The sequence below is a fragment of the Zea mays genome, chromosome 2 (genome assembly GCF_902167145.1).
Source record: "Zea mays cultivar B73 chromosome 2, Zm-B73-REFERENCE-NAM-5.0, whole genome shotgun sequence".
NCBI classification, from domain to species: domain Eukaryota; kingdom Viridiplantae; phylum Streptophyta; class Magnoliopsida; order Poales; family Poaceae; genus Zea; species Zea mays.
In genome coordinates, this window is record NC_050097.1 from 105,700,993 (window position 1) to 105,845,171 (window position 144,179).

Consider the following 144,179-nt stretch of genomic DNA (forward strand, 5'->3'; position numbering starts at 1 on the left):
TTCCTGAAATGCACTTGTTAATCGACGAAGCCAGATGTTAGACAAGTTATCTTCAACATTCAAGTGATCTTTGGCAAAGCTTCCTTGTACCCTTAAGACAACCATGTGACATAATTAATCTAAGGACCTTTAGCAATATAGGTATATATATTGTATATTATGAGCCCTGGGCTTCCAATAACTAGAGGAAGCCTAAGTCAGATGATGCCATACGGTTGAGCCGGACCAGGTTCGGGCGTCTATAAAAGAAGACCTAGAGTGATAGGGTTCAGTTTTTGACGCCCCACCCGGATTCACGAGCGAAAGCACCCACCCAGGTGTGTGCGATGGTGGCGGTTGCCTGAGAGCGCGAGCAGCAGCGGACCCCCGGCCGGCGGTTGCGGTGGCGGCGACTCCCCGACTCGGACACGTGGTGGTGGCGGTTATTCAATCTGAGGTAGCGGCGGTGGTTCTCAGATCGGTGGCGCGGTGGCGGCCGTCTCCCCAATCTAGAGGGCGAGCAACGACAGGGCCACGGTGCAGGCTAGCGGCGGCGAACCCAAGACCCTGAGGCGCGCGAGAGGCGGTGACACTCCCAAGGCGGGTGGGCAAGCGGCTACGCCCGCCCAGACCTGAGCTACGGTGGCACACCCTAACCCATGAACGACGGTGGTGCCCCCCGACGGCGAGTAGCGACAGCGCTGCATGAGGCGAGAGGTTTGAGCGGTGTCACAGAAGGCACGAGGTGCACGCGGCAACGGTCCCGCGTTATATCCTCCGATCCAGCGCAGTTCGGGCAGCCCGAGTGACGACTTCCCTTCGTTCTTGTGTCCTCGACGCCGTCCTCCGGCGACTACCTCCTCTGATCGGTGTTATTCCTTTCGATTATTGTGTTTTATGCATACCACATGCATTGTAGGATTTTTTGTTTGAACATAGAGTTCATACATTAGTCTACTGCATGTATATGTTTTGCATGCACATTGAAAAGACAATTCCTATATGTTTTGCATGCACATTGAAAATGAAATTTCTTGATTTATGCTGTTCGTAATTACTATAAAAAATCAAATCAAATCACTTATGTTTGTAACTACCAGATTTTTATGTCTGTCATAAAATTGTCCCTAATTCCTGCCAGCGTTCTTAGTTGGACCGATATTATGAGTTTTTCATCAATTATGCTACACGATGTAAGTATTGATGAGACTTTGTATAAGAATTTCTGCTCTACGTGACTCATACCATCCAATTTTTTGCACGCGTGCAGTGGAAACGAAAATATCATCAAAAAATTGCGCGCACAATGGAAACTCCCATGATCGGCCATAATTTTTTGATCTGCATAAAAATTGAAACTGCATGCATGTGACTCCCATATTTTCGGATCTGCCATAAAAATACATTGGCTCGGTATTTACGCTTCTAACGGAGGAGTTTTATGCTTAAAACTTATGTTGTGTTTGGATTGCAGCATCCTCCAGACCAGAGTGGAATCATCCGTCGTGGATTGGAGACGAGAAGGACGATGTCATCCCATATTTTTTCGAGGAACCAGCTCGTCCGTCAACTTACGCTTGCGGGGAAGGCTACGAAGGATGGCTTGACGACGGATCGGTTCACCTCGTGACACAAACTGTAATACCCACTTTGTAAGAAAATCTAAAAGGACAAATTATACTCCTTTATATACATTTGTGCCATCTCTACTTATCAATTCATGTGGACCCCTCACTTAAACACATAAAAGGCTAACAAAGGACACCACTAAAACATGCATCATGCTGGTTTTCACTCTTGTGTGCACTTTGTGACAACATAAAAATAATGTGAAAAGAGATATACTAATGGCCAAAGTTGAATTTAAGATGTAAAAGAAATTCTAGAAATTAGAAAGGAGGAGAAATAAAATATTTTGTGGGTGAGAATAAATATATAAAAACAAATACTATTCTTACACTAGAGAAATGAAGTTGAACATTTGGCCAACGGTTAAATTCATAACAAGATCCACATTCAAATTTGAAATTTGAAAATGAAAAGAAGAAAAAAAACAGAAAAGAATAAAAATAAAAGGAGCCAGAACCCGAATTGGGCCCAAACTGGCTCGGCCCAGTAGCCATTTACCGCGCGCGACCGCAGCTGCCCCCGGCTGGCATGCAGGCCCGGCTCGGCAGTCACCTCCGCACGTGGGGCCTGGCGCATGGGTCCCCTCGGTCAGCCGCGTGCCCACCTTCCCCTTTCTTCGCCCGCGGACGCGCAACAACCGCCGCGAGAACGCCGGAGCTGCTGACCACCTTGGACCTCGCCCGCTCCGTATAACAGCACGCACATGACTCGTTCCTTCCCCTTCTACCTCCTCGCGTGAGCCTAGTTTCTCCAGAGCCAACCGACGCCGCCATTGCCGTGCCACGAAAAGCATCCCAAGAGAAAGGAGGACCGCCGGGGATAGCCGTCGTCGGGGGATCTCTGCTCTCGGAGTTGGATCGAGGGGGATCGTAATCGTCTGTGGAAGCTTTCTGCGCCAGCAATTATGTGGGTCGGACCGCTGGGCGACGACAATTGTTCGTCGTACCTCGCTGTTGTGCCAATTCCGCACCGCGCCGTGGGCCGAGCACTTCGACGACCTAAATTCAGGTATGATGGCCATATACCTGTGCGCTTTAGTCCCAGCTTCGTGTACGTGTTGTCGGAGTAGGAAATAGCATGGCGGGGCTGTGGATGGCCTGACTCCGGTGGGTGCACCACCGTGCGCACCTGGCGCCGCCGCCGTCCTCGGGTGCGCGAGGGAAGAATGAAGCAGGGACGCTAGATTCATAATCGACGGCGTAGATTAGAAGCCGAGCGTATCGTTTCGGCCGAGCGCGCGTGGTCCGTTGATGACAGATCGTAAGGCTGGTATTGCGTACCGCTTCGTGGCGGGATTGATCTAATCTGGTTCGTTGGGGCGGATCGGACGATTCAGATCAAATGGTTTCGCAGGGTCGCACCACTTTGCAAAAGAACCCTCGTATAATTACCCAATCAACCCGCAGTCCTCTGTGCAGGGCGGTATGTGTCTTAGGATCATTTGCGCCAGCGCCCCTGCGCTTTACAGAAAACGAGGCCGAGTCCCGAGATCAGAAAAACCAGAGAAATTAATTGGGAAATATATTTTTAGTACATATTTAATTGCAGAAACTTGTTTAATTTGTAGAAAATTCATATGAACTCCAAATTGGTCCATTCCAGTTCCTAAATTTTTTTAATAGTATTGTCTATCCCTTAGTGCCTCTGTTTTGGCATGAAAGACTCATTAAAATTTATCTATCACTTAATCTTGTTTTAAATACATAAAACCTTGGAAAATTCATAACTTAAAATCTATAACTCCAAATTTAATAATTCCAGTTCCTATGATCTTATTTTAATATCTAGATTATTACTGTGTATTTTATTTACATGTTTGGTGTGATGTTAACTTTTGCTATATTATGTATGTATTGTGTTGATGCGAGTAGACGAGCAAGCTATAGAGGATCATGAGGTTCTGCTGGTAGAGACTGCTGAGCAGGAGCTCATTGAAGGCAAGTTGTGCCCTTGATCACTTACTTTTTCCCAACCATGTTCTTATTAATTATAATGATCTGCATAGGTTAATTTTGATGGGATCCAATAGGTTACCCCAGTTTTGGTTATCTTTATACCTTGTTTTACCACTGAAATATTTTTGCGTAGTACTTGCTTTTGCTTTATGTGGATTTGGGTATGGAGATACACTATTCATGATTACACTTCTATTATCTTTTATTATTACTGTTCATGTTAAGATCATTATGTTAATGGGAACATGGAGTGACCTCCCGGGAAAACAGTGCTACCACAAGGGTTTAATGGGACGCCCTTGGCTGATTAACTAGGAAAGCTAGTGGATGTCTTCCTTACCCGAAAGTGGCAAGGGCAGTAGGGGAGTGGTCAGTGTAGGGAGGTCCTTGGGTTGATTTTGCTGCGATGGCGGTCAGGCGAGGGATTCCTACAAACTGTAGCAGGATTTCTGAAGCTAGTGGAACTTTGTAAAGGCCTCGTAGTGTTACCCTGCCTCGCCTCCTCGGTAGAGGTGTATGGGATTGGCCATCTCTTGGCAGATGGGTAACATGACTTGTGGGTAAAGATGTGCAACCTCTGCAGAGTGTAAAACTGGTATACTAGCCGTGCTCGCGGTCATGAGCAGCTCGGACCCTCACATGATTAATTTATGGAACTTAAATTTAATTTGACATTTGCATCGCATTTGGGATTATTATTACTATTACTTTATTTATTATTATTAAGGTTTGGTATTTACTTACACTTAGTAATTGCTAATAAAATTTTGACCAACTTATAAAAGCAATGCTCAGCCTCAGCCTCTATTTTGTTGATCAACCTTACACTTCACATGAACTCCCACCTCTGGTGAGTTCATGCACATTATTCCCCATGACTTGTTGAGCTATGAACATATGTGAGCTCACTCTTGTTGTCTCACACCCCCCACAGGAGAAGAACAGGTGATCAAAGAGAAGCCGCCTAACTCTGAGGCATTCGACTTGATCTAGGTGGCGTCTCCCAGTCAGCTTTCTAGCGCCAAGGATAGATTTTAGTTCCTTCTATATTCATCTTTTATTTTGTAAGACTTCCTCTATGTAATAAGTACTCTGATTTTATTGTGACATTTATCTCTATACACTTTGTTATTATATGTGTTTTCTTATTTGGCGCATGTATGAGATGCACCCGGCTTTGTTCCTTAAAACCGGTTGTGACAGAAGTGGTATCAGAGGAAATGTTGACTGTAGGACGAAACCTAGATATAAATGGATAAAACCCTTATCTACTTACCTTACTTAGATTCCCTCTATACTTATCTTGATCCTGTCTCACCTTCTACTGTTCTACTCTGATGATTCTTACCTTTTCTACTCCGAGACAAGATGGATTTCACACCTTGGAATCCTACATTTATGACCTTTTTAAGAGATAGGAGACCTAAGACAAAAATTAAAATTATTTTCTCTATTAAAAATGTTGGTTGATTGTTCTAATGATCAATGTCTGATTTGCTTCTTTGATTGATTGAAATAGTATAGACGGGCATCTTAGCATGTACCACCATAAGGTAATGAATTAGCTTTAGTAGGTGACACACTTAGCTAATAAATTCCTCAAAGTAACATGCTTCGTAATCACTGCCTTGTCTACAATCCTTTCTTTCGTCCCCTGTGTTTCTAACCCAGATGGCTACCCCTATAGTGTTAGAAGAGAACACTATAGATGTGATCCTTGGTATGTCGTGGTTAATAAAGGTAAAGGCAGTTTATACACTGTGCTAAAGGAACCATAGAACTCACCAGTTCCAAAGGAGAAATATTTGAAGTTGGAATTGCAGTAACTACCGCCACCAAACTAGCGGCATTCTTAGTCGATGGGAAGTTTGTTGGTGACAACATCCGTGTGGTTAAGGATTTTCCGGATGTCTTTCTAGAGGAGTTACCAGGGATGCCACCAGATACGGAAGTTGAGTTTGTCATAGATCTCTTACTTGGAACTGCTCCTATTTCTAAATGGACATATAAGATGTCTGTAGAAGAGTTAAAAGAACTCAAGAGGCACTTAACGGAGTTGCAAGAGGCTGTGTACATTTGTCTGAGTCTTCACCTTGGAGAGCACCGATTTTGTTTGTACAGAAGAAAGATGGATTGCAAGGGATATGCGTGGATTAAAGGTCTCTTAATGGTGTCACTATGAAGAACAAGTATCCATTACCCCGCATTGAAGATTTATTTGATCAGATGAGAGGTGCAAGGGTATTCTCGAAGATTGATCTTCGATCGGGTTATAACCAAATGAAGATTAGGCCATCGGATATTCCCAAGACAACTTTCTCAACCCAATATGGATTATATGAGTTCACTGTTATGTCATTTGGATTAACTAATGCACCAGCTTATTTTATGAATTTGATGAATAAGGTGTTCATGGAGTATTTGGACAGATTCGTCGTAGTATTTATCGACGATATTCTTATCTATTCTAAGAGTGAAAGTGATCATGAGGAACACCTGAGATTGGTGCTACAAAAGCTAAGGGATAATCAACTCTACGCCAAGTATAGCAAATGCGAGTTTTGGATTGGCGAGGTGCCATTCCTTGGACAAATCATTTCTAATGAAGGGATATCAGTGGATCCTGCTAAAGTCAAGGAGATAGTGGCGTGGAGCATACCCACTACAGTTACGGAGGTTCAGAGTCTCTTGGGACTTGTAGGATATTATTGGTGATTTATTGAAGGAATCTCTAAGATTGCCAAGCCTATGACCTCGCTTCTAGAGAAAGGAAGAGAATTTAAGTGGGATGAGAAGTGCCAAGAAAGCTTTGATCAATTAAAGAAGAGCTTGATATCACAAGTGTTGATTATGCCAGATCTACAGAAAGGATTTGACATTTATTGTGATGCATGTGGCCAAGGATTAGGATGTGTGCTCATGCAAGAAGGACATGTGATTGCCTACGCGTCTCGTCAGTTGTGGAAACACGAGTTGAACTATCCCACTCATGACTTAGAACTGGCAGCTGTTGTGCATGCGTTTAAGATTTGGAGACATTATATTATGGGAACCAAGTGTCAAGTATACACGGATCATAAGAGTTTGAAGTATATATTCACTCAGAAGGATCTCAACCTTAGGCAACGCCGTTGGTTGGAACTCATTAAGGATTATGATTTGGAGATTCACTATCACCCGGGCAAGGTGAATTTGGTTGCAGATGCCTTGAGTCGGAGGGAGCACATTCACTCTGCTATTGTTGTCCAGCTACTCGATGAATTAGCAAAAGATTTTGAGAGGCTCAACCTGGGAATTGTTACACATGCGGAAGGAGTTACCATCGAATTGGAACCTACCTTGGAGCAAGAAATTCGCAAAGGACAGACTGGCGATGCTAGGATACAAGAGATCAAGGATCTTATTACTAAAGGTAGAGGTCCGAAATTCACGGAGGATGAGCAAGGCACCGTATGGTTCAAGGACAAGATAGGTGTTCTGGAGATTGATAGCCTTCGTGAGACTATATTGAAAGAAGCCCATGATTCTGATTATTCTATTCATCCTGGGAGTACCAAGATGTATCAGGATTTGAAGCTGAAATACTGGTGGTATGGATTGAAGAGAGATGTGGCTGCACATGTGGCTATGTGCGATGTGTGTCAAAGAGTTAAGGCTGAACACCAGAGACCAGCTGGACTACTACATCCACTAAAGATACCCGAGTGGAAGTGGGAAGAGATTGGTATGGACTTCATTACTGGATTGCCTCGCACCTCGAAAGGATATGACTCTATATGGGTTATTGTGGATAGACTGACCAAAGTGGCTCATTTCATTCCGGTCAAGACTACTTATAAGGAATCTCAATTGGCAGAGTATATATGGCTCGAATTGTGTCTCTACACGGTGTACCGAAGAAGATCGTTTCAGATAGATGATCATAATTTACCTCCAGATTTTGGAAAAGTTTTCATAAGAATATGGATACGAAGTTGAATTTTAGTTTGGCCTACCATCCTCAGACTGATGGACAGACTGAAAGGACTAATCAAGTATTGGAGGACGTGTTGAGAGCTTGCGCCCCTCAGCATGGTAGTAGTTGGGACAAGAGTCTACCTTATGCTGAGTTCTCATATAATAATAGTTACCAGTCCAGTCTGAAGATGTCACCGTTCGAGACTCTGTATGGCAGGAAATGCAGGACTCCTCTATATTGGATCAGACTAGGGGAAGATAGTTCTTTGGACCTGAACTTATTCAAGAGGCAGAAGAACAAGTCCGTATAATTCAGGAGGATTTGAGGGTAGCTCAGACTAGACAAAAGAGCTATGCGGATAATAGAAGAAGACCACTGGAATGTGAGGAAGGAGATCATGTGTACCTCAAGGTGTCACCACTTCATGGAACGAGGAGATTCAAGGTTAAGGGCAAATTGTCCCCTCGCTATATTGGACCATTCATAGTTTTTAGGCAAGTTGGAGAGATGGCCTATCAACTGGAGCTACCTGATAATCTATCTGAGGTGCGTAATGTATTCCACGTGTCACAACTGAAGAAATGTCTCAGGGTACCTGAAGATCAGCTACCAATGGAGAACCTTAGTGTTCAAGATGATCTGACTTATGTTGAGTATCCTACCAAGATCCTGGACAATTTGACTCGAGTTACAAGAAATAAAGTTATTAAGATGTGCAAAGTTCAATGGAGTCATCATGGAGAAGATGAAGCTACTTGGGAAAGAGGAGAAGAGCTTCGCATAGATTTTCCCCATCTTTCCCCTAGTCCTTCCTAAATCTCGAGGACGAGATTCTTGTTAAGGGGGGTAAGATTTGTAATACCCACTTTGTAAGAAAATATAAAAGGACAAATTATACTCCTTTATATACATTTGTGCCATCTCTACTTATCAATTCATGTGGACCCCTCACTTAAACACATAAAAGGCTAACAAAGAACATCACTAAAACATGCATCATGTTGGTTTTTCACTCTTGTGTGCACTTTGTGACAACATAAAAATAATGTGAAAAGAGATATACTAATGGCCAAAGTTGAATTTAAGATGTAAAAGAAATTCTAGAAATTAGAAAGGAGGAGAAATAAAATATTTTGTGGGTGAGAATAAATATATAAAAACAAATACTATTCTTACACTAGAGAAATGAAGTTGAACATTTGGCCAAGGGTTAAATTCATAACAAGATCCACATTCAAATTTAAAATTTGAAAATGAAAAGAAAAAAATAGAAAATAATAAAAATAAAAAGGAGCCAGAACCCAAATTGGGCCCAAACTGGCTCGGCCCAGTAGCCATTTACCGCGTGCGACCGCAGCTGCCCCCGTTTGGCATGCGGGCCCGGCTCGACAGTCACCTCCGCACGCGGGGCCTAGCGCGTGGGTGCCCTCGGTCAGCCGCGTGCCCACCTTCCCCTTTCTTCGCCCGCGGACGCGCAACAACCGTCGCGAGAATGCCGGAGCTGCTGACCACCTTGGACCTCGCCCGCGCCGTTTAACAGCACGCCCATGACCCGTTCCTTCCCCTGCTACCTCCTCGCGCGAGCCTAGTTTCTCCAGAGCCAACCGACGCCGCCATTGCCGCGCCACGAAAAGCATCCCGAGAGAAAGGAGGGCCGCCGCCGGGGATAGCCGTCGTCGGGGTATCTCCGCTCTCGGATTTGGATCGAGGGTGATTGTAATCGTCTGCGGAAGCTTTCTGCGCCAGCAATTATGTGGGTCAGACCGCTGGGCAACGACAATTGTTCGCCATACCTCGCTGCCGTGCCAATTCCGCACCGCGCCGTGGGCCGAGCACTTCGACGCCCTAAATTCAGGTATGATGGCCATATACATGTGCGCTTTAGTCCCAGCTTCGTGTACGCGTTGTCAGAGTAGGAAATAGCATGGCGGGGCTTTGGATGGCCTGACTCCGGCGGGTGCACCACCGTGCGCACCTGGCGCCGCCGCCGTCCTCGGGTGCGTGAGGGAAGAATGAAGCAGGGACGCTAGATTCATAATCGACGGCATAGATTAGAAGCCGAGCATATCGTTTCGGCCGAGCGCGCGTGGTCCGTTGATGACAGATCGTAAGGCTGGTATTGCGTACCGCTTCGTGGCGGGATTGATCTAATCTGGTTCGTTGGGGCGACGGTTCAGATCAAATGGTTTCGCTGGGTCGCGCCACTTTGCAAAAGAACCCTCGTATAATTACCCAATCAACCCACAGTCCTCTGCGTAGGGCGGTATGTGTCTTAGGATCTTTTGCGCTAGCGCCCCTGCGCTTTACAGAAAACGAGGCTCAGCCCCGAGATCAGAAAAACCAGAGAAATTAATTGGGAAATAGATTTTTAGTACATATTTAATTGCAGAAACTTGTTTAATTTGTAGAAAATTCATATGAACTCCAAATTGGTCCATTCGAGTTCCTAAATTGGCATGAAAGACTCATTAAAATTTATCTATCACTTAATCTTGTTTTAAATACATAAAACCTTGGAAAATTCATAACTTAAAATCTATAACTCCAAATTTAATAATTCCAGTTCCTATGATCTTATTTTAATATCTAGATTATTATTGTGTATTTTATTTACATGTTTGGTGTGATGTTAATTTTTGCTATATTATGTATGTATTGTGTTGATGCGAGTAGACGAGCAAGCTACAGAGGATCATGAGGTTCTGCTGGTAGAGACTGCTGAGTAGGAGCTCATTGAAGGCAAGTTGTGCCCTTGATCACTTACTTTTTCCTAGCCATGTTCTTATTAATTATAATGATTTGCATAGGTTAATTTTGATGGGATCCAATAGGTTACCCCAGTTTTGGTTATCTTTATACCTTGTTTTACCACTAAAATATTTTTGGGTAGTACTTGTTATTTCTTTATGTGGATTTGGGTATGGAGATACACTATTCATGATTACACTTCTATTATCTTTTATTATTACTGTTCATGTTAAGATCATTATGTTAATGGGAACATGGAGCGACCACCCGGAAAAACAGTGCTACCACAAGGGTTTAATGGGACGCCCTTGGCTGATTAACTAGGAAAGCTAGTGGATGTCTTCCTTATCCGAAAGGGGCAAGGGCAGTAGGGGAGAGGTCAGTGTAGGGAGGTCCTTGGATTGATTTTGCTGCGATGGTGGTCAGGCGAGGGATTCCTACACTGGAGCTTCCTATAAACTGTAGCGGGATTTCTGAAGCTAGTGGAACTTTGTAAAGGCCTCGTAGTGTTACCCTGCCTCGCCTCCTCGGTAGAGGTGTATGAGATTGGCCATCTCTTGGCAGATGGGTAACATGACTTGTGGGTAAAGATGTGCAACCTCTGCAGAGTGTAAAACTAGTATACTAGCCGTGCTCACGGTCATGAGCAGCTTGGACCCTCAGATGATTAATTTATGAAACTTAAATTTAATTTGACATTTGCATCGCATTTGGGATTATTATTACTATTACTTTATTTATTATTATTAAGGTTTGGTATTTACTTACACTTAGTAATTGCTAATAAAATTTTGACCAACTTATAAAAGCAATGCTCAGCCTCATCCACTATTTTGTTGATCAGCCTTACACTTCACATGAACTCCCACCTCTGGTGAGTTCATGCACATTATTCCCCACGACTTGTTGAGCTATGAACGTATGTGAGTTCACTCTTGCTGTTTCACACCCCCTCACAGGAGAAGAACAGGTGATCGAAGAGGAGCCGCCTAACTCTGAGGCATTCGACTTGATCTAGGTGGCGTCTCCCAGTCAGCTTTCTAGCGCCAAGGATAGATTTTAGTTCCTGCTCTATTCATCTTTTATTTTGTAAGACTTCCGCTATGTAATAAGTACTCTGATTTTATTGTGACATTAATCTCTATACACTCTGTTATTATATACGTTGTCTTCTTTGGCGCATGTATGAGATGCACCCGGCTTTGTTCCTTAAAACCGGGTGTGACACAAACCAAACAGTTCGGACTTAGGTTCGGATGATTCTGGATGAGTCCATTCGTCAATCCAAACGTGTCGTTAATGTTTTTATGCTCGAACCTGAAGATGCGTCCACCAATAAACCACATGTCAAATTTTTGTATGTAATGTACCGTATTTCATAAATACATACACTGTGTAACATAATTTGTATAAATATATATCATAAACTGGTTCAACGAGCCTAGCTGCATGACTGTTGGAGCGATCAATTATTTATGGAGGAAATAAAGCATTTAAATAAGATTTTTTTATTTCATTGCATGCCAATCCATTTTCTTTCATCGCATATTTCTGTCATCCTAAATTTGTGCGCATGTAGCAGAAAATAGATTTTACGTAGTGTACCGAATTGCATAAATACCTACACAATGTAGCATAATTAGTAGCAGTATATATCATAAACCAGTTATAACCAGTTATATATCATAAACCAGTTATATTTCACCTCACATCTCTTTACTAAATTTACGCGCATACAGTGAAATGTGTTTCACTTATGTATGGCTTCCTATTTTTTAGACGCACAGACGTGGACTTAGAGGACGCACCCGACATCCTGACTTGGAGGGTGTGAGTGGACGCGGCGTCCTGAACCAGATCGTAGCGATGGTCGGACAATGCTTTCTCTAATTATTTAAAGGTCAGGACTAATAAATGTATCGTGTGCTTCGATGAAAGAAGGGATATGTTGGTAGTATCGGCTGGGTTTGGTACCGTGGTACCAGCACCACCATGTCCATGTGATGGTTTTTTTGTCATCTCGATATAAACCAGGACGCTAAAGTTGTATATGACGAAGGGCTAGCGATAGCTATCTAATACCGGAACGTGACAGCTAGCCAGCAAGTATTTCCAAACGTGCATGCTTCAATAATACTCTAGATAGGTCGTTTTCGCATCCTAAGACAATCGATATATTCCAAATGGCTCCATCGCTTCCTGCATGTTATCTCTTTGTTTTACTGAAGTGCGTGATATATTTAATTAGTTGGCTCTCTCTAGTATAAACATGATAACTAGCATAGATCTGATGTATGTTTTTTTATTTCTACTAGAAAGTCTTGATACTTAAGTTAAAAGATTGCGGTGTAGGAGGATATTTAATATAAAATTTAGGTTCTAAACGTTTAGAACCAAAGTATTTTTTATAGTTTTTAGGCAATACCATATGATTTATGGGAATACTAGAGTATTCGATGTCATGAGGTGTTTGATTGCAATCCTAATTAAAAACTATGTTTGCAAAACCATGTATTATAGATACTATGGTATTTTTAGAGTATTGGAAACTCAACTTCATGCAAAGTTTTTCTTTGCATGGATAGCTTTTGTCTAAATACCATGGTTTACAATGATGCATCTAAATAAGGTTCCTCCAATAACCAAAACTATGGTACTGTGATGACATGCAATTACAAAGTATAATATTATAAAACTATGATTTTAAGAAACAATGTTGTCAAATAGGTCTTTAAAGTTTCTGTGTTATGGACGACATAAATTAGTACTTTGATACTTATCTTCAAAATATCAAGATGTATAAACTTTTTAATATATTATTTAGATGGTTTTTAACCCTATACACAGTTTTTTGTATATAACTTGAAAGATACAGATAGTGCGCTGGTCGTAGACCCAACCAGATTACGCGACCAGGTCACGTCCAATAGGAATAATTAGACGAAAGCCCCATTATATTCTCTATAGTAGTGAAATGTGTCTGTCTTAGCGCTACAGCCGATTTATGCATGATTCTCTAGTTCTGAGAGCTAATTGTTCAACAGAGTAGTGATTCTAATTAATTATCTATCAGAAGTGAGTCTATTTGACGACGGTTGGTAAATAGTGTGTAAAGTGATTTTTGATGGATTGAAGAGTAGGAAGAAGGCTGGGAGTGCAGGAAGGTGGTGTTTTTGCCTCTCACTCTCAAGTATATAAAACTAAGCAGACTATATTCATTACACTTTCCATATCATGGAGCAGTTAAGTTTTTTTATTGTTTCGCTATGTGGGAGTAATTGTGGTTGGGAGCGGAGCTGTAGAAGCCCTGTCAAACGCCTTCTTAATGTATACAAAAGCTTGCATGTATCATACTATAATATGTTTGATGCATGCATATTTATTGAAGATAACCGTACATACTACTAATTATGCTGCAAGAATGAATTCACAAAGGAATTACTACTGGTCATCCACACAGCAAGAGGAAAATATGACACCTCAATCCCAGACTTGCTTAATCAGTGGCAGTCTTAACTATATAGCTCCTCCGATTTATCTTTTCAACTTACTCAATTAGAAATTCCCTGCACATAGCCGCCTCTTGTACATATGCTGCGTTGTAATTTTACATTATTAATACAAAATCTACAGTAGAGGTTCCCCGGCCCTCCTGATCTTTAAAAGATAACCGTACATACTACTAATTGTGCTGCAAAATAATAGCTTCAGCTGACAATCTTTTACTTAACCCTCTCATGAGCCATCTTACACCTAGCTGTTGATATAAATTAATTGACGGAAAGTGATAGAATTCTATACGATTTGTCCGTGGCTGCAATAATCCCTAGTTCGTTTGTCTACTACCCGATTCTAGCAATAATGTTTATCAGATATGTATTGTGAGGTCCAACTAAATAATCATATCAAACAATGCCCTATCTCGTTCATTTGCAGCCAACAAGTCAAAAAAAATTATATTCGCGCGCCGATTCATGAGAGGAAGCTAGAGACAGCTAGTATCGATTGCTGGATCTATGTGCATGCATGCGGCAACTCACGTGTGAGAACGTCACAGCTAGCCAGCATGTAATCATAGGTCGTTTTCCAGTATATTTCCAAACGTGCTTCAATAATACAAAGCCAATCGATCAGCTAGTATTTGTGAAACCATCCAAACAAAATCAAGCATGACAGAGACACCATAGCATGTTGTAGCTGATCCCAAACCATGCCCCCCCACCCAAATTGCTAGCGCTCCATCCCTACCGGTTAAATTATGTCAGCCTAAAACCATTATAAATAAGACCTAACCATGATATAAATAGTTATTTACATTAGTTTTTGGTTTACCTAAATCGATTTTAGGCCATCACTAATAAAGCATCGTAAATATGCTTATTTAGTTGGCTAGTCATCGAAATAAATAATCGACATGGATCTATTCGATATTTTATGTTGGCCAGATTAATAGCACTGTAAATAAGGTTTGCTTGTTTATATCTGCTTCTAAAAACATCGTAAAGAAGTCACGTTTTTTAATGACTGTTTTAGTATGGCAATTGTAATTAGTTAGGCTTATATACAATGGTTTTAGTCACGTTGTCGTAAATAAGCCTATCACCTACACACAGAATTGTTATTTTTTTCTATGAATGTTTCACAATGTAATATATGTCACAAAAATAACAAATCTCGCATAATAGAATATATATCTCAAAATTCTCACAATGTACAATAAAACTTCCACAATATGTCACAAATCCATGTCCATATTCGTAGAACATAAATTGTACCAATTACGCAGTCATACAATATAAAGTTATCAGTATGTTACCACATCCATACAATACTAACCCTGTTGGGGACTTATTATCAAATACTATGAATTAAGAACAAGGAAACACAAGATATTAAATGTTAATACCCTTCGTCCTTCGAAGCATTATTCCCCTCAGGATGTAATGATCTTCAGACAAAGGTTATGAAGGACGTACCTTCATAATTGAAGTATAAGTTAATAAAAGAAGAAGCATATAAAATATAAAAGACAACATAAACAATCATATAACATTATTAATTCATTCTTATTATATTATCATGGAAAGATAAACAATATTGAATTACAAAAGTACCTTCGGCTTAACAGAAGGCAAGAAGCACAAGCGTGATGCAAAGGCAAGTACAAGTCAGCGTGAACAGTACGGGGGTACTGTTCATCTATTTATAGGCACAGGACATAGCCTATGAGAAATTATAATTATGACCTTTACATTTACTATTGGCTCATAGCAAAATCTATGAGGACTGAACAGCCTTTTCCCTTTTAAGTCGGTTCCCTTTTCAGCGATTTAGCCGAAGCTCCCTTTCCCATAGCTTCGAGCGACGACAACCTTCGTCACGATCAAGCTCCTCATCGCGTATGCTTTCATCATGAATCCGAAGATACCTTTCCATAAACCATACTTGGAAGACATTGTTAAATTATGTTTTTGAGGACCTTCGGAGGATGAAGGCCCCCAACAGTAGCCCCCCGCAGTATTAATTTGTTTAAGATGACGAATTCAGACTGCGACATGGACGAAGGACTTAAGCCGAAGGTCCGAAAAAACACCTTCCCTTTGCTAGAATAGCAATAGTTAATGACAAACGGGACCCTCTAATTTGGAGCGCGTCAACCGTATAAATAAGAACTCACCCTGAGCATATTTGGTACGCTACTTGCCGCTTGCTTTGTTTGCTCAATTTTTTAGCTCTTGCTTACCAACGCTTGCTTAGTTTCTCAGACCTCCTAAGCTTCGGTTTTAAGGACGCATTTTCACCATTTCCGAAGAAAAGATGTCTCAAGACAAAAAAGTTGCTGCTGAGACGAAGCTGAACGAAGAGGAGAAGCTCCTTGAGGAGAAGACTGCTGGATTTGTTGAGTCTATAGAAGGCTTGTCTGAAGATACTGATGATAGCGACAACTATGATGTGGAAAGTGGAGGCGAAGACTCTGAAGATCGGCCCTGGCGACCAAGTCATGCATTCTTCGGGAAATCAACTATCAAACAGAGTCATCTTGATAATATGAGAGGAAGATATTTTCGACATATGTCTATTGTGAGGGCTGACGTAGACAGAGCCGATCCTGCTCCCGAAGAAAACGAAGTTGTGATCTTCCGAAGCTTCTTCAAAGCTGGATTTCGGTTCCCGTTGAGCAGATTTGTGGTTGAAGTTTTAAAAACATACCAGATTTTCCTTCACTAGATCACTCCCGAAGCAGTTATTAGAATGGGGATCTTCGTCTGGGCTGTGAGGAGTCAAGGTCTAGAGCCAAGTGCAAGATGTTTTTGCAGTATGCATGAACTTTCGTATGAGACGAAGGCCTGGGGTAAAGAACAATATCATAACAATTTCGATTGCTATAGCTTCGTTGCTTGCTCTGGCGCAAGCTACCCAGTGCCAACGTTTTGGAAGAGGTGGCCCAGGGCCTGGATGGAAGAGTGGTTTTACGTTAAAAATGATTTGAACGCGAGAGAAGACATTAAATAAATCATCATGCGCCCCATCTGGTCCCGCTTCGGCCTCCGAAAGCCGAAGGTAGAAATTGATGAGGTAGCTGAAGCATGCCGAAGGGCCTTCAGCATAGTTTGCTCTTTTATTGGGACAAGAGACTTAATTCAAGAACATGTTGCCTACAGGATATGGCCACTGATAGACAGCTGGGAAATGCCAAAAGAAACTATGACTAACCCTAGCGAAGGTGGCCTGGTTCGATTGAAATACACCTTCAAGTTTGGAGACCAGTTTGTCGAACCAGATGATGACTGGCTGAAGTGTGTTGAAAATACTAGCGATGAGTTACTTGGAGCATATTCCAAGTCCAAAGATAATGCACTATCTGCGGCCTTCAGGAGCCGAAAAAGAAAAGATTAAATAGGGTTTTTGATGGTATTGGATTTGTGTACCCTGACTATCGCTACCCGCCACGGGGGCAGAAAAGAAAGGGTGCAACCTCTGGAAAGGTTGTCGCTTCGGCTGCTCCAAGCGAGCATGTGCCGAAGAGTAAAAAATTGAAAGTCCTCATCCACCGGCCCCGTTATATTGAGCCAGCCGTGGTGCCCGAGTTTGGCGGAAAAACTTCTTCAGGTGTTGCTCCAAAGGAGCTAATTCCTTCTACGCAGAAGGCTGAAGAACCGGCCACCATGCTGAAGGCACCCTCAGCCGAGCAAGCTGATGCAAAGACTGGTAAAGATAAGGCCAAAGAGCCAAAGACTGAAGGAACAAAAATGTTAGAAGTTTTAAGCGCTTCGGCGGAAGTAACAGTGCCGAAGATACAAAAAGGTCTTGCGGCCACTCCTAAAAGAAAAAGGATGGCAAGTGTACTAGATGTGCTAGAGTCAGTAAAGGCTTCAAGCTCTATTCCTTCAGGAAAAATTGCCAAGACTTCGAAAATGCGAGTCGAAGCTGAAACAAGACCGGCCAAAGTTGAAGCTGCAGTGAGCCAGGCTAGTGCCAAAACTGGGCCTTCAGAGCCTGCTGATAAACGACCCTCGGAAAATTGAAGATAAGGCAGCAGAGGAAGAGGCTATGGAGCAGAGTTTGCCTGAGAAAACTACCGCTCCTGCTCCCGAAGCTTTAAAAGAAAGTATTGAATATATCATTCGTCATGCTTCGGGAAAAAGACTCTCTAAAGAAGAAGAACGAGAAGCTCAACACTATGCCCAGAAGCTGAAATATCCAAAGGGGGCATTAGTGTTCAACGGCAGCGGAGAAGAGGATTTTTTGTACTGTCTCCCAGATAGCAAAGAGATATATGTCTGCCGGGAGATGAGCAGAAGCTTCGGATTCCCAACATTGAAAGATGGGCTTTCAGTACTGTCGAAGGATGAATTGGCCGAAAGTTTAGCATATAATAGTATAAAGGTGTGAAAATAAATTTTTATACTTAAAAACGAATTTTTTTCATTTGTTTATACTTAATACTATGCTCCTTTTGCAGGGCTTGATCCTTAGCAATGCCCTCAGGGCACAGAAAAATATCGAAGACGAAGGATGCACAATAGCTCTGAACAACCTTCGTTCGGAAGTAATTGAACTAAGGAACGAAGGCCTTGAAAAAGATAAAATATTAATTTCATTGGTGAGCAAGACAAAAGAAGACGAGGCTAGTTCCAAAGCTCAAGTTGAGGCCCAGAAAAGTGAAATTGAAGACCTTCGGAAACAGTTAGCCGAGGCCAAATTAAAATGCGCTGTTGCAGAAGCTGATCGAGATGCCAGTGAGTACTAGAAAAATTATTTTGAAAAAAAAGTTGCCGAACTTCGCGCATCAAAAGAAAGATGCTTTAAAAAATCTATGGAATGCGTAAAAAAGATAAAGACTAGCTTCGCCAACGTGGGCGCGTACTCAAGCGAAGACAACTTCATACGGGGCGACCCTGAGGGCGTAATCAAGTGGATCAGCGGTGAAGCCGAAGCTTTTGAAGAGATTTTGAGTGACCACAGGGACGTCTGTGCATTCTCTGGTGCGAGGGGAGTTGCAGCCATTTTGGAGAAGGCAGGTTGCGAACATGTTAAAACCTTGGCCTAGGCCGAAGCTGCCTTCTCCATCAACGATACGAAGGACCCCTCAGTCGAAGCAAGCTCAATAGGCGGAAAATTTTTCACTGATATCTGGGAAAATGGCGGCCAAGGGATGGCCCATGAAATAATGAAGAAGAGCGAAAAAGATATTCATGATGCTCGAGAAACAACGAAAGCAGCTGAAAAAGTTGTGGAACTTGAAAGACGGATAGGTATTACTTAATGGCTTTTAACTTTGTTGTTTATTTTTGCGACTTCGAACTAATTTATGTCTTCTACCGCAGCTGAACTATCTCCTCCCCCGAGCCATTCAACCCACTGGTCGACCCAGAAACAAAGAAAGCAATAGAAATTATTAATATGGCCGAAGCTATTATAGACGAAGTTGTTACCAAACTGCTGACCGAAGCTGCAGAAAAAGTTCTAAAGGAAGAAGATTAGCTATTGTAAAAACATTTTTAGAATATTAATGTAACATTTGCTGAACTATGGTTGTAATATTTGATGCTTATAGATTTGAATGTAATATATGAATGGTTTGTAATTCAGTTCTTTGTGATGCATGAAACTTTATGTACATACCATTTTTGAGCCTTCGACGAAAAAACACCTTCGCTTCTTTTCATGCTTCGTAAAGAAGAGCTTTTATGCTTCGTTAAAATCACCCATACTTTGTAAAACATCAATGCTTCATAAACAATAGATCCCTTTTTCGCGTCAGAACTAATGAAACTGTAATTCTCAGCTTACTTTGTGCCTTGGCATCTTTTCATTTTTTTTGTAAAGCATTGCCCGAAGATCAGCCTCATTTTAAATTGATGTCATTGATGTGATATGATGTATGATGTGATGCTATGTGATATGATGTGATGATATGATGCAAAGAATGATGCTAATGCCGAAGACACATACCCATGCTGAAACACAATATCTGTGTCTCCTTAGGAACCATAAAAAATCTCTTTGCCGTTTATTTTTCGGCTTCACCGCTTATTTTTCGGTGTAAGTTCTGCATCCCCTAAGAAACGTCTTTTGAACTTCTTCGCCTTCCATTTCGGCGGTATTCACGTTGACTTTTCGCGCTTCGCCTTATATTTCGGCGGTATTTGGCTCTGCATTCCCTTTGGAACGACTTTTGAGCAGAAAACTTACACTGCGCTCCCTTGGGAACGGCTTTTTGAAGCTTCGGCAAACTTACGCTGCGCTCTTTTAAGAATGACTTTTTGTAGCTTCGGTGAAACTTTTCTTGCGATTTTTAGCTCTGCATTCCTGAAGGAATATCTCTTTGTAGCTTCGGCATTCTCGTAAGTCTGTGACGAAGGTATATTTCATTTTGACATAAACGAAGCTAGTACTGGAAATTAAAAAATAACAAGAAAACTAGGCTTACATTGATTGTTCCTTATTAAAAAGAAAACGACAGTGAATGTAAAACTGTGCCAAAGGTATGATATCTCTCAATATATGTGTTTTGATTCTGGCACAGTACTATTAACTGTGCGAGCTTCGGACCCCTCCCTGAAATCTCGTTGCTGATGGGCCTGTTGACTCCCTTCTGGCTGCTGACCTCGTGAGTAGGCAGGCTGTAGTGGCGGCGGAGGTGGAAGTTGTGGCCAAGAAACTTGCGGCTGACTAGCCGAAGCAACAGAAGCTGCGGGATGCTTACCCACATATTCTGGTATGTAGGGTGAATGACACGAAGCAGTGTGCAAGACCTGCTTTGGTTGACTTTGCCGGGCTTTGGCTTCTGCAATCTCTTTTTTGCTTTTGGATGGTGATTTGACACATTCTTCTATTGTGGCCCTTGTCTTCACCACACAATAGGCAGTAGATCTTCCTGGGCCGGTCCCCATATATTCCTCCAAAGCCCCTAACGCCTCTGCCTCTTGGAGCTGGCGGCCGAAAAGAGCTTTGTTGCTGCCTCGAAGCTTGCGAAGAATACTGCGGCCTCTGCTGTTGACTTCCTCTGTCATCACTCTGGGTGGAGTTGTGAATTGACCTAACGTTCCTCGGGTGGATTCTTCCTCCGAAGCCCCTGGTCATTTCAGAGAACCTGTATGCTTCCTCCCTTCTTTGGCAGAAGTCATTGTCAGCCCGGATGTAGTCATCCATCTTCTGAAGCAGCTTCTCCAGAGTCTGTGGGGGGCTTTCTAGCGAAATATTGAGCAGTAGGTCCTGGACGAAGCCTCTTAATCATGGCTTCAATGACAATTTCATTGGGCACTGTAGGCGCTTGTGCTATAAGGCCTGAGCTTGCGTGCATTGAAACAAGGCCTGTAGGTACTCCTCATGATCTTGCGTGCATTGAAACAAGGCCTGAGCTGTGACTGGCTTCTTCTGGAAGCTTTGGAAACTTGTCACCATCATATCCTTGAGCTTCTGCCATGAAGTAATGGTCCCTGTCCGAAGAGAAGAATACCATGTTTGGGCCACATTTCGAACTACCATGATGAAGGACTTGGCCATGACAGCTGCATTGCCTCCATATGAAGATATAGTTGCATCATAACTCATCAAAAACTGCTTCGGGTCTGAATGCCCATCATACATAGGAAGCTGAGGTGGCTTGTATGATGGGGGCCATGGAATAGCCTGCAGTTCTGCTGCCAAGGGAGAAGCATCATCAAAAGTAAAGGTATCATGATTAAAATCATCATACCATCCATCGTCGTTGAACAAGCCTTCTTGATGAAGCTCCCTGTGTTGGGGCCTTCGATCTTGTTCGTCTTGAACAAGATGGCATACTTCTTCAGTGGCTTCGTCGATCTGCCTTTGAAGATTAGCCAGTCGGGCTATCTTCTCCTTCTTCCTTTGTACTTGCTGATGGATTATCTCCATGCTTCTGATTTTTGGTCCAACTCCTCCTCTTGGAGTGTTGGACTAGTGGCCTTCCTCTTCTGGCTTCGGGCCTCTCGAAGAGAAAGGGTCTCCTGGTTCGGGTCCAGTGGCTGCAGTGCAGCAGCCCCTGGCGCAGAAGCTTTCTTCGGTGGCATGACGAAGTTCAGTGCTTGCCCAAGGTGGTCGAAAAAGGGTTCACCGGAGGTGGGTGCCAATGTTGGGGACTTGTTCTCAAATACTATGAATTAAGAACAAGGGAACACAAGATATTAAATGTTAATACCCTTCATCCTTCGAAGCATTATTCCCATCAGGATATAATGATCTTCAGACGAAGGTCATGAAGGACGTACCTTCATAATTGCAGTATAAGTTAATAAAAGAAGAAGCATATAAAATATAAGAGACAACATAAACAATCATATAACATTATTAATTCATTCTTATTATATTATCATGGAAAGACAGAAACAATATTGAATTACAAAAGTACCTTCGGCTTAACAGAAGGCAAGAAGCACAAGCGTGATACAAAGGCAAGTACAAGTCAGCGTGAACAGTACGGGGATACTGTTCATCTATTTATAGGCACAGGACACAGCCTATGAGAAATTACAATTATGACCTTTACATTTACTATTGGCTCATAGAAAAATCTATGAGGAATGAACAACCTTTTCCCTTTTAAGTCGGTTCCCTTTTCTGCGATTTAGCCGAAGCTCCATTTCGCACAGCTTCGAGCGACGGCAACCTTCGTCATGATCAAGCTCCTTATCGTGTATACTTTCATCATGAATCCGAAGATACCTGTCCATAAACCATATTTGGAAGACATTGTTAAATTATGTTTTTGACGACCTTCGGAGGACGAAGGCCCCCAACAAACTCGTACTACCAAGTTTCATGAACAAATAAAACTACAAAGACCATGCAAATGAAACTATATTGGAGGATAATCATTTAAGTTATGTGCACCATCTTCGAACATAAATAGGTTGTTGGCAAACTGTTGAGATGTCGAGTCAACAACCTACACGATGAGTTTAAATGAGAATTTATTCAACCTGATTACATATCACTGGAATTTAAGGCTAATATTTGCAGCTGAAACAATGATATTTTAATGTTCATTTGTCCACTACCCGATTCTTTAGCAATGTTTATTAGATATGTTGTGTGGTCCAACTAAATGAATATATCATTTGCTACAATAAAATTAGAAAACTTTTTGGAAGGGATGGAGCTGGTTAGGTCAAGTATCCGTGGTACCAACTCCACCATGTGATGAGCTTGGTGTCAGTGTCATGTCTAATTTTGTCGTCTTGAAATAAAGTTGGATATGACGAAGGGCTAGCTAGCTGGATATATATATGTGCATGAGTGTGAGAACGCGACAGCTAGCCAGCGCCCAACAAGTATTTCCAAACGAAATCGAACATGACGCCATGACCTTCCTGCATGTTATCTCATTATTGTATTATAACTACGCGCAGATGCAACCCAAGTGTTTTTTGCATGTCCTCTTAAGTGTGCGTGTCACATCTGGATTTAAGGACAAATACAGAAGCGAGTCAAATATATGATATAATCAAGTCTTACACATAAGATGACTAATAATACAGAAAATAATGTCACATCTTTATTATATAATAGAGGTTCTATACAAAATAACTAAATAATTACATCATATGACGACAACGATCTTCCGCAACCATAGTTGACTGCGAGACGACGGTCTAGACCTCTCCAAACTCATCGCGACATCATTTATACTCCTCATCTGACGGTACATGTCCTTGACCTGGTGTAAGTTTAATAAGAGTGAGCTCACATACGTTCATCACTTAACAAGTTATGGAGAATAATGTGCATTAGCTCACTTACGGTAAGACTCGTATGAAGTATAAGACTTATCAAGAAGAATGATTAAGACTGAGTATTGTGCTTTTTAGTAAGTTAGTCAAAATTTTATTAGAAAAATTACTAATTATAAGTATATACCAAACCAATAAAATAAGAGATCATAATGTTTTACTTAACCATCTAATGTTTATTAGATATGTATTGTGAGGTCCAACTAAATGATCATATCGCGTCCTACAACAAAACAATCTCTATCTCGTTCATTTGCTGCCAATAAGTCCAAATAAATTTTATTCGGCGCGCAAGTGCTGCTCGGAGCTACCAGCACGCGGATGCATGAGAGGAAGGTAGCGACAGCTAGTATCGATCGCTGGATCGATCTATGTGCATGCCGCAACTCACGTGTGAGAACGTGATAGGTAGCCAGCATGTAACCATAGGTCGTTTTTTAGTATATTTCCAAACGTGCTTCAATAATACACAGTCAATCGATCAGCTAGTACTTAGGACCATCCAAACAAAATCAAGTATGACTCGGACACCATTGCATGTTGTAGCTGATCCCCCACCATGCCCTCACCCAAATGGCTAGCGCTCCATCCCTTCCTGCCAAACTAGTAAAACTACGTCCGCCTAAAACTATTATAAATAAGACTTAACCACAGTATAAATAGTTATTTACATAGTATTTGGTTTACCTACGTCGATTTTAGGCTGGCCTTCACTAATAAAGCATCGTAAATATGCTTATTTAGTTGGCTAGTCATCAAAAATAAATACTCTACATGGGTCTATTCGGTATTTTATGTTGGCCGGATTAATACCATTGTAAATAAGGTTTTCTTATTTCTGTTTGCTTCTAAAAACTTCGTCAAAAAGTCATGTTTTCTATGACAGTTTTAGTATGGCCATAGTAAATAGTTAGGCTTGTTTACAATAGTTTTAGTCTGCCTGACGTAAATAAGCATGTCACTGGCCTACACACAAAATTGTTAATTTTTTCTATGTTTCACCATCACTACTACAATTTGGCTCTTTGCCGAGTGCCAAATGATGTACCGAGTATTTTCTTTCGGGCACTCGACAAAGAGGTTATTTGTCGAGTGCCAAGCAAAAATCATCGGTAAAAAAAACACTCGGCAAAGAAACTCTTTGCCGAGTGTTTAATTTTTGACACTCGACGAAGAGTTTTTTTTGAAGATTTCGAACTGCCCAGCATGCCCGGCCCACCTGGACATCTATAGCTACAGCACGCGGATGCATGAGAGGAAGCTAGCGACAGCTAGTATCGATCATTGGATCTATGTGCATGAGGCAACTCACGTGTGAGAACGCGACAGCTAGCCGGCATGTAATCATAGGTCGTTTTTCAGTATATTATCAGACGTGCTTCAATAATACACAACCAATTGATCAGCTAGTACTTGCAAAACCATCCAAACAAAATCAAGCAAGACACGAACACCACAACATGTTGTAGCTGATCTTAAACCATGTCCCCACCTTAATGGCTAGCGCTCCATCCTTTCCAGCCGAAACTGGTGAATCTATGTCGGCCTAAAATCATTATAAATAAGACCTAAGCATGACATAAATAGTTGTTTATGTTAGTTTTTGGTTTTATCTATGTTGGTTTTAGACCGTCACTAATAGTATTGGAAATGTGATTTTTTAGTCGGCTAGCCATCGAAAATAAATACTCTATATGGGCCTATTCGATATTTTTCGTATATTTCCAAATGTGTTTTAATAATACACAACCAATCAGCTAGTACTTGCCAAACCATGGAAACAAAATCAAGCATGATACCAACAGCATCACATGTTGTACCTAATCCCCCACCATGCCCCCACCCAAATGGCTAGCGCTCCATCCCTTGGTGCTAAAACTGGTGAATCTATGTGTGCCTAAATCCATTGTTAATAAGACCTGACCGCAACACGTTAGGTTGTCACTAATAAAGCATCGTAAATACGCGTATTTAGTCAGCTAGCCATCTGTTGAGCACCATATGTTAGCACTTAAGAAGACTAGATGGTCCGGTTATTTGGTTCAGATGGTCCGCGATTAGATTAGATTAGGCGAGATATCCTAGATCTTTAAAAAACTGTTAGTAAAAGTGCACGGTTTCTATTGGTGGTTTTCTTTAAAACCCGCTCGTAGAAATAATTTGAAATCAATTCTTTTAAGTTTTTCAAATATCCTCGTTTGGAAAAATCATCAAAATAAAAGTTGTAGATCTCTAAAAGTTATGAAACTTTATAGTTTTTTACTTTTTCACTTGAAATCATTTGGGCAATCAAAACTGCATCCAAATGTGATAAATTGTAAAATACAAATTTTGTAAATAGCCTCGGATGGAAAAGGTACCAAAATAAAACATGTAGAACTCTAAAAGTTATGAAACCTTGTAGTGGACAAGCTTTTCGTTTGAATTCGTTTACAACCTCAAATAACCAATTTATACTCTGTTTCTTCTAATAGGTGGGCAAAAAAACTGCTATCTAGATATAAGCTAAGCTAGTTATGGGTGGAGTGGTACAACATGCTACGTGTGAGGATGAGGTCGTGGGTTTGAGTGTCCGCAGCTGTAGTCGCATAGGTAGGGAGTTTTGTGCGAAAAATGCCTCGACATGCTGGTGGGGCCTCCCCTAATTAAAGTTTTTTTACTATTTAAAAACTCATTTTATGGTTTATAAAAATTAATTGTAATAGTGGTTTTATTACATTTGTCGCCAGTGAAAATCGATTACCGGTAGTTTCTGTAACTGAACCACTAGTAGAAGTCGATTTACATGGTTCTCAGTTACTGGTATGTGAAAATTTTATTTCAACTGTCCCTAACACTGACATTTCAAAAAAAACGCCTGTGAAATCGTCACTTCACCAAACTCTTCGTGGCCCAAAATGCAGCGCCGTTTTGAACAAACTGCTTTGAAGGTAACTTCATGTCCTCTTCAACCTAATTACACATGGCGGGAACTAAACTGCCCGCAATTTAAGACTAATGTTTGCAGCGGAAACATGAGATTTGATTGGATTCAAAAGTTCAGTTATTCAATATTTGCCTTTCCATTCTGTCCAAACAAGATATCATTAGCTATTGTATTATTTATCATTGCATCCTTACAACGATGGTCTTGTGATCCTATATCTATCTCGTTCATTTGACCACTACCCGATTCTTTTAGCAAGGCTTATTGGAAGGGATGGAGCTACAATTAAAATTAAAACGCTCTTTGGAAGGGATGGAGCTGGTTGGATCTCGGGTACCCGTGGTACCAGCTCCACCACGTGATGGCCTTTGTGTCAGTGTCACGTTTAATTTTGTCATCTAGCTTAGACGCAGAACTTGACGAATGGCTAGCTAGCTAGCTGGATATATGTGCATCAGTGTGAGAACGCGGCATCCCGCTAGCCCGCAAGTATTTCCAAACGTGCTTCAATAATACTCCGTCCTAGACCATAGGGTATGTCGATTTCACATCATAAGACAACTGATATGTTCCAAATGTGCTTCAATAATACACACCCAGTCACTAAGAATTTCCACCGGAAAAGTATTTCCGCTAGCTGTTCTCTCAGGGTTAGCTTGGGACCCACAAAACAGGAGAGAATTAGAGGAGCTAAAATTTCCTACATATTCAATTTTGAATAAGAAGTAGATTTTAGCCCTTCGAATCTCCTCCGGTATTTGGACTCACAAACTAGCCCTTAAAGAAACCGTCAGTCAAAAAAATATTTCCACTGGATATAAAGTTTCACAAACGGTTATGTTAAGAAAACCGCCAGTGAAAACACTTTTTTCACTAATGGTTTCTAAAATTAGTCAATAGTGGTAGTTTTCCGTCTTTTTTTTTAATTTTCTGTTGGGGCCTTACTCTTCCGAAGGTCCTAAAAAATGTGACTAACCATATATTTTCAGCATGATTATGAATAGTTACAGGAAGCTTCGGACTTTGGGATGAAGAATTTCTATTATGACCGAATGAAGGGAGATAAAGAGTGGGCGACGAGGCTAGAAGCCAAGGACCTTCGACTTAACATATTGACGAAGCTCAAGCATGATGATGACTGAAAGGGGTTAAAGACCTTAGAGTCCTCAATAATTCATGTTAGGATAATAGACAATTACCAGGGATATAAATGTACTTTTATCTGGGCTGCGTCCCGTGCCTATAAATAGATGAACAGTACCCCCGTACTGTTCACGCTGGATTGTAATCACTCTCGCGCCATTCTCGCTCTCTCACCTTTTTGACAAGCCGAATGTACCATTGTAATATGAATATTGTTAATGCTTATTCATGTTTGATGAAGATAATAGTAAATGAATCATTGATATATAACAATTATTATCTTCATTCCTTTGCATTCCTCAACTTTCTTATTTATATTCACGTCTATATGATAAAATGATGAATGTGTGTCCTTCATGACCTTTGTCTGAAGATCATTATATCCGAAAGGAAGTAATGCTTCGAAGGACGAAGGTCTTTAACCATTAACAATCGTGTTGCCTTGTTCTTGATTTATAGCACTTAAGAACAAATGACCAACATTTGGCGCCCACCTCCGATGAACTCACTTCCACAACCTTCGGAAGAGCAACCATCTTCGACATGCCACCGAAGAAAGCAACGGTGCCAGGGGCTGCCCTGCAACCACTGGACACAAATCAAGATGCTCTCTCTCTGCGAGAGGCCAGGAACTAAAAGAGAAAGGCTACCAGCCCAACTCTTCAGGAGGAGAAAATTGATCAGGAAATCAGGGACCTAGAGGCCATCCATCAGCAAGTGCAAAGGAAAAAGAAGAATATGGTCCGACTGGCCGACCTTCAGAAGAAGATTGACGAAGCCGCTGAAGAAATATGTCATCTTACTTAAGATGACCAGGACCGAAGGCCTCAGTACAGGGAGCTTCGTCAGGAGAGCTCATTCAACGAAGACGAATGGTACGATGACTTTCATCATGGTAATTTTACTTTTGATGATGCTTCTCCTATGGCAGCAGAATTGCAGGCTATCCCATGGACACAATCCTATAAGCCACCCCAGTTGCCCATGTATGATGGGCACTCAGATCCAAAGCAATTCTTGATGAGCTACGAGGCAACAATATCCTCGTATGGGGCCAACGCCGCTGTCATGGCAAAGTCCTTCGTAATGGCAGTCTGAAGCGTGGCTTAGACATGGTACTCCTCTCTTCGGCCAGGAACAATTACATCATGGCAGAAGCTCAAGGATATGCTAGTAACTAGTTTCCAAGGTTTTCAGACGAAGCCAGTTACTACTCAGGCCTTGTTTTAATGCACACAAGATCATGAGGAGTATCTTCAGGCGTATGTCCAAAGGTTTTAGCGTCTGAGAGCACAAGCGCCCACAGTGCCCAATGAAATTGTCATTGAGGCCATGATCAAGGGACTTCGGCCAGGACCTTTAGCCCAATATTTTGCCAAGAAGCCTCCACAAACCCTAGAGAAGCTCCTTCAGAAGATGGATGAGTACATCCGTGTCGATAATGATTTTCGCCAAAGAAGGGAGGAAGCCTACAGGTTTTCTGAAATGACTAGTGGCTTCGGAGGGAGACTTCATCCCCGGCATGTCCGATCAATTCATAACTCCAATACTAATGACGAAAGGGCCAGCAATGTTCAGCATAGCCATCACAGTTCTCAGTCTTCGAGCATGCAACAGACCTCTTTCAGACCACCAGCTCCGAGAGGCAGAGGAGGAAGGAGTTTCAGTGGAGGAATGTTCGGCAATCAACCCAGAAAGTTGTACTGCCTTTTTTGTGGCGAGGACAAGGGCCACACAATAAGGACATGTCAGGTTACAATTTAGAAGCAAAAGGAAATTGCTGAAGCCGAGGCGCGACAGAGTCAGCCGAAGCAAGTCATCCACACTACGTCGTGTTATTCTCCATACATTCCAGAATACGTAGGAAATCAACAGCCTACGACTTCTGTTACTTCGGCAAGCCATTCCCGAGCTTCCTGGCCTCAGTTGCCACCACCACCGCTGGCTCACAATCAGCAGCCAGAAGGGCGTAATCACACTCAGCAACAGCGCGATCTTTGGGAGGAGTCCGAAGCTCGCACAGTTAACAACACTGTGCCTGAATCGAAGCATATTTACTAAAAGGACTACAGTGGTGTGGCCAAGGAATATGTTGATCTGATGTATCTTAACTCTTTCTGGCTTTATATTTTCTTGAAAGACAAAACAATATAGGAGGGATTAATTTTCAACTTGATGTAATAATATTGTCGCTACACCATCGAGTGTGACAAAATCAAGTTCCGAAGCTGCAAAGCCGTTCCTAAGGGAGTGCAGAGTAAGTTCTAAAGCTAAAAAGTCGTTCCTAAGGGAGCGCAGAATAAGTTCTGAAGCTCAAAAGTCATTCCTAAGGGAAATGCAGAGCCAAAATGCCACCTAAGTAAAAGGTGAAGAAGCTCCAAAGTCGTTCCTAAGGGGATGCAGAGCTTAAATACCACCTAAATCAAAGGTGAAGAAGCTCCAAAGTCGTTCCTAAGGGGATGCAGAGCTTAGCTCCAAAGTCGTTCCTAAGGGGATGCAGAGCTAAAATCCCACCTAAGTAAAAGGTGAAGAGACTCCAAAGTCATTTATAGAAGCTTTATGAGAGTAGGGCTTCGGTTTCCTCTGGATAAGATGCTGGTCGAAGTGCGGAAAACCTTCGAGATATACCTTGATCAGCTTACCCCTAAAGCCATCATCAAGATGGGAATCTATATTTGGGCCATGAGGAGCCAAGGACTAGAACCAAATGCAAAATGCTTCTGCAATATGCATGAATTGACTTATGACTTCGTAACAACTTTGGTTGTTATGGCTTCGTAACCCGTTCTGAAGTATGCAATCCAGTTCCAACATTTTGCAAGAGATGGCCAGGGGCCTGGATGCTTTTATGTGAAGAATGATCTGGTTGAAAGAGAAGACATCAAGGGGATTATCCAACGTCCCATATGGTCTCACTTCGACATTAGGAGACTATCGCTTGCCCTTGGAAATGACATACAAGCGTGCCAAGCTTCTTTTAACACGGTATGCACCTACATAGGCACCAGGGACTTAGTCCAGGAACATATTGCTTACAAAGTGTGGCCACTCGGAAGTGGGTGGGAGATGTTGAAGGAGGCTGCTGCTAGGTCTAGAAAAGGTGGCCTAGTCTATTTGAAGTATACGTTCAAATATAGGAGCCAATTTGATGAGCCAAACGACGACTGGCTAGATGCCATCGAAGCAACCAGCGATGAATTACTTGGTGCTTATTGAAGGGCTAAAGATGATGCTATGACTGCGGCCTTCGGAGGTCGAAGCAAGAAGAGGCTGAATAGGGTTTTTATGTCATTGGTTTTGTATACCTAGATTACTGCTACCCTTCACGAAAGCAAGGGAAGAAAAGAAGAGTTGCTGCTTCGGCGATTTCTAATGTGCCGAAGCCAAAGAAGGTTATGGTTTTGACACACCGCCCCAAGCGCGCTGAAACAGCGAAAGAGCCAAGGCCTGCTGAAGGGTCTTCTGCTTTTAAGTCAAGCCACACCGCTCCTGCCGAAGCTAGAATGGAATCGGCTAGAAAGCTAAAACCGAAAACAGTGGTGGAGCAATTAGAGGTTTCGAGTCCGTTTCAAGAGATGGAAGTACCAAAGATAGAAAAAATTGCTTCAGTAACTCCAAAGAGAAGAAGAATGGCTAGCGTACTAGACATTGTTATGGAGTCCACAAAGGCGTCAACTCCTTCTTCTGCCGAAGCACCTAGCGTGGAAGGCGAGAATACAAAGAAATCTGCCGAAGCTGGCATGACACAGGTTGCAGCTGAGGCTGAGCCCTCGGCTCCCGCCGATGCAAGACCTTCGAAGGCTGTTGAAAAGGGTGCTGAAACAAGACTTTCGGATGCCACGAAAGCACCATTACTGTTAGAAAAAGAGAGGGCTACCGAAGGATCTAAATCCCCTACTCCTGGAGCATCTACTGAGGAATTGGAATTTATAGTGCGTCATGCTTCAGGGAAAAAATTATCAAAAGAGCAGATTACCGAAGCGCAACATTACGCTAGGGATCTGCAGTACCCTCGAGGGTCCTTGGTGTATGGTGGGGATGATGAAGATGACTTTCTTTATTGTCTGCCTGATAATAAAAAGATTCATGTCTGTCGGGAGATGGCAGACAATGTGGGATATCCGAAGCTGAAGTTATGTTTGTGTGCAATGACGAAGGACCAACTCACAGACAGCCTTGCCTATAACAGTCTCAAGGTGGGGACACTTTAACTTGTTAGAAAACAGATTATTTGTGTAGTTTATTTACTTTTTAGTATGTGCTCATCCTTTATTTTTGTAGGGCTTAATTCTGAGCAAGGCTTTAAAGGCCTAGAAGAAAGTAGAAGATGAAAGTTGCCAGCTAGTGCTTGGAAATCTTCAATCAGAAGTTATTACACTACGGAATGAAGCTCTTAAAAAGACAAAATTCTGCTCTCCTTAGTGGATAGGCTGAAAACCAGCGAAGCCCAACTTAACACACAAGACGAAGCTCACAAAGCTGAGGTTGAAGGTTTAAAGAAAAAACTTGCTGAAATGAATGAAGATTTTGAAGTTGCGAAGGCGAAACAAGAATTAAGTGAAATGGAAACAACAAGGGTGCAGAAAAATATTGAAGAACTTCGGGATTCTAGAGAAAAATGCTATGAAGTATCCATGGATTGTGCGAAGAAGCTAAAAGATAGCTTTGCAAAGGTGGGTGCATACTCATCAGAGCAAAAATTTATCCAAGGTGGTCCCGAATGAGTTATTCAATGGATCGGCAAAGAGGTTGAAGCTTTTGAAGAAATACTCAACGACCGTGGGGATTTTTGTGCCTTCGCCGGTGTCGGAGGGGTTGCAGCAGTTTTGGAGAAAACCGGCTGTGAACATGTTAAGGCTGCAGCCCCGGCAGAAGCCATCTTCTCTGTAGACGATACGAAGGAACCTTCACTGGAGCTACTTTGATGGGTGTGAAGTTCTATTCCGATGTTTGGATGAATGGCGACCGTGAGATGGCCGATGAAGCTATAAAAAAGAGTGAAAAAGAATCTCACGATGCCCGAGTGGAGGCAAAGGAAGCTGAAGAAGCTGCTGAACGCGCAATGACTATAGGTATTCTTTTAAAAACTTTTTTTGTCTTGTTGTTTGTTTATAGCTTCGAAATTCATTATTATGCTCTTTATTACAGCCGGACTTTTGCCACCACCAGAGCCATACAACCTTGAGGCGGATCCAATTATGAAAGAGGCTTTAGATGTAATGAAGATTGCAAATGAAGTTGTTGACGAAGTCGTCGACAGACTTTTACATGAAGCCGCTGAAAGAATACTGAACGAAGTCTAAATTCTTGTGTACAAGGAAATGTAATATTTGTGTATGGGTCAAACATCAAATATTTATATGTATATTAATGTAATATGTTTCTTTGTGATGAATGAAATTTGTGTACATACCATTTTTTGAGCCTTCGACGAAAAAACACCTTCCCTTATTTTCATGCTTCACAAAGAAACATTGCCCCATCTATTGATTGAATACCTCATACTTTGCCATGGCTGTTGTATAATAACATTGCTGATGAAGATTTCCCTGTTGTGTACAATTATGTCAGTCGAAGATATACTTTGTGCTTCAACACAATAGAGATGTCACGAAAGTACCTTCCCCTCATTGCATCAATTTGTCCCTGCCTCATCGTCGATTTCCCGAAGACAACATGGCTTGGCCTCAAGGGCCGATCTTCGGCACCCTCATTCTCACTTTCTGCATCAAAGTCTTCACTGTCAATGGAACCCCCAGATATCCCAGCTAATGTCTCATGTGCAATCTTTTCTGCATTGGTCCTCTCCATAGCTTCGTAAAACTCGGACAACGCCGGGTCGACAGTCTTCTTCTCACCAGCCATCAAATCAAAACTTGTTGAAATGTAGAAGCTTAAAATCTGAACAAAACAAGAAAGTTTAAAATGGCGAGCAAAGTGTAAACAACTACAATAGCAAAAGAAACGCTTTCAATACGAGCTCATATTTATATGCATAGCGTCCCACGGCTTGGTAGGTCCGGCATGTTAGTGTCATTCGCTATTCTAGCGAAGGGAAGGTATTTTTTCGGACCTTCGGCTAAAGGCCTTCGTCCACGTCACAGTCTAAATTTGTTACAAGGAAACAAATTAATACTGCGAGGGGCTACTATTGGGGGCCTTCCTCTTTCGAAGGTCCTCAAAAATGTGACTAACCATATGTTTTCAACATGATTATGAATAGTTACAGGAAGCTTCAGACTTTGGGATGAAGAACTTCTCTTATGACCGAATGAAGGGAGATAAAGAGTGGGCGACGAAGCTAGAAGCCAAGGACCTTTGACTTAACATATTGACGAAGCTCAAGCATGATGATGACTGAAAGGGGTTAAAAACCTTATAGTCCTCAATAATTCATGTTAGAATAATAGGCAGTTACCAGGGATATAAATGTACTTTTATCCGGGTTGTGTCCCGTATGAACAGTACCCCCGTACTATTCACGTTGGATGTAATCGCTCTCGTGCCATTCTCGCTCTCTCACCTTTTTGGCAAGCCGAAGGTACCATTTTGATATGCATATTTTTAATGCTTATTCATGTTTGATGAAGATAATAGTAAATGAATCATTGATATATAACAATTATTATCTTCATTCCTTTGCATTCCTCCACTTTCTTATTTATATTCACGTCTATATGATAAAATGATGAAGGTGTGTCCTTCATGACCTCCGTCTGAAGATCATTATATTCGAAAGTAAGTAATGCTTCGAAGGACGAAGGTCTTTAACCATTAACAATCGTGTTGCCTTGTTCTTGATTTATAGCACTTAAGAACAAGTGACCAACATTTTCCTTCGAAGTTCAATTATATATATATATATATATATATATATATATATATATATATATATATATATATATATATATATATATATATATATATTTAGACACACAAATATACTATATATATATATATTGAAAGCAACATTGAATTAAATTATATCATACATTTTTATACATCAACGTTTTCACCAAGCTCTAATAACTATCTCAGCTAAGATTTAGTCTACTAATTTTTATTAGTGCTCTAAACTTTGGTGATGAGGACATCCTCCACTATTACCCGTTGGCAAAGACGTAATTGGCCCAGTTGGCCCAATTGTAGTGGGATGGTGACCGTGTGAGCCTCAGAATTATCCCACCTCGCTTAACTTGGGAGGAGGAAGCCACTTTAAAATGGAGAGCCACCCTTCCCCCATTAGACTAGTCTTTTGGGGCGATTGGGCCTTTCCCTGAGCTGGGTGTGCTTAATAAACTGTTGGGCTCCGGGCAACCCTAATTTGTTGGGCCTCGGCCAACCCCACTTGGGCTGGGTGTATCATCTGGTATCAGAGCTAGGGCCCATTTTAAGAAGGTGAGAATGATGAGGACATCCTCCACTATTACCCGTTGACAAAGACGCAATTGGCCCAGTTGGTCCAATTGTAGTCGGACGGTGACCGTGTGAGCCTCAGAATTATCCCACCTCGCTTAACTTGGGAGGAGGAAGCCACTTTAAAAGGGAGAGCCACCCTTCCCCCATTGGACTAGTCTTTTGGGGCGATTGGGTCTTTCCCTGAGCTGGGTGTGCTTAATAAACTGTTGGGCTCCGGGCAACCCTAATTTGTTGGGCCTGGCCAACCCCACCTGGGCTGGGTGTATCATTTGGTCTACCTATGGGTATTGGTAGCATCGTGATATTTTTCTTCACATAGAATGACTTCTTTCAAAATGAATGAGCCCACGTCCTCAATTTTGTTGTACAATAGACCTTAGGTCAAGTCGTCCGCCTTTTTTAGTTGAAATTCATGTAAAAGATGTTTATAAACATCATATATTTACACTTGATAATACATTTACATCTTTAATGACAAAACTACATACATGACTATTACTAATAATACCTTATCAAGGTTCTTGATATATTGTTCATTCTCTATCATGAACACGCACATAAAACCCAAAGAGGATATTGATCCGGGTGGTTGCTTGTGGTACCACATAACGGGAAATTGGTTATTTAGGGCCTGTTTGGGATGGCTCTGGAGCTGAACTCTAGCAACTCCAACTATTTTTCTAGCCAAACACTAGAACTTCGAAACTTCAAGGAGCTACCAACTCTATGTAGTTGTAGTACAAATGAGGGTGGTGTTTTGGAGCTCCTCATTTGCAACTCCAAAACGTCCAAATATAAACCTAGGTGTAGAGTTGGTGAATAATTAGCCACCAATGCCACTGGTTACACAAAAAAATGTTTCATTTCGTTCTGTTCTTCCATTCCCTGCATCCTTCGTCACCCTTGTGCTCTCATCTCGCGAAGCCTTTACCCATCGCCGACCTCTAGACTGAACCCGTCGATGCCTCTACCCTACAAGCGGTCGTTGCCCCCCAAGGCAGAGCAATCCCACTGCACCGCTGCAGTCATGTCATGCCCTTCTGCAGTGACGCACGTCCCTTCTCGTGATGTCTGCCATAGGTTGTCGCCATGGGAGCCACGCTGTCGGGACGACATCGGCGTTCGTGTACCCGAAGGAGAATAGCGCTGACTACATGGTGGAACACAGTGACGTGAGCTCCTAGAGCCTGGCTTGCATCACGTGTTGGTGTGCAATGTCATTATCTCACGAAATTGAGACAAGACATAATATTCATGTAATAATATACACAAAAAATTAGCTAATTAGGTACACATGAAATAAAGGATGTGTACTTTACCTCATCTTCTTGTGGATCATAATTACGGTCATGTTGCAACTTAGGACGAGTGGTCCTATCTATGCTAGGACAAGAGACCCTAGGGGTTTGGTATCCTTCACCATTAGATTGGTGGCCTTGTTCTTGTGAAACATTTTGGACCATGTCTTGGGGCCCTAATCCTTGGTCCTTGATTGGAGAACTCATTGATATATATTTTCGGTACCCAGAATCAGGGGTACCCCTTACTACAGTATGACGACGCGGTGCCCGTGCGACGTCCTCTAGCCGCACAGTGAACAGCACCCGACCCCACCGCGTGGGCGGCTCAAGGGGCACCACGTGGTGAGAAAATATGGTACATCTCAGGATGTATCAGTTGGACCGGACCTCCGCGAGGGAGCACCGGACCCCTGTATGTACGACCCAGACCCCTGATTACGCCCCGGGACTGCCAAGTAAGCATGCCGGGTCCCTTGGATGGGGTCCAGATCCCATCCAAGTAAGGTCCAGGCCACAACGAGGTCCCGGGACAGGGGATACCCAGGCGTAAGCAAGGGTCCGGTACTGACACGTGTCCAGGCCTTATCCTGTGCGCTTGCGCTCCCCGCTCATGCGGAGACCCGATGCTGCCACATGGCTTGTTGCCCGTGACATAAGCCAGCGGGCGGAGCCTGACGTAAGGCCTCTAGGTCGCGCGGCCTCTGCATTTATTGCAGAGAGAACGCGCCGCCTCTCCACCCCGCTGATTGGCAATGTGCCCCCTCAACATTTAATGCGTCCTGTCCACTCCGCTGGCAGACGGCGCCATGGCCATCCTGCAGACGGTGCACCTATCCAGTTCGTTGTCAAACAGTACACCCGTGTTACGCGGCGCACTTTGCTCATCATCCCTTATACGAGAAGCTTCCCCTTATGCGTCCAGGGGGTCCGGACGCATAACTTGGCTTCCCAGACTAGACCCTGCAGGTCCCGAGCATGTATCAAAGGATGGCTAGTGTTAGATGGCGGGTCCTGTGGGTGTACTACTAATACTCCCTAGCCGAAGGTGTGTGCAGGCCCGGGTTCCAGTCGAGGCTACCTCCTGGGGGCCATTGCCAACTCTTTCCTAGGTATGCTGGTCTGTAGCCTCGACAAATCGAGCCTACATCCCAGGGGGCCAGGTACCAAGGAGGAATCGGTGACACCACACACAACAGGGACAAGTGGTACACAGATAAGTGCTAATACTGCTTGATAAATAGTACTCAAAAGTACCTTACAAAAAGCAAAAGTATTACATCCGCTTTCAAGCGGAGTCCTAGCTCCATCTCTACTCTGTAGGAATGGACTACTTTGCACCAGCAGGGTCGCGTTGGAAGCTAGCTCCGGACAGCCTCACCAGCGGCGGCGACCACCTTTGCCCCGAACGGCTCGCCGGCGACGGCGGCCACCGCAGCGTGTGCGAAGAGGTCCTCGCCCCTGTCCTCCTACGAGGTTGAGGACAAGACCATCCAAGAACGCGACCATCACCCCACGGCGTACGACGTCTTGTACGACCCCCCGGGCAACGTCGGAGCAGTGCGGCCGGCGGCGCAGGGGACGCCACGGACGCGGCGGACCTGCGCACGGCGTGACTGTCGCCCGTATGGTGGACGAACAGCCATGCCCCACTTAGCGGTGGGAGGCAGCATTGGAGGCGGCACCAAAGCCATCAAAGCCAAAGAAATGGAGCCGCAGCATGGCTCGCTTCCCACCCCAAAGAGTTGGGGGCGTGTGGGATGGAGCCATGGCTCAGCCCGCTGTCCACCTTCACAAGGCTGGTGATCATCCTTCCCCCTGAATGCTGGAGGAAGAAGCAGGAAGGAGTGTCGCCTCCACGGACATCCCGCGGAAGTAGGCGATGATGGCCGCCTGAAGGATGAAGCAGGACACCATGGGTAGAGGCTGGAGGCCAAGCCCCTCCAGCAGCTGCGCAAAGAAAGATGGGATCGGCAGAGCCAACCCGCTGGAGAGTTTGGAAACAAAGAACACAAACTCTTGGGCGGCAAGGTCGCCGAGAGGAGAGACACCAGCACAAGTCCTCCCGGCAAATGCCAGCACACCCCATCCGAGCGGGTTGCGCACCATGTTGAGTGCCACCTCAGGCTGGAAGCGCTCGCAAGGGTCTAGCAAGGCCATGGTGTCTACGACGACATAAGAGCGCGGAAAGCTCGAAGGCAAAAGGGCGCAAAGAGCTCAGAGGCGAAAGGACGCCGCGAGTGGGAGAGAAGCAAGGCATGGCTGCTACTCGATGGATGAACCCCTCTTTAAAGGCAGACTCCCCTGCTCCTGCCTCGAAGCATCACGAGAAGCCTCCCTCGATGCACACCAGGGTATCCATACCATGACACAGGGGCCCGGTCCTACAGGTCATACAGCTGGCGCGCTGGCCTTCGAGTGCGAAGAAGGCAAACCGCCGCACAGGAAGCGTGCTACCGCCCTGCGGTAGTATGCCTCCTTCATCTTCGCTACGACCAACGGTCAAGAAAGCGAACCACCGCACAAGGACCATGCTACCGACCCGCTGTAGTGCGCCCCCTTGGCTTCGCCGCAACCAGCAGTCCAACCTCTGACATGAGGGTCCAGGCCCACATGTCATGCACCCGACACACCTGTTTCTGGGTGCAGAGAAGTCGCACCGCTGCTCGCGCCAATACCGTGTCCCTCGGGGCCGTTGCAGAAGAATGAGAAGATAAAATTTCAAAACCAATGCAGCGACTCGAGGCACCCCAACAAAGACATTAAGTGCGGAGGTCACGGGTTAGTCAGCCGCGGGGACAGGCGTGGCAGTCAGCGTGACCATGGGCGGACCGGCAGTAATTGCATCAACGGGCGCGCAGGGACAGCGAGCTAGTTGCTAATCAAACTTTGGCCCCACCTACAGGCTCGTATCCTCCCCTGAGGCGGGCCCGGGGGCCACTGTCGGTACCTAGAATCAGGGGTACCCCTTACTACAGTATGATGACGTGGTGCCTGTGCGGCGTCCCTCTAGCCGCACGGTGAACAACACCTGACCCCACCACGTGGGCGGCTCAAGGGGCACCACGTGGCGAGAAAATATGGTACATCTCAGGATGTATCAGTTGGACCAGACCTCCAAGAGGGAGCACCGGACCCTTGTACATACGACCCGGACCCCCGATTACGGCTTGGGACTCCAAAGTAAGCATGCCGAGTCCCTTGGATGGGGTCCAGATCCCATCCAAGTAAGGTCCGGGCCACAACAAGGTCCCGGGACAGGGGATACCCAGGCGTAAGCAAGGGTCCGGTACTGACACGTGTCCAGGCCTTATTCTGTGTGCTTGCTGTTGGAGACTTGTTCTCAAATGCTATGAGTTAAGAACAAGGCAACACAGAAAATGTTAATCTATAAAGTCCTTCGTCCTTCGAAGCATTATTTCCCTTAGGATATAATGATTTTCGGACGAAGGTTATGAAGGACATACCTTCATAAACACAGCATACGATGACGAAGAATGAATCATAAGGAATATAAAGGATAACATAGGCAATTATATATTATTATCAACTTATTATTATTGTGAAGAAACAGAAATAACATTGAATTACAAATGTACCTTCAGCTTGGAAGGAGATGAAAATACAGGTGCGACACAAAAGCAAATGCCAAATCAGCGTGAACAGTACGGGGTACTGCTCACCTATTTATAGACACGGGACACAGCCCACACAAAATTACATCCATGCCCTTTACATTTGGTAATAATTCTATAGCAATCCACCGAGGTCTGAATAGCCTTTTCATCTTTAAGTCGGTTTCATTTTCTGCTAGCACGCCGAAGCCTTCCCGCTCACATCTTCGGCGCTGTATCAACCTTCGTATTATTTTAGGCTTCTCTTACTGTGATTCCGACTCGAGTCCGAAGATACCTGTTCACACATTATGCTCCAGAAATACTGTTAAATCCTGTTTTTGAGGACCTTCGTAAGCCGAAGGCCCCCAACAGTAGCCCCTCGCAATATTAATTTGTTTTAAAATAATAAATTTAGATTGCGACATGGACGAAGGCTTTAAGCCGAAGGTCCGAAAAAACACCTTCCCTTCGCTAGAATAGCAACATCCACTGACAGGTGGGGTCTTTCAATTTTCAACGCACTGGGCGTATAAATAAGATCATACCGCAAGCTCATTTGGCACGCTCTCTTGCCATTTGCTCCCGCTCACTCAATTTTTAGCTCTTGCGCACCAAGATTTGCTTAGCTTTTAAGTTTTGAAGCTTCGACTTTGAACACAGTTTTTTAGTGTTTCCGAAGATGTCTGAAGATAAGAAGGCTGCTGCCGAGATGAAGCTGAGTCTCGATGAAGAGAAGAATCTGGGGTTTCTTATAGCAATGTCGAAGACCAATACAGAAAAAATCACCAAAGAGATTTTAGAAGGTTTGTCTGAAGATACCGATGACAGCGATAGTTATGATGTGGATAGTGGTGGTGAAGACTCCGAAGATCGCCCTTGGCGACCAAGCCATGCGGTTTTCGGCAAATCAAGTATCAAGGAAAATCATCTTGTCAACATGAGAGGAAGGTATTTCCGGGACTTGTCCGTTGTTAGGGCCGACGAAGGAGAAAAGACTTGTCCGAACCCTGAGGAAAATGAAGTCGTAGTGTACCGAAGCTTTTTGAAAGCTGGACTTAGATTTCCCCTGAGCAACTTTGTCATAGAGGTGCTGAAAATATTCGAAGTCTATCTTCACCAACTTCCCCCGAAGCAATCATAAGGCTGAATATCTTTGTGTGGGCCGTGAGAAGCCAAGGTCTGGAGCCTGATGCGAAAAGTTTCTGCAATATACACGAATTATCATACGAGACAAAACCTTGGGGTAAGGAACAGTATCACAATAATTTTGGCTGCTACAGTTTTGTTTCTCGGTCTGGGTCAAGCTGTCCCGTGCCAACCTTTCGGAAGAGATGGCCCGGCGACTAGATGACAGAATGGTTTTATGTGAAGAATGACCTGACAGTACGAGAAGATATCAAAGGTATAATTATGCGCCCTATTTGGCAAAGCTTCGGCCTTTGGAGGCCGAAGGTTGAAATGAATGAAGCTGCCGAAGAATGCCAGAGAGCCTTCGGTGTTATTTGTTCTTTTATTGGAACGAGAGATTTGGTACAAGAGCATATTGCCTTCAGAGTATGGCCGCTCGCGGAGAAATGGGAAATGCCGCAAGAAACCATAAAGGAGGCTGACGAAGGTGGACTTATCAGGCTGAAATATACTTTCAAGTTCGGAGATAAATTCGTTGAGCCAGATGATGTCTGGCTAAAAAGCATTGAAAATTTAAGTGATGAACTGCTTGGGGCTTACTCGAAGGCCGAAGATACTGCATTGTCAGCAGCCTTCAGAGGCCGAAAAAAGAAAAGACTGAACCGGGTGTTTGACGCAATCAGGTTTGTCTACCCTGATTATCGTTATCCCATTCGAGGGCAGAAAAGAAAAAGTACAACCTCTGCGAAAGAAGAAGCTGCAACTGCTTCTAGTGAGCCAGAACCGAAAAGGAAAAGGATAAAGGTCCTCACACATCGGCCACGCTATATTGAACCAGCCTCGGTGCCTGAGTTCGCCGGAGAGACCTCTTCGGCCACCGAAGCTGAAAAGCCAATCAAGCCAACCTTGCTGCCAGAGGTCGCAGAAATGGCCGAAGCGCCAACAAAAACAGAATTGGAAAAACCAAAGATTTTGTCATCAGAAACCAAAGAGATGGCCGAAGCGCCATCGTCAGAAAAAATGGAAGAAGCAAAAGGATCAGCTGAAGGATCAAAAATATCAGAAGTTTTAAGTCCTTCAGCAAATGTTGAGACAACAAAAATCCAAAAGGGGCCAACGACGACTCCGAAAAGGAAGAGAATGGTCAATGTGTTAGATGTTTTGGAAACAATTAAATCTTCAAGCACAACCCCGAAGAAGACTGTTGCAACTTCCGAAGCGAAATCTGAAATTTCTGATACCAAGCTTCTAGAGCAAGAAACTGAAGCTGAAGCTGGGCCCTCAGAGCCCACGAAAGTAAAATCCTTGGAAACCAAGAAAGAAAAAATAACGGAGCCAATTCTTGCTGAAGAAATCAGTGCTGTTGCCCCCGAAGCATCCCCCAAAGTCCTTGATTATATTGTTCGTCATGCTTCGGGGAAAAAATTATCGGAAAAAGAAAAGCAAGAGGCCCAGCTTTACGCCCAAAAACTGAAGTATCCAAAGGGGGCGTTAATATTCAACGGCAGTGGAGAAGAGGACTTTTTGTATTGTCTCCCTGACAGCAAGGAGATTTCTGTCTGTCGGGAGATGAGCAAGAGCTTCGGATTCCCAACACTAGAAGACGGGCTCTCGGTACTGTCGAAAAACGATCTGGCCGACAGCCTGGCATACAATAGCTTGAAGGTACAAAAAATGAGATCTTTGTACTTCTTCTTGAGACCAAAATTTTTCGTTTGCTTAAATCTATTGACGCACACATATTCTTCCTTGCAGGGCCTTATACTTAGCAATGCCTTCAGGGCCCAAAAAGATGCCGAAGATGAAGGGTGCGCTATTGCCCTGAGCAACCTTCGTTCCGAAGTAATTGAACTAAGGAACGAAGGTCTCGAAAAAGATAAAATATTACATTCATTGATAAATAGAATAAAAGAAGATGAGGCTACTTTTAAAGGTCAAGCTGAGGCTCAGAAGCATGAAATTGAAGATCTTCGAAAACAACTGGCCAGAGCCAAAGAGGAACGCATACTTGAAGAAACGAAGCGAGAACTTAGCGACCAATGGGCAAATCATTTAGAGGGAACTGTTGAAGAGCTTCGTTCGTCCAAGAAAAGATGCTACAACAAATCTATGGAGTGTGTCAAGAAGTTGAAAGCTAGCTTCGCCAGCGTCGGCGCATTCTCGAGCGAAGAAAATTTTACAAGAGGCAACCCCGAAGGTCCTATCGAATGGATCGATCACGAAGCTGAGGCCTTCGAGGAAATTTTAAATAGCCGCGGAGACATATGTGCTTTCTCGGGTGCCAGGGGAATTGCCACCATTTTGGAGAAAAAGGGCTGCGAGCATGTAAAAATTTTAGCGCAATCCGAAGCTGCCTTGTCCCTCGAAGATGCAAGAGATCCTTCGGCCGAAGCTAGCATGGTTGGTGGGAAATTTTTCACCGATGTCTGGGATAATGGTGGCCGAGAAATGGCCCGAGAAATTATTCGAAAAAGCGAAAAGGGCATTCACGATGCTAGAGAAGTAGCTGAGGCTGCTGAAAAAAGCGCAGAGCCCGAAGGGCAAATAGGTATTAACTAATGGTTTTTATTGTGTTGTAATTTTCGATTTTAAACTTCATTCGCAATTTGTAATAGCAACGTAGCCGTATCCTGTCCTCCTTCAGATCCTACTAAAGCGTCTCCGGGCCCTCACCCAAAAGGAGACGACGAAATTAAAAAGATGGCTGAAGCTATCATGGATGAAGTTGTTAATCGGCTCCTGAACGAGGCTGCAGAAGTTGTTTTGAAAGAAGATTAAGTACTATTGTAAAAACTTCTGAAATGTAATATGTGTAACATTTTGTAACCCTGAATGTAATATACCTGTTTTTACTGTTCAATTCTTTACGATGCATGAAATTTTACACACGTACCGTTTTTGAGTCTTTGACGAAAAAACACCTTCCCTTCTTTTCATGCTTCGTGAAGAAGAATTTTTATTTGTCACAACAATATCCGTAGTGTTCTGATGAATAATATCCAAGCTTCGTGTAGATATTTTCCGAAGCTACACTTCCGAAGATCAATATCGTATCTCCTTGTGACTTAGCATGATTTTTCCCCTTTTTCAAAACATTCTTCTGAAGATCGATATTGTGTCCGCCTCTTGTGCCATATGCAGTATGATGTATGATGCTTATGCTATGCGAAATGATGCGATGATGTTATGTTATGCAAGGTGGTGTTTATTCCGAAGATACACACACATCCCTGCGATAAAACACATAATCTTCTTGAATCAGCGTTGAATTTTTGCTATAAGCCTCCCTTAGGAGCTTCTTCGCCTTTTACTTCAGCGGAATCAGCGTTTATTTTTCGCTGTAAGCCTCCCTTAGGAGCTTCTTCGCCTTTTACTTTCAGCGGTATTCGCGTTGACTTTTCGCGCTTCGCCTTTTACTTAGGCGGAATCAGCGTTGACTTTTCGCTGTAAGCTCTGCATTCCCTTTGGAACGACTTTGGAGCAAAAAACTTACACTGCGCTCCCTTTGGAACGACTTTTTGTGACTTCGGCAAACTTACTCTGCGTTCCTTAGAACGACTTTTTGTTGCTTCGAAGAATTTTTTGATAATCCGAAGGTCCTCCTTGTTATCGCAAATCTTTAAGCTTCAACGACTTAAGCCTGTGAAGAAAATATATTTTTCTTGTGGCAAAGAACGAAACTATTACATGAAATTTGAAAAATGTCCATTATTACACGGAAAATAAAACTGAATGAAAAAGACTGCTATCAAGGTAGGATATTTGTCAATAGATGTGCTTCGACTCTGGCACGGTGCTGTTGACTGTGCGAGCTTCGGACTGTTCTCTGAAGTCCCTTTGGTGTGGGCCATATTGGCTCCTTTCTGGCTGTTGGCCTTGTTGCAGCGGTGGTGGAGGCGGAGGCTGTTGCCAAGAAGCTTGAGGTTGACTCGCCGAAGCAACAGAAACTGCAGGGTGGTTGCCTACATATTCTGGGATGTAAGGCGAATGATACGAAGCAGTGTGCATGACCTGCTTCGGCTGAGCCTGTTGTGCTGCAGCTTCGGCTATTTCCTTTTGCTTCTGGATGGTAACATGGCACATCCTGGTGGTATGGCCCTTGTTCTCACCACAGAATAAGCAAAAAATTCTTCTTGGTTGATCTCCAAATCTTCCGCCGAAGCCCCTGACGCCTCTGCCTCTTGGAGCTGGTGGTCGGAAGGAGCCTTGCTGTTGCCCCGAAGCCTGTGAGGAGCACTGTGGCCTTTGCTGCTGGCTTCCCCTATCATCATTTTGAGTAGAGTTATGGATTGACCTAACATGCCTCGGATAGAATCTTCCTCCGAAGCTCCTGGTCATTTCAGAAAACCTGAAAGCCTCCTCCCTTCTTTGGCGAAAATCATTATCGGCCCGAATGTACTCGTCCATCTTCTGGAGCAGCTTCTCCAAAGTTTGAGGAGGCTTCCTAGCGAAGTACTGAGCTAAAGGTCCTGGCCGAAGCCCCTTGATCATGGCCTCAATGACAATTTCGTTGGGCACTGTTGGTGCATGTGCCCTCAAACGCAAGAATCTCCGGACGTACGCCTGAAGGTACTCTTCGTGATCCTGGGTGCACTGGAATAGAGCTTGAGCAGTGACCGGCTTCGTCTGAAACCCTTGGAAGCTGGTTAACAACAAGTCCTTCAGCTTTTGCCATGAAGTGATCGTTCCTGGTCGAAGGGAGGAGTACCATGTTTGAGCAACACTCCTGACAGCCATAACAAAAGATTTGGCCATGACTGCAGCATTGCCACCATACGAAGATACTGTTGCTCCGTAGCTCATCAAAAACTGCTTTGGGTCTGAGTGGCCATCGAATATGGGAAGCTGAGGCGGCTTGTAGGACGGAGGCCAAGGTGTAGCCTGCAGCTCAGCGGACAGGGGAGAAGCATCATCAAAAACAAAATTCCCATGATGGAAATTGTCATACCAGTCATCTTCGTTGAGGAAACCCTCCTGATGAAGGTCTTGGTGCTGAGGCCTTCGGTGTTGCTCATCCTGAGTAAGATGACGAACCTCTTCAGAGGCTTCGTCTATCTGCCTTTGCAGTTCAGCTAGCCTGGCCATCTTTTCCTTCTTCCTCTGCACCTGTTGATGAAGCATCTCCATGTCTCTGATTTCTTGGTCTATCTCATCCTCTGGCGGTGTCGGGCTAACAGCCTTCCTTTTCTGGCTTCGGGCCTCCCGAAGGGAGACAGTCTCCTGATTGTGGTCCAGCGGTTGCAGAGCTGCAGCCCCAGTTGCTGAAGCTTTCTTCGGCGCCATAGCGAAGGTTTATGATCGCCGAAGGTGTTCAAAAACTCAAAGAGTGGAAGTGAGTTCACCGGAGGTGGGCGCCAATGTTGGAGACTTGTTCTCAAATGCTATGAATTAAGAACAAGGCAACACAGAAAATGTTAATCTATAAAGTCCTTCGTCCTTCGAAGCATTATTTCCCTTAGGATATAATGATTTTCGGACGAAGGTTATGAAGGACATACCTTCATAAACACAGCAAACGATGACGAAGAATGAATCATAAGGAATCATAAGGAATATAAAGGATAACATAGGCAATTATATATTATTATCAACTTATTATTATTGTGAAGAAACAGAAATAACATTGAATTACAAATGTACCTTCAGCTTGGAAGGAGATGAAAATACAGGTGCGACACAAAAGCAAATGCCAAATCAGCGTGAACAGTACGGGGTACTGCTCACCTATTTATAGACACGGGACACAGCCCACACAAAATTACATCCATGCCCTTTACATTTGGTAATAATTCTATAGCAATCCACCGAGGTCTGAATAGCCTTTTCATCTTTAAGTCGGTTTCATTTTCTGCTAGCACGCCGAAGCCTTCCCGCTCACATCTTCGGCGCTGTATCAACCTTCGTATTATTTTAGGCTTCTCTTACTGTGATTCCGACTCGAGTCCGAAGATACCTGTTCACACATTATGCTCCAGAAATACTGTTAAATCCTGTTTTTGAGGACCTTCGTAAGCCGAAGGCCCCCAACACTTGCGCTCCCCGCTCAGGCGGAGACCCGATGCTGCCACGTGGCTTGTTGCCCGTGACATAAGCCATCGGGCGGAGCCTGACGTAAGGCCTCTTGGCCGCGCGGCCTCTGCATTTATTGCGGAGAGGACGCGCCGCCTGTCCACCTCGCTGACAGGCGATGTGCCCCCTCAGCATTTAATGCGTCTTGTCCACTCCACTGGCAGACGGCGTCAGGGCCATCCTGCAGACGGCACACCTGTTCAGTCCGTTGTCAAACAGTACACCCATGCTGCGCGGCGCACTGTGCTCATCATCCCTTATATGAGAAGCTTCCTCTGCACGCCGATGCTACGCAGATCTCGGATGTCAGGGCGCAAGAAGATTGCTTCAGCAGCAAACATTAGTAGCTCCAAGTACTACATCCGTTAGGTTCCTGGGCCCACATGTCGGCGCTCAGCACCCTTGTACATGCCGCCCTTAGCTATAAAAGGGGAGGCATGCAACGTTACAACACAGGCTCACAAGCTCTCTTACACACCCAAGACAGATTCTAGACTCGAAGCTCTCAAGCTTCCACAGCAATCCAACACACAGTGGAGTAGGGTATTACGCTCCGGCGGCCCGAACCACTTTAAATCCTCACGTGTTCATGTGCTCAACGATTGCTTAGCAGGACAGGCAAAACGCTTAAGCCCCTTCCTCATCTTAGGATTTAGGGCGGGTGCATTCCGCCACCCGGCCAGAGAATTCCCTCTCCGACACATATATATATATATATATATATATATATATATATATATATATATATATATATTATATATATATATACATAAGAACATTTGCAATAAGATCACATAGAAACTAAGAACTACTTCAAAAATAAAAAAGCTCACATAGATACTGAGAATCAAGGTACAAACCCCAAACCCTAAACTTTTGTAACCCTAAACCCTACACCTTTGCAACCTTAAACCCTGAACCCTAACGCTATACCATTTGTAACCCTAAACCCTAACATTAAACCCTTAACCCTAAATCTTTGTAACCTTAACCCTAAACCCTAACCGTAAACTAGGAGTGCACCCTTCTAAAATAAGAGCATTTAATTTCTACTCAGTTTGACATTTTTTGTCTCGTAGAAGTATAGAACGTATGTCTCAAGCTCAACTTTGATTTCTATGTCAAGTATAGAACATATAGAATGTATAGACCGTATATACTCAATAAGTATGTCTCATGTACATTGACTCGTATAGAATATATATGCGAAGTACATCTCAAGCTCAACTTTGATTTCTATGCAAAGCATAGAACGTATAGAACCTATATACTCAATAAGCATGTCTCATGTACATTGAGTCATAAAAACGTATATCTCAAGCTCAACTTTGATTTCTATGCAAAGTAAATAACATATATTCTCGATAAGTATGTCTCAGTACACAGAGTCGTATAGAACATATATCTCAAGCTCAACGTTGACTTCTATGCGATATATAGAACATTTAGAACATATATACTCAATAAGTATGTCTCATATACACACAGTCATATAGAACGTATATCTCAAGCTCAAATTTTATTTCTATGCAAAGTATAGAGTGTATAAAACATATATAATGTATATACTTAATAAGTATGTATCACGTACATAGAGTCATATATAACGTATATGCGAAGTATATCTCAAACCCAACTTTGATTTATCGGAGCTGTGCTTAGCAAATTAAGGACATATACAATCTACACAAAAATGCCCATCTGCAAGAGTCTTGAATCTAATATATACACATCTGCAAGAGTCGTATAGGGAGCACATACGGTGGGGCGCTGAAAGTTCCCTGCGTCCAAGAACCCAGATCTGGATGTTGCCTAGAGGGGGTGAATAGGTGAATAAAAATTAGCACAAAAAACTTAGAACTTCTTACTCACCTCAAATTCTAGATCACAACGGAATGATTGAGTCGAGTAGATCGCAGCGGAATTGTAGACTCTATCTCAAAATAGCCGACACTTCAAGAACATATTATCTTTAGTGCAATAAGTAAAACAGAATAGAAACAAAATAGAGAGACAAAGAATAGAACATAACAGAGTAGAGAGGTGACACATGGATTTATCCCATGGTTCGGCCAAGCCTAAAATGCTTGCCTACATCCACGTTGGAGTTAGCCAACCTAACTGGGAGTCTATTTCAACTCCTTACTCTGTTTGCTCATGTCTATGAACAGGTGGCAGATCGAGACTTCCTCAATGTAAATGTTGGTTACAGTAGAGCCGTAGCTATTTACAAGTCTTCACAACACTTCGGCATAGTAACACTACTCCCTTGCTCAAGATCTTGCTCGTTCTAACTTGCAACAACACTCTACTCTCTCTTGGCTTATAACTGGGCCAATACACAATCTAGAGAGAAATACACGAGACGGATATAGAAATGATTCACAAAGATTCTACACTTGTTTGCTGCACTTGTGTGTTGAAAGAGGTCGCCTAGGGGTCCTTTGATAGCCCCTAGAGCCCCATAGCTTGACCTTTCCTTCTTGAAGTTGCTAAAAACCGCACTTCCTTCGGTGGTACCGGACCGGGTCCTATAGCCCCACACCCGGGATCCTGATTGGCTGCCTTCCTTCTCTTGTGGTCACCAGACCGATCTCGTGCACCACCAGACCTAGCCACGTCAGCTAGCCTTTGGCTAGCCATCACGCGCCCGTGTACTAGCTGTTGGCCGAGGCGGTCTTGTGCATCGATCTGGATAGTGTACACGGTCCGGTGATTTTTACCAAAAATCTCGAGACTATACAGTTCCCTGTGGATAGTCTGGTGCACACTAGACCAACCTTGTAGAGGGCCGGTGCACCAGACAGCAGCACTCTAAGTGCATTTTCCTCTGTTCTTTTTTCATTTGACTTCAATTCTTAGAGGGACTTTTCTATGACATAGACACACATAACTAGAGTATAATCCAATTGACTAAGTCCTAGAAAGTTACCTCTTTCCTAATCTCCTCTCAGCTTCTCTATTTCTTCTCAAACAGTACCCCGAATGACACTTTCTCTACAACTAAGGTTAGAGACCAACCCAAAGTGCCATGTGCATAGTAAAATGTGTATGCAACATAGTTAAACACTCAAACCTTGTATACTTAACCTTTTCATCATTTTGCCCTTTTTGGCCAATTTGAGGTCGATGTTGGACTCCAAAACTCCAATTCTCCATGACTTGATTATTATAGCCATCTGTCAGCTCCAACAGCATGCAATGGCCAGATAGAATATATCGAAGCACATGAAACCCAATCCAAAGGTCTGAGAGAACTTAGATGTTTTGGGTTGCTTCCAAGTTCTGGCTTTGACACTTATCCTGTTTCTAGTGACCTTGTCCACTTATTGAGCTTGATCTTGAGCCTTATGAATTACCACACATAACCATATGCATTACCTCATTGGTTGTAAGTCACGTCCTAAAGCTGTGATCCTCGATGCACCATAGCTTTTCTCAACTCGATCAACCATGACTTTGCAAGCCTTCTTAACCCCTGCCTTTAGGTACATTGGTCTCCTTGACCTTCTCCCATGCACTCGGTACCTCGATGTTCTTCTTTCCTCAATCCTTGGCTTGACCAGTAGTCTCCAAGTTAGGCACACCGAATTCCACATAGTCAATGTTCATCTTTCACGTAGCTTGTGATGTCCATTATCCATAGTGTCACACCCGAATTTAGTGGCCAAACCCGGGTGCACCTCAAATGTGTGCTAGGATCAAGTCTCACACATATGATGACTCATGGTACAGAACGAATGTCACATCTTTACTATATAATGGAATTCTATACAAAATAGTTAAATAATTACATCATAAGAATACAATGATCCTGCAACCATAGTTGACTGGAATATGACAGTATAGACCTCTCATGAACTCATCACGACATCCTTCATGCTCCTCATCTTGTAGTACCAGTCCTTGACCTGGGGGATGTGAGTACAGCAAGGGTGTGCTCACAAGCGTTCATCGCTCAACAAATTGTGGGGAATAATGTGCATGAGCTCACATACAGTGGGGCTCATGTGAAGTGTAAGGCTTACCAAAGGAGATGGTTAAAGCTGAGCATTGCTTTTTAAAGTTGGTCAAAGTTTTATTAGCAGTTACTAGGTATAAGTAGATACCAACCCAATTAAATAAGAGATCACAATTAATAATAAAACCCATAATACAATGCATATGACAGATTAAGTTTAGTTCCATAAATTAATCATGTGAGAGTCCTGGGTCGCTCTTGACTGTGAGCATGGCTAATTTACCAGTTTTATACTCTGTAGAGGTTGCGCCCTTTACCCACAAGTCGTGTTACCCATTTGCCAAGGGATCACAACTTCCCATTCATCTCTACCGAGGAGACAAGGCAAGGTAGCACTATGAGGCCTTTACAAAGTTCTACTAGCTTCAGAAAACCCACTACAGTTTCTGAGAAGGGCAATATAGGAATCCCTCGTTCGAAAAGCCATCGCGGCATGATCGACCCGAGAACCTCCCGATACGCAGCTCCTCTACCGCCCTTGCCCCTTTCGGGTAAGCTAATCCTCCACTAGCTTCCTAATTAGTCAGCCAAGGGTGTCCCATTCCACCCTTGTGGTAGCACGGTTATCTCAACTTAAGCTTCATGTTCCAATTAACATAATGATCTTGTCATGAAACAATAATTAAAACAATAGCATAATTGGAACATGATCAAAATTCAAATGTAACATTAATCCCAAATCCAATTAGAGCAATAGCAAGTCTACCCAATAGTTCTTTTGTTTGCAATTTGTTGGATAAACAAATCTTGGGAAAACATATTAGGTCCCATCAAATTATCCTGAGCATGGCACAGTGATTAACGAAAACATTATTGGGTAAAGAAGAGTGATCAAGGGCACAACTTGCGTGTGACTTGAGATTCCCAGGTAACAAGTTGGTCTTCATATTCTCGTGACCTCATAGCTACTCGTAGCAAAACATACAAATAGACAAAGAGTACATAAAAATAATTGTTGGGGGTCTTCTCCACCGAAGGTCCTCAAGACGAAGATATCACTAGTAAAGTGATGTTGAGGATCTTCTTCCCTGCCGAAGGTCCTTGAGACAAAGACGTTATCTGAAAGCGATAACGACGAATGCCGGTCAAAGGACGACATCTTCAGATTAAGGTGGCGACAAACACCAAACATGATGCCGAGCCGAAGAGGAAAAGACTAGTTAATCCCTAATAATTTATGTTACAATTATGAATACATGTTAAGGTCATAAATGTATTTTTACTCGGGTTGCGTCCCATGCCTATAAATAGATGAATAGTACACCCATACTGTTCACACTGGATTATAATTGCTCTCGCGTCTTCACCTTCAATCAAACCGAAGGCATCAATGTAATATAAATCCTGTTAATATTCAAGTATATAAACACCATGAAATAAATATATGAAGGGATAAATAAATGAATAACATCTATTGTCTTCATGGACTCATATTCCTATAAGTGATGAAGGTGTGACCTTCATGACCTTCGTCTGAAGATCATTATATCCAAAAGGAGATAATGCTTCGGAGGACGAAGGTCCTTAATCTTTAACAATTGTGTTGCCTTGTTCTTGATTCATAGCATTTAAGAACAAGTGGCCAACATTGGCGCCCACCTCCGGTGAACTCACTTCCACGACCACGACAATGGCTTCGCAAGGTGATCAAGTTGTGACACCTTCGGCTACAAAGCTGGTGCTCCCCATCATAGGCGGTTCAAGTTCTAAACCAGCCAACAAGATGCAGAAGAACGAAGAACAGAGAAGGGTCAACATGTCGGAGTTCAAGGACCCTTCATCAAATCCAAATGGTCTCATGTACTAATCACATTCTCTCGGGAAGACCTTCATCTCAAGGATTATCCCCATAATAACGCTTTGGTAATATCATGTGTTATCAAAGGGTTCCTGGTTCATAATGTCCTCGTAGAAATGGGCAGTGCAGCATAATAATCTTCGCAAAAGCCTTCAGGCAAATGCAGGAACAGGATGACAAAATACATGATGCAACACATCCCTTGTGTGGCTTCGGAGGTAGGCAGATAGTGGCACTTGGGAAAATAACAATGCCAATCACCTTCGGTTATGTTCACAACACAAGAACAGAACAAATTGTATTTGACATTGTTGACATGGACTATCCTTATAATGCAATCATTGGACGAGGGATATTGAACACCTTCGAAGAAATACTCCATCCAGCATATCTATGTATGAAGATACCATCTAACCAAGGTCCTATTGATGTGCATGGAAGCCAAGAAGCTGCTAGAAGGGCCGAATGGGAATTGAACAGATTCAAAGGCCATTCACAACATAGATGAAGCCGAAACTCATGGGCAGCATAAGTATATAAGAGATAAGGCTGCTTTAGCGGATCAGCCAAAGTCTATGCTTCTGTGTGAAGACATAGCTGAGCAGAAGGTGTTGTTTGGGTCCCAGCTATTTGATGAACAAGAAAAAGCTCTATTAAAATTCTTGTTCAAAAACAAGGATGTTTTTGCTTGGTCGGCTAATGATCTTTGTGGTGTCAACAGAGATGTTATTGAACACTCACTCAATGTAGACCCAACTGTCAGACCGAGGAAGCAAAAGCTTCGAAAGATGTCCGATGATAAAGCCAAAGGGGCAAGAAATGAAGTTAAAAGGCTTCTCAGTGCCGGCGTCATCAGAGAAATAACATAACCAGAATGGTTAGCCAACACTGTTATGGTAAAGTAAGCCAATGAGAAGTGGAGAATGTGCATTGACTTCACGGATCTCAACAAGGTGTGCCTGAAGGATGAATTCCCTTTGCTAAGAATAGATTCCCTCGTAGATACGGTAGCCACTTCGGAACTCATGAGTTTATTGGACTGCTACTCAGGCTATCATCAAATCTGGATGAAGGAGGATGAGCCTAAAACAAGCTTCATAACTCCTAGTGGAACTTACTGCTACCTTCGAATGCCCGAGGGGCTCAAGAATGGTGGAGGAAGCTTCAGCAGGATGACTTCCAAAGTTCTTAGCACTCAGATTGGCAAGAATTTTTTACATATGTTGATGATATCATAGTAAAAAGCACAAAGTAAGAAAACCACATTGCTGATTTGCAAGAAACATTTGCCAACTTCAGAAAGGCTGGCCTCAAGCTAAATCTAGAGAAATGTGTCTTCAGGGTGAAGAACGAAAAATTTCTTGGGTGCCTAGTATAAACAAGAGGGATTGAAGCCAAACTAAGAAAAATAGAAGCTATACTTCGGATGGAGCCACCGAAGACAAGAAAAGGTGCTCAGAGACTAACAAGGAAGCTGGCATCTTTGAACAGATTCATCTCAAGATCAACAGAAAGGAATTTACCATTCTTTGAAGTGCTAAAGTCAGCCGAAGTTTTCCAATGGGGACCAGTTCAACAAAAGGCCTTCGAAGATCTGAAGCAATTTCTTATACAGCTAACAACATTGACTCCACCTTCATCAGGAGCTCTGTTGCTACTGTATGTGGCTGCTTCCCACATTGCAGTTAGTGCAGCGCTGGTAAAAGAGAGACAAGACGAGCAAGCAAAAAAGCAAGTCCCAGTATACTTCGTCTCCGAAGTGCTAAGTCTGTCGAAGAGAAATTACATAGAGCTGGACAAGGTACTATATTGTGAGACCCAAAATTAGTAGGAAAAAGTTAATTATAAAATAAATAAACAAATACAATTATTATAGTGCTTTGGGAATAAGGTAATGAGAAAAGAAATTTTGCAATAGAGTCAACTATTGTTAGAGTCCAATTTGAGAAGGAGAATAAAAATAGCAATATTTAAAATAATATGGTTTATATTCACATTTGGATTTCAATTGATACATTTGGAAAATCTGAAGATGGGGTATAAAATTGAGTTTGAATAATTGAATTTGGAATTAGGAATAGAAAATGGGAGTGAAAATTTCAACTAAGTCATTTATTCCTCCCATAAATAAATGACAAGGAAAAATAATAAATAATAATATTAGAAACAATTTTCACATTAAATATTAATCCTGATACTTGGAAAATATGATATTCGAAATAGGAGTTTTTGAATTTGAAGTGAATTTGAAATGGGAGCTCTTAAATAGAAAATAAAAAGGAGAAAGAATTTTAATTGGGCCACATGGCTGGAATTCTCCTACCTCGGCCTAGTACGCGTGCGGCCCACCTAATGAAACGCGCCGACATGTGGGCCAGGGGTCGTGCCACATCTGCATCACTGACGGGAGGGACCATCCGGTCAGCCACTCACCTCACGTGCGGAAGAACTAAAGTCGCAGACAACCGTGCCCCCTCACTAGTCGCTGTCATGTGGGCCCATGTGGTCAGCCCCTTCCCAACCGCAACAAACCGGGTGAATCCACCGTGCCAAGGTTATATAAGCAGAGCCACATGGATCCCTCTCGGCCACCCTAAACCAAAGAATCACGGAAAGTTGTGTGCCGCCATCGAAGACTTGGTTCTCCTACTATTTGGGCGGTGGTCGTCGCCGGTGATCCGCTTCCTCGGGGAGATTTCATGGACTACTCGTAGTGCTTCTGTGGTGCTCGACGGGCGCAGTTCTAGGGATTTCGAAGCTCGCGGGTTGCTGGTGCGGGGCGATTTTCTCACCGGAGCACAACCCTGCCGCTCACCCACGCCTCGCCGTGGTACGGTCTCTGCGCCACCCGATTGCCGGTGAGAAAGCTGCCATCAAGCTCGCTTATCCCTCCTCTTTATAAATCTTAGGATTAGCCGTGAAGTAGGACGTCTGGTTGTGGGTTTGTCGAACTCTGGCGAGCCCGCCACCGTAGGGTGGGGTTTGCTCCGCCGTGCGGGTGTACCTAGTGGCGTGTGTATGGCACATAACCGTTGGATACCAGATGAATGCACGAGATTAGGTCATCAAATACCGTTTCGGTTGCATCCTATTGTCACCGTTGGATGGCGATCGGACCGCTCCGATGCAATTTTAGGGCAGGAAGGATCTGGACCGTAGATCTTGATGGAAGGCTAAGATTCCATAGCTAGCGTTTTAAAATCGTGGCTATGGCCTTTAGATCCAATGGTCTATGGCGCGTACCGATTCACTTATATGGGGATTTAATCTGGGCACCCACTCTTGATCGGATGGTGTAGATTGGCGCGTACCCCTTTGGCCCGTGTGTTTTACAAAAGAGACCCCCTGCTTTAACCAAATCAACCCACCGTTCGCTGCGGGGTAGATCTGAGTCTAGGAAATCTTATAGTTTAGACCCTGCCTTCTCTGGTAATTGGCGCCTAGTCCAGAGAGTTAAAAAATCAGAAAATAAATATAGAAATGGATTTTTAATGTAGAAATAAATGCTTGAATTGGTTTAATTCATAGAAAATTCATATGAAGTCCAAATTAATCCATTCCAATTCCTATAATTTTGTAATATTATTGTTTATCATTTATTACCACTGTTTTGACATGAATATCACAATAAAATTTATATCCTATTTAATCTTGTACAAAACACATAAAACCTTCAAAAATTCAAAACTTAAAATCTATAACTCCAAAATTAATGATTCTTGTTGCTAGAATCTTTTTTAATGTGTAGATTATTATTATGTATTTTGTTTACATGTTTGGTGTGATATTAATTTGGTCTATACCATGTTTGTCTGTATTGCTACGTTTAGCAGTGAGGACACATGTCATCTGAAGAGCAAGATGGTACCTGGAATCTCAAGTCCCAGGCAAGTTATGCCCTTGATCACTTCTTTTTACCCACTCCTGTTCTGATTAATCATAATGATCTACAAGGGTGGTATGGGACGCCCTTGGCTGACTAATTAGGAAAACTAGTGGAGGACTACCTTACCCAAAAGGGGCAAGGGCAGTAGGGGAGTGGTCAGTGTAGGGAGGCCCTTGGGTTGATTTTGCTGCGATGACGGTCAGGCGAGGGGTCCCTCCATTGGAGCTTCCTATAAACTGTAGCGGGTTTTCTGAAGCTAGTGGAACTTTGTAAAGGCCTCGTAGTGTTACCCTACCTCGCTTCCTTGGTAGAGGTGTATGGGGCCCGTACAACCCAGTGGCAAATGGGTAACATGACTTGTGGGTAAAGATGCGCAACCTCTGTAGAGTGTAAAACTGGTATATCAGCCGTGCTCACGGTCATGAACAGCTAGGACCCTCACATGATTAATTTATGGAACTAAATTCATATTGTCATATGCATTGCATCGCGGGTGTTGTTATTACTTTTGTTGTACTACTTAATGAGGTTGGTATTTTCTTATACTTAGTCATTGCTAATAAAATTTTGACCAAATTTAAAAGCAATGCTCAACATCAACCATCTCCTTTGGTAAGCCTTACACTTCACGTGAGCTCCCACCTTTGGCGAGTTCATGCACATTATTCCCCACAACTTGTTGAGCGATGAACGTACGTGAGCTCACTCTTGTTGTCTCACACCCCCCGCAGGTCAAGAACAGGTACCACAAGATGAGGCGCATGGAGGATGCCATGACGAATTGGTGAGAGGTCTAGGCCGTCGTCTCCCAATCAACTTTGGGTTGCTGGAATGCTGTCTCCTTATGATGTAATTATTTATTTATTTTGTACAGAACTCCTATTATATAGTAAAGATGTGACATTCGTTTCTGTACCACTATTCATCATATGTGTGAGACTTGGTCCCAGCACACCTGGTGTTTATTCGCGCCCGTGCTTTGGACCCCTAGAACCCGGGTGTGACAGAAGTGGTATCAGAGCCAATGTTGACTTTAGGACGAAACCTAGATAGAACTGGACAACCATTGTCTACTTACCTTTGCTACACTGATTCTTTCTAAACTTTCCTAAATCTTTTCTCATCCACTGCTGCTTTACTCTGATTATTCTTACCTTCTCTTTCTAAAGACAAACGTGGATTTCACACTTTGAAATCATGTACCTAAAGTCACCTTTAGAAATAGGAGACCTACTCATAGGAATAAAAACAAAATTATTTTTAAATAGATATCTAAGAACTTGAATGTTTGTTCTTATGATACTTGTCTGATTTGGATCTTTGATTGAGTGTGATGGGTTGTGGATTAATGTCCACAATTGCATCTATATATATATATATATATCTAGGCATAAAGGATAGTATTTATAAAATAACTAGACAATCTAGATTATCCCCATTAAAATGTACCTAGTATTCTGTATCTATCTCAACTTGACAGATTCTATCTTACCTTTGGACATTCACCTTATACAACTAGTTACCCCAATCTTGACATAAAACATCAGATTAAGCCCTGCCAAAGAATCTTCAATACATAACCAGCTATTAGCCTATTCATTCTGCCTACCAAATGATTTCCCTTGCAAAACTATCTTACCATATGCTTCTAACTCAGATGGTCCATACCAGGAAGGGAGGAGGAATTGATCTACCTGCCAATCCATATAACCGGAGGGTGCTTAGACAACAACAAGCAGATATGAATCCCCCAAATCCTCCACTGGCCGGAACTGATCCAGCTGTTTCAGCCCTAATGCGAATAATGCAGCAAATGGTGGACACTATGGTAGACATGCACACTCAGATGCGACAAGAGCATCAGGAGATGCGCCAAGAAAGGGAGGAGATGCGCCAGGAGCGAAGGGTGCAACAGCAGCAACCACCATTACCTCCTCCACCACCACCAGCTCCACCCAGGGATAAGCATCGGGAGTTTATGAGTCACAAACCACCAACCTTCTCCAACTCCGCGGACCCACTGCAATCAGATGACTGGCTAAAGTCTGTAGAGAAGATGCTCAACATAGCAAAGTGCTCGGACAGAGAGAAAGTGCTCTACGCATCGGGTCGTCTTACTGGTCCCGCTGCGGATTAGTGGGATGCGTATTGCGCAGCTCATGCCGCCGTCAACACAGTTACCTTGGCAGAATTCTATACTCAATTCAGGAATTACCATATTCCTGCGGGACTCATGAAGATTAAAAGGAAGGGGTTTCTACCCTCAAGCAAGGAAGTATATCCGTGAGTGAATATAGGGACAAATTCATCCAGCTATCTCGATATGCTCCTAGGGATGTTGAGGATGATGAGAAGAAGTAGGAGCTCTTTTTGGACGGTTTGATTGGACCCCTAGAATATCAACTGGTATCGCACACATTTCTGTCCTTTCAACGACTACTTGACAAGGCGATTGCTGTGGAAAACAAGAGGTGTGAGTTTGGAGAGAAAAGAAGGGATGCTAACCAAGGACAGAGCGGAAGTAGTTCCCGTCCTCGCATTACTACCACTCCAAGTACACCAGCTCGTGGTAGCTCTGGGCAACAGACTCAACAGACACAAGCTGCTCCTCAAGCAAGCACTCCAGTAGGACCCGTTGCTCCTAACACATCCACCAACAGGGCATGCTTCAAGTGTGGACAATCTAGACACTATGGCAACTACTGTCCCAATAGGGCTACCTACACTACACCGGCTCCAATGAAGCAAGGTCAGGCTTCAGAAGGAAAGAGTCAGCCCCTATCTATCAACCGGGGGCAAGCCAATCATGCAGAAATAGAAGCTGAACCTGACGAACTTGAAATTCAAGAAGAAGTGCTAGTTGAAGATGAAGTAGTCGGTGAAGAAGTCAACGAGCAACAAGAGTAGAGCATATATATAAATAAACATATATATATATATATATATATATATTAATATTTGTAAGACCTAAATATTGTTTTAGCTAGTAGTTAGCATGTTACTATTTTAGGAATAATAATAAGGTCTATTCGACCATATGTTTTGCTAATAAATTATGCATCATGATGAGATTCTCGTTTGTGCATATGTTTTAAGACAATATGGGTATACCTCTTTTTTCTTACAAATCTCGAGGACGAGATTTCTATTAAGGGGGATATGATTTGTGAGACCCAAAATTAGTAGGAAAAACAATTAACTATAAAATAAATAAACAAATATAGTTATTATAGTGCTTTGGGAATTAGCTAATGAGAAAAGAAATTTTGCAATAGAGTCAACTATTGTTAGAGTCAAATTTGAGAAGGAGAATAAAAATAGTAATATTTAAAATAATATGATTTATATTCACATTTGGATTTCAATTGATACATTTTGAAAATCTGAAGATGTAGTATAAATTTGAGTTTGGAATTAGGAATAGAAAATGGGAGTGAAAATTTCAACTAAGTCATTTATTCCTCCCATAAATAAATGACAAGGAAAAATAAGAAATAATAATATTAGAAACAATATTCACATTAAGTATTAATCCTGATACATGGAAAATATGAAATTCGAAATAGGAGTTTTTGAATTTGAAGTGAATTTGAAATGGGAGCTCTTAAATAGAAAAGAAAAAGGAGAAAGAATTTTAATTGGGCCACCTGGCTGGAATTCTCCTACCTCGGCCCAGTGCGCGTGCGGCCCACCTAATGAAACACGCGGACATGTGGGCCAGGGGCCGCGCCACATCTGCGTCACTGACGGGAGGGACCATCTGGTCAACCACTCACCTCGCGTGCGGGTGAACTAAAGTCGCAAACAACCGGGCACCCTCACCAGTCGCTCGTCTTCTTCGCACACACCGAAGACTTGGTTCTCATGCGATATGGGCAGTGGTCGTCGCCGGTGATCCGCTTCCTTGGGGAGATTTCGGCTGCGGGGACTCCTCGTAGTGCTTCTGTGGTGCTCGGCGGGCGTAGTTCTTGGGATTTCGGAGCTCGCGGGTTGCTGGTGCGGGGCGTTTTTCTCACCGGAGCACAGCCCTTCCACTCACCCGCGCCTCGCCGTGGTCCAGTCTCTGCGCCTCCCGATTGCCGGTGAGAAAGCCGCCATCAGGCTCGCCTATCCCTCCTCTTTATAAATCCCAGGATTAGCCGTGAAGTAGGGCACCTGGTCGCGGGTTTGTCGAACTCCGGCGAGCCCGCCGCCGTAGGGCGGGGGTACCTGGTGGCGTGAGTATGGCGCGTAACCGTTGGATACCAGATGAACGCACGAGATTAGGTCATCGAATACCGTTTCGGTTGCTTCCTATCGTCACCGTTGGATGGCGATGGACCGCTCCGATGCAATTTTAGGGCAGAAAGGACCTGGACCGTAGATCTTGATGGAAGGCTAAGATTCCATCGCTAACGTTTTAAAATCGTGGTTGTGGCCTTTAGATCCAATGGTCTGTGGCCCGTACCAATTCACTTATATGTGGATTTAATCTGGGCCGCCCACTCTTGATTGGATGGAGCAGATTGGTGCGTACCCCTTTGGCCCGTGTGTTTTACAAAAGAGACCCCCTACTTTAACCAAATCAACCCGTAGTTCGCGGCAGGGTAGATCTGAGCTAGGAAATCTTATAGTTTAGACCTTGCCTTCTCTGGTAATTGGCGCCCAGTCCAGAGAGTTGAAAAAATCAGAAAATAAATATAGAAATGGATTTTTAATGTAGAAATAAATGCTAGAATTGGTTTAATTCTTAGAAAATTCATATGAAGTTCAAATTAATCCATTCCAATTCCTATAATTTTGTAATATTATTGTTTATCATTTAGTACCACTGTTTTGACATGAATATCAAAATAAAATTTATATCCTATTTAATCTTGTAGAAAACACATAAAACCTTCAGAAATTCATAACTTCAAATCTATAACTCCAAAATTAATGATTCTTGTTCCTAGAATGTTATTTTAATGTGTAGAATATTATTATTTATTTTGTTTACATATTTGGTGTGATGTTAATTTTGCCTATACCATGTTTGTCTGTATTGCTACTTTTAGCAGTGAGGACATGTGTCATCTGAAGAGCAAGTTGGTACCTGGAATCTCAAGTCTCAGGTAAGTTGTGCCCTTGATCACTTCTTTTTACCCACTCATGTTCTGATTAATCATAATGATCTGCATAGGTTAATTTTGATGGGACCCAATAGGTTACCCTAGTTTGACTATCTTTATACCTTGTTTACAACTGAATTCTTGGGTAGTACCTGCTATTGCTATATGTGGTGTTAGGTATAGAGATACACATTATTCATTATCATACTGTTATTATTAGTTGTTACTTACTGTTCACGATAAGATCATTATGTTAATTGGAACATGGAGCGACCACCCGGGAAAACAGTGCTACCACAAGGGTGGTATGGGACGCCCTTGGCTGACTAATTAGGAAAGCTAGTGGAGGACTACCTTACCCAAAAGGGGCAAGGGCAGTAGGGGAGTGGTCAGTGTAGGGAGGCCCTTGGGTTGATTTTGCTGCGATGGCAGTCAGGCGAGTGGTCCCTGCATTGGAGCTTCCTTTAAATTGTAGCGGGTTTTCTGAAGCTAGTGGAATTTTGTAAAGGCCTCGTAGTGTTACCCTGCCTCGCTTCCTTGGTAGAGGTGTATGGGGCCGGTACAACCCTGTGGCATATGGGTAACATGACTTGTGGGTAAAGATGTCCAACCTCTGCAGAGTGTAAAACTAGTATATCAGCCATGCTCACGGTCATGAGCAGCTCGGACCCTCACATGATTAATTTATGGAACTAAATTCAATTTGTCATATGCATTGCATCACGGGTGTTTTTATTACTTTTGTTCTTCTACTTAATTGGATTGATATTTACTTATACTTAGTAATTGCTAATAAAATTTTGATCAACTTTAAAAGGAATGCTCAGCTTCAACCATCTCCTTTGGTAAGCCTTACACTTCACGTGAGCTCCCACCTTTGGCGAGTTCACGCACATTATTCCCCACAACTTGTTGAGCGATGAACGTATGTGAGCTCACTCTAGCTGTCTCACACCCCCCACAGGTCAAGAACAGGTACCACAGGATGAGGCCCATGGAGGATGCCATGAGGAGTTCGTAAGAGGTCTAGGTCATCGTCTCCCAGTCAACTTTGGGTTGCTGGAATGTTGTCTCCTTATGATGTAATTATTTCTTTATTTTGTACAGAAATCCTATTATATAGTAAAGATGTGACATTCGTTTCTGTACCACTATTCATCATATGTGTGAGACTTGGTCCTAGCACACCTGGTGTTTATTTCGCGTTCGGGTTTTGGACCCCTAGAACCTGGGTGTGACATATATGCTTTGCTAATGGCCTCCAGAAAGCTTTGGCATTATTTCCAGTCATACCACATCATAGTACCTTCGTCCCAACACCTCAACGACATCATAAGAAATAGAGAAGATACAGGAAGAGTTGGAAAAGGGGCTACAGAACTGAATGAATTCTCTATTTATTTTGTTCATAGATCCTCAATCTAATCCTACACGTTAGCAGACTTCATCGCTGATTGGACGTCAGGGGCTCATGAAGAAGGATGCATAACAGAACTGAAGCATGCACAATGTTTTGTGATGGATCTTAGGGAACCTTCGATGCAGGTGCAACTGCTATTCTAATCACACCATCCAAAATCAAAACATGCTATGCGACGAGATTGGAGTTCAACTGCACAAATAACATTGCAAAGTATGAAGCCCTTCTTTTGGGGCTTCGAAAGCTTAAGGTGATGGGGATAAGAAGGGCAATTCTCAAATCTGATTCACAAGTCATCACAGGGCACATTGATAAAAGTAGCAAAGCAAAAGACCCGAAGCTTGAAAAGTATCTTGACACAATCCAAAGAATGGAAGCCTCCTTCGAAGGTTTTTTAGTGAAGAACATTCCAAGAGGAGAAAACGAGCACATAGATTTACTAGCTAAATCAGCGGCAAAGGGGCTCCCTCTCCCCTTAGAAGTGTTGTTCTAAACTCTGAAAGCACCTTCAGTGGAGCTTATGGAACGAGCGGTGCTTACATCACATGTGCACAACAAGGTTTGGAGAACTGAAATTGTGTATTTCCTCCAAGGCAATTATCCTTTAGATGACGAAGCTTACATAAAAAGGATGCATGCCAGGACAAGACCATATATGATAATAGAAGGGGAATTGTTCAAACAAGGAGTCTGTTCTCCACTGTTGAAATGTTTGCCTAGAGCCGAAGGACAATAGCTAATGAAAGAGCTACACACAGGGTTATGCGGAGCTCATATCGGATCTAGGCCTCTCCTTGGAAAGGTTTTCAGACAAGGGTTTTATTAGCCGAATGCAGCTTCGGACGCAATGGATCTAGTCCAAAAAATGTGAAAACTGTCAGAAGTGCGCTAGAGATCAAAAGCAATCTACATCTTTAACTCAGCTGATTCAGCCCACTTGGCCATTGCAAAGGTGGGGCTTAGACTTACTAGGCCCACTTCCACCAGCACAAGGGAACTTGAGATATGTTGTGGTAGAAGTGGAGTACTTTTCAAAATGGATCGAAGCTAAACCCCTAGGTATGGTCACTTCAGCCACAGTCCAAAAGTTCTTCTTACAGAGCATTGTTTGCCGCTTTGGTGTGCCGAAGGCTATCACGGTTGATAATGGAACCCAATTTGATGCTAAAACATTTAAAACTTTTTTGTGATCAAATTGGCACAAAGATACTGTTGGGGGCCTTCGACTTCCGAAGGTCCTCAAAAATATGATTTAACAATGTTTCTGGAGTATGATACATGAACAGGTACCTTCGGACTTAGGTCAAAACTACAGTGTGAAGAAACACAAAAGAATACGAAGGATGGCGCAGAGCCGAAGCCATGCGTAGGGGAGCTTCGGCATGATAACAGAAAAGGGAACCGACTTAAAGGGGAAAAGGCTATTTAGACCCCGATGGATTATCATAGAGTTATTAGCAAATGTAAAGGGCATGGGTGTAATTTTACATGGGCTGCGTCCTGTGCCTATAAATAGATGAACAGTGCTCCCGTACTATTCACGCTGACTTGGCATTTGCTTTTGCGTTACGCTTGTACTTTTACCTTCTTTTAAGCCGAAGGTACTTTTGCAACTTGTTATTATTTCTATTTTTCCTTAATAATAAAATAGAAATGAGTTGATGGTAATAAATAGTTCTTTGCATTATTTTTTATATTCCATATGTTTCTTTCCTCGTTTATATGTTGCTTTGACGAAGGTACGTCCTTCACAACCTTCGCCCGTAAATCATTATCTCTCAAGGGAAATAATGCTTTGAAGGACGAAAAACTTTAACGTTTAACATTCTCTGTGTTGCCTTGTTCTTGACTCATAGCATTTGAGAACAAGTCCCCAACATTGGCGCCCACCTTCAGTGAACCCTTTTCGACCACTTTCGGCAAGCATCGACCTTCGTCATGCCGCCAAAGAAAGCTTCAGTAACAGGGGCTGCCGCTCTGCAGCCGCTGGACCCGAACCAGGAGACCCTTTCTCTTCGAGAGGCCCGAAACCAGAAGAGGAAAGCCACCAGTCGAACGCCTCAGGAGGACGACTTGGACCAAGAGATCAGGAATATGGAGATGCTTCATCAGCAAGTGCAAAGGAAGAAGGAAAAGATGGCTCGGCTAGCTGACCTGCAAAGGCAGATAGACGAAGCCTCTGAAGAAGTTCGTCATCTTGCTCAAGATGAGCAAAACCGAAGGCCCCAGCACAGAGAGCTTCACCAAGAGGGCTTCATCAACGAAGATGACTGGTATGAGGATTTCCATCATGGAAATTTTGCCTTTGAAGATGCTTCTCCTCTGTCAGCAGAACTGCAGGCTACACCTTGGCCCCCGTCTTACAAACCACCTCAGCTCCCCATGTATGACGGACACTCAGATTCGAAGAAATTTCTGATGAGCTACGAAGCAACCATATCTTCATATGGTGGCAATACTGTAGTCATGGCGAAATCCTTTGTCATGGCAGTCAAAAATGTTGCACAAACCTGGTACTCCTCTCTTCGGTCAGGAACAATCACATCATGGCAGAAGCTGAAGGACATGCTGATCACTAGTTTCCAAGGGTTTTAGACGAAGCCGGTTACTGCTCAAGCTTTGTTCAAGTGCACGCAGGATCACGAGGAATACCTTCAGGCGTATGTCCGAAGGTTCTTGCGTTTGAGGGCACAAGCGCCAACAGTGCCCAATGAGATTGTCATTGAGGCCATGATCAAGGGGCTTCGGCCAGGACCTTCGGCCCAATACTTCGCCAGGAAACCCCCTCAGACCTTGGAAAAATTGCTTCAGAAGATGGATGAATACATCCGCGCTAATAATGACTTTCATCAAAGAAGGGAGGAAGCTTACAGATTCTTCGAAATGACCAGGGGCTTCGGAGGGAGAGTCCACCCTAGGCACGTCAGATCAATTCATTCCACTCAGAATGACGACAGGGGAAGTCAGCAACAGAGGTCGCAATATTCCTCCTAGGCTTCGGGGCAGCAACAGAGCTATCCTCGGCCCCCAGCTCCAAGGGGCAGAGGCGTCAGGGGCTTCGGAGGAAGGTTTGGGGATCAGCCCAGGAAATTTAATTGCCTATTCTGCGGTGAGGACAAGGGCCATACTACCAGGATGTGCCATGTCACCATCCAGAAACAGAAAGAGATAGCAGAAGCTGCAGCCCAACAGAGCCAGCCGAAGCAAGTTATGCATACTGCTTCGTATCACTCACCGTACATTCTAGAGTATGTGGGTAACCATTCTGCAGCTTCTGTTGCTTCGGCAAGCCAATCTCAGGCATCTTAGCAACAGCTAACACCTCCACCACCAATACAACGAGGCCAGCTGCCAGAAGGGAGCCAGCACACCCATCAGCAACGAGACTTCAGAGAGGAGTCCGAAGCTCGCACAGTCAACAGTATTGTACTAGAGTCGAAGCACATCTATTAGAAGATATCCTACTGTTGAAATAGTTCTTGCATTTGTTATCATTTTTCTTTTTAATAAGGAACAATCATTGAAAACCTAAGTTTTTCTTGTCACTTTCAATTTCTTGTAACAGCTTCGTTCTTGCCATAGTGAAAATATATCTTATACACAGACTTACGGAATCCAAAAAGTTGCCGAAGCATGAAAACTCGTTCTTAAGAGCTCGTGGCTACAGAAAGTATCTCCGAAGCTACAAAAAAGTCATTCTACGGAACGCAGCGTAAGTTTGCTGAAGTTACAAAAATTAATTCCTAAGGGAGCGCAGCGTAAGTTTTCTGCTCAAAAGTCGTTCCAAAGGGAATGCAGAGCTTACAGCGAAAAATAAACGCTGATTCCGCTGAAGTGTAAGGCGAAGCGCGAAAAGTCAACGCGAATACCGCCGAAGTAAAAGGCGAAGAAGCTCCTAAGGGAGGCTTACAGCGAAAAGTCAGCGCTGATACACCAAAAAATAAGAGGTGAAGCCAAAAAATAAACGACAAAGGGATTGTGTGCTCTACTTTGGGAATGTGTGTGTATCTTCGGTACAAATATCATTTTGTATAGCATAACATCATCACATAATTTGCATGGCATAACATCATACATCATATTGCATCAATGGCACAAGAAGGGGATACAATGTTGATCTTCGGAGATTGTTTCGAAGAAGCAGTGCCAAGGCACAAAATAAGTTTTGAAGAAGTACCGCTTCGTCAACTCTAATATGAAAAGGAGATCTATTGCTTACGAAGCATAATGTTTTTACGGATATTGGATGTTTTTACGAAATATGGATATCCTTCACGAAGCATGAAAAGAAGGGAAGGTGTTTTTTCGCCGAAGGCTCAAAAACAGTATGTATGTAAAGTTTCATGCATCGTAAAGAATTGAGTTACAAGCACCTTATATATTACATTCAAAATTATAAAAATACTACACACTTTGTTCAGCAAATATTACATTCCAAATGTTTTTACAATAACAGCTATTCTTCTTTGAAAACTGCTTCCGCAGCTTCGTTTAACAGTCGAGAAACAGCTTCATCCAAAATAGCTTCGGCCATTTTAGTGATTTCTTCCTCTCTCTTTGCTTCTGGGTCGGTCGTTGCCTCGAAAGGCTCCGGGGGAGGAGATAGTTCAGCTGCGATACAAAACATAAATAAGTTCGGAGTCACAGAAATAAAACACAAAGTCAAAAGCAATTAAGCAATACCTATCCGCCTTTCAAGTTCCGCAGCTTTCTCAGCTGCCTTCGTCGCTTCTTTTGCATCATGAGAATCTTTTTCACTCTTTTTTATTATCTTGTGCGCCATCTCTCGGCCGCCATTCTCCCAGATGTCAGTAAAGAATTTCCCGCCAACTAAGCTTGCTTCGGCCGAGGGGTCTTTTGTATCTTCAATAGATAAGGTAGCTTCGGTTTGGGCCAAAGCTTTCACGTGGTCACAGCCTAATTTCTCCAAAATAGCCACGATTCCTCTAGCACCTGAGAAGGCGCAGACATCCCCGCGACCACTCAAAACTTCTTCAAAGGCTTCAACTTCGTTGCTGATCCAATCAATTGGGCCTTCAGGATCACCCCTTACGAAGTTGTCCTCGGTAGAGAATGCGCCAACATTGGCGAAGCTAGATTTTATCTTTTGCACACATCCTATGGATTTTTCGTAGCATTTCTCTTTTGAAGACCGAAGTTCTACAACTGTCTTCTCCCAATAATTTTTCCGATAGTTACTGGCGTCTCGGTCAGCTTCGGCAATTGCACGCTTTAACTTCGCTTCAACCAGCTGTTTCTGAAGATCTTCAATTTCGCACTTCTAGGCCTCAGCTTGGGCTTTGGAAGTAGCTTTGTCTTCTTTTATTTTATTTAGCAATGAGTTTAATATTTTATCTTTTTGAAGACCTTCGTTCCTTAGTTCGATTACTTCAGAACGAAGGTTGTTCAAGGCCATGGTACATCCCTCGTCTTCAGCGCTTTTTTGCGCCCTGAGGGCGTTGCTAAGAATAAGGCCCTGAAAAACGAATACGGTATTAAGTATAAGCAATTGAAAATCTTGCTTTTCAGTAAAATTCATTTTCTCACCTTTAAGCTATTGTATGCTAAGCTGTCGGCCAATTCATCTTTTGATAGCACCGAGAGCCCGTCCTCTAGTGTCGAGAATCCGAAGCTTTTGCTCATCTCCCGGCAGACAGAAATCTCCTTGCTGTCTGGGAGACAATACAAGAAATCTTCTTCTCCGCTGCCGTTGAAAATCAATGCCCCCTTTGGATATTTCAATTTTTGGGCATAGAACTGAGCTTCTCGCTTTTCTTTTTCAGTCAATTTTTTCCCCGAAGCATGTCATAAAATATAATTGAGAGCTTCGGAAAATGCTTCGGGGGTGGTAGCGGCAGTTTTTTCAGCCAAAATTTGCTCTGCCGCTTCTGTTTATTTTTCTCTGGTTTCCAAGGATTTCTCCTTGGCAGGCTCTGAAGGCCCAGCTTCGGTCTCAGCCTGGCGCTTTGTAGCTTCGGCTTCAGAGGCTGTTGTCTCAATTTGCGTTTTTGGAGCTTCAGCAATTTTCCTCGGAGTAGACCTTGAAGACTTTATTGTTTCCAGTACATCTAGAACATTAACCATCCTTTTTTCATTTGGGGGTCACTGCTAGACCTTTCTTGGTTTTTGGCACTTCAACTCCTGCCGAAGGACTTAAAATTTCTGATGTTCTTGTCTCTTCAGCTCTCGGCTCTTCAATTTTTTCAACCTTCGGCGTTGCAGTCAGCTCTTCAGTTTTCTGCGCAAGCGCAGGTTCTTTGGCTTCAGTGGCCGAAGAGGTCTCACTGACAAACTTGGGCACTATGGCCGGTTCAATAAGGCGCGGTCGGTGAGTAAGGACCTTCACCTTATTCCTCTTCGGCGCAGGCTCACTTGGAGCAGCTGAAGCATCATCTTTATCGGAAGTTGCACCTTTTCTTTTTTGCCCCCATAATGGGTAGTGGTAGTCAGGGTACATGAACCCAATAGCATCGAAAACTCTGTTGAGTTTCTTCTTTTTCCGGCTTCCGAAGGCCGCTGATAGTGCATTTTCTTCTGTTTTGGAGTACGGCCCAAGCAATTCATCACTCGTAGCTTCGACACTCTTCAGCCAATCATCGTCTGGCTCGTCAAACTGGTCTCCAAATCTGAAGGTGTATTTTAGTCAAACTAAACCACCTTCGTGGGGGTTGTTGATAGTTTCCTTTGGCATCTCCCAGTTGGCTACCAATGGCCATATCCTGTAGGCCACATGCTCTTGAACTAGGTCCCTTGTCCCGATGAAGGAGCAAACTATGCCGAAGGCCTTTCGGCATTCTTCGGCTGCTTCATCAATTTCCACCTTTGGCTTTCGGAGGCCGAAGCGTTGCCAGATAGGGCACATGATAATCTCCTTAATATCCTCTCGTGCCTTTAAATCATTTTTCACATAGAACCATTCCTTCATCCAATCCCCAGGCCATCGTTTCCGGGAGGTCAGCACAGGGCAGCTTGACCCAGAACGGGTAACGAAGCTATAGCAGCCAAAGTTGTTGTGATACTGCTCTTTACCCCAGGGCTTCGTCTCATATAAAAGCTCGTGCATGCTACAAAAACTTTTAGCATTTGGCTCCAAGCCCTGACTCCTCATAGCCCATACGAAGACTCCCATCCTTATAATGGCTTCGGGGGTAATCTGGTGAAGAAAAATCTGGAATATCTTCAAAACCTTAACCATGAAACTGCTTAGAGGGAACCGAAACCTAGCCTTCAAGAAGCTTCGGAAGATCACAACTTCATTTTCTTCGGGAGTTGGACAAGTCTTGTCTCCATTGTCAGCTCTCACAATAGACATATCCCAAAAATATCTCCCCCTCATATTGTCAAGATGGCTCTGTTTAATAGTTGATTTTCCAAAAACTGCATGGCTTGGTCGCCAGGGTCGATCTTCGGAGTCTTCCCCGCCGCTTTCCACATCATAAATGTCACTATCACCAGTATCTTCAGATAAACCTTCTAAAATCTCCCTTGTAATCTTCTCCGTATTCGTCTTTGCTATTGACTCAAGAAAGCCAAGATTCTTTTCCTCAGAAAGGCTCAGCTTCGTTTCAGCAACAGCTTTTTTATCTTCAGACATCTTCGGAAATGCTAAAAACTGCTCTCAAAGCCGAAGCTTAAAAAACCTAAAAAACCAAGCAAGTGTTGGTGCGCAAAGAGCTAAAAGTTGAGTAAGCAAGAGTAGATGGCAAGAAAGCGTGCTAGATGTGCTCGTCGTGTGCTCTTATTTATACGCCCAGTGCGTTGCAAGTGGGAGGGCCCCGCTTGTCATTGACTGATGCTATTCTAGCAAAGGGAAGGTGTTTTTCGGACCTTCGGCTTAAGGCCTTCGTCCATATCACAATCTGAATTTATCATTCTAACAAATTAATATTGCGAGGGGCTACTGTTGGGGGCCTTCGGCTTCTGAAGGTCCTCAAAAATATGATTTAACAATGTTTCTGCAGTATGATACATGAACAGGTTACCTTCGGACTTAGGTCAAAACTACAGTGTGAAGAAACACAAAAGAATACGAAGGATGGCGCAGAGCCGAAGCCATGCGCAGGGGAGCTTCGGCATGATAACAGAAAAGGGAACCGACTTAAAGGGGAAAAGGCTATTTAGACCCCGATGGATTATTATAGAGTTATTAGCAAATGTAAAGGGCATGGGTGTAATTTTACATGGGCTACGTCCTGTGCCTATAAATAGATGAACAGTGCTCCCATACTGTTCACGCTGACTTGGCATTTGCTTTTACGTTACGCTTGTACTTTTACCTTCTTTTAAGCCAAAGGTACTTTTGCAACTTGTTATTATTTCTATTTTTCCTTAATAATAAAATAGAAATGAGCTGATGGTAATAAATAGTTGTTTGCATTATTTTTTATATTCCATATGTTTCTTTCCTCGTTTATATGTTGCTTTAACGAAGGTACGTCCTTCACAACCTTCGTCCGAAAATCATTATCTCTTAAGGGAAATAATGCTTCGAAGGACGAAGGACTTTAACGTTTAACATTCTCTGTGTTGCCTTGTTCTTGACTCATAGCATTTGAGAACAAGTCCCCAACATATACACTTTGCATCTGTGAGACATCCATAATCCAATGGATTGGTAGAGCGAGCTGTTGGGGACTTGTTCCCAAATGCTATGAGTTAAGAACAAGGCAACATAGAAGATGTTAATCATTAAAGTCCTTCGTCCTTCGAAACATTATCTCCTTCGGGGATAATGGGTCTTGGACGAAGGCTGATAAGAGCATAATTACGAAGTTTAAGTCTTCGTAATAAAATTCCAGTAAAAATTATAAGATAACATAAAAAGGTATAAAAGGGATAGATACATCATAGACAAATTACATTGTATCTATTTAATATATTGAGTCGCTGAATACAATAATACCTATGCCTTGGCAAAAGGTTGGATCCCAGAAGATGCGATTGCAATAATTTGAATGCGTGAACCGTAATGGAATACTGTTCACTATTTATAGGCACAGGACGCAGCCTGTGAAAAATTACAAGTAAGCCCCTTATAAAAGCTTACAACATTGACTCAGACCTTTATGGACTAAAAGGTCATTCTATCTTTACGACGGTTTGCAATACCGAAGCTTCACAAAGAGGAACCTTCGGCCATTTTATACAAACAGCTTCCGCCGAAGACTGCTTCTCCCTGTAAGACCTTCGGCGACGAAGCATAGGCCCAACAGTAGCCCCTTTCGCGGTGCTAGATCGTTTTTCGTAACGAGCTTGATCCGTGAAAAAAGTCTCTTAAGCTTCGGAACGCCGAAGGTCTAAAAAACACCTTCCTTGAGCTCGTTGTCGAGAAACGATTCAATCTCCCAGGGCGCAGCGGCCCCACCTTGCAGAGTTACTGTTCGGCCTCTGCGGTCCACCACGCAGCGAGTGTGAGCGGGTGTCCGCCTGGTGTAAAAATTCTGGCGCTTCGCCTTCTTACCTGCAGCACTATATAAACAGACGAGTAGGTGTAAAGTTACCACAGCATTCATTGCTATTTGCACTGTTTTGCTGCCAAAATTTTTAACCATCGCCGAAGCTTGTCTGTCGGAATCGAACGAAGCTCCAGTTTGAAGCCTGCTTCGTCAGAAAAAACTTCGGAAGAAGAAAGTGTTAAATTTCCACATATTCATAATTAAATGGCCAGAGTGCGTTCTACTGCCAGGGTTGAGCGTGAGGGAGACGAAACTGAAGCTTCGGAGACTGTCCCCATCTCCGAAGCCATGCAACGATCCGGGCTGGTAGTTTCTGAAGAGATCCCTAGTGAAGATGCAGAACAAGCACAACAAGCACCTGCCGGAGTAGAAGAAGAAGTTATTGAGGAAACTGATCCCGAAGACGATTATCGTATTGCCATGCCAAGTAAGCCCAGCCACTTGGACTTTGGAAAGTCCACCGTTTCGAAGGCTGATCTCTCCAAAATGGTAAAGTCAGGCTTTTTCAATGAAGATCAGAAGAAGCTACTACGCTTCGGGGGAGAAGAGACTACCCCGAAGCCGGAAAAGGATGAAATTGTCATTTTTAAGAGCTTTTTAAAGGCTGGATTAAGATTCCCCCTTCATGGGATTATTGCAGAGGTGCTGAAGAGGTTCGGTATCTATTTTCACCAACTGACCCCTAACGCTATCGTTAGGCTCAGTGTTTATATCTGGGCACTCCGAAGCCAAGTAGTGGAGCCATTCGCGGACAGCTTTTGCCGGGTTCACGAGCTGCATTATCAAACGAAGGCTAGAAAGGATGGATTGCATGACAATTTTGGTTGCTACAATTTTGCTTATCGGAAAACTACGAAGTTTCCTGTAATCAGCTATCGGAGTAAATGGGCAGCAGGGTGGAAGTCTGAGTGGTTCTATGTCAAGGTTAATGATGACAAGGAGAAGCTCGTGCAAAGTCCACTCGAACTAATCTTCGGAGAGACCCGACCTCTCTGCAACATGTCAGTAGACGGTCCCACACAACAAGCAATGAATGAATTCAGAATTGTTGCAGATCATATTAGTACAAGAGACTTGGTTCAGGAGTTCTTGGCTTTCCAAGTTTTTCCTAGTTTAAAAGAATGGGAAATGCCGAAGCTGAAGGGGAAAAAGAAAGAAGGTGAACTTGTGCGTTTGCCTTACTATTACAAATTTAAGAAATACTTTAAAACACCTTGCCAAGAGTGGCTGGAGACAATTGAAGCAATGTGCAACGAAATACTTGGGAACTATTCCAAAAAAGAAGATCAATTAATGACCGCGGCCTTCGGCACCCGTCCGAAGCGAAGACTAAACCGAGTGCTGGACGCCCTGGGTTTCGAATACCCTGATTACGAAGATCTGAACAAAGGTGCCGGAGGCCAAAAAAGGAAAAGGATAACTGAAGTCTTAAATGAAGGTGAAAAAGAGCCATTAAAGAAGAAAATTCCGAAGAAGAGGAAAGCTTCTTCTCCGAAGCAACAAATATCCGAAGCAGAAGAAACCCCCGCATCACCTTCTGCTGCTGTCGTTGAGGAAATTCTGAAGGTAATGACTGAATCCTTACCTGCGAAGCTAAGTCCACTGGGCCCTCAACTGACAAAGTTTTTTCAGAAGGACAAGGAGCCCGAAAAATTGAAGAAAACAATCAAGGCAAAGAAACAAAGAATTATCACTGTGACAGAGGTAATCGACAAGACGCCGCCAAGAGCTTCAGCCCAGAAAACACAAGCAGCTGCAGAGGGGACGGATATTGAAATTGCACCTTCGGAGGCCGCAGCTACCGAAGCTGCCTCAGCTGAAGATTTGAATCTGGAGAGCACAATTGAACATATTGACCAAATACTGCTAGACATGGCTGCAGAAGAAACCACCACCGCCGCCGAAGAGGCCGTGACCGCAGCGTCGGGGAAAGGAAAAGGAATTGCTGATGAAGCTTCAGAAAACGAAGCCTTTATGTTCCAGAATTTAGTTGGAGAACAACTATCAAAAGCTGAAATAGAAGAGCTTAGAGAGTATGCCAAATCCTGTGGATACAAACCTGGGGCACTCCTCTTCGGAGGCGTTGATGACGAAAAATTAGATTGCATTCGAGATCAAACAGGAGCCAAAGTTATCAGTACTCTGTCCAAGAGTATCGGATTCCCGAAGCTAGAAACAGACATCAGCCGCTACCGACGACAACATGTCGTTGGTAGTTTATTTTATTCCAACTTCAAGGTGAACTACTTGTCCCTTAACTTTTATTGTTTCTAATAAAAACATATCTGATGAAGGTTGTTTTCGTGCAGAGTATGCTGTTGAGCAAAGCTTTGCAAATGCAGCAAGATTTCGAAGATAAGAAGCATGAAGTCATAATTGAAAATTTGGAAAGCAGAATAAAGGAGCAATCATATGCTTTCGAGAAAAAGAACTTTGAGCTCCAGGCGACCGAAGGTTTATTGGCGGAAGCTGAAGCAAAAATAACAGAACTGAACACGAAGCTTCTCCGCCAGTCTGAGCAGTTCGAACGAGAAAAACAAGATCTTAATGCAAAACTTGAAGCCGAAGCTCAGCAAAATTCAGATTTGAGAAAACTACTGACAAGTCTTCAAGAAAAATGCTTGGAATTTAGCAACAAGTGCATTCAACGATTAAGAAAGATTTTTTACTCAGTTGGAGCCAGCAGTGAAAAATTCACCCCCTCAGCTGAAGATTTACCGAAGGCCTTCGAACATATTGAGGGGGAGATTGACGAGCTCGACGAAGTCATAACTGGGCATGGTGACTTCTGTGCCTGGGTGGCTTCTCGAGGGACTGCTGCAGCTTTCCTGAAGGCTGGCTGTGATCATGGAAAGATTGTCAATAGGCCAAATTTCACTTTATCACCATCAATCCTGGACGACATTCCTGACCTTGCCCGAAGTATCTCGAACAGGTTTGTAAAAATGATATGGACAAAAGGTGGGCGAGAGAAGGCTGGAGACGAAGCTCGTAGCCACCTTGAACCAGTAAGAAACCATACCTTGTGCTTACCTTTTCTTGTAAGCTTGATTTTGACTTACAACGACCTTATTCATGTAGGATGACGAAGCCGAAGCCGAAGATCAAGAATGACGCCGAAGCCGAAGCTCCTTGGGGATTAGATAGTAGACTGTAGACAGTACTTGAGAAACTTTTGAGATAACTTTTGTAAATGTAAACAAAACTTTTTTAATGTATTCTGTTCATACCTTGTAATATATCCTTATCCTTTCATTGATGTATGAGAAATGCTTCGATGTGGACGAAATTTTCTTTTTTGAGCCGAAGGCGAAAAAAACACCTTCCCTTCTTTTCGTACGCAGTGAAGCATAGAAAACAACATTTTCCTTTTTTCCGAAGCTCTCCTTTTTGTACACGAAGCTCTTTCTTTCCGAAGCTCTCTCTTTTTTTTTACTTGCCGAAACAACCACTTATGCTATGAAGATGATTATCCTACATATGCCTAGATGAATGTTTATGAATGCGAATGTTATGATGTAATGCGATGTGCAAATGAATGGCCAAACAATCACACTTCAAGCCATACTCATAGCCATTATTTCTTTAAAAACAATCACACCTCAGCTCTGCATCCCCTTAGGAACGTCTTTGGAGCTTCTTCGCCTTTACTTTCGGCGGAATCAGCGTTGACTTTTCGCTGTAAGCTCTGCATTCCCTTAGGAACGACTTTGGAGCTTCTTCGCCTTTACTTTTGGCGGAATTTGCGTTGACTTTTCGCTGTAAGCTCTGCATTCCCTTAGGAACGACTTTGGAGCTTCTTCGCCTTTACTTTTTGGCACTCGATGGTGCGTTCTCAGCCTTTACATTTACATTCCTTGGGGGATTTTGCTCTTATAGAACTAAAAAGGAAATTACATGTGCTGGCCCCATTAAAAACCTTTCTCCCCCTTCGAAAAGGAAAAGGGTGCCATGAAAGAAAAAATAAAAAATATGAAAAATTACATCGAGTTATACATAATATCGCCGAAGCTCATCCGCATTCCAAGACCTAGGAATGTCGTTGCCGTCCATATCCTTCAATCTGTATGAACCGGGTCTTGACGAAGATGCTACTAAGAAAGGTCCGTCCCATTTCAACTGCAACTTGCCCACTGTTTCTGGGTTGGCCACTCTCCGAAGCACCAAGTGCCCTGGCTCAATATTTTTTAGCCGAACCTTTCTATCCCGCCATTTGATTGTTTCGGCTTGATATTTATTGATATTCTCCACGGCTTGCAGTCTGATCCCTTCTAAAGCATCTTTTTCTATAGAATAAGTAGCTTCGGAATCTGATTCTGCCGAAGCTAATATCCTTATTGATCCGGCTTTAGCTTCCTCCGGAGTTATTGCTTCGTCACGAATAACAACTTAAATGGAGTAAAGCCTGTAGACCTTGATGTTGTTGTGTTGTGGCCCCACACCACTTTGGTTAACTGATCTGGCCATTTTCCCCTGGGTTGGTTGAAGATTAATTTCATTATTCCTGTCATTATAATGCCGTTGGCTCTTTCAACGAGTCCATTTGACTCCGGGTGCCTAACTGATGCAAAATGGATCCTCGTACCAATTTGGTCACAGAAATCCTTGAAAGCTTCGGAGTCAAACTGTGTCCCATTATCCACAGTGATAGCCTTTGGCACCCCGAAACGACAAACGATATTCTGCCAGAAAAACTTTTGGACAGTGGCCGAAGTTATTGTGGCTAAAGGCTTCGCCTCAATCCATTTAGAAAAATATTCCACAACTACTATAACATATCTCAGGTTCCCTTGGGCCGGTGGTAATGGACCTAACAAGTCAAGGCCCCACCTTTGCAATGGCCAAGTGGGTTGTATGAGCTGTGTTAAGGACGAAGGTTGTTTTTGATCCCTTGCACATTTCTGACAACCTTCGCACTTTTGAACCAACTCTGCTGCATCCGAAGCTGCCTTCGGCCAATAAAATCCTTGGCGGAAAATTTTTCCAAGTAACGGCCTAGATCCGATGTGAGATCCACACAGGCCTGCATGTATTTCTTTCATTAACTCTATACCTTCGGCTCTGGATAAACATTTGAGTAGCGGAGCACAAACTCCATGTTTGTACAACTCCCCTTCTATTATGACATATGGACGAGCTCTTGCCTCTATCCTCTTGTTATAAGCTTCGTCATCTGAAAGGAATTTACCCTGAAGGTAAGAGATGATCTCGGTTCTCCAATCTTCGCTGTAAACAGGAGATATATTGAGAACCGCTCTTTCAAGAAGTTCCACCGAAGGTGCTTTTATTGTTTCGAAGAACACATCCGAGGGTAAGGGCAGCCCCTGTGCTGCTGACTTAGCTAACAAATCAGCATGCTCATTTTGTCCTCGAGGGATATTTTTGACAGAAAATCCCTCGAAAGAAGCTTCAACTCTTCGAACCATATCCAAATACTTTTCAAGCTTCGGATCTTTAGCCTTGCAACTTTTGTCAATATGACCCGAAACAACCTGGGAATCAGTTTTAAGTATGGCCCTTCTGATTCCCATTGCTTTTAACTTCCGAAGACCTAGAAGCAATGCTTCGTACTCGGCAATGTTATTTGTGCAACTAAAATCAAGCTTTGCCACATAACAAGTTTTGACTTTAGAAGGTGAAATCAACACAGCAGCCGCTCCTGCTCCGAAGGTTCCCCAAGATCCATCACAAAACACTGTCCATGCTTCGTTGTCTTTATTCGTTTCTTCCTCCTGAGCCCCTGGCGTCCAGTCAGCAATGAAGTCTGCCAACGCCTGGGACTGAATCGAAGATCTATGAACATATTCAATACAAAATTCATTGAGCTCTGCAGCCCATTTTCCAATCCTTCCAGTAGCTTCTCGGTTCCTCATAATATCCTTCAGAGGTTGTGAAGAAGGAACAATTATGTTGTAAGCTTGGAAATAGTGCCGAAGCTTCCTGGAGGCCATCAAGACAGCATACAGTACCTTCTCCAACTCTGTATAATTTTTCTTTGATAAACTAAGAACCTCGGAAACAAAATATATTGGGGCCTGCCTCTTGACTTGACCATCAAGCTTCTCCTGGACAAGCGCTGCACTTACCGCTGAGTGCGAAGCTGCCACATATAATAATAAAGGAGCCCCTGGCATTGGTGGAGTCAATGTTGTTAGATCTATCAAATACTGTTTCAGCTCTTCGAAAGCCTTCTGCTGGATTGATCCCCATTGAAAGACTTCGGCTGACTTCAGCACTTCAAAGAATGGTAAGTTTCTCTCTGCTGATCTGGATATGAATCTATTGAGAGATGCCAATCTTCCTGTCAATCTTTGAGCCCCCTTCTTTGTAGTTGGTGGCTCCATCCGAAGTATAGCTTCAATTTTACTTGGATTAGCTTCAATTCCCTTTGTTGAAACCAAGCATCCAAGAAATTTCCCCTTCTTCACTCCGAAGACGCATTTTTCTGGATTTAACTTTAAGCCAGCTTGCCTGAAACTGGCGAAGGTCTCCTACAGATCAGCAATATGATTCTCCTGCTTCGTGCTTTTTACAATGATGTCATCAACATAAGTTAGCACATTTCTGCCTATTTGAGATTGGAGAACCTTCGCAGTCATTCGGCTGAAACTTCCTCCAGCGTTTTTGAGCCCCTCAGGCATCCGAAGATAGCAATATGTGCCACTTGGAGTTATGAAGCTAGTCTTCGGCTCATCTTCCTTCTTCATTCAAATTTGGTGATAGCCTGAATAACAGTCTAACAGACTCATGAGCTCTGAAGAAGCTGCTGCATCAACTAAAGAGTCTATCCTTGGTAGTGGGAATTCATCCTTCGGACAAGCCTTGTTAAGATCTGTAAAATCGATGCACATTCGCCACTTGCCATTGGCCTTTTTTACCATAACAGTGTTAGCTAGCCATTCTGGGTACTTCACTTCTCTGATAACTCCTGCACTGAGGAGTCTTTTGACTTCGTTGCGAGCACCTTCGGCCTTATCATCTGACATTTTGCGAAGCCTTTGCTTTCTGGGTCTGAAGGATGGATCGACATTGAGCGAGTGCTCAATAACATCTCTATTAACTCCGCAGAGATCATTAGCTGACCATGCAAAAACATCTTTGTTATTGAACAAAAACCTTATCAAGGTTTTCTCCTGCTCTTCGGATAATTGAGAGCCTAAAAGCACCTTCTGCTCTGCTATGTCCTCACATAAGAGCATAGGCTTTGGCTGATCTGCTGAAGCTGCTTTCTCCCTTCTGAATTTGTACTGTTCGCAAGCTTCAGCTCCATCTATGTTATGGATTGCTTTTGAGTCAGTCCAATTGCCTTCGGCCCTTCTTGCAGCTTCCTGACTTCCATGGATAGCAATGGGTCCCTGATCCGAAGGTATCTTCATGCAAAGATAGGCAGGATGAAGGATTGCTTCGAAGGCATTGAGGGTACCACGACCAATAATTGCATTGTAAGGATATTCCATGTCAACAATGTCAAACACAACTTGCTCAGTTCTAGTGTTGTTGATGAACCCGAAGGTCACTGACATGGTGATCTTGCCTAGTGCTACAATCTATCTTCCTCCGAAGCCACAGAGAGGATGTGTAGCATCATGAATCTTATCTTCTGGCTCTTGCATTTGTCTGAAGGCCTTAGCAAATATAATGTCAGTTGCACTGCCTGTGTCAACCAAGACATTGTGGACCAGAAATCCTTTGATAACACAAGAGATAACCATGGCATCGTTGTGTGGGTAATCTTTGAGCTGAAGGTCCTCTTGGGAGAAGGTAATAGGAATGTGAGACCATCTTGACTTGATGAAGGGTCCTTGCACCCCAACATGCTGTACCCTTCTCTGTGCTTCCTTCTTTTGTTTCTTGTTAGCTGGCTCTGAGGACGAGCCACCTGTGATCGGGAGCACCAGCTTCGGGTCCGAAGCAGCTCCAGCTTGGTCGTTGAACGAAGCCATCAGCTCAAAAAGTGGAAGTGAGTTCACCGGAGGTGGGCGCCAATGTTGGGGACTTGTTCCCAAATGCTATGAGTTAAGAACAAGGCAACATAGAAGATGTTAATCATTAAAGTCCTTCGTCCTTCGAAACATTATCTCCTTCGGGGATAATGGGTCTTGGACGAAGGCTGATAAGAGCATAATTACGAAGTTTAAGTCTTCGTAATAAAATTCCAGTAAAAATTATAAGATAACATAAAAAGGTATAAAAGGGATAGATACATCATAGACAAATTACATTGTATCTATTTAATATATTGAGTCGCTGAATACAATAATACCTATGCCTTGGCAAAAGGTTGGATCCCAGAAGATGCGATTGCAATAATTTGAATGCGTGAACCGTAATGGAATAATGTTCACTATTTATAGGCACAGGACGCAGCCTGTGAAAAATTACAAGTAAGCCCCTTATAAAAGCTTACAACATTGACTCAGACCTTTATGGACTAAAAGGTCATTCTATCTTTACGACGGTTTGCAATACCGAAGCTTCACAAAGAGGAACCTTCGGCCATTTTATACAAACAGCTTCCGCCGAAGACTGCTTCTCCCTGTAAGACCTTCGGCGACGAAGCATAGGCCCAACACGAGCTAACTAAATCATCATCACAGGAATAATGAAATTAATATTTTGTAACACCCTGATTTTGGGGGTATAAAATTTCTTTCTAATTATCACCCAAAATCATGTGTTACTCTTCCTTTTTATCACTCTAGGCTTTCTCTCTCTAGATCCTCTCTTTTTTTCTTTTTGATTAGAAATAGCTTAAACTAGTGGAGGTTAATTATTTATTTTTTTGTCAAAACCTTATGAGTCATGACATGTTGCATCATGCTCAGCTTAGAATATTCTTTGAAGTGTTGCACATGGTTGAATTAATTTGAATTTGAAACCTAGTTTAAATTTGGATTTGAAAACCCTATAGAAAAAGAAATAGAAAAGAAATTAGAAAATCCAGAGAAAAAGGAAAAGAGAAAGCAGCCAAACCAGCCCAGTCGGCCAAGCCAGGCCGCGCGCCCGCGCCGCCTGACAGGCGGACCCCACCTGTCAGCGGCGGTTCTCCCTCGCGCGCGCCCTCCCTCCCTCTCGCTGCCTAGTGGGGCCGACCTGTCGGTACCAGTTTCCTTCGCTGGTGCGCCACTTCTCTCTCTGCCTCGTGGGCCTAGTTCGCCAGTGGCGAGCCATTGCCCCCGCGCGTCCCCTTTTCTCTCTCTGCGCCGTGGGCCAGCCCTGTCAGTTCCGCCTTCCCCGAACTCGCCGTGGACCGGCGCGTGCGCACTTGCAAACGTCGCCGGGTTTCTCGGCCACGACGCCCGCCCACGCGCCCAACTCCCTTTTTAGAGCCCCTCCAGTGCCCCGCGCACACCCCTCGCCTCATTTCACACACCCTCGCCCTCTCTCGTGCTCTGCCCTCCCCGCAAGACGCCGCCGGAGACCCGCGCTCGCGTTCCCGACCGTCCAGCTCGCCGGAGACCGTGCCAAGCCTTCCCGAGCTCCGTCCCGAGGTGAGACATCCGTCCCCGTGCCCAATTTCCCTTATTGCGGCCTGTGTTCGTCCAATTTTGCCTTCGTCGGTGCTCAACCGCGGTGGTTCGCCGTGCTCGCGCGGTGGCCGACCGATTTAGCCCGGTCTAGTTCACCGGAGTAGTTTCCTGTATCACCCCTGCCTCTACTGAAGCCAGCCTAGGCCTTAGCGCGCCTTAAGTCCCCTCCCCGTGGCCAGAATCGCTCACCGGAGTTACCCTGGCCTGCCCGAGACCTTCTCACCGCTGCTCTCCCCTCTCTTCCCGTGGATTCATGGCCCTTTCCCCGCCATCGAGTTCATCGTGGCACCCTCTTCCCCTCTGCCCAACTCCGGCGACCCCGGAGCCACCGTAGCCCGCGCCTGCCCCAACTCCGGCGACCTCACCGCCGCGGAGAGGAGCGGCGCCGCTCGCGGCCATTTGTTTTTCCTCGGTCTGATCCCACCGTCCGATTCAGATCGAACGGTCCGGACCCCGGGTACCGCTTCGCACACGCGCGCCTGACGCCCTGGCCCGCATGTCAGTGTCATTCGCAGCCGCTCACCATTCCCGGTCTGGTTTCCCCCGTCCGATCTTGATCGAACGGCTCGGACCCCTTCGGACCCTCTCGGACCCCCCCCCCCCGTCCGATCTTGATCGAACGGCTCGAACCCCCTCGGACCCCTGTAGCTGTCAGTTTGCCCTCTGGCGCTAGACCCGCTCGGTCAGTGTGCTCTCCCCCTCTATCGCTAACACCCCTGGCCTGCTTGCCAGCGCTCGCCAGCCCGCGCGCGCACCCTCGTCCACAGATCTAATCTCGGCCGTCGGTTTCTAATCTAACGGTTAGATTCACCCGATACCCCTTCGCGCGGTAGTTTTCTTAAAGAGATCGTCAGTTTACTGGAAGTCAACCTGCCGTCCCTGATTTTCGTGCGCAGACCCTGTAAGATTTCAGATTTTGCCCTGAACTTTTAAATATTCATAGAATTAGCCCTAAATTCATATTTTAAATTCCCAAACTTGTTTATTTCATAACTTTTGCATATGAACTCCAAATTTAGTGATTCAAATTGCAAAATGTTCATAGGATTAATCTTTGTTTAAATAAAATGGTTTCACTTACTGTCTGCACACTCTAATTTTTAGGATTTAGTATGAACTAATGTAAAGGTAGTTTTATTAATTTAATAAAAAATAAAAGGAGAACCTTAGAGATTTAAACTTGTTTAAGCTTGTGAGATTAGTAATCTGTATTACATGAGTTCATCTCTGTTCTAAATTTTAGGTCACCATAAAATAATTTGATTTATGATTATGTACTTGTAAATAACACTTAGGGAAATAATAATCTACTTCCAAATGAAGTTCATTTATGTTATAGTTTATGTTATACTTTGAATTCATTATCCCTCATGTAGTATTGTGTCTTTTAAGATGTGTTCCAATGCTTGTACATGTTTGGTGTAATGTTCATTTGTACTTTCCAAATGTATTGAATGCATGCTCGCTTTATTTAGACAACGAGCAATTCGAGGTTCCTGAGTGTGTTGTTGGAGACCTCCCTGAGCAGCAACCAGGTGAAGGCAAGTGTCCTCTGACCTATTATGTCCTACATACTCTATAATTCACTGTCCTGTATTACTTTATGAAACCTAAGGATTGACTAGTCTGTATTCACTTATCCTTGTTTACCTTTTGGGTTATCACGGTTAGCATGTTGCTATTGCTTTAGCTTAATCAATGAACATGATGTGAACATTTATGATACGATACTATTATCCTGATTATGTGGATGATCTTGTGATACCTTAGGGGGCTCAGGCCTTTTTCCTGAGTACCTCTCCGTAAGGACCTGTTCGTGGAGTGACCACCCGGGATAACAGTACAACCATGAGGGTGGAATGGGACGCCCTTAGCTGATTAATTAGATGAACCTGGGGGTGTAGTTGGCTTTGCCGGAGGGCCGTCAATGGGGGCCGGGGCGTAGTGCTCGCTCTGCCAAGGTTGGGGTGCAGAGGTTCATTCGATTTTGTTTTTGTTAGTCACCCACCTTGGGGAGGTGTACTGCGTTTGTACGACTAGCAAAACCTAACAAGCAACTATGCACCAGGGGAGTCTTTGTAAAGGCTACGTAGTGAAACCTTGCCAACTCACCTTGTTAGTGTTTGAGGGTTTGATCGACCCGAGGCATAAAGGGATCACGACTTGTGGGTAAAGTGTACAACCTCTGCAGAGTGTTAAAAACTGGTATATCAGCCAAGCTCACGGTTAAGAGCAGCCTTGGGATCCTCTTTGATTAGAAGAACTTTGGATACTTTTATGATGATGGTTAATAATGATATTGTAAAATCTGATCTCTGGTATTGGCTCTACTACTAATAATAAATACTTGACCAACTAAAAGCAATTGCTTAACCTCAAACTCCATATACAGCTAGTCCACTTTAGCCAAACGGGGCATTTGCTGAGTACGTTGATGTGTACTCACCCTTGCTTTACACACCACCCCCACCCCAGGTTGTCCCTAGTGTACCCAATGCTCCGAAGGTGGAGTTGGCAACATGGATGATTTCGAGGAGTTCCAGGAATATGATGAGTTCTAGCTCTTTCTTAGTGGCAAACCCTCATTCAGCTGCCTGTGTAGGCTTAGCATCTACATTTCGTATTTCCGCACTTTGATAATTTTGTTGAACAATGGTTATGTATTAGACTCTATGGATGTCTTGGACATCTTGATGTAATAAGTACCTTTCCGCTATTTATTTCGAGCATTGTGTGATGATGTCTAATTATGTAATCGCTGTGTATGTGAGTTTCTGATCCTCGCACGTACATGGTTCGCATTCGGTTTGCCTTCCAAAACCGGGTGTGACATAAGTGGTATCAAAGCCTTGCTAACTGTAGGACCACTTCCCTAGACTAGAATGGTCGCCCTAAGGACTAAAGACCTCTACTCTTACCTTGACCTTAGAGTTCTTTCAAAAGTTAGTCATCTTGACCAACTCTATGTTATTTACTCATCTCAAAAAGTTGTCTCACTTATCTTTCTGTTTACTTTCTGGTCTCATAGTTCTACTCTTACTCTTGTGCTTAGATGTCTTTTGTAGATGGCTCGTATCAGGTGCACTGCACGTAAGTCTGTGATCTCCTTTTTGCCTTCTCGCCTGGCGGAGCGTCCACTGCGTCGCACGGTGTCAGGTCAGTCCAGCCAGCTAGAGAGACTGCATCGTCGCCTGCTTGAGGAGCAGGAGCGCTGATGCCAGGAGCAGGAGCAGCAGGACTCTTCCCCCTCGCCTCAGCGAGAGGTGGAGTCTGAGAGGCATCCTTCCCTTGCACCTCAGCCAGAGATGCCCCTACACCACCTCGGGGCATCCTAGCTGCTGGAGGAGACCCTACGGAGACGGAGACGACGACAACGCCGGTGGCAGTTTGAGCCACGGCACAGAGCTCTCGGAGGAGCTAGAGCTGGAGGGATGGATCGCTAGACCCATCACCCGTGACGCCGCTCGTGGGTGTCACTTCCACGATGCTCTCGATACCCTGTTGCGTCGGGCCTTCGACCGACACACCTAGTCTATCGAGTACTGTTGTGTAGTCTACCAGCATCGTCGCGGGCTATACCCGGACCAGTGGGAGGCTACTTGCTTGGTGCGCCGTCCGGATGATGATCTTTGGGGTGCAGAGGCCTTCTCAGAGCACTATTCAATCACTAAGAGGGATACTGCCGACGCAGCCATGCAAGATGCAGCACGACGGGCACTTTCCCAGTATTGCTCGTTGTTCAGCGGGGTAACTGGTGGCCTTGACCTGAAGTACTACCCTCGTCGTTCGATCGGCAGTGCTGGAGGTGTGATTGTTTCACCAGTTGGTGAGGGCAATCTCAGGCTGAACAACATGGTCAACTTGGTCGCCGTGCTCAACACAGAGTTGGACCACGCCCTTGACGAGTTGGGCAAGGTTCGGGCGAAGGTTGCGGAATTGCGTGCTGAGTGCGCTGCACGCCACTATCTGGATGGTGGTTCTCCCGCCCCTGTCGGGATTCAGCACCCTTACCATTTGCCGCCCCGTGGTCGCTTCGACTACGGTACCCCAGACTGCAGGACCCAGATAGATTTGGATCCCTAGATCGACAGAGTTGGAGTCTGTAATAATGCTTAGTTCGGTGTCTTAGTCTAGTCAGTCTTAGTTAGAGTTAGTTTGCTTATCATATGTTGGATGCTTGTTATGATGGACATGTAATGAAGTTGGATCTTTGTAATGATTGTCACCAAGGTGTGGGTATCCCTTGCAACTTGGTGTAGTTATTAATAAAGTGAGTTATCTAGTTGGTTAATCCATCTATTTCCACTTTCCTCTTTATCTGAGAAGCTGTCAATGAGGATGATCAATTGTTCAGTGCTATGAAGATCTTCTATACATCTTTTCTTATGCTGAAAGACTGCAGAGTCAGATTTGATACATGTATGCGATTTCCACAGATGTCTGAGAATAGGCGCAGAGGTGCGAGGCGTGCTCAGCCAGAACAGCAGGCACCCCAAGAGGAAGCAGGCACCACCGATGACCATTGAGCAGATGTTCTTGATTCATACCCAGGCAGTTCAGGCAATTGGTCAGACATTAGCAGCGATGCAGCAGGCTCAGCAGCAGCCACCACCACCTCAGCCTCTAGTGCAAGTGTAGATGCCACAAGTGCCCGGAGACAAGCAGGCAGAGTTCATGAGGGGCCATCCCCCAGACTTCGCTCACTCTGCTGATCCCATGGACGCCGAAGATTGGCTGCGTATCGTGGAGCGTGAGTTGCACACTACCCAGTGCAACGATCATGAGAAGGTGTTGTATGGTCCTCGACAGCTGAGGGGAGCAGCACAGTCTTGGTGGGAGTCCTACCTCACCACCCATGCCAACCCTGAAGCTATCACTTGGGAGGAGTTCAGGGATAACTTCCGTCGCTACCATGTGCCCGAGGGACTGATGATAGTGAGGAAGGAGGAGTTTCTCGCCCTGAAGCAAGGTCCCCTGTCCGTCAGCGAGTACAGGGACAAGTTTCTGCAGCTGTCGCGTTATGCCCCAAAGGATGTCAACACGGATGCCAAGAGGCAGTACCGCTTCCTGAGAGGATTGGTTGATCCCCTCCACTATCAGCTGATGAACCACACCTTCCCTACCTTCCAACATCTGATAGACAGAGCAATCATGACTGAAAGGAAGCGTCGGGAGATGGAGGAGAGGAAACGCAAGATTGGTGGACCTCAGGTTGGGAGTAGCAGCCGTCCTCGCTACTCAGGCAACCCACCTCAGTAATTCAAGCAAGGTCACCAGCACCAGCACCAGCATCAGCGTCAGAACCAGCAGCAGCAGTACTAGAGGCAGTTTCCTTAGCAGCAGCAGTACCGTTAGAACAACCAGCAAGGAGGAAATCAATACCAGCGCTAGAGCAACTAGGCAGCCCGTCTTCCTGCCCCAGAAACCAACCAGAGCAATCAAGCAGTGTCAGTGCTAGAGGAAGTCGTGCATGTTTCCACTATGGGGAACAAGGCCATTGGGCGAATCATTGCCCAAAGAAAGCAGCTCAGCAGCAGCTAGCTCCCAATGCCCCAGTCAGACAGAATGCAATGCAGCAAGGAGGCAACAACCGTGGGCAACCTCGTGCCCAGTATGGAATGGTGAACCACTTGGAGGCCGACACAGTCTAGGAGACTCCAGGAGTGGCACTAGGTACGTTTTCAGTCGAGTACCATTCCGCTAATGTCTTATTTGATACTGGAGCAATGCATTCTTTTGTGACTGCATCATGGGTAGAATCACATAATATACCAGTAGCACCCATGTATCCACCTATGAGAGTTAGTTCAGTTGGTGGAAGGACCCAAATTGATAGATTTTTCCCTAGTGCAAAGGTTCAAATAAGGGGGATAGAGTTCCCCACTGATTTAATAGTTATGGGTAACCAGGATACAACTATAGATGTCATCCTAGGGATGAATTGGTTAACCAAGTACCAAGCCAGTCTTAGTTGTGATAAGAGAACGGTGAAGTTAGTATCCCTATCAGGAGAAGAAGTGTTAGTGGAGTTGGTCTTGTCAGGACCAAGAAACGGTGTTGTCACCAAGTCACCGCTCATATGGAGGAGATTAAACCATCAGAGGCTATCAGTGTAGTATCAGATTTCCCAGATGTGTTTCCCGAGGAGTTACTAGGTACGCCACCTGAAAGGAAGGTTGAATTTGCCATAGAGCTTATACCAGATTCGCCCCTATTTCCAAGATAGCCTATCGAGTGTCCGGACCAGAATTGGTGGAACTCAAGAAGCAGATTGATGAGTTGTCGGAGAAAGGTTATATCAGATCGAGTACCTCACCTTGGGCAGCCCCAGTGCTATTTGTGGAGAAGGATGGAACAAAGAGGATGTGCATTGACTACAGATCCTTGAATGAAGTTACTATCAAGAACAAGTACCCCCTGCCCATAATTGAAGATTTATTCAATCAGTTGAGAGGAGCCAGTGTGTTCTCAAAGATAGATCTGAGGTCAGGCTACCATCAGCTCATAATCCGACCCTCAGACATACCGAAGACAACCTTCATCACCAAGTATGGACTATATGAGTTCACGGTCATGTCTTCGGTTTGACGAATGCGCCAGCCTACTTCATGTACTTGATGAACAGCATGTTCATGGACTACCTCGACAAGTTCGTAGTGGTGTTCATTGATGACATTCTTATATATTCCCAGAATGAACAAGAACATGAGGAGCATTTGAGGAAAGTATTGCAGAGGCTACGAGATTGTCAGCTGTATGCCAAGCTTAGCAAGTGCGAGTTCTGGATCAGTGAAGTCCTATTCTTGGGTCACATTATAAACCGAGAAGGATTGGCTCTAGATCCGTAGAAGGTAACAGCTATCTTGGACTGGGAAGCACTAAAAGATGTCCGAGGAATCAAGAGTTTCAATGGAATGGCCAGTTATTCTTGGTGTTTCATTGAAGGTTTCTCCAAGATTGCCAGGCCAATGACAGCCTTGTTGGCGAAAAAGGTTGAGTTCAAGTGGACCCCAGCATGCCAGAAGTCTTTTGAGACATTGAAGGAAAAGTTGACAACAGCACCAGTACTGATTCTGCCAGATGTTCACAAGCCGTTCTTAGTGTATTGCGATGCTTCTTATATCGGACTTGGATGTGTGTTGATGCAGGAAGGGAGAGTAATGGCATACTCGTCCCGACAGTTGAAGATTCATGAGAAGAATTACCCTACTCATGATTTGGAATTAGCAGTCGTGGTTCATGCATTGAAGACCTAGAGGCATTATCTTTATGGGAAGAAGTGTGATATCTACACAGACCACAAAAGTCTCAAATATAAATTCACTCAGTCAGAGTTAAACATGAGGCAACGAAGATGGCTAGAGTTGATCAAAGACTATGAGCTGAAGATTCATTATCACCCAGGCAAAGCAAATGTGGTTGCAGATCCTCTTAGCAGAAAGAGTCAAGTCAATATGTTGGCCACTCACCCGATGCCATTCGAGCTAGCGAAGGAATTTGACAGATTGAGTCTCGAATTTCTGAACAACACTCAAGAAATGGCAATTGAGTTGGAAACCACTCTAGAGCAAGACATCAGTTGAGGTCAGAAGGATGATGAGAAGATCAATGAGATCTGACAGCTGATCTTAGATGGGAAAGGCAAGGACTTCTGTGAAGATGCAGAAGGAGTGGTATGGTTCAAGGACAGATTGTGTGTTCCCGGCATCAAATCGATCTGGGAACTGATTCTCAAGGAAGCCCATGAGACAGCATACTCTATACACCCTGGCAGTGAGAAGATGTACCAAGACCTGAAGAAAAGATTCTAGTGGTATGGAATGAAAAGGGAGATAGCAGAGTATGTTGCTGTATGTGACAGTTGTCAGAGGATTAAAGCAGAACATCAGAGACCTGCAGGTTTGTTGCAACCATTGCAGATTCCTCAGTGGAAATGGGATGAGATCGGAATGGATTTCATAGTCGGTTTGCCCCGCACTCGTACTGGTTATGACTCCATCTGGGTAGTAGTGGACCGTTTGACAAAGGCGGCCCATTTCATACTAGTCAAGACCACCTACAATAGTGCGGTGTTGGCCGAATTATACATGGCTCGGATTGTGTGCTTGCATGGCATTCTGAAAAAGATAGTATCAGATAGAGGCACCCAGTTCACCTCTCATTTTTTGCAGCAGTTACATGAAGCTTTGGGCACACACTTGAAGTTCAGCTCAGCTTACCACCCGCAGACAGATGGTCAAACTGAGAGAACCAATCAGATTCTGGAGGATATGTTGAGGGCTTGTGCTTTGCAAGACAAGATGGGTTGGGGCAAGAAATTACCATATGCGGAATTCTCTTACAACAATAGCTATCAGGCCAGTCTGAAGATGTCACCATTTGAAGCGCTCTATGGGAGGAATTGCAGAAGTCCATTGCATTGGGATCAACCTGGCGAAAGGCAGGTGTTCGGACCAGGTATTTTGCTTGAAGTCGAAGAGAACATCAAAATGGTCTGAGAGAATTTGAAGGCAGCGCAGTCCAGACAGCGAAGCTATGCAGACACCAGAAGAAGGGAACTCAGTTTTGAAGTGGGAGACTATGTCTACTTGAAGGTGTCACCCATCAGAGGAACCAAGAGGTTTGGAGTCAAAGGCAAGCTAGCACCTCATTATATTGGGCCGTATCAGATTCAAGCAAGACGTGGAGAAGTGGCTTATCAACTTAGCTTACCACAGAATCTGTCCGCAGTGCATGATGTGTTCCATGTGTCTCAGTTGAAGAAATGCTTGAGAGTGCCAGAAGAGTAGTTACTAGCAGAGGATCTTGAAGTTCAAGAAGATCTGACTTATATTGAGAAGCCAACTCAAATTCTGGAGACAGCAGATCGGGTCACTCGGAGAAATACTATCAGGATGTGCAAAGTCAAATGGAGGCACCACTCAGAAGAAGAAGCAACCTGGGAAAGAGAAGATGATTTGAAAGCCAAGTACCCTGAGCTCTTTTCTAGCCAGCCCTGAATCTTGAGGGCTGAGATTCTTTTAAGGGGGATAGGTCTGTAACACCCTGATTTTGGGGGTAAAAAATTTCTTTCTAATTATCACCCAAAATCATGTGTTACTCTTCCTTTTTCTCACTCTAGGCTTTCTCTCTCTCTAGATCCTCTCTTTTTTTCTTTTTGATTAGAAATAGCTTAAACTAGTGGAGGTTAATTATTTCTTTTTTTGTCAAAACCTTATGAGTCATGACATGTTGAGCTTAGAATATTCTTTGAAGTGTTGCACATGGTTGAATTAATTTGAATTTGAAACCTAGTTTGAATTTGGATTTGAAAACCCTATAGAAAAATAAATAGAAAAGGAATTAGAAATTCCAGAGAAAAAGGAAAAGAGAAAGCAGCCCAAACCAGCCCAGTCGGCCCAGCCAGACCGCGCGCCCGCGCCGCCTGACAACGGCGGTTCTCCCTCGCGCGCGCCCTCCCCATCTCGCTCGCTGCCCAGTGGGGCCGACCTGTCGGCACCAGTTTCCTTCGCTCGCGCGCCCCTTCTCTCTCTCTGCCTCGCGAGCCTGGTTCGCCAGTGCCGAGTCGTTGCCCCCGCGTGTCCCCTTTTCTCTCTCTACGCCGTGGGCCAGCCCTGTCAGTTCCGCCTTCCCCGCGCTCGCCGTGGACCGGCGCGTGCGCACTTGCGCACGTCGCCGGGTTTCTCAGCCACGACGCCAGCCCACACGTCCAGCTCCCTTTTTAGAGCCCCGCCAGTGCCCCGCGCACACCCCTTGCCTCATTTCACGCACCCTTGCCCTCTCTCGCGCTCTGCCCTCGCCGCTAGACGCCGTCGGAGACCCACGCTTGTAACACCCCTGGTGTTACTGTTACTAAAACTTGAGCATAACATCATGAGCATCAGCATTTCATATGTTTGATACACCTAGGATGCATTCACTAGGTAAAAATTTCAAACAAGTTGTATTGTTATAGCATTTTGCAAGTAAGACCCTAGTGTAGGGTACTTAACCCTAAATGGGGATTAGAAGGGCAAAACAGGGACTAAATAAAGAAAACCCTAAAGTTTAAGTGAAATAGTCATAAAATGTTCTTAAGAATGGACCTACATTACATTTACACCCCTGAGATACCAAAAACCCTAATTAAAACCCTGGAAAACCCTAAAACCAAACCATAGGGGGTTAAGTGCAAAATTAGTCCACTTTTGGACTAAAGTGCAAAAACCATGTTAATAAATCATCTTAAGTACTATGGTTCCCAATCATGAGGGTTTGCAATCCAAAACTTGAGATTTGGACTTAAGTGCAAAAGAGCCACACTTGACCCTTTTGGTTAAGTCTGAATTTCAGGGTGATTGACTCAACTTGGAGCTCTGTAACTTTTAAATTATTGAGGATTTGCCCTAGGTCACCACATCAGCTATGTAGATCTATTAAAGGTGAACAAATTTGTTTAAAAGGTTAAGCATTGTTGTTATGAAGAATTGGGAGATAATTAAGCCCAAAGTTGGACTTTGAGGCTGTTTGAAGTCTGAAATTAGATTACTAGTGGGTTTGAGTCATCTTTGGAGCTCTACAGATCATGATCTTCAAAGAAGTTGCCCGGGATCACTATAACAAAGTTGTAGAGCTATTATAGAGGTATAGCTTTGCTGCAGATATTAAGTCTTGGTACCATATGAAAATTTGGAGCTGTTTTGATCCGAAGATGGGCTGTCAGATAAGCTTTTTACTGAATCAGGCGCACTGTTCACCGATCTTTAGAAAAATCGCGCCGACGATAAGAACGCCACAGTAATCGAGATAGGTCGGCGGCGGCCACGGTAAAAGTCTTTTGTGACGTGGCGTTAAAACGGGGAGGTGGCAAGCCCCGGTTAATCGGCGGCCACCGTGCCATCACCGTGGTTCTGCCGTGGCTAGGCTCGCCGTACCTCCCTTGCGCATCAACCGATCGGGATAAGACCTCGCCACCGGCCGATTACCGTCGCGCGCCACGTCCAAACGCACTTTACCACGTCACCGTAGCTCGACTTGCGATGATAGCTCATCGCCGGTGAGTTCGCCACGGCGTAGGACACCAAGACACTGCGCCAGTAACTTTCTATTTCCTCCGGCCGCCAGCACTGCTCGGCCAAATTGAGCACCACCGCATAAGCCCTCTATAAATTGATGGTCGGGCCTGTTGCGCTAGGTCATCGCGAAGTCGAAGCACCCGTTCTCACCCTCAATTAACCACCGTAGCTGGAGAATTCCCCTCTTCCCCCAATTCGGTCGACTGCACCGTCGTGAATCGCATGCTCGCGGCTAGCTGATTCCAGGTCTGTCCTCGCCCTCGTTGTTCGTGTTTCAGCACCCACATGTGCTTGTGATCGTTACCTGCCCAGCCCTTGGAGCTTGACTTCACCTAATCAACCGGAACACCTCGATCTGAGTTCAGTATCCGTGGTCACCGTGGTTAGGCACATGTTGGCCCGAATTAGTCCAATTAGAGCATGTTCTAGGGTCACCTTGGGTCGGTTATGCCTCCCCTGTAGCTAGACTAGGCGACCATCGCTGGTCATGGCTAGCCCGTGCGGCGTCAGTGATGAACGGCGAGCGCACCGTGGCCAGGGACGTTTGTGGAGAAGAAATAGAAGTACGAGGGCATTTCTGCAAGTGTCAGCGACTGTTTTAAATAGTGTTTGGACTCCTTCGGGTTATTCAAAACTGCAGGGCCTTATTTGCAAAGTCGCCACAGACGCGCGCGCACGGGCGCGCTTCTGCTAGGGTTGGGCCATCCTGGGCTGGAATCGGCCCAGTACTGTTCAAATCTTTTCCCTTTTCTTTTTCTGTCAAGCTTTGGAAATCTGTAGAAAATTGTAGAAGAAGCCTAAAAATGTCCAACCAATTTTCCTAGATTCCTGATTTTCCATAGTATTTATTAAAAATAGTTTCATGATTTTTAGGTTAAATAGGAAATTTTAGAGCATTTAAAATAGCCTAAAACATTAGTTCTGGATTTTTAGAAAATAGATAATAATTCCAAAAATTTCCAAACTTTTTATTTGAACTCTAAGCATTATTTAGAAGCCTTGGGTAGAATTTGGTTTTATTTGGACCTTGTTTGATACTAGAACCCAAAACCCTACCCCCGTGCTCTTTAAACTTCACTTATGACTCCGGAAACCCTAAGTTCTCGGAGTTCCGTGAAGGAAAGTTGTATTCAAAACTTTAGATAATAAACTATTATTATCTTTGCACTCTCATGAGCATTACATGGCATTCATTCTTATTTATATATATGTGGTTATATTTAGAAAACGAGGAAGAAGTTGAGATAGAAGAAGAGAAGACTGCACCACCACCACCTGCGGAACATCAGGCAGGGAATTGTTTTTACTTTGACATCTGCGGATCCGAGCCTGACTCACCTATAAACGAAGGCAAGCCCCGGTGCATTTGCCACCTCCTTGTGTTTTAAAAATCTTTCTCACTTGCTTGATGCATTAGGTGATAGGAGTTGATTGCTAAAACAATTCCTGCATTACCTTCCTTGGATTTGACTACCTTCCTTGATCACCCGTTTTACAAAAGATTTTTGATGCTTAGCCTTGCTTTAGAAAAACAAAATGTTTTGTTTTTACAAAAAAGATGATGTGGCAAAAGTGGGAGGGATGTTTTCGAAAATAAAATTTGATGGTGGATCCATCAAGGCCTTGATGGGTTCAACATCGGAAAAGATGTACCTCTGCCAGGTACCAAACTTTGGGTTGAAATGATTAAGCTAAGACCGGGCGGGTGACTTGCACGAGAAGAGAGTCTCGATGTAGTGTCTCCGTCTGAGTCGATTAAGGACCGTGTCAATGTAGGCCTGTTGACCGAGGACCCTTTAACTGGTCACATGCCTCGTCATGGGTAAACTTTGCCTCGGGCAGACTAAGGCCAGAATAAGATAACACGCAATGGGAGTGGAGCGATGGTGAGAGTAGCGTGTACCCTCCGTGGCAAGAGGCTGGACGGTGGTGTATCTGTGCTCTCGGTTGATGTGAACCTGATCTGGTCTTAAGAACCCCGGTGACAGGTTGACATATGCAAGGGTTAAGTGCTACATATGTCGTGTGATCGGAGATCCTCAGCTGAGTATAATCGATTCGGATCGCCGTACCTTCGCGGTTATGAAGACTTGGTCACTAACTTATACGTAGAACTCCAGTAAAGATGAAGGGATTGTTAAGAAATTGGCTAGTGCAGGTCAAGTGTTTGAACTAGGGTAGAAAGAACTCTAGTTGCAGGTAATCTTACTTAACCTAACAAATTAAAATTGGATTTTTAAGGATCCACTTTAGTAAGCATTTTTGCAAACAAAGTCATTGATTATTGATAAACCTTACCTTGACTCCCTTAAACCAGCATACCCTTGAGAGTCTTTTCTTTAGTCGGGTAAGACTTGCTGAGTAATTCCATACTCAGGGTTTTATTCCCCGTTGTTTTTAGGTGAGGAAGCGACAAACTTTTGTTGCTTCTGTTCTAAGGTGGTACCGAAGGAAGAACACCAGGAATGAAGTTGCGGGAGGAAAGGATCCTCCATAAGAACTTTTGTTTAAAACTTTATGGGAGGAGTTTTTGCCTCCCTTGGTGTGTAATAATATTACTATGCACTCATAGGTATATTCTGGTCTGTAAATATTCAACTCTATCTTACTTTTAAATAAAGGTAAGTTCATGTAATTGCTTCCGCATTCTCATAACTCTGATGCTTGTAATGTCTGCGTGACGGGTGAAACGCTCTTGGGAAAGGTAAGAAAAGCAGATACCGAATTTGTCAAGTGATTCAGGGGCACCTATAGGGTTGTCTGAGGTCCGTTGGACAAGGACAACTGTAGGTGGGCCTAATTACTTGGGAGGTTCCGTCACAGCTGGTATCGGAGCGAAGCCCTTCTCTGCAGATAATATGACACATCTTCAAAAGGATTTTCTAAAGACTTATCTAGAAAATCTCTTCCCTTATTATCTAAGTATTTCTGAAGAGTTTATCTTAAAGACCAGATAGTAAGAGTGCAACATATAGAAGGTGTGAATCAACTAAGGTTGATTCTGTAATTACACATGCGCCATGCTAAGAACTATGCTAATAAAATTTCCCCCTTAGAAAAATGCCGCCGCGCACAAGGAGAACTGCGCGCAAGCATACTGGCCCAATTGGTGTGCCAAGTTATCAACTGGCCCCAAGACACGAGGATAGCAGTAGTGGGAGTAATGATCCGATCAGGGATCTTGAAGCGCAAGTGAATCGGCTTCAAACAGAACTCCGACGCAGGACTAACATATGGGTCGCAGATGGCGACAAAATTAATGAATTGATAAGTGACGTCCGCCGCCTGCGAGATCAGCTCGCGGACCGAGATTTAGCGCTCGACTGGGTAGTTCAATCTCGTTCGCTTGCCTGGGCCAAGGAGGCAAAGGCTCAAGCTCGAGTAGAAGAGCTCAGCTCAGCCATTGATGACCTGCAGGCCTATTACAATACATTACATGAAGAAGTTCATGTACTGTATTCACAATTGCACCCCAGTGAACCTGCGGATCCTGTTGGGACAGAAGCCAGACCTTCTCATGTAGCGGGAGAAGCTTTTGGTGGCGAATTGGACCTTTTCAGGCCCCCTCCCTCTATGAGGTTGGTCGATGAGTGGTCTCCCACGCCCGACGACGAGGCTACCAGGAGCAATGGGAAGCAGGAGTAACATAGTATAGAAGTAGTGTTATTGTATAATAGGTAGTGTTATTGTATAATAGGTAGTGAAATCCTGTTGTAAAATTCGAGTCTGTAACATTACTCTTTTTAGTAATGTAAAATGGATGGTTTTCTTTGGCATGTCATATTGTTTTCAAATGTTTGTTGCCACATATGCCTTCTCGGACTCGTGCTCAGGATAGGGCTAGTACCTCCCGTGGGAGGGAGGCAACGCCAAACCCACCTCCAGTCCCTCCCACACTTACCGAGGCTATCGCCGCCTTGGTGAATGCTATTGTAGATAATACCCGTTTCCTATGGGAGATGGCGGGTCAACAACTCCACCAACAAGGCGGGCGGGGCTATCAGCAAGGCCCCCGTGAGACCTCTTATTTGGACTTCTCCGAGACGCGCCCACCGTTGTTCGTCAAGGCGGAAGACCCTTTAGAGGTGGAAGAATGGATCCGCGTCATTGAGCAGAAATTTGGACTTCTTCGGTGTTCCGAAACTCAGAAGCCCCTGTTCGTGGCTCAGCAATTGCGTGGCCCTGCCAGCACCTGGTGGGGGAACTTTGTTGCCATACAACCGGCTGGTCATCAAGTAACCTGGGATGAGTTTAAGTTGGCCTTCAGAGAGCATTATGTACCTGAGGGAGTCCTCCACATGAAACAGGAGGAATTTATGAAGCTGAAGCAAGGAGGGGATACTGTTAATCAGTATCTCAATAAATTTAATCACTTATCCCAGTATGCAATCGATCAAGTTAACACAGATTTGAAGAAGAAGAATTGTTTTATGAGAGGTTTAAATGATCGACTGCAAAGAAAGATGGCAACCTGCATCGACCTTACATATGGAAGAGCTGTCAGTACAGCATTGGCAGTTCAAGCAAAGTATGCAGGCGCCGAAAAATCCAAGGGTTTTCGAGGTGACAGGCCTAGTCAGGGCCCCGTGAAAAGGCAACGGTTAGTTATCCGGCCTTTCAACCAGAATCGCTCTTCCTCTCGTCCACCCTCCTTCCCTTTTAAGCAACCAGTGTTCATCCGTCCCAATGCTGCCCCCACTGCAACAAGTCAGCCGGGTGCCCCAGGCACTCGATTCCCTGCCCTTCCCAGTTCGTCAACGGGATGCTTCAATTGCGGAAAATCTGGGCATTTTATTAAGGATTGCCCCTACCCGAAGCAGAATCGCTCAAATGATCAACAAGGTACTGGGAATTCTTCTCAAGCTAAGGGAAATACGGGCAAGAACATAAAGAAGACTGGACGAATTTATTACACTCAAGTGGCCACCACACCGGACGGTGAACCGGTAATGATGGGTACGTTCCTTGTGGCCAATCATCCCGCACTTATTCTCTTTGATTCTGGTGCTTCACATACATTCATCAGCAAGAAATTTGTGGAGCAACATTGCATTTCATACTATGAATCAAAGGAGGTGTTTAGAATTCATTCACCTGGGGGAAAAATATTTACCAGAGAAGTGGCTTATCAAGTGCTCGTAACCTTGGCCGGACAGGACTTTCCTACTAATATGATTGTTCTGAAAGGCCAAGACATAGATGTGATTTTGGGCATGAATTGGTTGGCCCAACATAAAGCAACCCTCAACACTGATCAGAGAACCATCAGGTTGAGTCATAATCAAGAGGAAATTCTTTTGTCCATCCCCATTCCAGCTAAAACTATTGGCCGAATATATGAAGCCATTATACCGGAGATCAAGGACATTCCGGTAGTATGTGAGTTCACAGATGTCTTTCCAGAAGATTTGCCTGGATTGCCACTTGAAAGAGATGTAGAGTTTGTAATTGAGTTGAAGCCCGGTACGGCTCCCATTTCTAGAAGATCGTACCGAATGCCTCCAAATGAGCTGGCAGAACTGAAGATTCAATTACAAGATCTACTAGAGAAAGGATTCATCCAGCCAAGCTCGTCACCATGGGGTTGTCCAGCCATATTCGTCAAGAAGAAGGATCAAACATTGTGGATGTGCGTGGATTATCGACCCCTGAATGAGGTCACTATCAAGAACAAGTACCCTCTTCCGCGGATTGACATTTTATTTGATCAACTGACCGGAGCGAGGGTATTTTCCAAGATTGATCTCAAATCGAGCTATCATCAGATCCGTATCAGGTCCGAGGATATACCAAAGACCGCATTCACTACGCGGTATGGATTATTTGAATACTTAGTAATGTCTTTCGGACTGACAAATGCTCCTGCCCACTTCACTTATCTGATGAACTCGGTATTTATGCCCGAGTTGGACAAATTCGTGGTGGTCTTCATAGATGATATCTTAATATATTCCAAGAATGAAGAGGAGCATGCTCAACATTTACAGATCATATTAACGCGCTTGAGAGAACATCAGTTATATGCCAAGTTCAGTAAATGCTCGTTCTGGCTGGAAGAAATCCAATTTCTGGGACATGTGTTATCTGCCAGGGGGATTGCGGTAGATCCCAGCAAGGCCAAGGATATCTTGGAGTGGAAACCCCCAACCACTGTTCATCAAGTCTGAAGTTTCCTTGGACTGGCTGGCTATTACCGTCGATTTATACCAGATTTTTCTAGGCCTGTGAAGCCAATCATGAGTCTATTGAAGAATGAGACTAAATTCAATTGGTCTTCAAAGTGTAATGAAGCCTTTGAGCACTTGAAAATATTATTAACCACTGCTCCGGTATTGGCTTAGCCGGACATTAATAAGCCCTTTGATGTGTATTGTGACGCATCAGGCGGTGGTCTCGGCTGCGTATTAATGCAAGAAGGCCGAGTAATCGCATATGCTTCAAGGCAGTTGCACCGGCATGAGGAGCATTATCCCACTCATGATCTGGAGCTAGCTGCAGTGGTTCATGCCCTGAAGATCTGGCGTCATTATCTGCTGGGTAATATCTGTCACATTTATACAGATCATAAAATCTTGAATTATATCTTCACCCAATCAGAGTTGAACATGAGACAAAGGCGATGGCTTGAGCTTATCAAGGATTATGAATTAGAGATCCATTATCACCCAGGCAAAGCAAATGTAGTGGCAGATGCACTCAGTCGCAAGGCTTCCTGCCATTGTCTAACAATGAGGACTTCTGACATTACATTATGCCAGGAGATGGAAAATTTGAACCTGGGAATGATTCAGCATGGGACTTCAAATCATTTGAAGCTTGAGTCAGACCTTTTAGAAAGGATAATTGACGCACAAAAGAATGATGAGGGTATGAAACACATCCATGAGAAGATAGAAGTTGGAAAAGCTAACTGCTTTCAAAAAGATGATCAAGGAATTGTATGGTTCAACAACCGCATAGTTGTGCCAAAGAATGAAGAGCTCCGCTAACAAATTCTGGATGAAGCACATCTTAGTCGCTATTCTATTCATCCTAGAAGCACTAAGATGTATCAAGATCTGAAACAACATTATTGGTGGACAAAGATGAAAATTGAAATTGCACGCTATGTGGCTAGATGTGACACTTGTAAACGTGTCAAGGCCATACATATGAAGACTGCCGGTCCATTACAATCTTTACCTATCCCAACATGGAAATGGGAAGATATAAGCATGGACTTCATTGTGGGATTACCTAGGACTGCAAAATGGTATAATTCTATCTGGGTTATAATTGATCCGCTTACGAAAATTGCTCATTTTCTGCCAGTCAAGGCAGATCACCCGGTTACTGTCTATGCCCAATTGTACATTGCTCGTATTCTTAGTCTGCATGGTGTTCCAAAGACTATAGTGTCGGATCGTGGACCTCAATTTGTAGCCAAGTTTTGGGAAGCACTTCACAAATCCTTGGGTACTAAGTTGCTCCATAGTTCGGCCTATCATCCTCAAACCAGTGGGCAGACTGAGAGGGTGAACCAAATACTTGAAGATATGCTGCGAGCATGTGTTCTGGAATTCCCGCAGATGGGACGAATGTTTACCGTTAGCGGAGTTCTCATATAATAATAGCTATCAAGAAAGCATTAAAATGGCACCCTTTGAAGCTTTATATGGACGACGCTGTCGTACTCCACTAAATTGGTCTGAACTTGGTGAAAGGTACTTCTTCAGGCCTGATATGGTGAAAGAGACCGAAGAAAAGGTTTAGAGAATCATTCATCATTTGAAGAAAGCTCAAGCTCGTCAGAAAAGTTACGCAGACAAACGACAAATGCCCTTGTATTTTATGGTCGGAGATTATGTTTTTCTGAAGGTCTCCCCAATGAAGGGTGTATTGCGTTTCGGGGTTAAAGGGAAGCTTGCACCCCAGTATATTTGTCCATTCCCTATACTTGAATAGTGTGGACCAGTGGCATACCGACTTCAACTACCCGAAACCTTGTCCGCCGTACATAATGTGGTCCATGTGTCACAATTGAAGAAGTGTCTTCGGGTTCCAGATCGAACCATTGAAGTGACAGATGTTGTCCTTGAACCAGACTTGACATATTCTGAGCATCCCATTCAAGTCTTGGATCAAAAGGACAGGATTACCCGCAGGTAAACTCTCAAATTTTACAAGATACAGTGGAACCAACATTCCGAAGATGAGGCTACTTGGGAAACTCAAGACTTCTTAGATAAGAATTTCCCAGGCTTTTTAGCCTCCTGTAATTTGTAAAGTGTATAAAGTGGTTGTAATAAAGGAGTGAGTCCCAAACCACCCCTGCCTTGTACCAAAAATAAGGAAATAAAAGTATGTCGCGTTTCCTTTTCCATTACTTACCCTAGGACTTTTAATCTCGGGACGAGATTCTTTTATGGGGGGAAGGATGTAACACCCCTGGTGTTACTGTTACTAAAACTTGAGCATAACATCATGAGCATCAGCATTTCATATGTTTGATACACCTAGGATGCATTCACTAGGCAAAAATTTCAAACAAGTTGTATTGTTATAGCATTTTGCAAATAAGACCCTAGTGTAGGGTACTTTACCCTAAATGGGGATTAGAAGGGCAAAACAGGGACTAAATAGAGAAAAACCTAAAGTTTAAGTGAAATAGTCATAAAATGTTCTTAAGAATGGACCTACATTACATTTACACCCCTGAGATACCAAAAACCCTAATTCAAACCCTAGAAAACCCTAAAACCAAACCATAGGGGGTTAAGTGCAAAATTAGTCCACTTTTGGACTAAAGTGCAAAAACCATGTTAATAAAGCATCTTAAGTACTATGGTTCCCAATCATGAGGGTTTGCAATCCAAAACTTTGAGATTTGGACTTAAGTGCAAAAGAGCCACACTTGACCCTTTTGGTTAAGTCTGAATTTCAGGGTGATTGACTCAACTTTGAGCTCTGTAACTTTTAAATTATTGAGGATTTGCCCTAGGTCACCACATCAGCTATGTAGATCTATTAAAGGTGAACAAATTTGTTTAAAAGGTTAAGCATTGTTGTTATGAAGAATTGGGAGATAATTCAGCCCAAAGTTGGACTTTCAGGTTTGAGTCATCTTTGGAGCTCTACAGATCATGATCTTCAAAGAAGTTGCCTGGGATCACTATAACAAAGTTGTAGAGCTATTATAAAGGAATAGCTTTGCTGCAGATATTAAGTCTTGGTACCATATGAAAATTTGGAGCTGTTTTGATCCGAAGATGGGCTGTCAGATAAGCTTTTTACTGAATCAGGCGCACTGTTCACCGATCTTCAGAAAAATTGCGCCGACGATAAGAATGCCACGGCGGTAGGGATAGGTCGTCGGCGGCCACGGTAAAAGGCTTTTGCAACGTGGCATTAAAACGGGGAGGTGGCAAGCCCCGGTTAATCGGCGGCCACCGTGCCATCACCGTGGTTCTGCCGTGGCTAAGCTCGTCGTACCTCCCTTGCGCATCGACCGATCAGGATAAGACCTCGCCGCCTGCCGATAACCGTCGTGCGCCACGTGCTAACGCACTTTACCACGTCACCGTAGCTCAGCTTGCGATGATAGCTCATCGTCGGTGAGTTCGCCACGGCGTAGGACACCAAGACACTGCGCCAGTAACTTTCTATTTCCTCCGACCACCAGCACTGCTCGGCCAAATTGAGCACCACCGCGTAAGCCCTCTATAAATTGATGGCCGGGCCTGCTGCGCTAGGTCATCACGAAGCCGAAGCACCCGTTCTCACCCTCAATTAACCACTGTAGCCGGAGAATTCCCCTCTTCCCCCAATTCGGTCGACTGCGCCGCTGTGAATCGCCTGCTCGCGGCTAGCTGATTCCAGGTCCATCCTCGCCCTTGTTGTTCGTGTTTCAGCACCCACATGTGCTTGTGATCGTTACCTGCCCAGCCCTTGGAGCTTGACTTCACCTAATCAACCGGAACACCTCGATCTGAGTTCAGTATCCGCGGTCACCGTGGTCAGGCATATCGTGGCCCGAATTAGTCCAATTAGAGCATGTTCTAGGGTCACCTTGGGTCGGTTATGCCTCCCCTGTAGCTAGACTAGGCAACCATCGCCGGTCATGGCCAGCCCGTGCGGCGTCAGTGATGAACGGTGAGCACACCGTGGCCAGGGACGTTTGTGGAGGAGAAATAGAAGTACGAGGGCATTTCTGCAAAGTGTCAGCGACTGTTTTAAATAGTGTTTGGACTCCTTCAGGTTATTCAAAACTGTAGGGCCTTATTTGCAAAGTCGCCACAGACGCGCGCGCGCTTCTGCTGGGGTTGGGCCATCCTGGGCTGGAATCGGCCCAGTACTGTTCAAATCTTTTCCCTTTTCTTTTTCTGTCAAGCTTTGGAAATCTCTAGAAAATTGTAGAAGAATCCTAAAAATGTCCAATCAATTTTCCAGGATTCCTGATTTTCCATAGTATTTATTAAAAATAGTTTCATGATTTTTAGGTTAAATAGGAATTTTTAGAGCATTTAAAATAGCCTAAAACGTTAGTTCTGGATTTTTAGAAAATAGATAATAATTCCAAAAATGCCCAAACTTTTTATTTGAACTCTAAACATTATTTAAAAGCCTTGGGTAGAATTTGGTTTGATTTGGACCTTGTTTGATACTAGAACCCAAAACCCTACCCCCCTGCTCTTTAAACTTCACTTATGACTCCGGAAACCCTAAGTTCTCGGAGTTCCGTGAAGGAAAGTTGTATTCAAGACTTTAGATAATAAACTATTATTATCTTTGCACTCTCATGAGCATTACATGGCATTCATTCTTATTTATATATGTGGTTATATTTAGAAAACGAGGAAGAAGTTGAGATAGAAGAAGAGAAGACTGCACCACCACCACCTGGGGAACATCAGGCAGGGAATTGTTTTTACTTTGACATCTGTGGATCCGAGCCTGACTCACCTATAAACGAAGGCAAGCCCCGGTGCATTTGCCACCTCCTTGTGTTTTAAAAATCTTTCTCACTTGCTTGATGCATTAGGTGATAGGAGTTGATTGCTAAAACAATTCCTACATTACCTTCCTTGGATTTGATTACCTTCCTGGATTACCCGTTTTACAAAAGATTTTTGATGCTTAGCCTTGCTTTAGAAAAACAAAATGTTTTGTTTTTACAAAAAGATGATGTGGCAAAAGTGGGAGGGATGTTTTCGAAAATAAAATTTGATGGTGGATCCATCAAGGCCTTGATGGGTTCAACATCGAAAAAGATGTACCTCTGCCAGGTACCAAACTTTGGGTTGAAATGATTAAGTTGAGACCGGGCGGGTGACTTGCACAAGAAGAGAGTCTCGGTGTAGTGTCTCCGTCTGAGTCGATTAAGGACCGTGTCGATGTAGGCCTGCTTATCAAGGACCCTTTAACTGGTCACATGCCTCGTCATGGGTAAGCTTTGCCTCGGGCAGACTAAGGCCAGAATAAGATAACACGCAATGGCAGTGGAGCGATGGCGAGAGTAGCGTGTACCCTCCGTGGCAAGAGGCTGGACGGTGGTGTATCTGTGCTCTCGGTTGACGTGAACCTGATCTGGTCTTAAGAACCCCGGTGGTGGGTTGACATATTCAAGGGTTAAGTGCTACATATGTCGTGTGATTGGAGATCCTCAGCTGAGTATAATCGATTCGGATCGCCGTACCTTCGCGGTTATGAAGACTTGGTCACTGACTTATACGTAGAACTCCAGTAAAGATGAAGGGATTGTTAAGAAATTGGCTAGTGCAGGTCAAGTGTTTGAACTAGGGTAGAAAGAACTCTAGTTGCAGGTAATCTTACTTAACCTAACAAATTAAAATTGGATTTTTAAGGATCCACTTTAGTAAGCATTTTTGCAAACAGAGTCATTGATTATTGATAAGCCTTACCTTGACTCCATTAAACCAGCATACCCTTGAGAGTCTTTTCTTTAGTCGGGTAAGACTTTCTGAGTAATTCCATACTCAGGGTTTTATTCCCCGTTGTTTTTAGGTGAGGAAGCGACAAACTTTTGTTGCTTCTGTTCTAAGGTGGTACCGAAGGAAGAACACCAGGAATGAAGTTGCGGGAGGAAAGGATCCTCCATAAGAACTTTTGTTTAAAACTTTATGGGAGGAGTTTTTGCCTCCCTTGGTGTGTAATAATATTACTATGCACTCATAGGTATATTCTGGTCTGTAAATATTCAACTCTATCTTACTTTTAAATAAAGGTAAGTTCATGTAATTGCTTCCGCATTCTCGTAACTCCGATGCTTGTAATGTCTGCGTGACGGGTGAAACGCTCTTGGGAAAGGTAAGAAAAGCAGATACCGAATTTGTCAAGTGATTCAGGGGCACCTACAGGGTTGTCTGAGGTCCGTTAGACAAGGACAACTGTAGGTGGGCCTAATTACTTGGGAGGTTCCGTCACAACGCTCGCGTTCCCGACCATCCAGCTCGCCGGAGACCGCGCTAAGCCTTCCCGAGCTCCGTCCCGAGGTGAGACATCCGTCCCCGTGCTCAATTCCCTTATTGTGCACTGTGTTCGTCCAATTTTGCCTTCGCCGGTGCTCGACCTCGGCGTTCCGCCGTGCTCGCATGGTGGCCGGCCGATTTAGCCCGGTCTAGTTCACCGGAGTAGTTTCCTGTGTCACCCCTGCCTCTGCTGAAGCCAGCCCAGGCCTTAGCGCGCCTTAAGTCCCCTCCCCGTGGCCGGAATCGCTCATCGGAGTTACCCCGGCCCGCCCAAGACCTTCTCACCGCCGCTCTCCCCTCTCTGCCCGTGGATTCATGGCCCTTTCCTGCCATCGAGTTCGCCGTGGCACCCTCTTCCCCTCTGTCCAACTCCGGCCACCCCGGAGCCACCGTAGCCCGCGCCTGCCCCAACTCCGGTGACCTCACCGCCGTGGAGAGGAGCGGCGCCGCCCGTAGCCATAAGTTTTTCCTCGGTCTGATTCCCACCGGTAGATTCAGATCGAACGGTCCGGACCCTAGGTACCACTTCGCACACGCGCGCCTGACGCATTGGCCCGCCTGTCAGTGCCATTCGCTGCCGCTCACCATTCCCTGTCTGGTTTCCCCCGTCCGATCTTGATCGAACGGCTAGGACCTCTTCGAACCCCTTCGGACCCCCTCAGACCCCCCTCTGACCCCGCCCCCCCCCCCCCCGTCTGATCTTGATCGAACGGCTTGGACCCCCTCGGACCCCTGTAGCCGTCCGTTTCCCCTCTAGCGCTGGACCCGCTCGGTTAGTGCGCTCTCCCCCTCTGTCGCTGAGACCCCTAGTGTCACACCCGGCTTTAAGGAACAAAGCCAGGTGCATCTCATACATGCGCCAAGAAGACAACATATATAATAACAGATTGTATAGAGATAAATGTCACAATAACATCAGAGTATTATTACATAGAGGAAGTCTTATTACAAAAAGAATAAATATAAAACAAACTAAAGATCGTCCTTGGCGCAAAAGTCAACTGGGAAACGCCACCTAGATCAGATCAAACTCCTTGCTTTGCGGCTCCTCCTGAACCACCTATTCTTCTCCTGTGGGGGGGTGTGAGACAGCAAGGGTGAGCTCACATATGATCATAGCTCAACAAGCTGTGGGGAACCAGTGGACATGAACTCACAAAGGTGGGAGTTCATGTGATGTGTAAGGCTAATCAATGGCAGGGGTTAAAGCTGAGCATTGCTTTTAGTTAGTTGGTCAAAATTTTATTAGCAGTTACTAATTTTAAGTAAATACCAAACCTTAAATAAAGTAATAGAACAAAATTAATAATAATCTCATGCATATGCAAATGACAAAATTGAATTTAAGTTCCATAAATTAATCATCTGAGAGTCCTGAGCTGCTCATGACCGTGAGCTCGGCTAGTATACCAGTTTTACACTCTGCAGAGGTTGTACCCTGTACCCACAAGTCGTGTATCCCATGTCGCCAGGGTTAGCTAGACCCTTAGACACTACCGAGGTGAATGGCTAGGGATCCACTACGAGGCCTTTACAAAGTTCCACTAGCTTCCGAAAACCCGCTACAGTTTATGGGAAGAGCACTTGTAAGAATCCCCCGTCTGACCACCATCGCAGCAAAATCAACCCGATAACCTCCTTGCATGCAATCCCCTACTACCCTTGCCCCTTTCGGGTAAGGTAGTCTTCCACTAGCTTTCCTAGTTAGTTGGCCAAGGGCGTCCCATTAAACCCTTGTGGTGGCACATGTTTCTCAAGTTAAGTTACATGTTCCAATTAACATTAATGATCTTGACATGAACATAAATAGAATAACAAAATAAATTGGAACATGGATATAATGAAATATTATCCCAAAACCATGTATAGCAATAGCAAAACTACCCAGGTGATTCAAGGGTAAACAAGGTAATCAGGATAAACAGACTAGGGTGACATATTGGGTTCCATCAAAATTAAACATATGCATGGTAAATGATTATAAAGAACATTATTGGGTAACAAAAGTTAATCAAGGGCACAACTTGCCTTCAATGAGCTCTTGCTCAGCAACTTCTACTGCTGCTCACCAGGATCCTCAGTCACGGGCTCTTCTACTCGCCACAATACAAACAAGCACAATATATAACGAAAATTAACATCACACCAAACATGTAATCAAAATACATAATAATAATCTACACTTTAAAATAAAATCCTAGGAACAAGAATCATAATTTTTGGAGTTATAGATTTTAAGATATGAATTTCCAAAGGTTTTACGTGCTTAAAATAGAATTAAGTGAGGGATTAATTTTCTTACTGTTTTCATGACAAAACAGAGACTCTAAGTGATAGAGAATAATATTACAAAAATTTATAAATTGGAATGGAGCAAATTGGACTAAAAATGGAATTTCTATGAATTTTACAAGTTTTAGCTCTTATTTATACATTGAAAATCAATTTCTGTATTTATTTACCTATTGTATATGTTCTCTGAATCGAGCTTCAATTAAACCGAAACACAGGGGCTGGTCTACAATTATTTTCTAGACTCAGAATCAACCAGCGCAGGAATGCGGGTTGGATTCCACTTTTTCCAGTGACTCTTTCGCAAAATGGGTCGGCTGAAGGGGTATCATGCATTGTGGGCCGCACGATCGGGATTCACTAGCCTCGATTGAATCTAGTCTTTAATGAACCGGTACGCGCCGAGGTTCGTTGATCACGAAATCGACGGTCACGATCTAATGCGCGAAGGGGTATACTACCGTTTGATCTGAGTCGCACAACAACCATCCCACGGCCCTAACCCTATCTAACCCTGGGTCGTTCATCCTGAGATCAACGGCACTAGTGCTTTCTCCTTTCTTCCGTTCACCCGGTGAGCCGAGCACCCCGGCATGGAAATGCCCGCGGCCGCGCGCATACGGCCGACGAGGTCTGCGACCCCAAATTCAAATCAAACGAACCTAGCCCTAATTGAGACTAAAGCGGACTCAGAGAACAAGTTTTTACCGGCTATGGGGGAACGGTGGTGCCCAGCCACGGCGCAGAGCGGATTTGGCGGCGGAGTTCCACACCGACGTGCAATTCCGGCCTTTCACCCGGCAGCGTCCACGGAGAGACCTTGAATACAGTCGATGCTCCCCCGGGCGAACGTTCCCAACCACCCAGGGGTCTCCAATCGGTGGCGGATTCGTAGAGCGACGACGGCGGTGTTTCCTCCCTCAACGATTCGTGGCGAAGTTGAATTGTTCGCAGCCCCGACGATCCGGGAAGGTGATGTGTGCTGCAGGTCGTGCACCGGGGTTTTATGCGCGCCCCACGACCCGCCCGCACGATTAAGTCGGCCGGAGCACGCCACGATTTCGGCTACGATCGCGGAGGGCCAGTAAGAGCTGGAGGTCGCGTCCGGCAAGTGGGGCCCACCCGCCAGAGGGGTTTTCCGGGCAATGCCATTCCCAGACACTGCAGCGCGGGTCCACGTGACAGTAGCAGCGGCACCAAGGTGACGAAGTTGGACTGCGCGCGCTGGAAAACTGCATACTGGGCCGAAATGGGGGAGTCTGAGGCCCAGTTGGTCCCTTTAATTATTATGTTTTTATTTTCTATTTTCCTTTTTAGATTTTCAAATCCAAATTCGAATTCAATTGTAACTGTGAAATTATACTCATTTTAAATGTACAAATTGAACCTAAATACGGAAGGCCTTATTATTTTTGTATATATATATTTTTTGTGCATAGCATTTTTCTTCCTTTTTCTCTAAACTCTAATTTGCAAATTAGGGTTAAATTCCCAAATTTGGATTTTAATATATTTCTTTTCATATTATTTTTATATTGTCGCAAAATGCACATAAAATAAACTCCCAGCATGATGCATGTATTATTTTTGGGTGTCTTTTAATAATTATTTGTTTTTAAAAGTGGTGTTCACATGTGATGATGCATAAGGTTCAAACTCACATATAGATGAAGTGAAATTGTGTCCCCTTTTATTTTATCTCATACCAATTACAATTTAGGTATTACACCTGGCCCGCTTGCCAGCGCTCGCCCGCTCGCGCGCCCTTGGCCGCAGATCTAATCTCGACCGTCGGTTTGTGATCTAACGGTTAGATTCACCCGATACCCTTCGCGCGGTAGTTTCCTTAAAGAGACCCTCGGTTTACTGGAAGTCAACCCGCCGTCCCTGGTTTTCGCGCGCAGACCCTAGTAACCTTTCAGATCTAGCCCTGAACTTTTAAATATTCACAGAATTAGCCCTAAATTCATATTTTAAATTCCCAAACTTGTTTATTTCATAACTTTTGCATATGAACTCCAAATTTAGTGATTCAAATTGCAAAATGTTCATAGGATTATTCTCTGTTTAAATAAAATGGTTTCACTTACTGTCTGCACAATCTAATTTTTAGGATTTAGTATGAACTAATGTAGAGGTTGTTTTATTTATTTAATAAAAAAATAAAAGGAGAACCTTAGAGATTTAAACTTGTTTAAGCTTGTGAGATTAGTAATCTGTATTACATGAGTTCATCTCTGTTCTAAATTTTTGGTCACCATAAAATAAATTGATTTATAATTATGTACTTGTAAATAACACTTAGGGAAATAATAATCTACTTCCAAATGAAGTTAATTTATGTTATAGTTTATGTTATACTTTGAATTCATTATCCCTCATGTAGTATTGTGTCTTTAAGATGTGTTCCAATGCTTGTACATGTTTGGTGTAATGATCATTTGTACTTTCCAAATGTATTGAATGCATGGTCGCTTTATTTAGACAACGAGCAATCCGAGGTTCCTGAGTGTGTTGTTGGAGACATCCCTGAGCAGCAACCTGGTGAAGGCAAGTGTCCTCTGACCTATTTTGTCCTACATACTCTATAATTCAATGTCCCGCATTTCTTTATGAAACCTAAGGATTGACTAGTCTGTATTCACTTATCCTTGTTTACCTTTTGGGTTATCATGGTTAGCATGTTGCTATTGCTTTAACTTAATCAATGAACATGATGTGAACATTTATGATACGATATTGTTATCCTGATTATGTGGATGATCTTGTGATACCTTAGGGGGCTCAGGCCTTTTTCCTGAGTACCTCTCGGTAAGGACCTGTTCATGGAGTGACCACCCGGGATAACAGTACAACCATGAGGGTGGAATGCGACGCCCTTAGCTAATTAATTAAATGAACCTGGGGTGTAGTTGGCTTTGCCGGAGGGCCGTCAATGCGGGTCGGGGCGTAGTGCTCGCTCTACCAAGGTTGGGGTGCAGAGGTTCATTCGATTTGGTTTTTTTAGTCACCCACCTTGGTGAGGTGTACTGCGTTTGTACGACTGGCGAAACCTAACGAGCAGCTATGCACCAGGGGAGTCTTTGTAAAGGCTACATAGTGAAACCTTGCCAACTCACCTTAGTAGTGTTTGAGGGTTTGATCGACCCGAGGCATAAAGGGATAACGACTTGTGGGTAAAGTGTACAACCTCTGCAGAGTGTTCAAAACTGGTATATCAGCTGAGCTCACGGTTAAGAGCAGCCTTGGGATCCTCTATGATTAGAAGAACTTTGGATACTTTTATGATGATGGTTAATAATGATATTGTAAAATATGATCTCTGGTATTTCCTCGTTTGAGGAGGTAGTTCTGGGTAATAACTGGGTTATTACTAAAACTTGGCTCTACTAATAATAATAAATACTTGACCAACTAAAAGCAATTGCTTAACCTCAAACTCCATATACAGCTAGTCCACTTTAGCCAAACGGGACATTTGTTGTGTACGTTGATGTGTACTCACCCTTGCTTTACACACCACCCCCACCCCAGGTTGTCCCTAATGTACCCAATGCTCAATAGGTGGAGTTGGCAACATGGATGATTTCGAGGAGTTCCAGGAATATGACGAGTTCTAGTTCTTGCTTAGTGGCAAACCCCTAGTCAGCTGCCTGTGTAGGCTTAGCATCTACGTTTCGTATTTCCGCACTTTGATAATTTTGTTGAACAATGGTTATGTATTAGACTCTGTGGATGTCTTGGACATTTTGATGTAATAAGTACCTTTCTGCTATTTATTTCGAGCATTGTGTGATGATGTCCAATTATGTAATCGCTGTGTACGTGAGTTTCTGATCCTGGCACGTACATGGTTCGCATTCGGTTTGCCTTCCAAAACCGGGTGTGACATCTTTGATCTGCCAAAAGTAAAGTGGCCATATGAGTTGGTAAAAGTGGTATAGAATCATAACACTGTTGCCTCAAGGTCAACAGGCTTTACTTCGTTCAAGCTTTTATTTGGGGTTGAAGCAATAACACCGAAAGAAGCTAGAACATGATCAATAAGGACTCTAGCTTCGACAGAGGACGAAGATGCTTGCAAAACAAAAAAAGACACTATAGAAGGGTTCAGACTTCAGGAAATAGACCACATCAATAAATATCAAGCCAAATAGTCAAGTGGCGAGATATAAAAGTAAGACTAAAGAATATTAAGCCAGGACACTTGGTGCTTCGAAGAATAGCCAACCCAGACACACTGGGAAACTACAACTCAAGTGGGAAGGTCCCTTCTTGGTAGTGTCTTCGTGAAGACCGGGATCATACAGGCTGAAAGACATGGATGGGAATGATGTTCCAAGATCTTGGAATGAAGATGAGCTTCAACGATATTATGTGTAAACCATGTAATTTCTTTCTTTTTTCTGATGACACCCTTTTCCTTCCAAGAGGGGAGAAAGGTTTTTAATGGGGCCATAGGTTGTAATCTTCATTTTTTTCTTGCGTATCCCTGTGCAATACAAGGGCCAGCTTCCCCCACATGTAAAATGTAAAGATCTGAGATTACACCATCGAGTGTAAAAAAGTATGAAAAAGCTCCAAAGTCGTCCCTAAGGGGATGCAGAGCTAAATACCACCTAAGTCAAAGCTGAAGAAGCTCTAAAGTCGTTCCTAAGGGGATGCAGAGCTTACCTCCAAAGTTGTTCCTAAGGGGATGCAGATCTAAAATGCCACCTAAGTCAAAGGTAAAGAAACTCCAAAGTCGTTCCTAAGGGGATGCAGAGCTGAAATACTACCAAAGTAAAAGGTGAAAAGACTCCAAAGTCGTTCCTAAGGGGATGCAGAGCCTGGGTGTGTATTTATGTGAGTTTTTTTATCTTCGACGTACATTTGGATACTCCATCACATCATCTTCTGCATTCATACGAACATACATTATACATTTGTAGCTTCATCGCATCATGACATATCGCATAAGGCACTAACAAAGAAGAAGAGAAGGTTTCTGCTTTTAGCACAAAGATGCTTCGTTATAAACGGAGACACTTAATAGGAAAATAAAGGTTTTTTGACCTCAGTGTGAAGATGCTTCGTTACGTATAAAAACACCATTCATTGATATTGATCTCATGGTCCTTCGATGTGAACAAAAAGAAGGGAATGTGTTTTTCGCTTCGGCTCAAAAAGCTGGAAGCATCGGTTTCGTCCACAGCAAAGCAAATAAAGTGGGATAAAAGGTAAACAACATTATGAGGTATCCACAAATATTTACAAAAAATTTTACATTCAATTACAACTCCTTGTTGAATAGTACATTTTTCTTGTACAAAGAAGCTTCAAAGGTGTTTTTCAGTCACTAGCAGAACAAAGAAAAGCTTCTGAAGTTTCCTTCAGAGCTTCAGAGTAAGCTTCGGCTCATCAGTCTTCGCCAACATCGCCCTAAAAAAACAAGTCAAAGGTATTGAGAAACGTAATAAGGAAAATTCTGAAATAAAAACATGAAAGTAAAGAAAATTGCCATACTTCGCCAAGCAAAGCTCGAGCTACGTCTCTAGCAGCCTCTCGGCCTCCCTTAGCCCAGATTTGAGTAATAAATTTGTTACCTATACTTCTGGCTTCAACTGGAATATTAGCTAAGTCGGCTGGAGAGATAGCGAATGTGGGTTTGTTGACATCTCTTAAACAACTTATCATTCGCAGATTGCATTGTGTCAAGAGTCAAACTGTGATGTGTATGACACTCAAATGCACATAATCAGATTTTTGCATCAAAACATCAAATAAACACCAATGATCAAGATATTGTGCTAGGATAACAACCTATCACTATACATCATAAAGATACCATTTAAAACACCATATAAAACAATCAACACATGAATATCTATCATCGAGTTAAGCAACAAGCACCATAGACACCAGTTGATCTTCAAATAAAATTCAACTTAAGATGTTGCTACACCATGAATATACTAATTAAAGCACAAGTATACTATCGACATATACTTAGCGAGGTCGATTGGTGCTAAAATGACAGCTCTGTCTAGATTTGGGCAGATTCAAACTTCTTACTCCAAAAATTCATAACTAGAGACTCATTCAACCAAAACAAGTGATCCTATACTTTATATATAATTTATACAAGTCATATATGAACATCTCATGTTGATTCAATGCATATCAAGGGTAGTTAACACAGAAAGGCTTCTCTGTCCAGATTTGAACAGATTTAGACTCCACACTTCAAACCTCTATAACTTGACCTTTAGACCACCACAAAGGGTAATCCAAGACTTTTTGGAAATCTTAGAAAAAGAACAACACAACTTCTATAATCACCAAGAAGTGATTCCAAGTTTAATCAACCCAAACAACACAGTTTTTGAAATCTGTTCAGAGAATGGACATAATACAACAATTCTTTTGTAAAATTCATACCTCTCAAACTATCAGGCCTATGGTTATGAAAGTTTAACATAAGAAATATAAGGAAGTTATCTACAATGTTCTTATAATTAAGAAGAACAGATTCAAAGTTTAACGTAAGCAAACAATGCAACCTTCAAAATCTATACAGAATTTGGACAGATTCAGATACTGGACTCGTGAGATGCATAACATCTAAACCATTAATCCTAAGATCATGAAATTTTAGAACAAGCTAGATATTTAAATCAGCTACAACTTTTGTATAGAACATATCTACAGAAAACACATTTTACTTTACTAGATTAATTATGTACCCAGAACTGTACCAGCAGTCCTAACAATGACAACATTTCACTTCATTTTCCACATAGCCATTACAATTATCATCCACTCGCTACTATAGTTGTTTTAACACTCAACCATAGTCACACAATAGGTGGTGTGATGGCTACGAAGTCATGCTATCACTTCACCCTACATCACAATCTAACAAATCGACTCTAACCAAACTCGTTAACTAGCCGATTGAATGCTATGCCATTGACATGATGAAATCAATATGACAAACCACTAATGAATCGTAATCAAATTTCTACCCTCTAAAATCTATTAACTTGAGCACACAACATAGATAGTGATACCTCAAAGACATGGTATTTACGCCATCATGCAATAGAAATTCACACAAACAATACTAATTATTCCTATCGATGAAGTGCTAGAAGAACCAAATATATCATTTGCATTACTAACTTAATCATACTACACGTACAAGTCTACGATACATTCTTCGCCTGAATAACAATCTCAACTCAAAATTCACCATACACACATAATGCACTTAGTTAACAATCTAAAGCACCACTAAATAATACGACACATCTACTTCACTTTACGAACACAAACACATTACTTCGCATAATCCTATATCTTAAACCTAAAGTTCATATCACAAACGAAGAACTATTTTAATGACACTATGAATATACATCCACCCAACATTACACACGCTCCGCATACGTAAGATTCATTTAACACACTCAACATATACACCCACCGAACACTCCTTGCTACGTTGGCAACTTGACCCACGCAACTTCTTCATAATCATGAACACAACCACATCGCCTGAATACCAACCAATATACCTCAACTACTTCACCAAACAAGGATGATTCGTCTACTTTACCTCTACTTTACTATATGCGAAAGGTAAATTGACGAACGTAAAATGCGCATTGACTTGAGTTACAAACATAGAGGAAATTGTGACTACTTCGGCATGTCACCACCTCTCTACACAAGCCAAAACAATCTCTAACTACACCGACCGAACCTTCTTGTCGAGCATACCTATACTTCCTTGTCTCGAATAAAACCATATCGCGGCATGCATTCGAAACACTTCAATAAATCCTAGCGCAGCCATTATTTAATGCACTCGAGCACACACTCGTCCACCCATATATACATCTATCGCATACCAACCTATGAGTTTTTAAATCTATTCATCACATCAAATAACACAACTCATCTGTTCTCCAATTTTCTTATGCATCCATGCCACCTTTTTCACATACATTCTTCTCCAATGAAATCTCCGATCCGCACACTTTGATATCCACACACATAAATACGAGCGCATCCTATACATTGATCTACTCCCTAGACTTAAACTGACGAACATGCGCATGTATTTAGATAGCACTGAACAGCAAAAACTGAACCTGCACTTACCATATGAACCAACAAGTGAGGTTGTTGTGTGCCAATTCGGCTGGGCATTTTGTCAATTCGGCTGGGCATTTTGTCAAATGGGTGAAGAGTGAGGCATGGTGTGGAAAGGGTTGGGGTGATGATGCAGCATGATTCACGGTTTGTGGGAATGACTACCGGAAGGAGCTCGGTTTGGCAAGCTCTATGCAAGGAACAAATGAGCGAGGGACTGTGCACCAATGTGGACAATGTGCGGCGATGAAGGCTATGTGGAGCATGACACGAGGCGAAGGATGGTGAGGGAACACGCTTGGTGAGGGCCGCGTGCCGGTCGACCATTTTGTCAAGCAGGCAACACACATGATGGAGCAACGGCATGGGAAGAAATGGTGGCGCCCTACCATCGGTGTAGATGGGGTTGTGGGAGGAAGACACCATGGGAGAAAATGGATGCGTGCACTTGTGCTCGTCCATGGGAACAAAGAGGGGGCACTCGGTGTAACGGAACCTCCCAAGATATTAGGCCCACCTATAGATGTCCTTGTCCGAAGGACCTTAGATAGTCTTGTAGATGCACCCAATAGCTCAACGGGACCTACTTCATGCATCTTCTTCAACATCTCCCAAGAGCGTACATCTCATATCACAGACATTACACAACATCGGAGTAAAAGTAGAAAGAGTTACAATAACTTAATTTACATTAACAGGTACAATATAGAAAGAGTGATTGTTACAATATAAGGGTATGAGTGCTTCTACTTATTACATCACAGGAAGGTAGACACCTTCCATAAGTTTTACTTAGTTTTCATCCTCTCGCTTTGGGACAATCTTAAAACAGAAGCAACAAAACTCTATAGTTGATTCACTTACAACAACATGGGTTCGAAAACCCTGAGTACGGAGTGTACTTTTGCAAGTCTTACCCGACTAAAAGAAAAGACTCTCAAGGATATGCTGGCCTTTAGGAGTCAAGGTAAGATTTAGCAAGAACCAATGCCTCAGTTTGGTCAAAGCTTACTAAAGTTGGTCGTTATGAATTATTTTTACTTGTCAAGTTAAGTAATTTCCTGAATCTAGATTTCTTTCCTAATCTAGATTAAGTACTTGGCCTACAATAGCCATCTTTTATTACACCCAAAGTTTAGTTGGCCTACACTTACCCATGATGAGGCATAAGGCTATATAAAAGGTCCTCGATCAGCAAGCCTGCATAGTCTCGGTCCTTAAACGACTCAGACGGAGACACTACATCGAGACCTCCTTCTCGTGCAAGTCACCCGCCCCGGTCTCATCTTATCATTTATCACCCAAAGTTTGGTACCTGACAGAGGTACTCCTCTCAGATGTTGAATCCATCATGGTCGTGATGGATTCACCATCATAACTTTTTCTTTGTAAAAATTCCCAATCCTATGTGAAGCATCACCTTTTTAAAACAAACATTTTGTTTTCTAAGCAAGGCTAAGCATCATTAAAAAAACTTGATTGAATAAATCAGGTGACAAGGAATGGTATTCAATTTCTCAAGGAAGGAAATGCATCAATAGTTTATCAGACAATCCCTATTACCTAATGCAACATTCAAAGGTGATAAAACTTTAAAATACAAGGAAGGTAAATGCACAGGGGCTTGCCTTGTGTCGTAGGAGTAGCTGCTTCTTCACCACAGATGTCGAAGTAAAAGTTATTCTCCACGGGTGGATTCTCAGTCAGAGGAACAACTTCTTCTACTACTATAGGCTCTTCGCCGTGTTCTATACATAATAATACATATATGATTGCTGATGCTATGTCATGGATATGCAAAATTAGAACAAAACGATAGAAAGCAGTGTCTGGAATACAACTTTCCTTCACGATGTTTATCAGCCATCACGACTTCCTAGCTAGATAATTCTTTAAGATTAACTCAACTAATCTTCTTAGGCTACCAAGTTGTAGCAAGTTTAGGATTTGCAAATTTTACTTGCAAAACTACCCCTAAACTCACTTGGTATTAATAGGGCTTAATTCTTTGGACTTATCATTGATTTCCTGGTCAAATAGTGTCCAAAAATTTCAAACTTCACTCGAGGTTTAAAACAAACATATTAAGTCTACCAAAATAGTTTTATGATTTTCGGGACTATTAAACTATTTCTAAAATTCTGAAAGGCCCTTCTTAAGTACCTTTAAATGCTACTTAATTTATGGTTTCAAATAAAAATCTTGGAATTATTTTTCTTAAATACTATCTTATTTTAGAAGTCTAGTAAAATTGGTCCCATGATTTTATCATTTTTATACTATTTAAATGGCTTTCACAAGCTACCAATAAAAAGGAAAGGGAAAATCATGAATATGATTGGGCTGAATTCAGCCCAAACCGGGCCACGAACAGGGAAACGTGCCTGCGCCCACGCCCGCGCTGGTGACTTTGTGCAAAGGCCCCTGATGATTCAAACAATTAGTGAAGAGCCTGTGGTACTATTCTATTGTGTCGCTAACAACTTCACAAAAGCCCTCCTACTTCTAATTCTTCACGGTCTCAAGTCCCCTATCATGCGCCGGTCGAACACCTGGCCGGAGTCGCCCTGGCTCACCTCTGGCGACCTATTTTGATGGTAGCGAGTACATAGATACCCTCCCGGAAGCCACCCGAGAATACCCCTAGGGGTAATTTGACTGGTCGATCCCTAGTTCGTGTTGTCTGCGACGATTGCGAAGCCAGAGCTCCCGTGAGCCCGTTCCGAGCTAAACAATGTGGTAGAGTTCAATCAATCGACTTGGAAAGTACCAGTGGCTCACCAGGGTTACGGTGCTCACACGAATTTGGACAGAGAAGGCACGGAAGAGCCGGTCGATGTGAGGGGTGTCCACAGCGGCGTTCCCGGACGGCAACATGATAATCCTAGGACTATACTGTGGTAGCATTCAATTGGTCATGACCATAAGCATCTAGAGGTCAGAGAGGTACTAAATCGGGGATCTGAGGGAGATGAACTAACCCGAGAAGGGCTGTCCACGGTGGGCTCAACTCAGCGATGTCGGTGACCATGCTTGGGGAATTCAGATGACTGAGAGCTAGGGTACACGAGAGGGGCTGGCCGAGGGTGGGTTGGGCGCGTAATAGAGAGACGAAGCTAGCAGAGTGCTCAATTTAAAGGAACCGGTCATGTGCTTCGCGAATTTGGAGCAAAGGTGATCACGGTGGTGGTGAGATTTTTCATTGGGCGAGTTCACCGTGACACATGATGTGTTAAGGCTCCCGGGCAGTAACTGGCTGCTTGCCACGGTTACAGAAGCATGGTGAAATGACCACAGCGATGGCTGCTCGGCCACGTCATCATGCAAGTGGGTACAGCGCACAGGGCTCAACCCAATCCCCTCCCCATGATCTTTTCATCCATTCGATGATCTTTTTACTTAATGTGGAGTCAATGTGGAGTCGGCGTCCTTAGTTGTGCGTGAATCATGACACCAAGTGCGGATCACGACGCACGACACCGGCGGCGAGGTTCACTGAACCTGAAACCTTGTTCAATCATTGTGCCATGCAATACTCATTTCAGTGCGCCTTATAGAGCTCTATTGAGGACATTTTACTTCTATTTCCATGTAATAACATACCAACTCGACTTCAGCAAAGTTGTTCTCCTATATAGCATCTTCAACTTTGTTACAGTGACCCAGGCGTTAACCTCACTGGATCATCCTTAATTTGGCCCCAAATTTAGACAAATGCCATTGTCAGTCTAGGTTCAGAACATCCCCTCGACTGACAGCCCTACTTCAAGGGTGTTTTACTCCAAGTTCCATGTGGTTCTGGGGCTAGGTCACTTAAACAAATTCGTACTATTATAGTAGCTCTACCACTTTTCTGTACTGACTTATAGCAAATCTCTTATGGATTAAGAAATGCAAGAGCCCAAACATGGCTCAATAGCACTATTTTTCAGGGTTCAAGAATGGAGGTGCTTGTGAACTTTTGCAAGTTACTCCAAGTTTCTCCGCAAAACATGGAAATCTCCCAATATAAAAGTTTCTTAGTTTTTATTGCTTTATAAGTTGGGTATATACACTTTTTACAAAAAGTGATTAGAATTTGAAATTACCCTATAAGGCACTACTTAGGGTTTCTGGATTCCAAACCAGGGTTTCGGCTGTCCTAATGTCCTTTCAAGTGCTTAACCTCTCCAAATCATTGTTCCTTAACATGTCTACCAAACTTGGCAAGATGACTCATTTGTACTTAAAACATAAGGTCACATGCTACTGGTCCTTGGAGAGATTTTCCTACCTAGAGTTAAAGATCCCCTTAACAGATCATACCCTCAAACAAGCATGACATCACATGTTTTGTTTTGAAATTTTAACCCAGTGAATGCATGCTAGGTGTATCACAAACAATGTAATGTCAGTGCATATGATGCCATGCCAAAATTTTAGTTCTTGTAACACCAGAGGTGTTACACTTGGTCTGCGCATCCGAGGGGCTCGACATACATGGATAAGGACCCGAGTGCCCTGCACAAAAGAGGAGCATGGGGGTCATGAGATGGAGAGGGGTGTCCATGGGGATGGAGTTTGGCACCATCCATAGCCAGAGAAGGGCAAGGTTCGGTCATGGTAGTAGCAAGGAGGTTCTGCATGCTAGGGAGGACGTCGACCTATGCGTCCATGGGGAAAGGTCGGGTGGAGGGAGGTTTGTCCGGTGACTGGAATCTTGGGCTCGTCGTGTGCCATGGACGAGCTGCAGATGGTCGACCATGGCAGAGAGGATAGGAGTGCCAGCTGCTTATGCAGGGGCGGACATGAGCTTGAAGACCAGGCACCATGGCAGTTCATGTGCCCTGGACTTTGAAGGATAGTGAAAACCCTAACCCTAGAATGGGTTGGGCAGTGTATTAATAGACCAGAGTGATTGGGCCAGGCCCATTACAAGGACAGATATCTAACACCCCCCCCCCCCCCCGCAGTCACAACTCTATCATGTACAGATGTTGAGGCTGGATCGAAAGTCTAGGAATACACTAGAGGGCAGCCCCTTGGCGAAGATGTCGGCGAACTGCAGCGTTGTGGGGACGCTGAGAACCCGAATGTCGCCTGCTGCAACACGCTCCCGGACAAAGTGCAGGTCGATCTCCATGTGCTTCATGCTCTGATGCGACACGGGACTGGTGGAGAGGTAGACGGCGCTGATGTTGTCGCAGTAGACGAGGGTGGTGCGCTAGAGGGGGCTGCAGAGCTCATGTAGGAGCTGGCGCATCCAAGATGCCTCGGCCACGTCGTTGGCCACGGCCCGGTACTCAGCCTCTGTGCTGGAGCGGGAGATGACGGGCTGCCGCTTGGCGGCCCAAGAGACGAGGTTGACGCCCAGGAACACGACATAGTCGGAGGTGGACTGGTGCATGTTGGGGCAGCCAGCCCAGTCAGCGTCAGTGTAGACCACAAGATCCATCGTCGAAGATGGTCGAAGTAGGAGGCCATCGTCGAGGGAGCCCCTGAGGTAGCGCAGAATCTGCTTGAGAGCAGTGAGATGGGGCTCCCGTGGTGTGTGCATATGAAGGCACACCTTCTGGATAGCGTAGGTGATGTCGGGCCGGGAGAAGGTGAGGTACTAGAGCGCACCTGTCAGGCTCCGATACGATGTCGTGTCGGCGATTGGGGGCCCGGCGGCCTCAGAGAGCTTCGCCTGGGTGTCAATAGGCGTGGAGCAGGGCTTGCAGTCAGACATGCCAGCTCGCTCCAGAATGTCAATGACGTACTGACGCTGGTGCAGGAAGAGACCCTGGGGCCGATGTTCCATAGTGATGCTAAGGAAGTGATGTAGAGGCCCTAGGTCCTTCATCGCAAACTCCCACTGGAGGGCGAGGATGGTGCGTCGTAACAGGTCATCGGTGGATGCTGTGAGCAGAATGTCATCGATGTAGAGGAGGAGGTAGACGATGTTCGTGTCCCACCGTTAGATGAAGAGAGAGGTGGCCGACTTGGCCTCGACAAAGCCGATGGAGGCCAAGTAGGTGGCGAAGCGGCTATACCAGGCTCGCGGCGCCTGTTTGAGGCCATAGAAAGAGCAGTTCAGCTAGCATATCAGGTCTGGGTTGGTGGCGTCCACGAAGCCGATAGCCTGGCTGTAGTAGGCAATCTCCGTCGGAGTGGCATGAAGGAAGGCATTCTTGACATCAAGCTGGTGAATGGCCTAGTTCCAGGAGAGGGCGAGGGAGAGGACAACACGGACGGTGGCGAACTTGACGATGGGGCTGAAGGTCTCATCGTAGTCCACGCCGGGGCGATGAGTGAAGCCCCGAAGGACCCAGCCAGCCTTGTAGCGGTCCAGGGAGCCGACCGAAGTCAGTTTGTGATGGAAAAGCGCCACTTGCCAGTGACCACATTGGTGCGGGGTGGACGTGGCACCAGGTCCTAGGTGTGGTTGGCCAGTAGGGCCGCATACTCCTCCTCCATGGCCCGACGCCAGTGAGGGTTGGCTAGCGCGGTGCGAACGGAGGAAGAGACCAGGGAGGCGTCCGGTGGAGCAGTGGTCATGTCAGAGGCCAGAATAAGCCGGTCAACTGGCCAAAGAACACCGGCGCTGCGACGAGTCACCATGGGGTGAACGTGTCCGAGGTTGAGGTGGATGGCGACAGGGTGGTACACCGACAACGCGGGGGCCACTGGCATAGCAGGCCCGCGACGATGATAAACGACGGCGGGTCAGTGAATTGGGCCGCGCTCGTCGAGGGGCCCGGGTCCGCGGTCGCTGAGGGAGGCACGTGCCCGCGGCGGTAGTAGATGAGGGCGGGGTCGGCAAAGCGGTTCCCACACGTTGTCGGGGCCGGGGTCGGTGTGGCCGCACGTGGTGTAGACGGGGTTGACGGGGCCGAGCGTAGAGCAGGCGGAGTCGACGGGGCTGCGTGAGGCACAGGTAGGGTCAGTGGTACCATGCGAGGTGGAGGCGCAGGCGAAGTGGCCGCACATGGTGCGAGAAGAATTGTGAGCGGGGGCGTCGAGGCCGATTGAGCAGCACGCGAAGACAGTGAAGCCGCGCGTGGCGCAGGCAACGGTGCGAGGCGAGGTGCCCAGGGGGACGGGGACTCGGATCAGACTCAAGGAGGGAGTCGAGGTCAGTGGGTGGGGGGAGTTAGCAAGGGGAAACACATCTTTGTCGAAGACGTCGTGACGGGAGATGATGATGCGATTGGATGTGAGCTCAAGACAGCGATACCCCTTGTGGTTAGGGGAGTAGCCAAGGAAGAGACAGCGAGTGGAGCGGGGAGACAACTTATGAGGAGCAGTAGCAGAAGTGTTGGGATAGCAGACACAACCAAATACGCGGAGGAGGGCGTAGGAAGGGGTGGTGCCGTACAGGGTGAAATAGGGGGTGGCGTGGCTCACCGCCTTCGAGGGGAGGCGGTTGAGGAGGTGGGTGGCTGCGTGAAGGGCCTCTGCCCAGTAGCGGGCAGGAAGGGATGCCTGGAAGAGGAGACAACGGATCATGTTGGTGGTGGTGCGAATCATGTGCTTGGCCCGACCGTTCTAAGCAGAGGTGTAGGGGCATGAGAGCCTCAACTGAATGCCACTAGCAAGGAAGATCGACCGAGAGGCGTGGTTGTCAAACTCACAGCCATTAACACCTTGTAGGGCACGGATGGGGCGACGGAACTGGGTGGAGACCCAGGCGAAGGATTGAGTGAGGGTGGAAAACGTGTCGGATTTCAATCGGAGAGGAAAAGTCCATAGAAAATAGGAAAAATCATCCAAAATCACCAAATAGTTTTTGAATCTAGACAGACTAAGTACAGGGGAGGTCTAGAGGTCACAATGGACCAAGTCAAAAGCTTGCGCAGCCCTAGAAGAAGATGTCGGAAAAGGGAGACGGGTATGGCGGTCAAGATGACAAGCATGACAGAGGCCCACAAAATGTCCCCTATTACAAGAAGAATCTAAAGTGCTGGAGAGCTTGGTCATGACATCAGGTTCTGGGTGGCCGAGATGACAATGCCAGGTGGTGGAGGTGGAGGTGGAGACTAGGACGGGAGGTGGAGACACGGTGGTGGACGACGACCGAAGTGTGTAGAGGGGTCTGACGCTGTCACATCGGGCAAGAGGGGTCCTGGTGGCCAGATCCTTCATAGAAAAATCGATAGGATCAAACTCAATGGAACAGGAATTGTCGGTGGTGAACTGACGGACAGAAAGGAGATTGTGAGTGATGTGACGGGCTATGAGAACATCGTTGAGGTAGAACGGTCTGGGGAGAACTGAGGCACCTACTAAGGTGGCTGGAAGAGTGGACCCGTTCCCAACGACGATAGAGGTAGGGTTTGTGGAAGGAGGTGGGTGGGAGTGAGAGAGCATGCCTGTGGTGGGAGTGGTGTGATAAGATGCACCGGAGTCGATGACCCAGTCAGGGGATGGTGGGGCCAACGCCATGGTGCAGTAGGCGGCGGCGAGGGCGTTGGCGTCCCAGCCGCTGGTGAACGGGGAGCATGGTAGTGTTTTGGATGGCCCCATTGGTTGGAATGGAGGTGGTGCTGGGGTTGTCGATGGCACACCATACGGTGGCTCGCTGTAGGCAGGTGGTGTGGTCGAGAGGGCCGACGCCGGAGTCGGAGGGCGAGAGGCACCAGGAGTCAGACCCGGCCACATGGAGATGTTGTCGGTCTAGGGGTTGTAGAATGACGGGCAGTGCTGGCCGCCGCCCCAGCCGGTGGTGCCGCCGCGCGAGGAACTGCCACCCCCACGACCGCCCTTGAGAGGGCGATGACAGTCGTCGGTGGTGGAAGCGTGATGGGGTTCACAGTGGGAGGGCGAGCGAGGGCCTCGGCAGACGAAGTGCAGGGGGCCTATCCCCCGAAAGACGCCTGGGTACCGGTGGTGGTATTGTAGAGTGCCGAGGCCGGTGTGTGAGCCTCACGCGCCATGGTGAGCTCCTTGAGGAGAAGCTCATTCCGCACCGCATGGAAGGTGGGGAAAGGCACGGTTCTCTTGATGAGAGCCTTCAGATGACAGTAGCGGGGGCTAAGGCCCCACAAAAGGTTCAGCACCAAGGTGCTATCCACCACCAGCTCGCCGAGATCACGGAGGGAGTCCGCTAGGTCCTTCATCTAGCGGCAGTACTCCCCCACATCGAGATCCCCCTAGGAGAACTGGTGGAACTAGGCGTCGAGGTGAAGAGCTTGAGCGTCCCGGTTCCCGAGGAACTGTTCCTTGAGGGTCAGCCACGCGTGACGGCCCATGTCCGCCTGGTCACGGATGATGTCGTGAAGCTCGACGCGGAACGACGTCGGCGAGGGGGGTTTCGCAGGCTGGCGGCAGCACGTGCAGGCATGGCCGTGACTGTAGCTGCGCTCTGGCCAGCAGCCAGTCCAACGGTGGCGGCGTGGGGGTGGCGGCGTCCTTGCCGGTTGGAAAGAGGAGGGCGGGTGCTAGAGCGGCGGCACTAGTGGGGAGGTCCGTGCTGGCGCCGGCGTCCGGGGCGGTGGCCACAGCCGCGGCATCCGTGCCGCCGGTGAGGGGAGGAATGGGCAGCGCCATGATGACGCAGGGGGACGGGCCAGGCCTGGGAGGGAGGGGAGGGGGCGGCGGCCGGGCCTGAGAGGTGGCTAGCGGTGGATTAGAGGGGAGGGGGAGGTGGCGACCGAACAGGGGGGTGGCTGAAAGGGAAATAGGGTTAACCATTTTCTATAACTAATTTTGGTGGTTGACGACCAACACAATCACATTGACTAACTAGTTTTCCTAGAATTCATGTATTACGGTGCATAAGGTTCAACGCAAACCAAGAAAGAAATCAAGTTAGGGACATAATTTAATTGGAGCAAAAGGAATTGAGTGTGCAGAAAAATAGCGCACCGGACAGTGTCCGGTGCACCAGGGCCATGCAACTCCAAACCGGCCACTCTCGGGAATTACAGGGCGTGCTCCACTATAATTCACCGGACTGTTTGATGAACCAGCGGAGCAACGGCTCCCTGCGCGCCAACGGTCACCTGCCGCTGTGAACAGTGCATGTCAGAAGTCAGAGCGCAGAAGTCAGAGGGCCCCAGACTGTCCGGTGCAGCAAGACGACAAAGGCTCCAACGGTCGACCAGCTCCGAACCCTAACGGTTGCGCTGACATGGCACGCACCGGACAGTGCACAATGGCTGTCCAGTGGCGCACCGGACTGTTCGGTGCGCCCATCGCCAGCAAAATTCAGCCAACAGCTAGAAGTGGTTGGGAGGCTATAAATACCCCCAACCACCTCATTCATATCAATCCAAACATTTTGAACATCTCACTTATTGCAAGAGCAAAAGACTTCACTCCTAGACACAATCAAAGCGATCTATCCACTCAAAGCCCCAAAATCAACTCTAGTGCATTAGGGCTTGTGACAGGATCACTTGTGTTCTTTGTTGCTCTTGTTGCTTGGTTTGGCCTTTTTCTTTTCCTTTCTATTTCTCAAGTGACTTGTAATCGAAGCAAGAGACACCTGAGTGTGTGGTGGTCCTTGCGGGGTCTAAGTGACCGAGAGATTAAGGAAAAGGCTCACTCGGTCTAAGTGACTGTTTGAGAGAGGGAAAGGGTTGAAATAGACCCGGTCTTTGTGACCACCTCAACGGGGACTAGGTTCTTTGTAACTGAACCTCGGTAAAACAAATCATCGTGTTCACTCACCTTGATTCTTGTTTGATTTGTTTTCCCCTCTCTAACGCCTCCTTGCTAGTGTGAATTTGAGTTGGCTCCCATACGTTATCCGCAATCCTTGAGCAACTCCTAGCAAGAGAGATATTCTTTTGGACTTGAATTTAATTCTAACTCTAACCCCCGACCTTAGTGTGTGTTTAAGTTTATAAATTTTAGGTTCCGCCTATTCACCCCCCCCCCCTCTAGGCAACTTTCAGTGGCGGCTAGTGAGAAGGGGAGGCAAAGAGAGGAAGGCTATGATACCATGAAGGATAGTGAAAACCCTAACCCTAGAATGGGTTGGGCCGGGTATTAATAGACTAGAGTGATTAGGCCAGGCCCATTACAAGGACGGGTATCTAACAGGGGGAATAGAGAAAGGATACACCAAAGAGAAGACAACAGGGGGAAGGGGCTTGTGTCGTCCATGGAGGGAAGGAGCCAGGGCACCGAGCACAAGATGTGGCCAATGACGAGAAGGGAGGCCAAGCCGAGGGGGCTACAGAGGGGAGGGCTCAGCCGTCTGCTCCATGGGAGGAGGCTGCCATTCTTGTTGTGTGGGAAGCCAGGAATAGGAAATGGCGTGAGGGGGAGAGAAGTGGGCTGGTGGCGGCTAGGGGTGGGTGGAAAAGTGTCCCAAGTGCAAGAGAGGGGATCTATATTTATATTGGAGCCCTAGGGTTAGGGTTTAGTGGGTTTGCTTTGGGCAGAAGTAAAGAGTTTCCTTCTAGGCTAAGGAAAGCAAAAATATACTGGATTTTCGGCGACGATTCATCTGTGAGAAACTGGAATTGGTGTGACAAGCGAAGAAACCGATGTCCAGATGACAGATGACCGATCACTTAATTTGGACCGAGAATTTGATTTGACGTCGCTCAGAAATTCATTCGCGCACAATTAAAAAAATAAAACTACTTGAGGATGACCGACTTATAGATTTACGATTGAGATAATGCGAGTTGGGTTAATTAATGTTGTCAACGTTGGTTCCGAATTTGGGTAGAAATACGGGTATTAACAAATCGGGTCGGATATGATTTAAATAGATGTCAATACATTAGAGATTCTGCTTGAGAATACTGACTCGGATAAAATATTTGGGCATAAATCAAAAATCTAGAAATCAGATTCAGACATAGATCGGATAACAACTGTCGAGAGTTTGAATAAATGAGTTCGGACGAAATTTGGAAGACGAGATTGACTTTCAAATTTGCTTTCGTGTCAAGAAATAAAAGTTTTAACAGGCTCTAATTTTGGCATTTTTCAAGATCGAATAACTCTGAATTTGGTGGAATTTTCTTGAACAATTTGAGAAATGGATATAGACATGATCGAGAAATCAAAATTTCCACTAACGGACCGTGTTGAGGTCGAATCTCACGGCTTAACACGAAATAAACACCTAGGGTGTCACAATGCCCCCTGCCAGAACTGTTGGTCTTTGGGATCGAATGTTCTGGCATGTTTGTTGATCTTGTTTATAAGGATCAAATTGTGGAATTCCCAATTGGTCTTGTATGTTGGAGCTAGCCTATCAAACGCTGAAGCTTGTGGTGCCCCAAGCTAGGTGATGTGGTATTCCATATGAATATTGTGGGTGTGGCGTTGCTCCTACCCAGTTCGGTGGATAAGCAGACGGGTATGCAGATGGTTATGTGGATGGGTATATGGATGAATATGTTGGTGGTGTAAATTAAATGTGTATGGTGGATATGCAGGTGGTAGGTATGGATGAGGTGGATAAACATGTGGTGCAGTCCATGGTGCCAGTGGTGTGGGTGGAACCATCTAGACTACCTCTTGGGCTATATTAATCGGTCGTGTTCCTTTTGTTTGTTTATCTAGTATGGGTGAATGAGGTTGCTTTGTTGGCCGATCACTTGGAGTGACCTTCTTATTGACATATTTATAAAGTAGTTGATCAAAAGTAGGAATAGTATTAATAATCTGACCAGCTGCTTTAGATATATTTTGTTCCCACATAACTATTTTGGGTCATCATGGCTTGAAGATTCAGGGTTGTTGTCGCCTCTTGTCGGACACGAATCGTCTCTGGGTGATACTCAAACCGTGCGCTATGTGTAGTAAAGGGGTATTAACCTAATCCTCTAATTGTGCTTGCCCCCTAGTACTTTCAGTCCCCTTGGCGATTTTAATGTCTCCTTCCCATCAAGATTTGTTTGTGCAGTCACCTCCCTGTATTCAATTTGCCTATTTTCACCAGTCTCTCAAGGGTCACCGATGATAATGCCTTTTCCCTTGTCTTTATCGATTGCATCCGACCAAACCAATATTTCCTTTCTTTTTAGATCTAATATATTGATGGGAAATGGCTGATTGTCAATTTGCATCTCCAGGAAACTCAGACAGCAAGGAAAAAGCTACATGGGCTAGTCGTGGGTGAGTGAAATGACTTCATTTAACTACATGACCTTTACAAAGTTTAATGTGGGAGGAGTGCATCATGGAAAGAACACCTTTGGATATGTTGCAATGGCAAGAGGAGCCGAGACCTTACCGAGGAGTACATTGCATGTGGAATATGGACGCTAAATCGTGATTAGGTATTTGGGGAGGTTAGTTGCCACAATATACCAAACCTGAGTATGCAGGTGCTAAGTCCCCTCTTCATTGTGGATTTGAAATGGGGGCCGAATAAGAACATTGTCGATGACGTTGAAGGCAAAGCCACCAAGAGGGTTGGTCCAATCGTGGATAGCGAGGTTGCTATAAATGTGGAGATCCAAAAAGGCAATATCTGGGTCAATCCAATTTTTAGGTTAATGTGTGTGAAGTATGGCGCACATGTTGTTATCGACAAAGGAAAGGGTGTTGTATTGGGTGGAGGCGAGAGTAGAGTTGTCATTCAAAATGGTAAACGGAAGGCAAAAATAGTCGGTGCGAAAGCCAAGAGGCCCTATATCTAGTTTCAGCTGTTGGCGGGTGTGGCGGAACCGCCCGAATTATTCCAACTTAAGTGCCTAAGTCCCGCCTTAGAGGCTAGACCACACTTAAATAGGAATAAAATGTTAGTCCCTCAGATCTAGTCTGACAAGGCCACTAATAGGATCAAGTACCACGTACTCACTCGAAGGTGAGGCATAGAGCAAATACAATAAAGCATAAAACCATACATTAAGGAGTACTTAAATTTATTACAACATCATCGGAGTTTATCAAAAGTAGTGATCATTGTTCGGAATGCAGCGGAATATAACTAACGATAAATAAACGAAGGGATGGGGAAGCCTGACCCATCACTCCTCATGCTCCTCCTCTGCTGAGGAAGGGTCCCACTCGACTGTTCAGCCCGGTGGCAAGATGGATGGTCAAGTCACTCCAGCAACCATATCCTCCAGAGAACCTGCAAAAATTTATGCCACAAGCAAGGCTGAGTATACTAATACTCAGCTAGACTTACCCGGTGTGAGGAGTCTACTCCTCTACCTCTAGACATGCAGTTGTTTGGCTGAGGGGTTTGGTTTGCCAAAAGCACTAGCTGAGTCTAAAATCAAGTTTTAGCTTTTCAAGTCTTAGTGTGACTCTCTTAAGACTAAATGTGTACCTAACTAATCATACATGGTATCAAACATTTAGCAATCAACATCTCTTGCCAGTCATCTCGTTTCCACTTATTACTCAATGTAGCAGCATGGATCAAGCAGTCTCATTTGCTGCGAGAAGCAGACGATTCGAATCAAGTTTTTAAACCTTGCAAGGTAAACCTAAACACACGACGTGGCGAGGCACTCCGTCCCCACACACATCAACTGTCCCCATCGATTCCCTGGCAACAAAAGGGGCTCATCGCCTTGGCGTACAATGCCTCACTAACCCGACTGTCGTCGTACAGTGACCGCACTTGTATCCACCATAACCGGAATGGGAGACCACGTTTCAGGTCGCGTGAGGAGGGCAATCTGCGGGCAGGTTCACTCAGGTACTAGGCTCACCGATTTACCATATTTCTTGGCATGTGCTTAGTACGTTCAAACGCTTGACACACGGTACCACACCTTAATCCTTATTCCAATTTCCGTCTCGTAGACAACGCATCCCCATGGATAGTTGTCCACATACCATCATCATTACGATACAAAAATGGATACAATCAATTCCTGACCTCACGCGAGTGCTAGAAAAATCACTCGACTTCTACCGAGATCCCTAATTAATAAAGCAGCTACTTGACCTAGCATACTAGTATCCATCTCAAAAGGAATCCAGAGTTCATGCAACTAGGGTTTCAGACAACTCCTACACTTAAGTGCACAGTACAAGCCTACAAACATTAAGTGTAGTAAAATAGCATATATAAACGGTTATGCATAAAACCGGGGCTTACCTTCCAAAGCTGGGGCAGGCAGATCCTCGATGGCAGGCTCTGGTGCTGGCTCCTGGACTACCTCCTGAGCAACTCCTTGCTTCAGAACGAGGATGTACTCCCCATCAGCGAGATTACAGTCTAGCGAATGCAATGAAAAAGATATATGCATATTAATGATATGGCATTTTTTGGTAAACACTAAGCATGGTGAAACAATACTAAAATAGTGGTACACTAGGGTTTCCTTTGTTGGCTTTAAGGGTTTCATACATTCATTTTAGGGTCTTGAATGAACTTAAAATTTTATTCATCCCTTGGAGGTTTGTTTTGGATCTTGGAGGATTTAAGGTTGCACACCACTAATTTCTCCCAAAATTCTCATTTTTCCTTTCTATTATGCTTCTTATTGAGTGCTTTTGAACTACCATGGCAATTTAGAATTTTTCAAATATGTTACTAAAATTACACTGGGTAAATATTGACCTCTTTGGTTTATTCTAAAATTTTTAGGTTGAAAATAATTCAGATACTCCTTGTGCAAAAATTAACAAAAGTAAGGGTAAAAGAACACTTTACACTATAGCTCTGATTTAGATGAAGTTTCTGGACTAAAATTTATTTTTGCTAAGGTCCATAGGTGATAATAGGCCTCTGTGCTAAAAATCACAGAAAAATATCCATTGGGTATTTAGTTGTGATTTTCTAAAGTTTAATGCCAAAAAGGTACTTATAACTAACTTGTTATTTGAAAAATGTCAAACAACACGACTTATATTTTTCCTAGATTCTTATCAGCATATTATTAGTTATTCCAAGGATTGGGGTGGGTTCTCCTTGGGGTTAATTTTCTAGGATTTTTCTAAGTTTTCATGGATTTCATAAAATAAAATGTGTTGCATTTCTTTTGTACTAATAGAGGGCTTAACAAAATTTTCTAGTGAACTATGTTAATAAAGTAAGCTAGCAAAAATGTGGTTGCCCCTGGTTCTTATTTTAAACTCCCTTTTCCATTTTCTTTAACTTTGAATCAAAGTAAGTTTAAATGGTAAACCCTTTCCTAATCTGGTGTACTGAGGGGTTCTTTATTTTTAAACAGACTAGGTAGTGGTTAAGTACCTCTCTAATTTTTTCTTAACCTCAGTCTAGTAGTATAGCTATTTTTCCCTTCTTCATTTAGCTTTTGGCTAGTTTACTATTTAAATAAAAACTTTAAAATTTCTTGTAGTACTTAGGGTTTTTGGTATTTTTCCTAAGTAGTTCATATTATTTAGAACCTAGCAAAATTAGTTTGACCAAATTTGGTTGGATAAAACTGAAGTTGTGAATTTTGCAAGCTCTGTCTGTATTTAAATGAATAATGTTTAAAAGGTTTTATGAAAAACCAGTTTACACCGAGACCCCTGGGCTTTCCCTTAAATAAGTCTTTAAACCATACCCATGCGGGACTATTCATCTGAGTCACTGACTATTCAAACCCCCCCTGGCTTCTTCTTCTTTTCCCCTGAGCTCCCTCCCCCTTTGAAACAGCAACCGCGGGAAATAAACAGGGTGGTGCGGCTTACCGGCGGCGAGGGAGGTCCGGTGAAGGGCGGGATTAGATCCGGGAGGTCCTGGCGGTCACGTCGAGGTGCGACTCGTCGACGGTGATGGCCGGAATTGGTCAGGCCACGTGCGCAGGCAGTCGGGCTCATCGGCGGCATACGCTCCGGCCTGCTCACGGCGGTATTGCTCAATCCAGTGGCACAGGAAGCTTCACGGGGTGCCAAGGACGCTACAGGTGCAAGGAATCGACGAATGGCTTACCGTGGAGCTCGGTCTACGTGCGCCGGTGGTCGGGTGAAGTCCGGCGACGTCGATCCGGTACCTCCGGTGAGGTAGTGTTCAATCCCCGGCTCTGGGAGCTTCACCGAGGTCCGTAGGGGCTATCCCGAGGGTCGGACGGGGCAGGGAATGGCTGGTTTGGCCGGTCTACGGCGGCCATGGCTTGCGCGGCCGTTGGCACCTTGCTCTCTGGGCAAACGCCGGCGAACTAGTGCTCGGGCTAGGTCAGTGGCGCGTGGGGGTGTATAGCCGAGGCCGGGATGGCTTTTATAGGCGCGGGCACGGGCGTGGACGCGAGGTTGGCGCGGCGCGGGGCGAGCGCGTGGGCGGAGCGCGTGGGCGTGCTCTAGCGCTCCAGAATGCGTCGAACACGTGGGCGTTTGTTTCAGCCTATGTTCAAGCGCCTGCAGGGATCACAAACGTGTGAATCTTGCCAAGGGTCCTATGCAGATCTCTTCCTGGCACCTAGGGCTAGCTAGTTTGTGTGAGTTTCAATGGAAGATATGCCCTAGCTCGTGAGATATGCGGGCACCAAGTCAAGTCTGTCGGCACTATTCACCAGTGACAAAACCGATGTCAAACCATGTCAAACGACCTCGGTTTGAATTCAAAATTTTCAGAGAGGTGCGTTGGATGATTTGGGTACTTTTTGCTATTTGGTCCAAGTGGTTTTGGCGCCAGCACAAAGGTGAACACCTTTGATTTTTGAGCTAGGGTGGTTTTGGGGACTTAGAAATTTTTTGAAAGGCTTAAGAGTTTTTCCCCTCTTGGAGAATTGTTTTGGGGTTTTTGTTGGGCCCTTTTGCAATATTTCTCTTACTAAATTTAGTAGCTTTACTAATTCTCTTCATCTTTAGTAAAGGTTCCTTTTTATGTTTTGATCATTTGCCCACACTTTCCCCTTTACTCCCAGGGTTAGGGTTTAAGGGCTTAAAAGGATTTAGGGTATTAGAATCTTGTTTGGGGGATGAACATTGTATGAAGGGTAGACTTCCTTTCTTGTTTTGGTTAATGCTTATCTTAACCATGCCTCTAAACTTTGAGTCCCTTCACTTTCCAATTTAGCATATAGTTTGAGTAGGACCCAATGTGCTTCTTTGGCTAGAGCTTTGTGTAACACCAGGGGTGTTACAGCCCTCCCCCTTAAAGGAATCTCGTCCCGAGATTGGGTAGGGATCCTTTAGTGGGGGTACCAAGAAGGTGTGTGCTGGTGTGTTGCAGTTTCCTTTAACCAAGTTTCTCTAGTTAACCGCTCTTTGAATGCCATTCTGTTTGCAACTTCAGAAGGAAGTCCTCCTAGATTTATTTTCACAACTTACTCTACTCTTATTAACTAGGTTTCTCTTATATTTAGATTTAAAGGGCAGGTGGGGGTGGGTGTTTTGGGTTACGTACCGACTCCTTTAGGCAGAAAGTCGGGGAAGCGAGAACGTAGAAAATCCTCAGATTCCCACGTAGCATCTTCTTCTGAATGGTTGCTCCACTGAATCTTATACATTCGGATCAACCATGCTCTTTCTTTCTGGTCCAATACCTTGACAGGGTGCTCTTGATAAGACAAGTCTGGTTCTATCTCCAATTCTGGTTCAGGTAGCACTTCCGTGGGCAAGCAGACACACTTCCATAGCTGAGATATGTGGAACACATCATGAATTGCTGACATATGAGGTGGCAACTTCAACTGGTATGCTACAGGTCCACAAGTCTCTTTGATCTCATAGGGCCCAATATAGCGAGGAGCTAACTTGCCCTTGATTCCAAACCTCTAAACACCTTTGGTGGGTGACACCTTAAGATATACATGATCCCCCACTTCGAATTGTAGAGGCTTCCTCCTCTTATCATGATAACTCTTCTGTCTGGCCTAAGCAGCTTCCAAGTTCTTTTTAATGACTCTGACTTTCTCCTCGGCTTCAAGTACAAGGTCAGGCCCAAATATTTCCCTCTCTCCAGCTTGCAATCAATTTAGCGGTGTTCTACACCTTCTCCCATACAATGCCTCGAAAGGTGCCATCTTTAGGCTGGACTGGTAGCTGTTGTTATAAGAGAACTCCGCCAATGAAAGGCACTTATCCCAATTCTTCCCATAGTGCAACATACATGCCCTCAACATGTCTTCCAGAATCTGATTTAATCTTTCTGTCTGACCATCTGTCTGAGGGCGGTATGCTGAGCTTCTTATCACATGAGTTCGAAGTGACTCTTGCAGCTGCTCCCAGAAACGTGCTACGAACGATGCTCCTCTGTCTGACACGATAGTCCTTGGTATTCCATGCAAATGCGCTATTTGGTCAATATAGATTTCTGCATACTTTTCTGTCCTGTGGGTGGTATGTACTGGCAAGAAATGAGTTGTCTTGGTTAACCTATCCACAATGACCCAAATATAATCATGGTGCCGGGATGTGTTGGGTAAACCCACAATAAAATCCATACTGAGATCCTCCCATTTCCAAGATGGTATGGGAAGAAGTTGTAAGGTATCCGCTACCTTCAAATGACTAGCCTTAATTCTTTGGCAAGTGTCGCATTCAGATACATACTTAGCAATTTCCCTCTTCATTCTGGTCCACCAATACAAAGATTTGAGATCATGATACATCTTGTTATTGCCGGGGTGCATGGAAAATTTGGAAAGATGAGCTTCATCCTACATTTTCTTCCTGAGTTCTGGATGCTTAGGAACAACCAATCGGTCTTCAAACCATAGAACTCCCTTGCTGTCCTGACGAAAGCATTTGTACTTATCCACCTTTTGTTTGAGCATCTCTTTAATGACTTGAACACCCTTGTCACCAATCTGTGTCATGATTACCTGCTCATGTAGAGTGGGCTCTACTGAGATATAACTCAAGGTGCCTGGGGAAATAACTTCCATGTTCAGTTTGCGCAACTCGTCACATAGAGTGGCGATCTTAGAGTCCATAATTATACAGTTGCACTGGGCTTTTCGACTTAATGCATCTGCCACAACATTGGCATTGCCCGGATGGTAATGCACCTCCAAATCATAGTCCTTGATCAATTCAAACCATCTTCTATGCCTCATATTAAGATCAGCCTGAGTGAAAAATATACTTGAGACTCTTGTGATCAATATAGATATTACAATGAGCTCCCATTAGATAGTGTCTCCATATCTTTAGAGCATGAACTACTGCTACTAACTCCAAATCATGTGTGGGGTAGTTCTACTCATGAGGCCTGAGTGCTCGGGATGCATAGGCAATAACTATGTTGTCTTGCATCAAGACACATCCCAATCTAGTGCCTGAAGCATTGCAATAAACATCGAAAGATTTGGTGTTGTCGGGCTGTGCTAGCACGGGTGCTGTTGTCAGATGTTGCCTTAATGTATGAAAGGCATCTTCACATTTCTGACTCCATTCATACATTACTCCTTTCTTCAACAATTCAATCATTGGCTTTGCAATCCTAGAGAAATCCGGAATGAATCGCCAATAATATCCTGCCAATCCCAGAAAACTCTGAATCTGTCGTACGGTGGTAGGAGGCTTCCAATCCATCACTTCTTGCACTTTCTTAGGATCAACTGATATCCCATCCTGAGAAATGGTTTGACCCAAAAATTTAATTTCCCTCAGCCAGAAATCACATTTGGACAATTTAGCATATAAGTGATGATCGCACAGTCTCTGCAGTACTGTATGCAAGTGCTTAGCATGTTCGTCTTCATTCTTTGAGTAGACCAAGATATCATCAATGAAGACCACCACAAACTTGTCTAGTTCTGGCATGAACACTGAATTCATCAAATAAATGAAATATGCTAGGGCATTGGTCAGCCCGAATGACATTACCAAGTACTCATAAAGTCCGTATCTAGTAGAGAAAGCTGTCTTCGGAATATCACTAGCCCTGATCTTGATTTGATGATATCCAGAGCGAAGGTCTATCTTGGAAAACACCTTGGCTCCCACCAAATGATCAAACAACACATCGATGCGGGGCAACGGATACTTATTTTTGATTGTCACCGCATTGAGAGGGCGGTAATCAACACACAACCTCAGACTCTCATCTTTCTTCTTCACGAACAAGGCTGGACATCCCCATGGAGAAGTACTTGGGCGAATGAATCCCTTGTCCAACAATTCTTGTAACTGCTTCTTCAGTTCTGCTAACTCTGTCGGAGGCATCCTATAGGGTCTCTTGGATATAGGTGCAGTTCCGAGTTGTAGTTAAATTGCAAACTCTATGTCTCTGTCGGGTGGCATCCCTGGCAATTCATCTGGGAAAACATCGGGGTACTCATAGACCACTGGAATCCTCTCGACGGGTGACTCTACCAGGGCGAAGGCACAGGAACGGGTACAACCCTGGTTAGGCAAATATAACGTGATTTCACCACCAGTAGGTGAGTGTATCTCAATGGCCCTTGCTGCGATATCAATCACTGCCTGATGCCTGGATAACCAGTCAGTTCCTAATATGATATCCACACTATCCAATCCCAAGATAAGGAGGGTGATTCTAATTACAAGACTACCAAATTTTATAGGCACCTGCCTGTTGATTTGATAGGTGGCAACCCGGCCTCCTGATGTTGAAATGGTAATGCCCCCATTTGTGTGATGAAAAGGTAACTGGCATTTGGCACTAAATTTTGCACTGATAAAAATCTGTGATGCACCTGAATAAAAAATAATGGCTGCAAGATAATTCAAAACGGAAAAGATACCAGTCATGACGGGTGCTCCTTCTGGAATATCACTCAAGGTGGTGAAGTTCAGCTTGCCTTGCCTCACTTGCACCTTCTGCCTCTTGCCTTGGTTCTGATTGGAATTCTGTCCTTGCCTCTTCTGGTTCTTGGGGCAATTCTTGGCGTAGTGCCCAGTGCTACCACAAGTGAAACATCTGTTGTCATTGGCCTCACGGTACTGCTGCTGTGGCTGGTTGTCGTTCCTTTGAACTGGGGGTTGAGAGCGGTTGGGTGCCTGCTGCTGTTGTTGTGGTCGGATCACCCACCGTCCTTGCTGCTGAGGTCCCCTATTCTGAGTGTTGGACACAATCCGGAAGCGCTGAGGCTAAGCTGAAGGTCCTACCATAGGGGTCTTCCTCTTCTTTTCTGCCTGACGAGCTGTGATACAGTCCTCCTGAGATATGGCCATGTTGACTAACTCATTGTAGCTGTTGGCCCTGACTATGTTGAGACGGTCGCGGAGCTTAGTTCTAAGGTCCCTCCTTAACCTATCCCGCTTCTTCTCATCCATGTCAGCATGATAGCCTGCGTACTGACACAGGTCGTTGAATGCTTGGGCATACTGTAACACTGTACGACTCCCCTGAGTAAGTGCCAAAAACTCATTAAGCTTGCGGTCCATGATGCCTGCTGGTATGTGATGTCCTCTGAATGCTGCCTTAAACTCTCCCCATTCCACCACATGGTCAACCGGCTGCATGGCGAGAAAGTGATCCCACCATGTTCGCGCGGGTCCGCGAAGCTATTGGCTGGCGAAACGGACCTTAGACACATCTAAACAAACTCCATTAAGCAGTGGGAATTTGGATTCCACCACTCTGAGCCACACATCAGCATCAAGTGGATCTTCTGCCTGAGTGAACAATGGCGGCTGAGTGCTGAGGAACTCCTGATAGGTGGCCACTGCTGGGTGACGCTGATGGTGATTACCACCACCATAGTGCTGGGGTGGTGGCTGACGCTGAGCCAACTGTCGCAGAATCTCATTCTGCTGAGCCATCAGCTCTTGCATGGTAGGAGGCGGCGGCGGTGGTGGAGGAATGCGCTCATTCTGTCCACGGCGCGCTCTTCCTGACATCTGAAATTTAGGATGCTCTTAATATCATACTTTGGAAATCAGGGGTTGCACATGGTAAGAGATTTTAAAGGACAAAGTTTGTAAAATGTCAAACATTTCCTTGCATTTTCATACGAGGTACCACATGACATAAATTTCCCTCATAACTTAAAATAGACATCATCCATCGTTCATCAATCCAAAAGAGTTTTCTAACGGTTACAGTAGTGTTCAAAATACTCGACTCTCTCTAGCCTAGTACCCTAATGGTGCAAAAGCTAAGCTAGTTTCGAGGAGTTCTACTTCCGCACACTTCTAACCCCATTTCTGAAACCTAATGGGCAAACTAGGCAACGCTAGACTCGGGGGAAGGTGGCCTTCTTGAGCCAGTAGTGTCCAAGCTGGATGCAGGCTCCGGCTCCTCTCCTCCCTCAATGTCGACATCCTCGTCGGCCCCTTCTTCCTCCATGTCTTGAATTTCCTGATGGTGCATATCCAAGTGCTGGTTGGCTTCCTCGAGTTGTTGCTGCATGGTCAGGAGCTGATCCTCGAGAACCTCAATGGTCTTCTCCCTGGCCCCTACCTGTTCCTCAAGCTCTTGGATTTGGGTGGCCATCTGCTCCACCTAGAGGTCCTTCTCCACCAGCTCAGTGGACAGGTCTACCACAAGGTCCTCCCTGTTATCCAGGGTGATCTTGGTAGACTCCACCAATCCCATCAGCTAGGACATTGCCTCACCTCGCACTGCTTGCAGACAATACAGGGCATTCATGCACCGCACCGTCAGGTGAGTAGTCTGCCCCGGGTAAAGAGCCCACACATCCTTGGCATGCTCGACTCGATCCTTCCACATTGGGCCGTCCTCCTTTTCAGCGGCGAACAAGCCAATGGGATGAGTCGACAGCTCCAAGGGGTGAAAACGACAAAAGATCGTCAGTACGTGAAGAGCGGTGGACTCGATAGTATCTTCAGCCCTGAATCCGAAAGACTCGAAGTCCAACGAACGCTAGCCCGGCTGCAAGGGATGAGGCTCCAAGGTCATCCTCACCCTACAGCGGGGTACCTGGTGCTCCTCGAACAACTGCACCGCGTACTGGGGAGGCATCGTATAACCGGCTCCCTGCAGCACCTCCCACAAAATGTGGGGAAAACCCTCTCGTGCAAGCCCGTCCGTGTGGGAATGTGTGTTTCCTCCTTCCGAGGATTCGTGAGAAGTCATCTGTGTAAGGGCAAGCGTAAGAGAAAAAGAAAAATAATTACAAAAAATAAAAGGGGATTAGTGCTTGGCTTTCCCAGGGTTACGTTGAGATCTTGGAGATATACTTAATCTTTACTACGGTGCCTCTTGGATTACCTAGCTTTTAAAATTTTTGACCACTTACTATGTAGTTAGAACAAAATGATGCATGCATGCTCGTCCTAAGCGACCTCACATCAAACATATAGGGATAGAGAAACCTCCATCCATTATTATAGTAGCCGGTAGGGCATATTCAATTAGCCACCTAGCTACCCATCTAGTATCCTAAGGCTTCACGTTCTATGTCCATCGTTTTCGTCTTACCGATCTATCCAACAATTGTTTCTAATAAGTTTTACTCTTTGAAAAGGATGGTAATTACGATTTATTGATTCCTCTGTGGTGGTACAAGCTCTGATACCAGCTGTGGCGGAACCGCCCGAATTATTCCAACTTAAGTGCCTAAGTCCCGCCTTAGAGGCTAGACCACACTTAAATAGGAATAAAACGTCAGTCCCTCGGATCTAGTCCGATAAGGCCACTAACAGGATCAAGTACCACATACTCACTCGAAGGTGAGGCACAGAGCAAATACAATAAAGCATAAAACCATACATGAAGGAGTACTTAAATTTATTACAACATCATCGGAGTTTATCAAAAGTAGTGATCATTGTTCGGAATGCAGCGGAATATAACTAACGATAAATAAACGGAGGGATGGGGAAGCCTGGCCCATCACTCCTCATGCTCCTCCTCTGCTGAGGTAGGGTCCCACTCGACTGTCTAGCCTGGTGGCAAGATGGACGGCCAAGTCACTCCAGCAACCATATCCTCCAGAGAACCTGCAAAAATTTATGCCACAAGCAAGGCTGAGTATACTAATACTCAGCTAGACTTACCCAGTGTGAGGAGTCTACTCCTGTACCTCTAGACATGCAGTTGTTTGGCTGAGGGGTTTGGTTTGCCAAAAGCACTAGCTGAGTCTAAAATCAAGTTTTAGCTTTTCAAGTTTTAGTGTGACTCTCTTAAGACTAAATGTGTACCTAGCTAATCATACATGGTATCAAACATTTAGCAATCAACATCTCTTGTCAGTCATCTCGTTTCCACTTATTACTCAATGTAGCAGCATGGATCAAGTAGTCTCATTAGCTATGAGAAGTAGACGATTCAAATCGAGTTTTTAAACCTTGCAAGGTAAACCTAAACACACGACGTGGCGAGGCACTCCGTCCCCACACACATCAACTGTCCCCATCGATTCCCTGGCAATAGAAAGGGGCTCACCGCCTTGGCGTACAATGCCTCACTGACCCGACTGTCGTTGTGCAGTGACCACTTTGTACCCACCATAACCGGAATGGGAGACCACGTCTTAGGTCGCGTGAGGAGGGCAATCTGCGGGCAGGTTCACTCAGGTACTAGGCTTACCGATTTACCATATTTCTCGGCATGTGCTTAGTACGTTCAAACGCTTGACACACGGTACCACACCTTAATCCTTATTCCAATTTCCGTCTCGTAGACAACGCATCCCCATGGATAGTTGTCCACAGACCATCATCATTACGATATAAAAATGGATACAACCAATTCCTGACCTCGCGCGAGTGCTGGAAAAATCACTCAACTTCTATCGAGATCCCTAATTAGTAAAGCAGCTACTTGACCTAGCATACTAGTATCCATCTCAAAAGGAATCCAGAGTTCATGCAACTAGGGTTTCAGACAACTCCTACACTTAAGTGCACAGTACAAGCCTACAAACATTAAGTGTAGTAAAATAGCATACATAAACGGTTATGCATAAAACCGGGGCTTGCCTTCCAAAGCTGGGGCAGGTAGATCCTCGATGGCAGGCTCTGGTGCTGGCTCCTGGACTACCTCCTGAGCAACTCCTTGCTCCGGAACGAGGATGTACTCCCCATCAGCGAGATTACAGTCTAGCGAATGCAATGAAAAAGATATATGCATATTAATGATATGACATTTTTTGGTAAACACTAAGCATGGTGAAACAATACTAAAATAGTGGTACACTAGGGTTTCCTTTGTTGGCTTTAAGGGTTTCATACATTCATTTTAGGGTCTTGAATGAACTTAAAATTTTAGTCATCCCTTGGAGGTTTGTTTTGGCTCTTGGAGGATTTAAGGTTGCACACCACTAATTTCTCCCAAAATTCCCATTTTTCCTTTCTATTATGCTTCTTATTGAGTGCTTTTGAACTACCATGGCAATTTAGAATTTTCCAAAAATGTTACTAAAATTACAGTGGGTAAATATTGACATCTATGGTTTATTCTAAAATTTTGAGGTTGAAAATAATTCAGATACTCCTTGTGCAAAAATTAACAAAAGTAAGGGTAAAAGGGCACTTTACACTATAGCTCTGATTTAGGTGAGGTTTCTGGACTAAAATTTATTTTTGCTAAGGTCCATAGGTGATAATACGACTCTGTGCTAAAAATCACAGAAAAAGATCCATTGGGTATTTAGTTTTGATTTTCTAAAGTTTAATGCCAAAAAGTACTTATAACTAACTTGTTATTTGAAAAATGTCAAACAACAAAACTTATATTTTTCCTAGATTGTTATCATCATATTATTAGTTATCCTAAGGACTGGGGTGAGTTCTCCTTGGGGTTAATTTTCTAGTATTTTTCTAAGTTTTCATGGATTTCATAAAATAAAATGTGTTGCATTTCTTTTGTACTAACAGAGGGCTTAACAAAATTTTCTAGTGAACTATGTTAATAAAGTAAGCTAGCAAAAATGTGGTTGCCCCCTGGTTCTTATTTTAAACTCCCTTTTCCATTTTCTTTAACTTTGAATCAAAGTAAGTTTAAATGGTAAACCCTTCCCTAATCTGGTGTACTGAGGGGTTCATTACTTTTAAACAGGCTAGGTAGTGGTTAAGTACCTCTCTAATTTTTTCTTAACCTCAGTCTAATAGTATAGCTATTTTTCCCTTCTTCATTTAGCTTTTGGCCAGTTTACTATTTCAATCAAAACTTTAAAATTTCTTGCAGTACTTAGGGTGTTTGGTATTTTTCCTAAGTAGTTCATATTATTTAGAACCTAGCAAAATTAGTTTGACTAAATTTGGTTGGATAAAACTGAAGTTGTGAATTTTACAAGCTCTGTCTGCATTTAAATGAATAATGTTTAAAAGGTTTTATGAGAAACCAGTGTACACCGAGACCCCTGGGCTTTCCCTTAACTAAGTCTTTAAACCATACCCCTGTGGGACTATTCATTTGAGTCACTGACTATTCAAAACCCCCCCGGCTTCTTCTTCTTTTCCCCTGAGCTCCCTCCCCCTTTGAAACAGTAACCGCGGGGAATAAACAGGGTGGTGCGGCTTACCGGCGGCGAGGGAGGTCCGGTGAAGGGCGGTGTTAGATCTGGGAGGTCCTGGCGGTCACGTTGAGGTGCGACTCATCGACGGTGATGGCCCGAATCGGTCGGGCCACGTGCGCAGGCGGTTGGGCTCGTCGGCGGCGTATGCTCCGGCCTACTCACAGCGGTATTGTTCAATCCAGTGGCACAGGAAGCTTCACGGGGTGCCAAGGACGCTACAGGTGCAAGGAATCGACGAATGGCTTACCGTGGAGCTCGGTCTACGTGCGCCGACGGTCGGGTGAAGTCCGGCGACGTCGATCCGGTGCCTCCGGTGAAGTAGAGTTCCATCCTCGACTCTGGGAGCTTCACTGAGGTCCGTAGAGAAGGAGAATAATCTATTATTGCTAATCTATTATTTCTCAATCCCCAATCATCGAGGTCCGTAGGGAAGGAGAATAATCTATTATTGCTCAATCCCTAATCATCTATTATTGCTAGAATTAAATAATGGAAGGAGAATAATCATAATAACAATAAAAAAGGTAACAAAGAGGGTTATCTCATATTAGACTTTTACAATACATTTTGAAATTATGAAAATACAAAATTTGAACTTGAATTTAGTTGAAAACGTGAAAAGTTGAAAACCTGAAAAATAAGAAAAATAAAAACGGAGGTAAAACGGTTTGGGCCTCAGCTACCAATTTTGGCCCAACCCTCCACTTCCACCGCTCGGCCCAG